Source organism: Magnolia sinica, chromosome 7 (assembly GCF_029962835.1).
Source record: "Magnolia sinica isolate HGM2019 chromosome 7, MsV1, whole genome shotgun sequence".
Lineage (NCBI taxonomy): Eukaryota > Viridiplantae > Streptophyta > Magnoliopsida > Magnoliales > Magnoliaceae > Magnolia > Magnolia sinica.
The window spans coordinates 93,096,804-93,225,531 of record NC_080579.1 but is presented as its reverse complement, the minus strand read 5'-3'; the positions used below and the strand labels follow the sequence as shown (position 1 = coordinate 93,225,531).

At 40.5% G+C, this 128,728-nt stretch overlaps 3 protein-coding genes and 1 non-coding gene across 15 annotated transcripts; 1 reads left to right on the top strand and 3 right to left on the bottom strand.

Annotated features, from left to right (window-relative positions):
* The first annotated feature begins 17,023 nt into the window (after positions 1-17,023).
* On the top strand, positions 17,024-17,095 carry TRNAP-AGG (transfer RNA proline (anticodon AGG)). Its single transcript has one exon. It is a non-coding gene; the product is annotated as a tRNA-Pro (tRNA).
* Positions 17,096-18,598: 1,503 nt separating this feature from the next.
* LOC131251743 (uncharacterized) lies at positions 18,599-50,845 on the bottom strand. 11 transcript variants are annotated; one of them, XM_058252666.1, is made up of 8 exons: positions 50,427-50,576; positions 48,920-49,109; positions 48,587-48,802; positions 42,599-42,684; positions 24,416-24,835; positions 23,128-23,340; positions 21,118-21,242; positions 18,599-19,148 (listed from the first exon to the last, which is right to left on the bottom strand). In XM_058252666.1, exons 2-8 carry the CDS (start codon positions 49,094-49,096, stop codon positions 19,081-19,083), a joined length of 1,305 nt encoding a protein of 434 aa, XP_058108649.1. In that variant the 5' UTR covers positions 49,097-49,109; positions 50,427-50,576; the 3' UTR covers positions 18,599-19,080. The 11 variants fall into 11 exon arrangements, 6 of the variants coding, with proteins under 6 accessions (XP_058108649.1, XP_058108647.1, XP_058108646.1 ...); XR_009174024.1 differs by having other exon boundaries at positions 21,118-21,267; positions 48,587-49,109; positions 50,427-50,577; XM_058252664.1 differs by lacking the exon at positions 50,427-50,576 and adding an exon at positions 50,586-50,845 and having other exon boundaries at positions 48,587-49,109.
* Positions 50,846-60,964: 10,119 nt separating this feature from the next.
* Positions 60,965-82,644, bottom strand: LOC131250716 (uncharacterized). Its single transcript, XM_058250994.1, has 14 exons — positions 82,393-82,644; positions 77,169-77,323; positions 76,788-76,874; positions 76,568-76,642; positions 76,347-76,433; positions 75,550-75,635; positions 73,797-74,414; positions 73,038-73,250; positions 72,283-72,407; positions 71,514-71,643; positions 63,373-63,876; positions 62,614-62,826; positions 61,843-61,967; positions 60,965-61,203 (listed from the first exon to the last, which is right to left on the bottom strand). The coding sequence occupies exons 1-14, from the start codon at positions 82,517-82,519 to the stop codon at positions 60,965-60,967; spliced, it is 2,784 nt and encodes a 927-aa protein (XP_058106977.1). The 5' UTR covers positions 82,520-82,644.
* A 19,013-nt stretch (positions 82,645-101,657) lies between these two features.
* Positions 101,658-111,573, bottom strand: LOC131251741 (protein trichome birefringence-like 16). 2 transcript variants are annotated; one of them, XM_058252660.1, is made up of 7 exons: positions 111,524-111,573; positions 111,143-111,436; positions 110,882-110,974; positions 104,993-105,259; positions 104,164-104,484; positions 103,406-103,616; positions 101,658-102,670 (listed from the first exon to the last, which is right to left on the bottom strand). In XM_058252660.1, exons 4-7 carry the CDS (start codon positions 105,147-105,149, stop codon positions 101,842-101,844), a joined length of 1,518 nt encoding a protein of 505 aa, XP_058108643.1. In that variant the 5' UTR covers positions 105,150-105,259; positions 110,882-110,974; positions 111,143-111,436; positions 111,524-111,573; the 3' UTR covers positions 101,658-101,841. The 2 variants fall into 2 exon arrangements, with proteins under 2 accessions (XP_058108643.1, XP_058108644.1); XM_058252661.1 differs by lacking the exons at positions 111,143-111,436; positions 111,524-111,573 and having other exon boundaries at positions 104,993-105,050; positions 105,205-105,259; positions 110,882-111,099.
* Between the last annotated feature and the right edge of the window lie 17,155 nt (positions 111,574-128,728).

Genomic DNA, 128,728 nt, shown 5'->3' with positions numbered 1-128,728 from the left:
TGTAACTTAAAAAATAGGTGAATGGTGGGAATAAAACACATATATTTTGGTGGGACACAGCTTTTCCACCGGCTGAATGGCTGCGCAGGGGTCACCGGGCAATCCGCGTGCAACTGATGAGTGCAATCAGTGCCCGCGAACTACGGAAGCGAAATTTCTATGCCTTCTTCTCCTACTGTTGTAGTAAGTTGTGTGAGGCCAACATAGATTTCCGTGACAAATCCACTCCGTCCATCAGTTTTACAAGACCACAATAAGATAGGTTACTAAAAATAAAGCAGATTAAAAAAATTAGGTGGGCTACACAAAGAGAAATAGCAGGGATTGAACGTTCACTATTCAAAACTTTGTTGGAGCCACATAAGTTTTGTATCTGGATGATATTTGTGATATGGTTTACCTGAGATTTAATAACATTTTTAACGGTTTAGATGTCATATAAACATCATGGTCATCTCAAGAAATATTTCAACGGTGTCTGTTTCCATTCCCACTGTCTCGCTTTGTGTGTCCGACCTGAGTACTGGATCTGCCTTATTTTTATAGTAAAATCTTATTATGGTCTTTAAAAACTTATTGACGGAGTGGATTTTCCATTTGAATCTCTATGGACCCCACATAGCTTACACTAACAGCGGCACAGGAAATCCGCGTCCGCGAACTACAGCTTTTGGGTGTTCCTGCGGTTTACTCGCCCTATTCAGCTGGCGAGAAAACACGTATAAAGGCCAACGTCTTCTCGCCCTTTGTTTCCTTAAAGGAGCTGCAAATTCGCTGTTAGGGGGTAATAGCAGCCAATGCTCTATCGACACGTGGTAATTGCCGACCTGTTACCGTGGTTGGGACTTTAGAAGGAGAGTTATTTAATACTCTGGCAAAGATCGACACTTCATTCACATTCCCTCATATATTCGATACGTGGCGTATCTGTAGATCAAGTAAACCGTCCAACAGCCTACTTTTCATAGGATAAAACCCAAAATCCAAGGATTGAATGATTCTAATCTTCAATTAATATGGACAGCTAACTCTTTTTATTCTAGCCGTTCATTTTATATCCCCCAAACAGTTATCTCGGACATCATTTTGGTATATTTTTATGGCTAACGTTACACACATCATTTGGACAGCTTAATTCAGGTTTATGGCTAAAGTTTTTGTGTTGCACGTATATGAACCATAGCACTCTACAGGACTACGGGATTTTCACGCCACGAGGGGATGGGAGAAGCCTGTTTTGGCGCGCGCATCGGAAAAGACATTAGTTCGAAAATTGACAGATTTGCCCTTCAATGGGCTCTCGAGGGCTAGTTTGGACAATGGATTCCTTAAGCGTGGGCTTTTTGTAAGGTCCATCGTCGTCCGATCATGGGCCCATGTGTAAACTCAGTAAATAAACAGGTCAGGTTGAACCATTGGTTCAATGGGTAGTATTGAGTAGGGGTGCACATTGAACTAGTAGAACTATGGAACCGGACTGGAATAGACCAAATAGTCTATTTGGTCCAATTCTATAGTGTATCGGTTCCGATTCTAAAAATCAAAGAATTGATTACATCGGCTCGGTTCTCGATTTGGGGTATATATAATTGATCTGTAGAACTGAACCGTAGATCTAAACTGCGGAATCAAACAAGGACCAAACTCTTTAAAAAAAATAAAAAAAAAATAAAATAAAATAAAATAAAAAAACAAAAAACAAAACCCTAATACCCTAAGTTCTTATTGCGGCTGCCCATCTCTCTCGCCGTTCCTCTCTCTCTCTCTCGTTGCTCCTCTCTCTCTCTCATAATTGGGCTGGATTATAAAAAGCCTAAAACCATGGAACCGATCAGAACCCAACCAATTTTAACAGTCCAGTTCCAGTTCGGTTCTAGGGCACTAACGATCTAGTTCTGAAAATCCTAGAACCATTAAGAACAATTCGTTTCCAGTTTCACCCCATAACCGGATCAAACCAACCCATGTGTAGCCCTAATATTGAGACCCAACACGAGCCTACTTCATGCCCACTTATGAATGTAAGTGTAGGTAGATGTAAGGTGCCCCATAGGGGTGTACATTGCGTCAAACCGAGTCAAGCTAGCCTCAGCTCGACTCGGCTTGGCCACTAACTGACCTCAGCTCAAACTCAGCTCGGCTCGGTCAGCAGCTCGAGCCGATCGAGCCGAGTTCACCATTGCAGCATTTTCACAAACACCTTGACTGCACCTTTAAAATCTCATTGTATTTGAGAAATCAGCAATGGTTTTACAGGTATTTTATCAAACACCTTCTAAGAAACATTAAAAAAAAAAAAAGGGTATTGGTTTCATATACATACCTTCCTTGCCACCGACCACACTTCGTTGGGTCATTTCATCAAACACTTGGTGAGCAACATCAATATCAAAGGAAGGAAGTCCGAGGTGAGCGCTTGAGAGAGGAGGGAGAGACTAGAGAGAGAGAGAGACTGAAAGAGGGGAGCTCGAGCTCTGGTTAGGGTATAAGGGCGCCGAGTAAGGGAAAGGGCCAAAGGGGTTAGGGTTCGTGCGACCGAGTGAGGGAAAATGAGTAAAAGTAAGTAGAATTTTATTTTTATTTTTTGAATGGTATATATACTCCTGCACCGAGTCGAGCCGAGTTCGAGCTGGATTCGATCCAAGTCAAGTTGAGCTGGGGCAAGATCAAACTTGTTTTCGAGCTTTAAAAATCAGCTCAACTCGGTTCAAACTCAACTTCGAACCGAGTCGAGTCAAGCAAGACAACCGAGCTAGCTCGGTTTGTGTACACCCCTAGTGCCCCATGAGGGATTCTGCCTATCCATAGCTCGGCACAGGCAAGGCCTTTAAGGGCCCCATTGTGAAGTATGTCTTCATCTACACTGTTCATCCATTCTGCAATATCATTTTAGAATATAATTTAAAAAATAAGGCAGATCCAAGACTCAAGTGGACCACACCACACAGGAAGCAGTGAAAATGATGCCTACCATTGTAACCTCTTTAGGCCACCATGATATTAATTTGTCATCCAACTTGTTCATAATGTCACATAGACATGGAAGAAAAATACAAATATCAGCTCGATGTAAAACTTTTGTGATTCCTAGAAAGGTTTCAATGGTATGTATTTAATCTCCATCGTGTGGTCCACTTAAGCTTTGGATCTACCTCAATTTTTCAACTTATATTCTACAATGATTTGGCAAAATGGATGGAAATTGATAAGACCCATACAGCCTGTGCCAAGCTTGGGAGAGGTGGGGGAGTACCCAATTTTCATCCAATCTGGCGGCCATACTGAGACCCTGCTTAAATGGCACGTTGATCCTGACCATCCAATTTTCACCCACTCAAAATGTGGACAACTCAAACTTCATTGTGGGCCACCATTTTCATGGCTTTGGTGGTCAGACGGGACAGATCCTGGTGTGCCCATTTTCAGACCTGCCCATGTGCATTTGATTGGTCTGTGAGGTCACGATAGAGGAAGCGAACTGCGTAGTAACTTACCAGGCTTAGCTTACCGAGTAAACTATGTGAGGTTCACCACGGTTTATGTATTTGTTTATGTTCTAAAAATAGCCAGAAAAGGGACGGATGGGGGGATTTCTCAGAAACATCACAGTGCCCTACCTTACATTCCAGCACAGAAATACTTCAAACAAAAGGGCTTTGTGGGCGTCCGGCAGCTACAAGTTGCTCAATCAGCCCCAATCAAATTCTGCCACGTTGGATTACCATGGTCCGGGCTAGATCAGGGTATCTAAATGGCCAGACCCAGCCGATGGACAGGTTACATTTGTCACACATGTGCAGTGTTAACACGCGTGTAGCCTTAGATAGTCTCTCTTGCACACGTGCGGGATTAACAAATCTATTTATATTATTTGTAAATATAAATACACACGCGTTTTTGAATCGGGTCCAGGTCATGGACAGAGACCGTTGATAAATAATACACATCGCACCTAAACAACTGCTAAAATTACCTGGATCCGACATTGACGCAACTTTTTGGAGCATCTGACCAATGACAATTGTGGACCACATGATAAATATCATATAGAGCGAAAATAGGGAAATCCACTCATCAGGTGGGCCACACATAAATGGAGCTATACTATCCGATATTCAGTGATTTCAACGGCGTTGCGTACCTGAAGAATGGACCATCCTTTTTTTCATCCCAAGTGATCCATATGATGTGGCCCACCTTTTTAATGGATCGGATGTCGTGAATACGTTACACGTCAGCGAAAATGAAAACGTTGTATGTTAACATAGTACGTTGTATGTGATCCTTTCTTGGACAAGAAAGAAAACGGATTCTGTCGGAAAAACGGATTTGATTGAGAAAGAATCAAAGAATTTAAAACTGTAGACATCGGTAGAACCGGAATACCGTAGAGCCATCTCTCCGCAGCACACCAGGAATGCGTCATGTTTCAATCTGGAACGTCCATCTAACTGCTCCTAATGGGTCTTATGAATTAACTAAAATTACATAAACTGGATGATCCTGACCTTTGAAAAAAATAGTTAACAGTCCATATGTAGTGGGAAGGTTAAGGAAAAGTGAAGGATATGATTGTCTAAATTGTGTGATTTTTAAAATATGGGCCATCGATGGTAGGATCCACCGCATGAACGGTTCAGATGGATATATAATTATGCTATGTTTTCTGTGGAGAGATGGCTACACGAATATGATCCTACCACTGGACATGTTGGACAACCCAAGGATTTAAACTGTCCATTTGCTCCAAACCGTTATTGGCGTGACGAAGAGCAAAATCTCACCGTTTGAATGACCCCAGCCCTTACTCATTTTTATTATAGCCGTCCGTTTTATGGGCCATGGATTAGATGGTTAACATCATCTAAGGGTGGGATTTCTTTGGTATTGAAGCAATATGAAGACGCACCCACCGAATAGATGTTTCAAGTTGAGACTCTTTTTTTCTGCTTGATTTTGGCCGTCCATGCATCGCACGTCATCTGATGGATAGGATCGTCGGCACTCTAATCCGACAAAGCACGTTCGTGGAGCATAGATCCGGACAGTAATATCATGGCCGAGCCATGGCTAAAAAAACGACACCCATAAGAAGCTCATATCCATTCGTCCATCACCGGTAAACGGACGGTCAAAAAAATGTTTAGAAAAATCTGTTGGGACTTTTGTCTTTTTGCACTTATCGGATTGTAGTATTATATGAGAAATAGACAAAGTGGTGGACCCCACAGTGTTTGGTGGATGAGCTGCAATTCTCGGCTTTGGACCCATGGATTCCCTAGTGACCCTGGACGCCGATTGCATATTGACTTCAGGAGACTACGGGAAAGAGCTCTGTGGGCCCACCATGATCAATGTGTTTTATCCATGCATCCATCTATTTTTTCTCGATCATTTTAGGGTATGAGCTCAAAAATGGGACATTTAAATCTCAAATGGACCTCTCCCACAAGAAAATAGTGGGTGACTAGACACCCACCATTAAAAACTTCCTATTACCCGCTAATGTTTATTTGTCATCCAACTTGTTGATTAGGTCAACCAAACTCTGGGTGAAGGGAAAACACAAATATTAGTTTCATTCGGAACTTTTGTGGCCCCCCATAAGTTTAACTTCATGCGGATATGACTTCTTCTTTTTTCTTCTTTTTTATTTTTGTCCCATTTGCCTGAAAATGATCTCTAATAATGGAAAGACACTATGGATGGAACATTTATATCATCGATCATGGGGCCCAAAGAACACCATTTAATAGCCATTAGTTATTGATAGTTGTTATGAATAAAATGAGGCTAAAACAAATATATGAGGTAGATGAGCCGAGCAGCCAAACTCAATGGCTATAGATTACTTGAGGGCCAAAAAATCATCTCGACATTTTATGTCGACCAATGACTTTGAAGGTCAGTCTTATTCGCTAACTTCAAGATATGACATCCACCTCGGGTATCGACCTTTACATCGGAGGTCGGCTTCGGATACCGAATTTGGCCTCGAGTACCAACCTTGACCTTGACCTCAGGTACCAACCTCAAATTCGAATATCGACCACCGGTTTGGAATAAAAATATCTTTACAATATATAAAGTAAGATTACCCTTATTGAAGATATTCTTGAAGTTAGAGTCTAACTCCAATACATACCCTTCAAATCAACTCAGTCTTGGTAGGCAATTCATGGTAACCCTACCACCAACAAGCGGTGTGAGGCCACCATCATGTATGTACTTTACATTCATGCCGTCAATCCATTTTTCCAGCTCATTTTAAGCAAGAAGTAAAAAATGAAGCATATTCATAGCTCAAGTGGACCACACAAAAGAAACAGTTAATAGACATTGACAAACCTACTATTGAAGCTTTTATAGGGCCCACCATGATATTTATTTGTTATCCAACCTATCCATAAGGTCACCATGATGTTATTAAGGGCCCCACGAAGGTTTTAGAAATGGTACATTTGAGCTTTAATTTGCTTTAATTTTTTTTGTCTTATGCCTTATACATTGGTAGAATGGATGGATAGCCCTAGGGGATATTTGTTATCAAAGGAAGCTAATAGGGCACTGCCTTAGTTTGAGCTAAGCTCTTTCCTAACTTGAAGTGGCAAGAGTTGATTAGATAACAAATTGTTGTCAGAAATTGAGCCCACTTAAAGCCTGTTGGAAAGTCTGTTAGTGCATCGATTTGTGCATCTTGTTTATCAATCACATAAATTTGTATATCATGTAGTCAGTTGAATCTTTTGAAGTTGAAGACCGAAGACACAAGTAGACATGAGCATCAATGAGCAAAGAACAAATAAATGAAGTGCATTAGTGATCCTAACACTTGACCTAAAACAACCCCTTGAACATTTAGATAATTATGTCTTAATAAGTAAACCTTGTTAATCATTCATTTACCTTAAGAGCCTAATTAGAACATAATAAGTAAGGCTATAAGATGTACAAAGCTGTTGTGAAATCGAATGCCAAAAATAACAATTTTTTAATGGTCTTCGATCCCATCAACATGTCTGTCGATGGGACTCGATCCAATCAAAGGTCCACTCGATCAAATCGAAAAATGATTCCAACAACCAACAGATATATCTGTACTTTCTGGATGGGATCAACAGAGGGTTCGATCCTATCGAAAGACCTTCGTTGTCATCAAAGGCCCTTTAAATCATATTGATAGAGCCGTTAACTAGTCATCTTATAGCCGTTGTAAATCAATTTTTTATAAAATAGCATTTGGTTCTTGAGTATTTGGATTATTATTATTATTATTATTTGGGTTAGCTTGTTATTACACACCCATGTCAGTACACACACTCCATGTTAGCCACCCTCGCTAGGGATCGATACCAAGACCTTAAGTGTTGAAACGAGGTATCTTCACTCAGTCTGCCAGATGAGCTATGGATCTGGGTGTTATTTGGATTGAGTTTTTGTGCAATAGAAGCCTATGTGATTTCATGTTTATATCCCTTATCATAAGGTTTTAAAACAATAAGTTCTAAGTCATCTTTATTGAGATTAGCAGTCTAATAAGGATTCTAACCTTCACCTTAAAAATAAGCTTGAACTTCACCATATTTTAGAGATTAGACCCAACTGTATCGATATATCATTCATCTAAATCTTATTAAAGACTCATTTAGATGAATCCCCTATGGACTACAACTTTCATTAATTGTATAAGATTCACCTAATTTCCTATCACCTTGGTCACTTAAAAGGAGCACTCCATGCAAGGTATTTAATCTTATAGCTGGAGCATTGGCAATATATAGGCATCATGATCGGGGGAGCAATTGACGAGCAAATTCAAGTATGGGAGAGTTTTAAAGAAGCAACTCAATATTAATATATCAACAAGCCTTAATTCAACAAAGTTGTCATTTATAGAGTTCATGTACATTAATTCCTTATGTAAGATTAAGTGTAAGAGTTTGATTGCCAAACTTGATTAGGTTCTTTTTGTAGGACTTAAATCAAAGTCATTGTGTAGGCCACCGGACACAAGTGTGTACGTGTTAGTCTCTGAGAGAGCCTCCGATGGGAGTAAAGGTAGGTTCTTAGATTAGGAGTAAAGTTCGTGATGAGCCTATACAAAACCATGTAAGTTTTCAATGGATCCGATCCTTATGTGGGATTGTAAAGATTAGAAGTGAATCTGATTTAAAACATCCAATAATGAAATTCGATATACTCATGGGTTGAGTACGTTCGTCGGGAGTGGAATAGGAAAACCTAACCATCATGCATGCTTGTGATTATGATTGTCTTTAAACACTTGTTTAATTATGTTTATCTAATGAATTGATGAATTATATATATATATATAAAATTAGATGAATATTATGATTAAATAAGTAGCACATCCTACACATACATGTACATTATTATATTTATAAACTAGCATGCAGTTTGATTACCACATCTTTTATAGTATATGTAATTAGACTCATTAATGGCTTATAAGCTCTGCTATTAAATTATTTTACCTAGTTTAATTTGTACATTAATTTAAGCAATTATATTTAAAAGACATGATTTTTATCTCGTTTCAATCACTTACTTTTAGAACATAGCATTCATTCCATAACTTTTATATGACGTGGTATCATATTCCACACAATTTAAAAGCCACTTGGATTGAGTACTCTATCCATCAAGCTTAACATAGGCCCAATAAGATGGAATTTGATTAGAAGGTATAATGCTATTAGAAATGGGCTTAGTCCAATATATATTCAACTAAATAACTTTCAACATGTTTTGCAAGAGCCTACCTATCACAACGACTTACTATCTAATCAAATCTTGTCAAGACCTGAGGTTGCCAAACTTAACACAGAAGGTTGAAAGTTGGGGTCAAGAAGCAAGATATCTTCAACAGCAGCATGCCACCAACCAAATCAGAAGGGGACCAGATAAAGCATCACTATCTTTATGTGGTGTGGTCCACCTAAGATTTTGATTTATCTTATTTTTGGGCTCGGGCATGGTGGATGGACGGTGCGGATAAAACTAATACATCATGATGGGCCCACACAGCTGACACCAGAGCTAGCCAGCTGGTGTTGAGGCCACTACCCGAAATTAACGCGTCCAATGCTGCTGAGGAAAGGGATGAACGGCGTGGATAAAACAATTACCTCACAGTGGCCCCCACAGAGCCCTGCCCGGGTAGGACGCAATGGAGACGGATTGGCCACTCCCCCTGACACCAGCCCCTGGCTGGTGGTTGGTGCTCTGTGGGCTCCACCATGATGTATGTGTTTCATCCATTCCGTTTATCCATTTTAACATATCATTTCAGGATTTATTCAAAAAATTGTAGGGTTATAAATCTCATGTGGACCACACCACAGGAAAACAATAGTGATTGGATATCCACCATTAAAAGCCTCCTAAGGCCCACTGTACTGTTTATTTGACATCCAATCTGTTGATTAGGTCATAAAGACCCAGATGAAGGGAAAAAATAAATATCAGCTTGATCTAAAAGCGGCCCAAAACGTTTTTAATGGTCAACGTTCATTCAACACTGTTTCCTGTAATGTGGCCCACTTGAGATTGAGATATACCTCATTTTTTCTTTCTTACCATAAAATGATCTATAAAAATTGATGGACGGCATGGATGAAACACAAATCATGGTGGGTCTCACGGAGCACCGACCATCAGCCAATGGCTTGTGTCAGGGGGAGTAGCCAATCCGTTTCCGGACGCAATCCGCTTCCAAGCGTATGGTGACGACATTTATTACGGACGCGGATTTACTGCGAAAGCCTTCCGCAGGAAGTTCCGGCCCTGGGATGCTAGGTGGGGCCCACAGCAATGCTCGTGAGAAATACACACCGTCCATCCATTGTGGGAGATCATTTTAATATATGCTACCAAAAAATGAGGTGGATCCAAAACTCAAGTGGGCCGAAAGAGAGGAAACATTGTAGATTCAGTGACCACCGTTTGAAACACTCGTATGACCACAAAGTTTCATATCAGGCGATTTTTTTTGGTTTTTTCACTTCATCCGAGTGGAAATGACCTTATAGACGGTGTGGATGGCATATAAATATCAAGGTAGATCCCAGGAAGGTTTCAACGGTAGAAAACTCTTTCCCCGGTTTTCCCTCTCGTCCGGTCCACTTGAGTTCTGGATCCATCTCATTTTTGGTAGTATATCCTAAAATGAGCTCTCACAATGGATGGACGATGTGGATTTCTCATAAACATTACTGTGGGCCCTACCTAGCATCCCAGGCACTTCCAGCGAAAGGCTTACGCAGGAAATCCGCGTCCAAAACATGATGCTGGTCATCTCGCTTTCAAACGGATTCATGGTGTGATTGGCTGTTCGAAAAGACTTCTTATGATGATGGTTCACCACCATTTTCACAATGGCGGCGACCCAGCTCCTACCTGTGGCACACATCTACAGATATCCGGAACACCCAAATTGTAGGGCACGGTACAGACGTATAATAGTTAAAAACTACACTGATCAAGAAATCCTAGCCGTCCAATTGTTGCTAGCGAATGGATTGAAAAAGTTAAACGGTGAGTGGTCATAAATAAATGAAGAAAAAAACAGATGGCTGCTACTTTTCGGTCAGTTCGATTTTTTGGGTGTTCTCCATCTTGTAGATACATCTATTTGGACGGTCTGGATTTGTAGAACCATGAGATGTATACGGTGGATGAGTCACCACCATTCCAAAAATGGCCGTAAACTAGCAGATGAGTCTACACAAATCCAGTAGCCCATCAGTGATCGACATCCTCGTCTTTCTTTTTATTATGGTAGGTGAGCTCTCTCTTTCTCGTCAGTTTGTACAAATGGGGCCCACAATCAGTGATCGAGACCGTTCACCGATGGGCCCCATCAAAAAATATCCCAAACCAGAAGATCATTACCATCCAGTTTTGGCCTGCTTGTACATAGTCAATCATAAGTGACCACATCAAATCAACGGTCCAGATCACCAAGCAATGGCCCCCACATGTAGAATCTCCGGACCCGAGTATCCTATCCATATCCTCTCGTGATGATCATATAATGTCCTCATTTAAGATATGGAAACGGTCTCATTCATCAGAGATGATGGTGGGCCTTGTTCTCTTCATGATGGGGACTGATATGGTACTCGGGCAGAGAACGACAAATGATATGCATGCACTTAGGAATTGTACACGTGGCATGAGTTAACTCAAGTTGACCCGTCTAAATTGTGGACCCTACTCTCTCTATATCACAGTCCCAAAATCAGATTGTTTGAAAAATCCTAATATCTGATCATGGACACTTTTGTTGAAACGGACTGTCGGAAATTTCATTTTAACCGCCCAATAGGTGTCCACCAATCCAATCCTTAGATGATCAAATAAGCCTTAAGCTTTGGTCCATGATACATTTAAAATGGAAATCGTGATTTGGACAGTTAATTTGACTTACTTCTATGCCACGTATGCAATTTCTAAGCCCCTGCTTATCATCGATCGTACTCCGCCAGAGTATCAAAGTTTTCTCGTCTATAATTGACAATTCAAGTTTAAGATCAAATATAATGATGGATTTTTCATGTCCCTTTGTCTTCTTCTTTCTAAAAGTGGAAATATTTTATACTTTGACAGACCATTACGTTCCGTACACATGCAATAAGAATATTATATTTAGACCGTCCAATTCGTGGGCCCCACTGCAGATAGTTCATAAGAAAGAATTTAAAGTGAACTGATGTCCCATCAGGATGATCGGTTAAGATCTAATCAAGGTTAAAATGAAAAGCAGTTGGTCCTAATTCAACAAACGATCATCTATAATTAGAGGTTAAGATTATCCGATCATTTTGATTTTGGGCATTGTAATCTATCAACAGTGGCTCCCACGAACGGTTGGGATAAGTCACACGGATGTAACATGTACGAAAAATGAATGCATGCGTATGACCCATCACACTGCCAGAGTATCAAGTAAATCCACCTCGATGAAAAGAAATCACGAAGAGATCATGATGAGGACAGTTATTCCATAAAATTGTGGCGGATCACATTCGCAGAAACTGTAGACGTTTTATAATATAACTCAATCTAAACCGTCCAAAATCTAGGAAACCATTTGTAGCAGGAAGCTCGTTTGGTCGTGACCCCAACACCACCCAGCTAGGTGGTGTTGCACCCTGTGGGGCCCACCATGATATATGTGTTTTATATCCATGCTGCACATCTGCTTTGCCAGCTCATTTTAGTGCATGACTCAAAAAAAAAAAAAGCAGATAAGAAGCTTAAGCATACCACATCATAGGAAACAGTGGATAATGACATTTATCGTTGAAATGTTGGCTTCCAAGAAATTTTTATTAGTAGAATATCAATCATTGATGTGTTCCTATAGTGTGGTCCACTTGAATTTATTTTTTTATTCTTTATTTTTGAGTTCATATCTTAAGATGAGCCAGCAATATGATGACAGAATGAACGAAACACATACATCATGAGGGCCCCACAACACTCTATACAAAACAGTCCAATGGCTTCCAGTGTAGGTAGAGAAGAAACCAAAAAACTGATTGATCGGACCATCCTAAACTGATCACTCTGTTTGTTGAGTTAGATTATCACCTGATTTTAATCTTAACCATCCATTAGATGTCCACAATGTTTGTTGGGTCAGATTGTAATAACCTGATTTTTTTTATAAGTTACATTATTTCCTTGGATGTGGCTAATTGTAGGGTTGGATCAGTCTCATTTTTTGGATCATGCACTAACAAGAACAGCTAAAACTGATGAACGGTGTGGATTAAGTCTGTAGGGCTACCGTGGTTTTGAAAAAAGAAAAAGAAAAAGAAAAAGGCAAGCGACGTGCTGGCTCACGTCACCATGAGAAACCCACCCACCTCCCGATTTTCTCTCCTCTCCTTCTCTGCGACGTAACGGATGGGTTCCCGGGTCTGTGACCTCCAAACCACCAGCAAAGTGGCCCGGGTCCCGGGTCCCAATCCGAACCGTTCATTCGGTGGGTCCCACCATTCCAACCCATCCCAAAAAAAAACACCACATACAACGTACGTTGCTGCGCTTCCTGAAAGGAAAAAAAAAAAAAAAACACCCTCTCTTCCACTTCTCTCCTTATCCGTTGCTCGTTAACGAAATGAATCCGTACCAATCTTATCCAGACCGTCCATCTTGTGAGAATAGGAAAAAAATAGACATGCGTTGTCAACGTATGCTGTCACATAGCCACGAACCTCCGAAATCATTGGCAAACTTCCATTAAAATTTTGATCTCTCACCTCATTCAGCCAGATGGACACATATCAAGACCATACTCGATCCAACCCAAGTTATTATATCACATCGTGACCGTAGAAGTTGCGTATTCTCTAGACCCGTTGCCAAAGACTTCAAAATCCTTTTGGTGTTGCAATCTCATCAGGTAGGTAATCTAGGTTTAGTGTAGTTTAATTCTATTTGATTATTATTGCATATTGTGGATCAAAATTATTTAATTAATTGTTATATATTGTAAATCAAATCAGCTTGATTATTATTACTTGTTGTGAATTGAATTTATTTATTTTTCTGTGTGCCCTTAGAGTGAATTCCTTGATTATATTTATGTGTTGCAATGAGAATTTATTTGATTATTTCTATCTATTCAAATTAGGGAGTGCTCAGTCTTAAAATGCTCATAAATGTTTTATGGGTGCTCTACTCGGGTTATCTCGAAAAAAGAAATAGAAAAAGGCAAGCGACGTGCTGGTTCACGTCACCCTGAGAAACCCACCAACCTCCCGATTTTCTCTCCTCTCCTTCTCTGCGACGTAACGGATGGGTTCCCGGGTCTGTGACCTCCAAACCACCAGCAAAGTGGCCCGGGTCCGGGGTCCCAATCCGAACCGTTCATTCCGTGGGTCCCACCATTCCAACCCATCCCAAAAAAAACACCACATACAACGTACGTTGCTGCGCTTCCTGAAAGGAAAAAAAAAAAAAAAACACCCTCTCTTCCACTTCTCTCCTTATCCGTTGCTCGTTAACGAAATGAATCCGTACCAATCTTATCCAGACCGTAATAGGAAAAAAAAAAAAAAGACATGCGTTGTCAACGTATGCTGTCAGATAGCCACGAACCGCCGAAATCATAGGCAAACTTCCATTAAAACTTTGATCTCTCACCTCATTCAGCCAGATGGACACATATCAAGACCATACTCGATCCAACCCAAGTTATTATATCACATCGTGACCGTAGAAGTTGCGTATTCTCTAGACCCGTTGCCAAAGACTTCAAAATCGTTTTGGTGTTGCAATCTCATCAGGTAGGTAATCTAGGTTTAGTGTAGTTTAATTCTATTTGATTATTATTGCATATTGTGGATCTAAATTATTTAATTAATTGTTATGTATTGTAAATCAAATCAGCTTGATTATTATTACCTGTTGTGAATTGAATTTATTTATTTTTCTATGTGTTTTAGAGTGAATTCCTTAATTATGTTTATGTGTTGCAATGAGAATTTATTTGTTTATTTCTGTTTGTTCAAATTACGAAGTGCTCTTCATTGAAATGTTCATAAATGTGTTATGGGTGATCTATTCGGATTATCTCGAAAAATCGGCACGGGTGCTCTGCCCTAGGTAATTTTCTAAAGGATACATGCACTGGTGCTCTACAATGTGTTCTGCCCTTTTTAATTCCTTAAAAAATACACATAGGATATCACATGATGCTTTATAAGATATCATGTGATGCTCTGCTAGAGTTGTTTCCTAAAAGATATTACGCGGTGCTCTGTTTTGGAATAACCTGTAAAAGATATCATGTGGTGCTCTGCCTAAGGTCATTATTTAAAAAATACCACCCAATGCTCTACCAATGGTCATTTCCTAAAAATCATCATGGTTAGATATATTTTCAAGTTTAATTACATATGAGCATATTTTTAATTCAATCATTTATAGAATTATTTTCTTTAATTTTAAAATATTTTTATAAATATTCGTTGTCTCCTTAAATATTGATTTTAAAATTATTATTATGAAGTTATGCAATGTTATTAACGTGCAAATTCCGATTGGGATGGAAGTGATCCTATTGTTGTCTTACTTAGAGCTGTACACGAATCGAGTTAGCTCGGTTTGCTCACTCGACTTGACAAAAAAAAGCTCAATTCGACTTGGTTTGAAACTGAGTTCAAGCCGAGTTGAGCTGATTTTTTTAGCTTGAATTTTTTTTTAAAATCGAGTTCGAGCTCGACTTGACTCGAATCAAACCCAAACTCGAATCGAACTCAGATCAAACCATTTGGTGACTTGGTTATTTTGATATTGATGTTGCTCAACAAGTGTTTGATGAAATGACTCAACAAAGTGTCAACTAGTGGCAAGGAAATTAAGGATATGAAACAAATACCTTTGTATCTTGATTTTTATGTTGTCTATCGAGTGTTTGATGAAATACCTGTAAACTGATGCTGCTGGTTTACATTTCATATGAAATTGAAGGTGCACTTCATGTGTTTGAGAAAATGCCATAGAGGCTCGATCTTGGCTCGAACCGAGCTGAGCTGGCCAGTCATGCTTTAGGATCGAGCCAAGCCGAGTTCAAACTATGGTCAGCTAGTGGCCGAGCCGAGTCGAGTTGTGTCAAGCTCAACTCAATTCGACTCGTGTACATCTCTAGTCGTACTCAAGGCATTTAAACCATTTCAGGTATCGATTATGAATACTTTGAGAAGGCAGCTATTATTGATAAGCCAAAGATGAATTTACTCTTTAAAATTACTTTTGTTTTAGTTTTAGTTTAGACGTAATGTATTATATCTTTCCTTCCTTGTGCTTAATTTGTTCTAGTGAAAGAATAATACATTAAAATTAATCACACTTGCAGACTAATAAATTGTACAAGTGGAAGACACAAAACTCAAATTTAAACTGTCCAAATTGTCGATCCTACCGTAGATGGGCCCAGATTGAAATATACAACAATTTGTCAATATAGATGGACGGTTAATAGGAAAAATAACCAATGGTCCCAGGCTAGGATTTTCAATAAATATGGTACAGTCGGAAGCTAGCTGGGGCCACTGTGATGTTTGTGAAAAATTTATTAAGCCTATCTGTTTTGTCGACTCATGTTAGGACACGAGCCCAAAAATGAGGAAGGTCCACAATCAAGCGAGCCACACAGAAATGCCTATTAATGAACACCTAGATATTTATATGCTATCCAAATCGTTCATAAAAAAGACAAACATTAGCCTGATCCAAAACTTGTAGGCCACGAATGTTTCCACTGTTCCCTGTCGTGTGGCCCACTGAAGTTTTGGAACTGCCTCATTTTTGGGCTCAGGTGCAGAAGAACGGGGTGGATTTCTCACAAACATTGCAGTGGGCCCCACCTACCTTCGGACCGCAGGAACTTGCTGCGTCAAGTGTCGCAGGCAATCCGCTTCCCAGCTCAAGTCAGCTACATGGGACGCGGATTGCGTACTACCCCCGCCCGTCCCCAGCTCCGAACGGGCAGTTCTGTGGGCGGCCCCATCGTGATGCATCTATACATCCAAACCGTCAATTCCTTTTTTCAGATTATTTTAAGACATGAACACAAAAATGAGGCAAGTGGACCACACCAAATAATAATCTTGGTTGCATTAAAATGCACAAAGCATTAAATGTCAGTTGCATTAAATGCAAGAGTCATCTATGGTGTGGTCCATTTGATCGTTGGATCTGCCTCATTTTTGTTTTGATGCCTTGAAATAATATCAGAAAAGGGATAGACGGTTTGGATGTACAGATATATCACGGTGGGCCCGCCCACAGAACTGCCCGTTCGGAGCTAGGGACGGGCGGGGGTAGTACGCAATCCGCGTCCAGCTACATGAGACGTACGATTTCTGAGTGCATGCGCACACGCGCTCACACGTACCATACTTTTCACCCGTGTGGAACAGAGAGAACATGCAAGCGACAGACACGTCATAGTAAGTGGCAAAATAGAGAAGTAACGCTAACGCAAGGGCATTTGGTCTAGTGGTATGATTCTCGCTTAGGGTGCGAGAGGTCCCGAGTTCAATTCTCGGAATGCCCCTATTTTTTATTTTTAACCTCAGAGGGATGAAGGGACATGATCCAACCATCAAACCTTCCACTTCAATCCCGACCGTCAAACCCCTGATCCTAATTTCTAGGAAAGTCAACGGAAACAACTGACCCGACCGCTATTAACGGGTCTGGTTCTGCGTCCATTATCTTGGACCTAACTAATGTGGGGTCCGGTTCAGATCTAGTAACTTTTTAATAGCGATGTCACATCCAGCCGGTTGGACCACAAGGTACGGTCCAGCCAGCTGATAACTTCCATCCTATCTAAGTCAATGTGAAATCCAACCCTTCCAATAGGTTAGGTTAGCTCCACCATGAGGATGGACTACTGCAAATCGCAGTCCTATCTACACATTAGGTCGGACGTATCGTGAAACAAATTGTAGCCAATGATAAATTCCAAAATCAAGTGTGGTCCAGTTAATGAGTGGATATTTCAGGTTTTTACACAAAGTAATCTTCATTGTGGGGCCGTCCTTATGAATGAGTTGGATGTCACGCAAACATGAAAGGTTGAAAGTTATCTGCTAGGTGTACCGTAACTCATACTCCACCCCCATTGAACTCGAGCTCTTCTCTTCAAATATATAACGAGGATTTGTCATCTAATCCATCCTTTTAAGTGATGCTAATCCATCCACTCTTTCTCACTTCTATCTACCGATGTGTGTTGCCCCCACCTTTTCCTCCTGATCTCTCTAAAACTGCAATGGGCTAAGGTGGCAGGATGGGCTCAGCGCTAGGCCTGCTTTGGGTTAGGCTTGAGTTGAGAAACTGAGCCCAAGTGGTGGACCAGTTTGGGTTTGGTCTGCTTGCATCTAGGAGCCCTTAGAGCGGCCCAAATCCATGAAAGGCTAAGCGCATTTTTGTCAATATCATATATGATTGGGCACACAAAATGAACAGCCAAGATCTTGCACAAGAGGGTAGCTGGGCTTCGGCTCTAGTCGGCATCAGAACTAGGCCGGGCTCAAGCCTCTCATAGCATCAAATTTGGATCAATAGATTTTTCAAGATGATCACAATTTGTGTTGTTTTCCAACTTTCCTTAACTTTTTAAGAAAACTTCGCCACAAAGTTATTACTTTCCTTAATCGTCCTCAATTCTGATTCGAAAAATACTTTCATACCACCACCCACTTTTTCGTGCACTAAGTGATCCCATGCTTCTTTTGCTAAATCCATTCCCATCCAATTCCCCGATATAGAATATCATATCTCATCGACAAGCAATTTAGATCACATGTAAAGACTTCCCATTATTCTTTCTCCAATTTGTAAGTAGTGCTTGTGCCACCGCCTATTTTGGATGACGATATCCCCAAGGCCTTGACCCATCAAATAGCTTCATAGCCACACTTTCCAACGTACATAGTTCTTCCTCATAAGAGTTTTAGGAACAATAGCAGTCAATGCGGACATGATTAAATACACTAGGAAAAAATACTTGCAAATGAGAAGAACTAATAAAAAGTGAAAGCAAAAAAACTCAAAACACGACCAATTAACTCATTGACGAGGCTCTGATACAATGTAGAAAATCACACAAGCAAGGCTATGAAGAGGAAGATTTTTTACATCCATGGAGAGGAAGGAAGAAAAAGATAAAAGAAGAGTGCAAAGAGAAATGAAAGAGCTAGATTGCTTTTACATGGAAGAGGACTCCTCATTTCCCAACCCCACTAATACTGAAACTACCAAAGAAGTAAATTTCCTAACCAAGCGCTTTCGTAATTTCAATTAACCAAAGCTTGCTTAATAACTATGTATCCTAATTAAATTAAGACTTGACAATAATTCTCTACAAAATCATTTGATAAAGGAGTTATCACGGCCCACCAGATTGACGGCTTTGGTTACCTAGATGCAGGCCCCTTGTACAAAGGGAGGGTTCGACAAAAACCAGCTGATATAACCAGTGTTGCATCAAGTCTTAAATTTTTGTCGCTCCTCTCGACCGATGGCATCATCTCATTTATGCAAGGGGGGAACTTTCCTTCCCTTAAATATCCCCCACAAATAATACTTCTCGCAGAACCCTGCATATACCAGTCGATACAAGATGAAGGTTATAATTGGAATGAGGAAAATGTAACATAAGAACTTATCACCTGCATGCATGATAACTTGTCATGCCGTTCCATCTCTTCTGCCAACACGCCACTAGTGTAGGAAATCCGGACCATGCAAATGGTAGGCCCCATCGTGAAGATCAACTGGTACAAAAATCAGGCCAGACCAACCATGAGGTGGCCATGCTGTTGAAATAGGCATCCAACAGTCTTAACTAATCATACAGGTGAGGTCCACTAAGTGCATCAAACTGACTCTCAAGCCAGATAATCTTCACGATGGGGCCTACTACATGGATGGTATGGATGGCCTACACAAGTAGCATGTTGGCGGGAAAGATGGCACAGCATGACAAGGTACTGTGCACACACCTGTAGGTGATCAGTTATATAATGCAGAAACAAAACTTGACTATTAAATGGTCCATGATCCAGACTGTTCATCAGGTGGGTCCTCTGTGGATCAGTCACAGTCAAAAAATCAGAAGATCCTAACCATCAGATCAGACACAAATGCTATGAGAAAAAGGAATGTTGGTGGCTGTCCACACTGGATCAGAAAAGGTCCACAAATCGGATGTAGTCCAGCCCATGCAACTTGCAAAGACTGTGGGGAGGCATGCAATGAACGGTCTAGACCGTGGGCCCTCGTGTTGTGGTTGTTTCCCCCAATGGCTCCACGAAAGTCAGCAATAGCTCTATCAGGTGAGACAAAGCTCATTCTCTTAGATAGCTAGGCAAGTCTATTCAATGCGGTTTTGGTTGGTGGCCGATTAACAGCGAAGCTCGCAGAATGTATGGTTCCGATCATCATACACATGACACATGAAGGGTACATGATATGGAGGCACAAAAATTCCATGCCTACAGAAGCACTGGATCTCTTCCCGGACCCATTAAAATCAGGTTGGGTCCATCAGGTGCCTGTGGGTTCGGGCACACATTGACCGCCCTGGTTCTGTTACATGTTTTGGGGAGGTTACAAGAGATTGGAAGGCCAGTCCATGAAATTGTCTTTAGATAGGATGACTAGAAATACCAATAAGAGCAACGCTCAGGAATTGGACCATCCACAAGGTTCCCTATTAATTGGTTGGTCTGGATAGAACTGAATGTGTGGCTATCTTGTGGTTTATAGGGACATTGTCATTAGGGTTGTTTGAATGCACTATTGAAACAAGCTGCAATTATTAGTCTAATAAAGTGAAAATAACTAAATTGCCTAACATGTTTGTTTCGGTAATTACCCGAGTCATTTAAAGGAAATGTGTTATCATGACAATTTTATCACCACCAAACCAAACACGAGAATTGTCGGTCAAATGTAGATATATTCGGGAGATAGGTAAAGGAATTTGTAATTATTGCACTTTTTCATGGCATTACCATGAAAATCTCAAATCCAAACAGTGCAGTGACATCAGCATATTTCGGTGATGATTTGACATTAATGTAAAAATGTCATCATTACGATTTTACTGCCCATAAACCAAACATGGGAATCAATGGTCAAATGCAGATATTGTCATGAGGCAGGTATAGTAATTTGTAATCATTGCACATTTCCTTTATTATGGTAATTGATGAAACAAATAGTTCTAAGAGAGGAATTACAGGGTCCTAGTCATAGGATTTTGTACATATGGGGCTACGCTTAGTGATCCAAGCCATTGAACTGATGGGCCCCACCATGCATGGGGCATGCCTCAAATATCTTCCACATTGGGAGATTCCAAACCCTTCGATGAATAGCCTACAAAAAGACCATTAGAAAGAAAACACTGGACCATTCAACATTCAATGGAAAATATTCCAATGATCACAAGTTTAGGATCTTGCAATATGACTCATCTGGTCAATGGCTTGGATCATCATACCATGAACCACAAATGTATAAAATCCCATGCAAGAAAAATCAACTACAACTGAAACTTACTACAGGACTCCTTCGGTAACAGAAGAGAAGAGAAGATAAGAAGATCGGCTTCATCAGCAATGATCTTCAATGCTAGATCCTGGCCGTTCATATCACAAAGCAGCTGATCAAACACCATTTTGTCTCTGTAACATGAACGAAGGAAACCACCTTCAGGACATCAAACTGGATGGTTACTTAAGGGTGCACGTTTGGATGCAATAACAAATTGAATTTCATTTATCAGTCTTATAGGGCAGAAATGACCAAATTGTGATAACCTTATACCATTACTGGAAGATTGGGCTCCAAACCGCAATTGGTTTTGCACCCTTGCCTTTTTTCCACCGCTAGATAAAAAAACCCTAAACTGTTATTTTTTGTGGATAGTTACTTCACCAAGTGAGGGTGAAATGACCATTTTGCAGAGAGATGGTGTGAGGGCTCTGAAAATCAATTTGAAAAGGTGAGAAAGGGGAAATGCTTTTGAATGGCTAGGATTTTCTCTTACCATTTCTATGGTTGAGATGTAAAGCCCTCTTTAATATATGGGCTTTTTGGTCCTTTTCAAAAAATAATAGACACCGTCTCTGTTTCTGTTAAAAAAAGTGACCCGACGCTTGTTTTGCACATATAGAGTAAAAGGCAAGGGGGTTTCTGCAAATATGGATACATGACATGAGGGGACTTTTTGCCATATAAGGAAAAGGGAGTGGTTTATCATGCAAAAAAAAAGCCTTAATTTTTTGTACTAGTAAGGTTTACAAAGTAAGACGACCAGGGCAATCCTTGATAATGCACATACTCCTAGCAAATGTATTTACAGTTTAGGAGGTTTGCTAGAAGAGGAGTGCTCCAGTGGTAACAGTAACACTAAGATTACGGTGGTACTGGGCAGATATGGGGCCCACGTGATGTATAGATCTCATCCATCAAATGCATCACTTCAATAACACCCCCCAGGGCCCCAAAATCAGCTTGTTATAAATCTCTCAGGTCGGCCACAGCACAGGGAACAAGGTGGGAGGGGACCCCACCCTTGATTTTCACTAGGGACAAGTTGAGTTGCAAAACCACCTAATTTTTGGCCAGACCCTTCATCCAGGCTAGAAGAATGGTCTGAACAGCCTAGATTACATATATACAATACAGTGGGCCCATCATGCAAGTCAAAGGTGAGTGACCCCTCCTAGCTTGTTCCTGTGTGGTGGCGCACCTGAGTTTCAATCAGCTTGATTTTTGGGCCCTATTGAGTATTTTAGGGTCACGCATTTGATGGACGGGTTGGATTTTGTGAACACATCATGTGGGCTCTACATATGCCCAGTACCACTGAAGGAGACCCTTGCTAGAATGCATCCTGACATATTACAACAGATTATGTTGGAACTTTAGCCTTTGGATCCAGGGTCATCTTTCAATGATTCAAACCGTTTATATGATGGACCTCACCTATGATGGGTGATGACCAAAAAAGAACTAATGGATTGGTATGTTTCAACCCTCTGATCATTTGACTCTTTTCCATGAATATGAGCAGTGTCCTTAACCTTTGAATAATAAAAAAGTTGAAATATATTCTGATTTATTTATTTTTAGTCATTTATTGCATCCACTGTAACGCCCATCATAGAAACAGTCTGGATCACTGGAAAAGGCCCCAATCCAACCACTACAGTCCTGAATGTACAAATTGCAATATGTCAGGATGTATCCTAGCAAGTTCATACCATTCAGTCATCACCTCTGGTCTAGACTGACCTTTTGCAATTCAATTCACTTGTCCATCCAAACACAGCCGAAAGGCATGTTTGGGTTTCAGGCGGTACACATCACAGGAGGGCCAATAATGGGACAGGAATCCTGTTCTCATCTCCCTTGCGAAATAAACGGCAAGACGGAATCCCGCTTATGTTTTTTTCTGCACCACCCCCAACATGAAGCATATTTTAATTAAGCTATGGAACCTACCAACCACAATTTGGCAGTACAACCAAACAAGCCCAAATTCAAATCAAAGCAATTAAATACCTCCAACTTTCAGGAAAGAAATAAAGGCCAATGCTGTCATCAGTGGGATGTGATCTTTCAAAAGCCTTTGGCCATGAATCCGTCCTTGGCAGCTTCTTCGCACAAAGCACCGGCGGCAACATAACTGCACCTTCACGCACTTTAGAGCATGCTTTGTTTGACAAATGCCCAACAATCATTATGTACTTGGAATTATCTACATCAAAACATCCCCTGTCAACAAGGGGACAACGACTGTGATAAATTTGCATACGCCCATGGTTCGAAGTAACATATTGCGATCGCATGGAATAAAATGCTAAGGCAATATGATGCGGTTTGCAGACAAATGTGAAATCTGCAACAACCATCAGGAGATGGGCACCGTGAACATGTCCCTAGGAGTTCCATAAGGGGCGCTCTAGTGGCACCAGGTAGATGTAGGGGCCAGTGATGTGTTCACAGAATACAACCCATCCATAAGATGTTTCACTTCGGAAAACCCCTTGGGCCCAAAAATCATCCAGATCGAAAACTCAAATGGGCTACAGCACAGGGAACATATTGAGAGGGAACACCCACCATTGATTAGATTGAGGGTTCCGCCATGATATGTATATATAATCTAGGCTTTTCCAACCCTTCATCCAGTCTAGATGAAGGATTAGGCGAAGATTAAGGCTCTTTTATGACTCAGATGGGCCCCTCTGGGATTCAAGGGTGGATGCTCCATCCCAGCTCTATCCCTTTGTTATGGCCCACCTTAGCTTTGGATCCAGCTGAGTTTTGGATGCTAGGGGTTTCCAGAGGTGATGCATCTGATAAAGGGGTTGATGTTGTGAATACATCTCTTGGGACCCAAATTGGCTGGTACGACTGTAAGCTTACAGTGGTACTGGTACCACCGAAGTGTGCCCCTTTCTATAATATGGATGTGGCTCTTTCACAAAACTGTTCCATGTGATACCATGTGAATGTGACTTCTATACTTATTGAAGTATCCGGTACACACCCTAGGGACCTCAATTTGTACAATTGGGTCCCACGGAATCATAGCCAGCCAATCAGACCATTTTCCTCACTCAAATGTAGCAGCAGTCTTTCCTTAACCATCTATTTGAAGGCTGTGGATTGAAGGCTTTAATTATGTCCCGTCATTGAGATTTTCCAGGGATGGTCCATCCACTCCAGGGGCCAACATATCAATGCTCTGGATTGCCAAACCATGGACTCAACTTGTAAAAATGAGGACCCAAATACACTATTTATGTCCATGGATTGAGATCAAACAGCCAAGTAAATTCCGTACCTCCATATGGGATCGAGGATCGGTTGTGCATGGACATAACCATTGTATTCTGCGAGAGGTTGACAGCAAGAGCTGTTTAATGGAGCATCACGGTCATAGGGAATTTGTGTGGCCACTTGATCTTCCAACTGCCCAGCTGAAACATCTGAAAGCCTCTCTGAAAATGAATTTCGGCGCCCCGGACATGGCCTCAAAACAGCATGATCTTGACTGTCTTTTGTTTCGATTGCATTACCATTGAAGGAATTCCGATCTGTACAAATCCGACTAATCCTAAAAGGTTTAACCTCTTCGACTTCATTGTGCTCCTCAGAACTTCGCTGCTGCTCTTTTATGTTTTTAGGAAACCTTTGTCCGCATTCTTCACATGACCAGTGGACTTCTACTTCATTGTTTTCCGGCATTTCATGCAAACAATACCTGAAGAGAATTTGAGAAAGACAAGATAAGAAACCACTTAAGCATTGTATAACATGAGTTTTGCAATGCCACACCACATGTGACTGCACATGCCAATGTGCCATGCATTACATGTGTATGATCCGAGCCATTCCATCTCATGGACCACATTGTGCATGTGCTCCGGTAAAGAAAAAACAAGGCACCCCACTCATCAGACAAACCAAAGTTTATGAAGAAAATGTGTGGCTCAAAGAGTTGGCAAGAAGCCCATATTCAACGCACAAGTGTGGGCCACATGATGAGTGGACCAGCCTATTTTTCGGCAAGGGAATATACACGATGATGCCTGCCCAATGAACTGCTTGGATCTAGCACGTCTACACCATGTTGGCATGTTGGCAACCATAGGGTGGTGTATGGTTGGCATATACACAGTATTTTGGCCAATTGCATACTATAGAAGCCTATAAACCTCATACAATTGAACTTGAGGGCCCCCAAATGGATCCATTTGCGGAATTTGTCTCACTTGTCCATCTGGACCCACCGCAAGTAATTTATGGCCTGGATGCATCAGGCCAGTTCACTATAACCTTTCTCAGTTAAGTGGATAACTGTCTTTTTCTTTTTCTTTTTTAAATTCACAGCCACATTAGTCAAAGCTTGATGGGCAGTATTGATGCTTTTGCCCAAAACGTATAAGAAATTGGGAAACCCATGCTGTGGCCCATCTTCACTTTGACACTCCTATCAGGGATTATATAGCATATCCTTTGCTCAGGGAAAGCTCATCTCCCAAACCTTTTCTTGGGGGGAGCAGGGAGCGGTTGGCATGCTCATGAGGTCTGCTTCTTTTTGTAGAGTAGAGTTTGGAGATCAAGATAGGATGAAAAAGGGGTAGAAGATGAGGGATCAAGGTAACGACAGATTAGAATAGGGAGTAGGAGGAGTAGGAGGAAGAGGAAGAGAAAACAGAGATGAGAAGAGTAGAGAGTCAAGGCACTAGCTCTCTGCCCATGATTTATTAGAACTTTTATTTTTTTTTAAAAATTACATATACACTCACCCCTCAAGAATGCTTTATACACAAAGACCCTCTATATCTCAACATCTCCCTCAAGCTAGGCATAGATATCTATCATGCCAAGCTTGCTGAGAACAGACTCTGACTTTGTCTTGACAACTCCCTTAGCGAGAATATCAGCAAGTTGGTTCTCAGTTGTTACAAATGGTAGACACCAATTTTGAGAGAACTTGCTCACAAATAAAATGCCTGTCAACTTTAATGTGTTTGGTACGATCATGCTGGACTGGATTTTGAGCAATACTGATAGATGCCTTGTTATCACATAATAGCTTTCATAGGAGAACTCGCCATAATTCTCAAATCTCATAAAAATAAATAAATTTACTCACAATAACTCTGTTATACCATGTTCCATGGGCATGTATTCTATTTCTGCACTAGACTTAGCCACTACAGTTTATTTTTTGCTCCTCCAGGTGACCAAGTTTCCTCTCACAAAAGTACAATGTCCTGCAGTTGACTTTCGATTGTTTCATCACCAACCCAATCAACATCATTACAAGCTTCAATGTTAAGATGGCCACGATTTGCAAATAAAAGACCTTTCTCAGAAGAATTCTTCAAATATCTCAAGATCCTTTCAACGGCCTCTAAGTAAGGAACTCGTGGTGCCTGATAAATTGACTCACCAAACTTTAAAAAGCTATATCAGGTTGAGTAAGTGATAGATAGAATAATCGACCAACCAATCTTGTTTGGTGATAACCCCCCCTCACTTCGGCTTAGCTTATGATTAAGATCAATAGGTGAAACTACAGGACAATCACATAGCTTACCAATGTCTTTCAACAAGTTCAAAGTATACTTTCTCTAAGAGATGAAGATACCCTTTCTTTGATCAAGCCACCTCTATCCCAGAAAATATTTCAAATTCTTTTCTCGAAATTCCTTCAAGTATTTAATTTCCTATAAATCATTTCATGTCACCACAATATCATCCACATAAACATTAATCGCAGTTGTCAATTGTCCTTGTCGCTTTACAAAGAGAGTATAATTCGCGTAACTCTGGGCATAACTAGTCCTCTTCACAACCTGTCTGAACCTCTCAACCCAAGTCCAAGGGGATTGTTTGAGTCCATAAATAGACTTCTTCAACCAGTAAACTTTTCCCTCACTGATGAGGAATCCAAAACTAGGTGGAGCCACATACACTTCCTCCTTTAAGTCTCCATGAATGAATGCATTTTTCACATCTAACTAATAAAGAGGCCAAGAAATTTTGGCAACAAGGGACAACAATACATGTATGGAGTTCATTTTGGCTACGGGAGCAAATATTTCCTTGTAGTAAATCTCATAAGTCCAAGTGAACCCCTTAGCAACAAGTCTAGCTTTATACCTTTCAATCAATTTATTTTCCTTGTGTTTCACCATGAAGACCCATTTGCAGCCCATTAGATCTTTTCCTCTAAGTAAATCTACCAATTCTCATGTGGCATTTTTTTATCAGAGCCCTCATCTCTTCTATTAAGACCTTGTGCTGCTTTGGATGAGAAACTACCTCCTGGAATTTGAAAGGCAAAAACATAGAAGAAAGCGAAGACAAGAAGGAATAATGGGTAGGAGACACAGTCTTGTATGAAAAAAATTTAGATATAGTGTACAAAGAACATTGGTGCTTCCCTTTCCTTAAGGCAATGGAAAGACTACCCTCAAGAACAAAAGTCATGAACAAAGGACACTTATCACCTTGTTCTGAGGAATCAGAACCAGGAAGTGGACATATCTCAATGGTCACCCCCTTTCTTGTGTCTTGAATATGCTTGGAGTTCCTTCACTCTATCAGCAGTAGCATTAATAGGATATCCTGAATTACTAAAGGCATTAATCAATGGGCTGCAAGAAGTGAGAAAAGGGGTATGAAAAGGACAAGCTGGAGAAAGATGCCTCTCTTCCTTCTCACTGAGCTCCCCCCTGAAGAGGGGGGCTTACTAAAAAAGAAAGGTATAAGTTCAAAAAAGGTGACATCCATCGTAAAAAATTGTTTCCCAGACAGGTTCCAAATGCTCGTATCCCTTTTAAGTGGCGAAATAACCAAGAAGATACCCCGAATAGATTTTGGATCTAATTTAGTCCACATCCCAAGACATGAATAAAACGGACACATACAAAGACACGAGAAGAAACAATGAGTGTAGGCTGATTTGGATAGAGAACTTGATAAAGGGATTTTAAGTTCAAAACCCTAGATGGCATATGATTAATAAGATAGGTGGCGGCAAGAACTGCATCCACCGAAAAACATTTTGGAACATTCATCCCCGTCAAAAGAGTCCGAGCAACTTCAAGCAAATGACAATTTTTTTGCTCGGCCACTCCATTCTGTTGAGTGTACGAGCAGGAACTTTGAAGTATCATCCCATATTCATCCAAGTACTCACGCAATGAGCCTTCAAAGTATTGTCTTGCACTACATGATCAAAATATTTTGATATTTCTATCAAACTGTGTGAGTAGCATATTATGGAATCTTTTAATAATGTGTGGTAACATCACAAGTCTTCATGAAATATAACCAAGTACAAAGAGAGAAATCATCCACAAAGGAAAGGAAATATTGGCAGCCATCCATAGACAACAAGAGTAGGCCCACACAATCAGAATGAACAATATGAAATGAAAATAGGCTTTTATTTAAAATTGCTGGAAAAGTTTATCTACAATGCTTAGACAGTGCACAGACTTCACACTACAAATTATAACACAATTTTTTATTATTATTTTTTTTTTTTTAAGCAACGGGAATATATTAAAACTGCGGGAGGAAACAAGGGGCCTGCTGAGATAGCAGAGCCAAAAACACACAGAAAGAAAACTACAAGCCTAAAAAGAAAAAATTAAAATCTCTAAGAAGAGGAACATTAGAAGCCCATTCTATAAGAAGTTTTTCTGCTCTCGATCCCACTGTTTGAGCCGAAGCTTGCACGTTGTTGAAACATCTATCGTTCCTCTCCTTCCAAACCGCCACCAGATCGCCATGATTGCCATTTTCCAAGCCTTGGACCTGATTTTACCCAACTTGAACCTGTGCCAGTATGCAAGAAAAGAAGATGCAGAAGCTGGCACACAACCTTAAACACCGAAGGTAGAAAGAAAATCCTGCCGGATCTGAGAGATGAACGGGCAGTGCACGAGAAGGTGATCGACAGATTCATCACAGCCCATGCAACATAGACAGATGTTGGCGAGCTGCATGCCTTTCTTCATGAGATTGTCTAAGGTGAGGATCCGATTCCTGGAGGCAAGCCAAGCAAAGCAGATATATTTTGGGGGAACGGGATATTTCCAGATAAATGGGGAAGCCAACGAGGCAGGGGGAGAGGAGGGGAGAAGCGTAGTGTAAAGGGACTTCACCGAGAACTGGGAGGATTTATCCTTGGTCCAGAAAATTTTATCCGGTTCGGACTGGGACGGGTTAACCCTGGATAAGCAGTGCATGAGCTCAACAAAATGAGCAACCTCCCAGTCGTGAAGATGTCTACGGCAGCTGATGTCCCAAACTACACCAGACTCGGATTGAGAGAAGAAACTATTAACAGGGTTGTCCTTCTTAACTGCGAGACGATAAATGGAAGGGAAGTTGTCCCTCAAGCACCTTTCCCCTATCCAGCGGTCCTCCCAAAACCGAATCGCCGACCCATTCCCCAAATGAAAAGCGATGTTCTCCATTACCGGATTTTTGAAACGAAGGATTCCTTTCCAAATGCAAGAAGCTCTGTAAGTTGAAGAATCCTTTGTCCACCATCCTCTCGAGGACAACCCATATTTTCCTTTGATGATCATATTCCACAGAGCTTCTAGCTTCGATCCGAGCCTCCAAGTCCATTTGCCCAGGAGGGCCTTATTTATCACCTTCAGATTTTTGACGCTAGCGCCTCCATCTTGGAAATGGCTGCAAACCTCTTGCCAATCCAGGAGATGGAATTTCTTCTGGTTTTCCTTGCCACTCCACAAGAAATCCCTCCTCAGCTTGTCGATCCGGCGCAAAACAGCTGACGAACAGATAAAGAGGGACATGAAATATATGGGGATATTCAACAAAGCAACTTTTATAAGCGCCCCCCCCCCCCCCCCCCTCAAATAGACAAGTACCTACATTTCCATCTGGCCAGAGTCTTTTGGAATTTCTCAACCACCTTGTCCCACATAGATATCAGAGGAGTACCGAAGCGGCAGGCCCACGAAGAAAGTCGGGAAAGGGGCAGTAGAGCAACCTAAGATTAGGGCAAACGAATTCAGGTCCAAATCAGAAACATTGATTCCAAAGACTTTGGATTTGGCCATGTTGATGCGCAAACCAGACACTGCCTCGAAACATCTAAGAGTTGTATGCAGATTAACAATGGCTTCAGCGTCCGCTTCGCAGGTTATCAACGTATCGTCCGCGAATTGAATATAAGAGATCAGCGTATCTACCCCTGACATCGAGATGCCTTTGAACAGACCAGCACTTTGGCCCTTAAGCAGCATCTGGGAGAGGGCCTCAGCAATCATAAGGAAAAGAAGAGGGGAAAGAGGGTCACCCTGTCGTAAGCCCCTCGAGCAGGGGAAAAAACCTTTCGGGACTCCGTTTAGAAGGACCAAAAAGTGAGGAGATTCAACGCATGCCTTCATCCAGGTCCTCCATTTCTCACAAAAACCCATATGGATAAGCATGTAATGAAGGAAATCCCAGTCCACATGGTCGTAAGCCTTCTCTATGTCGAGCTTGCAAAAGACAGATTTGATCCCAGCCCTATGACAGGAGTGGAGAATTTCATTCGCTATCAGGGCTCCGTCGACAATCTGTCTACCTTTAATAAAGGCATTTTGATACTTGGATATTAGCTTTCCCATCACAGATGCAAGCCGCAAGGATAAGATTTTTGCCAGAATTATATACGAGCTGCCAATGAGACTGATAGGCCTAAAATCGGAGAAAGAGTTTGCCCCAGGGACTTTGGGGATAAGAGCGATGAAAGAAGCTCCGATACCCTAAGATAACTTTCCCCCGGCATGGAATTCATTGAGGAAGTTCATGACATCAGGGCGAACGGTGTCCCAGAAGGAGTGAAAGAAGCTCATAGGGAAACCATCAGGTCCAAGGGATTTATCTCCACCCATCGCATTTATGGCCGCTTTAACCTCCTCGACCGAGAAAGGAACCTCCAGCCGATCTGCTTCCGAACTTAGAAGCAAGAGGAAATGGATCCCATCCAACCGAGGCCTGGACCAGCCATCAGAGGATAGGAGGGATCTAAAATGGAGCACCGCTGCTTCCGATATCTCGACTCTATCATCAACCTGTCTACCGTCCACTGAAATGTTGTGGATAGCTTTAGCCCGAGCTCTCATATTAGCAATGTTGTGGAAATACCTAGTATTCTTGTCGCCCTCAGATATCCACTTAGCTCTCGATTTAACCTTCCAAGATAATTCGTCTTCCAGGGTTCTGGAGGAGATGGATTGAATAATTTGGATGCGTTTGGATAACACGTCCAGGGAGAGATCATTACCTTCTAATCCGGAATCAATCAGTTGGAGCTCTGTGAATAAAGCCTCTGTTTCGCTCTCTCTCTCTTTTGAAGCTCATCTTTCTTCCAATCTTTTAGTTTTTCCTTTAGCAGATGAAGCTTGCACATGAGCCTGTGACCAGCGAAACTGTCTGACGGGAAGGAAGACCACCACTCCACTATTTTCTGATTGAAACCATCGATACTGAGCCAGGCGAGGTTGAATTTGAATGGTTTGGGGCCCCAATCATCGTCGATAACCGAGAGGAGGATAGGGCAGTGATCAGAAGTCGTTCTAGGTAGAGCGATCTGAGCCAAAGACGGGAACCCCTCGATCCAGTCCGAAGATAAGAGGAACCTATCTAGTCTCGATTGAATCTGGGATCTACGGCCGTTGGACCAAGTGAATTTTGCTCCAGAGAGGGGGAGATCAACCAGTTCCTAGGCTTGAATCCAGTCAGAGAAAGACTGCATGGCGATATTTGATCTCCGTCTGTGAGAGCGCTCCTGAGGAAAGCGGACCACGTTGAAATCACCCACGAAGCAACAAGGCCTTGAATAGGACTGTCTAATGGCAGTCAGCTCATCCCAGAAATTGGACTTTAAGGAGTCTTCATTAGGGCCATAAACAAAAATGACAATGCATCGGAAAGAAGAATACTTATCTTGGAGGATGACTGCTTTAGAGTAGGCCCCGGATAGCGAGAGCTGTAAATCCCACTTGGAGGATTTCCAAGCAATAAGGATACCTCCTGAGGATCCAGAAGCGTCCAGAGAAACAAAATTAGCGTCCTGAGCTCCCCATATCGTATCCAGAAGTTTCTTTAAGAACAACGGAACTTTAGTTTCCTGTAAGCAGATAACATCCGGGGTCTTTTCTCCTGATAGATCCTTTGATCAGGCTCCGCTTCTGCTTGGAGCCCACTCTCCTAACGTTCCATGAAAGAACTATCATTAGGGCACCGAGCTACCCCGAGTACCCTTCCTTCCGCGTCTGGCCATAGACGTGGACGCAATAGCCGTAGAAGATTGAAGCCGGAGAAGCTCTCTGTTACTGGTGGATCGAGGAACTTGTTTGACTGGGGTCTTCTGAGGAGGTAAGGGCCTACCCCTATTCTCAATGTATTGGAAGAGACCAATATAATCTTCTTCCCTGTTGCCGAAGGAGAGGCCCAGTGATCGGCCCACATTTCCCACTGCGTCTCTGATCCATCTTTTGTCGTGAATTTCCTTATAAATTTCCTCTCGACTTTTGCCCTTCGAAAAAACCATGGATTTATCTCCCTGATGCAGATGAGGAAGCTCTGAGCACATCTGAAGAGGTTCTACAACAATGACATCCGAGAAGCTCTCCTCTTGGAACAGCATAAGGGGACCTAGATCAGCCCAGTCTTTGGATGCGGAGTTGATAGGAGATGAAGGGATGGATGAAGCAAAACGAGACTCAGAGATTAGATTTTCTGTCATGTCCTCACAGGAAATATCGTCACCCAAGACGGATAGAGTGGGGTTATGGGAAGGTGGGACAGGATAGAATGATGGGGTATGGTTAGGATGTTGCAGTCTGTCGGGTTTGTAGGGTCTGTCGGGTTGTATATTCGGGAGCGACACAAATAAAGGGCTGGGGTTGATAGAAACGGGTTCGGATACCTTTAAAGTGCCCAATTTGCTTGGGGAAAGGAGAAAACGAGATGAGAACGGGCCCGCTTCGACCGACCCTACATCAATGAGAGACGTCAACCTCAGGGATGATGGCCGGTCCTCCATCTGGACAGGCCTACTACCATTGATCAGTCGCTCGGACGACACGCATTGCGATCCCATAGCTACGACCTCTTCGTAATTTATGTTACTCGGCCGACGGAGATAAGAGAGGCCACGTGTCTGCCCCCTAGCTGCCTGATGATAAAGGAGATCCTCTTCCCGAGAAGGAAGCTCAGACTCTGGGACGTGTCGAGATATCCAAGGCAGTGGATATCTTCGCGCCGGCTCCCGTGATTTCGTCTGCCAGACGAGACCCAAACGTAGAGGAGAGACAGCCACGCGTCCTTTGAAAAGGCCGAACGTTGTCTTCATTTATTGTCGCTGCAGGAGGTCTGACACCCCTTTGAATCGGTGCTCCACTAGAGAACACAGATTGAGCTCCTTCTTCCCACCTAGCTGCCTGCATGAGCAACCATGGCTGACTCACCGATTCCTTGGCCCTCCACACGTCTCCTCATCTAGGCTGCGCCGACTGAGGGGAATCCTTCTGGATCAGGAGCAGGATGATACGATCATCGATTGTAAGACCCGTATCCTGGTCCGTACCGTTCTGTAGGCTTGCGCAGTCCTCACAGTCGAATTCCGGCAACCCTCCACCTGTATCCAAAGTTTGCGCGCAATCCTAAGCCGAGTCCTGCATATCGAAGTCGACTCGACTCGAAACTTGTATCTTAGCGACCGCACCGTCACCGCGATTCCAACGCCGCGTCTAGTGCGCCAATCCGACGCTTAGATCATAAGATGCGGACCGTGCATTATAATGGTCAGGACCCACCTATCCCATGTGGCACCAATCCCTAGGTAATCATGAGCGTGATAACATCACCCTAGCTATAGCCACCCTACCCCTAGCCCTTCTTACAAGCACTTATTGCTAGCCACCCATACCTCTCTTACAAGTCATCGTTGCCTACCTAAACTCTCTCTCTCTCTCTCTCTCTCTCTCTCCATCTCTTATTTCTGCCTTCTTTTCCAAACAACCCAAAACACAAAAGAATTTCAACGTCCAAGCTCTCCCAACCTCCATGAGAGAATTTTGTGTGTGGCCCACCTCCTAACCCTCTCATCTCCCATCTCCACCCTTCATTCTCCATCATCTTCCGTTGGGATCGAAGCCAAGGGAGCAAGAAGATTAGCAATCGGTGGGTGATCTTGGACCCACATTTCATTTTATTTTATGTTTGTGATTTAAGGGCCCATATATGGTGGGACCCACCTTGATGTATGCTTGTATCCAAGAGGGACCCATAGTGGCGAGGCCCTTCCGTCATCTCCGATCTTTCTTTCTCTTTTTCTCTCCCTCTCTCTCTCTCCCTATGATCATGGCCCACCTATGATGTGTATTCCATCCATGACATCCGACGAATGGGCCACCTTGATCTCGGTTGGGGCCTACATGACCGGACGGTCACACAGGCCCGGATGAAAAGGGAAAAATAAATACCAGCTTGATCCAAATCTAGTGGCCCACTACGTGGGACCACCATGATTAATGTGCTCCATCCAGCACCGTCCAGTTTGCTGGATGGTGGCTGGACACTAGGTGGGCCACGTCCTTGTGGGAACCACCATGATGCCTGTGTTGTATCCATACCCGGTGGGGTGTGGCTGCTAGTGAAGTGTGATCTGACGGTGGGACCTAGATCCATAGCTCACGTGGTAGACTGAGTGAAAGATACCTCGTTTCAACGCTAAGGTCTTGGCATTGATTCCCTAGTGCGGTGGCTACCAGTGAAGTGTGAACCGGCAGTGGGGTCCGCGGGACCCACCTACGTCGTCCATCCGTTTAGATGGGCCACACCATGATGCATGTGACGTGTCCACCATCCTTGGACGGTGGGACACACCCCACGCGTGGGGCCCTCCTTGATGTATGTGACTGTCCAGACCACGCGTCCAAGGGCCTAGACGTTAATACCTACATATATATTATTATATTATATTATATTATACATATATGATGGCGGGGTTTGTGGGACCCACCTCTCCCTTTTTAAGGTAGCAATGCTACACGTGATATATATATATATATATATATATAGGGAAAAGGTACTATGCGCTCGACCTCACGATAAGCTCCCGTGAGGTTGAGCTATGTGGGCCCCACCATGATGCGTGTCGACCATCAACACCGTGCATTTGATGGGTCCCCTCTAAATTATGGGATATCCCAAAAATCAGCCGTATACGGAACTCAGGTGGGCCATACCATCTAGAATCATGTGAAGACACCGTTAAAACATATAAAAGCACTTGGTGGGACCCACCTGAGTTTTGAATGTTGCTAAAGCTTGGTCTGAACCCTCATCCAAGTGGGACACACATAATGGATGGGCTGGATTTGCAAACCACATCTCGGTGGGCCCAAAAAATGATTATGAATGTTTTAATGGTGCACGGCCCCTCCCCACTTTTGTATGTGGTGTGGCCCACACAAGTCACAGATTGACTTGATTTTTGAGACCTAGGCCCACGATGGAATGTTGCATCTGACTGATGGGGTAGATGTTCAAAACGCATCACGGTGGGGCCCACACAACTCGACCTCATGGGACGAACTCGTGAGGTCAAGCACATAGTACTTTTTCCCATATATATATGGTGGGGTCCGTCGGACCCACCTCTCCCTTTTTAAGGCAGCAATGCTGCACATGCAGCAGCTACATATCTACTCTCTTGACGTCAGCAGCCCGCAGGCCCACCTTTGATGTATATTTTATATCCCACGCCGTCCATCTGACAGTGGGACCCACTCCAAATGTATGTGCTTCATCCTTGTGGTGTGGGCTCCAATGATGTATGTGTTTTATCTACACCGTCCACTGTTTGGACGGTGGGGCCCACCATAATGCATGTGTTGTATCCATGCCGTCCAACCATTTGTGAGATCATTTTACAACATGGGAAAATGGGTGAGTCTGATCTAAAGTTCAAGTGGACCCCACCATTTAAATAGTGGACCGTAACATCCACCGTTCAAACTTCTAAGGGGCCACAATAGTTTCCAATTAAGCTGATATTTGTTTTTACTTCATTTATCTCTATGATAACTAATGAATAGGTCGGATCTCAAAAATACATAAGGGTGGGCCCGATTTGATATACATGAGGCCCATCGGTACGGCCTATTTGATATACATGAAGCCCGTTGGTGCGACCCAAATAATGCGGCCCATTGTGATGTATTCGAGGCCCATGGGTGAGGCCCATTGTGATGTAGTCGAGGCTCATGGGCGAGGCTCATTGTGATATATTTGAGGCCCTGGTGCAAGGCCCACCTGTTGTGTATTCGAGGCCCGATGTGATGTATGTTGGCCCATATGATGAGGCCTATGTGACGTAAATGAGGCCCATCGTGATTGTACGTGAGGCCATGGGCTCACTATATGTTTGGCCCTATGTAGGCCACTCCTTGGGAGCAATGTTGGTTAGATGTCCACATTGATGGGCAATGATGGTTGAATGTCCACATTGTGACCTTCCCTTAGGCCTTGTTAGGCCCATTCTCATCATTCCCTTAGTGGGTTAACCCAAATAAGTGGGCCCCATTCGCCATAGACGGATGACTCCGTGCTATCGGATTTGATATAACCACGGCCGAGTGCCGATCGTTATACTATGGATGATCGGCTGTTCATCTATGAACCCCGCCTTGTTTATATGTTGATTGTCGATGACAATTATCGATGCTGATTATCGGTGCCGATTATTGATGCTGATTATTGGTGCCGATTATCGAGGCCGATGCCGGTTATCTATACCGATTATGAGTATGTGACAACATAACATCATAATACATGCCCATGCGCATCATCTGCATGCTTGTGATGAGATGAGTGATTGATCATAGCACATGCCATTAGGCAGATTGTTATGGGACTCCCTAGTAAAGGGAGATGCCCACATGAGCGCACGGTACGCGCATGATTGCTGTATGAATAGATTGTGTGATTTATGCATCTCGCATTGTGTGACATGTATACTGTACGCCCTAGCGGCATCAGGGCCGTAGCTTCCACAGGCACATCGTGGATGGCCGGATTGGATATCGAAAATATTGTTTCTAGCATCGGGCCGCCATAGATGTCCCTAGGTGAAAATCTCTAAACCCGATGGCACCAGAGGATGACTCCAATGTCAAAACCAAGTGGATACATGAGTGCACGAGGGTCGTATACCAGTAGGCCGCATCTCCTACTGTGTCGTGGTCGGTTGGAAATGGGTGTGACCTTACCCGCCTGAGTGAGGAGGCAATTTCTATGTTGAGTTTGACCAGCTTGAGGAATAGGTCCGCTATCGACGAGTCACGCCTGATATTGGCAGGCGAATAGTGAGGTCTCTTCCACTCACCCAGTTGTGCATTCGGATAGGGGCGGCAAGCTGGCGTAGAGTGTACTAGACCCCAGTGATTATCCAAACTGAGAAACTGTACTGATATGTGATGAGCTGTATTGATATGTGGATGTGGATGAGGATTGGCATGCTTGAGTTGCATCTCGCATCGCATGGTCTTGATATGGCCGATAGCATTCATATCTTACACCGCATAGCCTTGGTACGGCTAATTGCATTCATGTACCCATCAACATAATTCCGCATTACTCTAACATTGCATTCTGAGCACGTTCATACTACGCACACACTTACACTACCCTCTAAGCTTTCTATAAGCTTATGCACGATTGATGCATGCAGGTGACGCCCGGACGCAGCCGTAGCCTCGCCGCAGTTAGAGCGTGTAGCCGAGCTTTAGGAGTTTCTGTTATTATCATTATCTTGTATTTCCCTTCATACGCATTGTACTCAAAGTTTTTTATCATAGTGGATTTTGAGATGGTGTTCTTGTGGTTATTGTTCGTGGGTTATGCTTATGGTTATGCTCATTACGAATCAAAATCATGTTAGAAATCCTCCTTGTAAGATCCCAGGATCGGAACCTGGTGTATGGGTGCCAGGAGCCGAGAATGGGGTACTATGGAGGTTGTCAGCGCCGGATTCGGCAATTGGGAATTTTGTGAGCCTGGTTTTCGAGTTTGGGGCGTGACATCGATCTTCACACGAACATGAGACGGGAGGGGAGAGCCTTTCTTTCTTCTCACCTGTGCCCGAATAACGCCAAGTTCCATCCTGAGTCGGGTCTTAGGGTTGATTTCGAGAAGAAAGCCCACTTGAGATGCCGCTTTGATGAGGAACTCGTCGTACCAGCATTCCAGAGGAATATCCCAAATGAGGATCCATATGTTTTCTTTACCAAACATGGAGAATTTCTCCCACGGCATGATTTTTCTGATAGGGCCATCTGCACGCAAATGGTCCACCATTGTTAAGGAGTCTAGGTTGAGGCCTGGACACACTCTCACCCATAAGACATCGTGACCCAGTGGCTTGAAGTCGAAGATGCCAAGCTGAAGCCCAGTGCATTGTCGAATCCATTCCCTCACTTCCGAAATCGATGCACTGTCTTCTGTTATGATAACTACGGACTTAGCCAACTCAGCTCGATTCTTCTCAAAAATCTCCTATTCTACTACAACCGAGTTATCCAACTGATGTTCGGCGCTATCATCACAATCGAGATTGAGCTGATCCTTCCTAAAGACTTCCGACCTCTGAGAGGACAGAACGGTGTCCTTTGGATCTTAAAGCAGGGCATCTCTAAAAGAAGGACCCTTGGATCGAGATACAAGCTGGGTGGCCATGACAGGAATTCCGGGCTGTTGCTCCGTCAGTTTTGACGCACTAAGAGTGGAACGCTTCTGGTAATACGAAGCATTCAGGGATTCAAGACCATAACGCGCCCTTTGAACCAGCATTTTTTTGCCGCCATAGCTGACTCCATGCAACATGGCCACCGCCCTGGTCAATTCCGCCTCGCTACCCATTCGAACTAGAGCGAATCCGCGATATGCACCAGTGTCCTTATCCCTTGGCATAACTACATCCATAACAGCTTCCGCACAGCCAAAAATCCTCTCCAGATTGAGGGGAAACCAGCCATGGGGATAGCCTTTTACATAAAGGGTCGGAAACGAAGTGTATTTACGTCTACCATCTCCCACAGGTTTTCTGCTCCTGTTCCTCGCCGGTGCTACCTTCCAGTCGTTTTCACCGCTAACATCGGTCGTCTCTCCTACAGTCCCCTTGCCTTTATCTTCACCTATCTTCGGTCGTCGTTTTCACCGCTAACATTGTACAACTCGACCATCATGCATGCCAATGTACAAATTATAACACAATTGACTTACATAAATCTAGAAATAACAACCTCAATGACTGAAAAGATGTCCTTAACGATTATGCCACAGTATAATTTGGGCAAAATTATTATCTCTACTAAGATTACTACTCGAGTGTAAGTCTCAAGGTGAACCAACAACGTCTAAAAAATAATGACCATCCACTTTACGACCACTCCCAATCATTTACCTCGTTACCAAGTCCTGAAAAACACAGTGGGTAGGAAAGAAGGTTACACAACAAATCAAACTTTTGATGAGACTGCTAATAGACAGTAAGTTTGTGGATAAGTGATCATTAAGATTGATATCCCACTTTCCAGAAATGGATGAAAGGAATCCCTCTCACTTTATCCCTTCTAGATGAAAGATGATAGGAAGAGAAAATTGATGAAAGACCTGTCATATGATCGGATACACCTAAAACAATGATCTAGGATTAGCTGGATGACGGATGACTGACAAGGTTAGCAGATGCATGTATACCTGACTGAGCAAAGGAAGTAGGAGTCGATGGACCTTCCATTTGAGTGAGATGGTGGAGGCATTCCCAATTTGTAGAAGACAAACTATCTAGAGTTGATGAGGATGGCCCAGAGAAAGGAGCAAATATAACATAAGAGGTAGAACCCAATGACAAGGGAGCACATGCAACAACAATACCACTAGATGAAGACGACTGTCCAGAGTGGTTGAACTTCATTGTCTACCATCAAGAACCCAACAAGTCTCCCATGTATCTCGGATTTTCCCACAGTGATCACATTTCAACTTGTCCTTCTCATCAGGCATTCTATTCTCCATATTTAGTCGCTTTTCACCTTGAGAGGTATTAGAGGAAGCTGCGAGGGGGATCTCCACTCATGGCTCAGTGGTAAACAGTGTGTGTTTCCACTCTGAGGTCATGGCTTCGAGAACCCATGTGTGTGTGTGTGTTGCAGAAAATAAGTTTAGGTAACTTTATCCTAGATTTCTTTGGCTGTCCACGAAAAAATAAATCTCTGTTGATTTGAGGTTGCATAGAATTAAGTAACCACAACATCACCATCAAATTTCCGATTCCCACTCATCATATGAGTTATCTTCCATACTTAGTTCTCTAACCCAGCCATTTACATACCCTAATTTTTCTCGCCTACCGATATTGATCTTGATGGATTGAGAACATTCAAGGGAATTTGTGCCATCTAACTTCACAATTGTGATTTACACACTAGGGTTGTCATCGCCATAGATACCTATGGAAGGAATAAGATTTGAATCCTTGGACATGGACCTAGTGGCCCCAAAGCTTGAAGTTGACATTTCCCAAAAGGTTAATGGTGCTCGTCACACAAATCAACCACCAAATCTCTTTTAAAAAAAAGGCTAAATCTGATCGAATGCCACAGATCAATGACTAAACCACCCTTACAACTGTGATCTAATCAAAACACAGTTTGCACACCATTATTAAGGCTCAACACAAGGAAAAAAAAAAATCAAATATCTGACAAAAAACAGGCTGAAACGGCACTATTTCTTCATATTTTTCATCACAAATTTCTCAAAATTGAACGAAATGAACCGATTCTTGTTCCTAGGAATGGCAAATGATAAACCGCACCAAATCAATGCAAAAAAAAAAAAAAAAAATTTCAAAAAACTGTTGTGGGAATGCACAGACAAGAAATCAAAACTGGCCCCCCATTCCTGGACTTTTCTACTTCAAGAGAAAAAAAAAAAAAAAAAACCCCTCAAAACTGACTAAAAATGATGAAAAAATCATTAAAAAAAATATTCATAAATCATTCCCTCTTGAATACTGCCTTTCTTTCCTTTAAGGGGCCTTGCCATCCTCCGTATACTGTTGAGGTAACTCGTGAGGCATGATGATGCGAACAGTGGGTCCCACCAAAGATAGTCTCAGACTCTCAATCAGTCCTGGACTTGGCTCTGATACCAAGCAAAGTTTGAAGATCGAAATAGGATGAAAAAGTGGGTAGAAGATGAGGCATCAAGCAAAGGAGAGATTAGAAGAGGAAGGAGAGAGAGAGAGAGAGAGATGACAAAGTAGAGAGTTAGGGCGTCAGCCTCTACCCCAGATTTATTAAAACTGTTATGAAAAAGTACATATTCACCCCTCGAGAATGCTTTATTACACGAAGATCCTCATAACTTCATATCTCAACATTTGGAACCTTTCAAATGAAGAAATTGAAGAGTTCTCCAATCTGCAGGACTGCATCTGTTTGGTACTCCTTAATCCATCAAAAGATGACTCTTGGCACTGGAGGTTTGGCAATGAAGGTGAATTTTCAGTTCCCCCCCCCCCCCCCCCTCTTCTCCTCAAATGCAAAGACAGTGGCAAGGATAATGCCACCCCGGCTTTCTTATTGCATCATTATCCCTCTCCTCCAAGGGTGGTTGAATTCGCATGGCTAGTTGTAGAAAATAAAATCCTGACCATGGACCACCTCCGCGACAAAAAGATGATGATCACGAAGAAGTGTCCTATGTGCTTTAAGGATGCAGAATCTGTCAGTCACCTGTTTATCCACTGGGAGTTCATCGGAATTATTTGGAGCAACATGATGGCCATCTTTGACATTGTGCGGATTTTCGGACCAACCAAATTGTTCTTTCAAGCCTAGAATTGGGGAATGCAAGGCAAGAAGAATTCTGTCTTGTGGCACCTCTCACTTCCAGCTTTGATTTGGTCAGTTCGGAAGGAATGAAACAACAGGACTTATAACAACAAATAGGAATCTCCATATATGGATTTTGCAAGATCTAAAGGTCAGGTATTTATGGGCTTCAGATCTCCCTCATTTTAAGGGATGTGAAATTGAAGATTTCCAGGGATATTGAAACATCTTTGATTTTTCTTTTCTGTGTTAACATCCAAAAAAATACGTCAAAGCTAGAACCCAACACCTTTACTTGAAAAAACAAATGCTCTTAAGGACTATGCTAACAACAGATTACATGTTGATTTCATCCGTCTTTTATGATTTCAGATTAAGCTGATTTTCGAGCTGAGAAGGGCTAATGCAGGTATTACCTCTTCTTTTTTCTTTTTTTTCCTTTTTTTTCTTTTTAGTGTGGGTATTACCTGTTGGAGAAACTGCCCCCCAAAATTCGGTTGACCCCATTACAGATACTAAAACATTGGACTATGAACAAATGGGGACCTGTTAAGTAGAAAACAGAAGCATACCAATGCACTGCAGAAATCTGACAATCGACGCAGAATACAAGAAGTTCACTGTAGCCCGTGACGCCACACGTTTGACAAACGGTTGCCTGCAATGCCATGTGGAAGCAATTAATATCCAGGCCTTGCACCAATTCCTTTTGCCAATACATTCAAGAATATGTGACATGGGAATATATAAAGGAAAAGGCACATGATAGAAACTCCACAGAGTAATGAAGAAACAAATTTCCTAAAATACAATTCTATTCAGATTTGCATACTCAACTCCTAATTCCTGTAAGGGAAAATGACATGGCGGATCTGGTGGGACCTTACTCTACCTTACACTTAGTGTGGACATGTATCAATCAGAACTTCCCATCCTGTCGCTACTGCTGTGAATGATAAATGTTTCAAAACTTACCTATAAGATCCTAGACACCGAATCAGTAGCCTTCAAACTGATGGTAGGGAGAGGGGGGCCCAAACATGCAAAGAGGAGCAAGCTGCTCAGGACATAATTCCTCGTAACTGCTACTGAACACTGGAAAGACCTTGGCGTGAACGATCAGCTGAAGCTGGCTGGAAGTGAAAGACAAGGAAATTCTTCACTTTATATATAAGACCGAATACATTCAATTCTCAAAAAGGATAACTGTTGCCAGTTAGGAACCTATAATCAAGCTTGTACTGTGTTGATTTCCCCATCACAACCTCAGAACAACAACACATCTATTTTGGTTGTGTTTGGATGCACTGATGAATTGAATTGCAATTGTTAGTCTCATAGAGGATATCTAAATTTCTTGGTGTTCATGTTGAGCACATGGGATAGAAATTGCAATTCCTCAACTTTCGATTTTTTTTGGCAACTACTTGATTGAAGAAAAAGAGAGAGAAAAAATTTATTAGGGGAAGGAGTTCCAAAGAGCAAAGAAGGCTTGTCTACCCCTTCTCTTAGTCATAGATCAACATCAGAATTACCCTCCCCTAAGGGCCACATTTGGATCTACTATAAAAACCAGGGTTTGGTGACGAACCCTCATATCAATTCGAAACCCTGCTTCTGCAAACTCTTTGTATCCAACCCACAATCATCAGTTTGGGACCCACCCAAAGATTTAGGAGTGAATCAATGAAATTTCAAAAACCAATCCGGTTCATTTTCCACGAAACGACGATTGCAGTACCCTCTTGCAGTCAACAATCGACAGCCTGTCCAAACAGGCCCTAAGAGTATGCACAAAGGAGACTAATAGAGAAGCTTGAACTTCATCAATTTCTTCAATTTGAGGGCCACTTGCTCATCATGAATGCTAGGAAACATCATCGATTTTTATCATTTCCTCTCGATTCAACTAAGATGTCTGCAAGCTACACTTGAGCATCCAAACACAGCCTTTATTTAAGGGTCTTTGAGATGTAACGACTCAAGATATCATCTTGCCTCCTCCTGGGAAAGAATCGGATCAACACAATAAGCTCACCCCAAATGGCTGGGTCAAGGATTTTGACGATGCTAGTGAGTCAACATAACACAGAATGTAGATCCTAACGGATAAAAGATCAGACTGACTATGCATCATATGTTAGGAAGTCATGTACTACACTTCTGGAAGAAAACAAAGATATCACTAGTCGAGGTTAGAAGCATTCAAGATGATCTCTGCATGGAAAACAAGCTTCTAAGTTCTAACTAGAGTGAAGTTGAGGTACAGAATATGGATGTAATCAGAAAATCAACTTTTCTAGAGCATATAATTGAATTACATGAGCTTTTACCATATAAGTCCCACACCAAACAGGCTTCGTCCAAAGAGATCAAATCTAAAAGCAAACTCGAAAAAGAGAAAAAAGAATCAAGTATCCAAATTACTTGACAAAAAAAGGAGGTTGACTGGAGATGAGACGGTCCAGTAAGGTCAGGTAAAGTATTTATTTCTACATTGTCAGGTAGCAAGGGAGATGTCGGATTCCTTTCTTTTCCAGTTTGGGATAAGATGATCTTTTAACATCTTGATCGGGACAACGGTGGTGGGATGGTTTGGTAGACCATTTAAGAAGCTTAAGTTACTTTGGAGGATGTTCTTTTATGCAATTTTTTTTGGGGATTGTGGAAACTTGAGGATCTTTGAGAACCAAAATTCAAACTTAGAATCAATTCGCAGAAGACTATCAAATGGGCAATGGTTAGTGGCGAAATTCGCAGAGTCAAAGGAGACCCTTAACTGGAGTTTGGAATGCTTGTAATTTGGAATTGTGAGAAACCGTGATCATCTAGCAAGTTAGAGCTGGAAATGTTTTGTTTCATTACTTTGTTATCTTTTAAGTATCTAGTCTGATTTTGGGCTTTCTGTGAGCGACAATAGGGTCACTTCCAAAGTGGGCCTCGGACTCGGTTCATATCATACACCTTATAATGAATATATATTGTCAATTTCAAAAAAGAAAGAAAAAAAAAAAAAAAAAGGACAATGACTGGATAATAGTAACTCAAAAGGGAGGTGAGAATCAAAGTTGACAGCTCCTCTGCTGAAAGTGATGACTGCATAACATTACCTCAAAAAGGAGGTGAACATCTCTGTTTCTGAAAGAATACTTGTTCACCACTCTGCCTGGTAGCCATGTGCCAGCCAGTACCCAGCGCGGGTAAAGATGAGTGTCCATGTCAAGTAGGCATCTAGTCGTTGAACCAAATAGCTGGAAAAAGGCTATGACTATGATGATGATGATGAAGATGAAAACGACGACGACGATGATTTATCATAGCATCGTCCAGCTTTTTTATGTTGGATTTAGGAATCTTATTTTTCCAATCATTGTATCTAAGGCCATATCCATGGTAAATGAATAAACAATCATATTCTTTCTCACCACCTCAATCTAAGTACTAACTAGTCTTCCTCTCATCCTCTTTTCAAGAGCTTCCATCCTGATCAATGTTCCCCACCTGAATAGAGCCGTCTCCCATCTTAGTTGCATATAAACTAGTCATCTCAATCTGATCTCCATGATTTTCTTTCATATTGAGACCATCCCTAGGCTGCTTCTATGAATCCGTGCTTCAGATGACCTCATCCTCAATTCTATCTATTCTAGACTTCCAACACATCCATCTCAAAATCCTTTTGCAGCACGAGATACATTGCTCATGTTACTTTATGATTGTCCAACACTGCTCCATATAGTAGATAATGTTCCTGTAAGTTTTATGGGCATGCAATGATCACACAACACCTCAAAGGCACATCCCCTCTTCATCCGCCTAGCTCCAATTCTATTGGAAAAATCCCCGTCAATCTCCCCATTGATGCGGACACAGATGCATTCAAGGTGTACCAACGAAGAAAGCGCCAACCACAAGTGTCGTCCTTGTGGATAGGCGAATATTGAGGAGCTGAAGACCTTTCACATGTGATTGGACATATAGAAGACCCCACTTAGGGAAGACATATGTGAAGGAAGATTGGAGAAAGAAGACCGAGCGCCCAAACTTTCCCATACTTATGTTATTTGCGCGTTTTTTGACTTAGTTAGGGGTCTTTTAGTAATCTTATATCTTTATTTGCTTATCCTAGGGGTCTTTTAGTAATTTTATGTCTTTATTTGCTTATTTAAGTGGGGTAAAGCCCTAAACACGAATTTCAACTATTGATTAATGAAAAGCAAACCCTTTGGTTGCCTCCTTCCTCTCTTCTCTCTAATGGTGCTTCTTCTCTTCCCTTGATCTTCTTCTTCTAATTTCTTCTTGTGCCCCTCCAACTTCCTCAAGGTAATAACTTTCTTTCTTCTATTTTTCAGTTTTGGCTAATTCCTCTTCGATCAAAATCTTGAGAACCGATCTAAACCCTAAATCCCCAAATTCTCAAATCCCTAATCCGAGAAACTTCTTGGTTCTTCGGACTAGTGATCTTCATTGATTGATTGGGTGTGACCATGCAAGATCGGGAGGTCTCATCCCTCGCCGGATCCAACCTAACTAGTAATTGAATTCCATACCCATGGTTGTAGTGATGGACCGCTCCATTGCATGTTTCCTTTATGATTTTCTCAGTTATGATGATTACTGTTAGAATTTTAGATCATTTATTCCTTTTATTTCCGCTGTTTAATTATCTCCATGAGCATGCATCATAATTAGGGCTGTCCTGCGTCACCCATCCTTTTTAAATAATGGGGCTAAGCTAATGCAATACATCACATTAAGGAATCTCTTGACAGCTGATTTTGACTAAAGCATCGTCCCTATAATTTTTCTTACCAAAGTTGCATTCCAAGTATTACATCTTGGTTCTGATAGTTTCCACGCCTATAGATTTAGAGCGAGCCTTCTCCAATTTACCATTTTCCCCTCCCCGCCTTTCTAAGCAATAACACGTCATCCACAGGCAATAGACACTAGAGGACCTCATCCCATGTACTAGTGATTCAATTATCTATAACAGGGATAAAAAGCTAAAGGGCATAATGCCAACCCCTAATGAAGAGTCACTGACTCACTGCTACTAAGAAATAGGGTTGTCGCAGATGCCTGGACCAGTGGATACCCGAAATATACAACTCCACTTTATAGGATCTAGATCTAGATTTCTGGCCTGACTAGTAGTTAGCCCAGGTTCGGGTCTGCACATATAAATCCAACTAGATATTGGGTCAGGGTGGATGCCAGACTGAGGTGCCCTTTGGGGCCCCAAAATTTATGATTTGTCAGTTTTATCCTTTATTAAACAATATTTATAATTTAAAAACCATACAAGAAGCGTGTTTCTACTTCTAGTATGAACCAGAATCTGGGTCCAAACTCGAACCTGAATCTGGACATTCTTGATCTGATTCTGGATCCAAACCCCATTTCGTCATTCCCAATAATAATTCATGCCCGACACTAGAACCAACAGGACCTGACAGATTACCTGAATATGATAGAATCAAATCAAGTACCTCAAGATATGGCACTCATATCCGAACTAAACATGACCTGAATCTGATTCCTTTGGGTCCAGATAGAGGTGCACCAGTACGTGACCCAAACCAAACCTGTTGACAGCCTATTGGAAACTCATTAGTCTCCCCCACAAACCACTTCACTCTAGTAATGGCACCCCTGTACATACATGTCTTTTATGCCTTTAACGGCTTGTCTACTTTATCAATAAAAGTTGAATGCGATCGAGCCCAAAGGCAAGGAGACTAATGACATCTGCTAAAGAGATTCAAAGCACATCTAAATATTTTGGATGGGTGGATTGCAAAATGTTCTGCCTGTAGTTCAAGGAAAGTTTGAAAACCATATCAGGCAGCATATGATTTTCCTCTTTTCCACTTCAAATCAATGTCAATGATTTTGGAAAGCAAAAAGGCAGTATCCAATCTAGTATGATTTCTGATTTCTGCACTGCAGCCTAAAAGAACAGGGCAACATATGACCTTTCATTCTGCAAGAATATTTTAACCATTTCAAATTTGGAGTACATCCAAAATACATCCTCAAAGTTTGACGTAAGTTGCCATTTTACTTCGATAATTTGAACACGACTTCAAATCACACATTTCATAACAGTTGGTCAGGTACCACTTTATTATTTAATAGCACCAATCCCAACTGTGTGAAAGATTGGCCCATTTGGGTATGGGATCCTAATAAATCATGATTAAGCCTAATCCTGATTTTGATAGGCCACATGCCCTCTATGTCAGATTCACCGCCGCTTTGCTCCACATAAATGTAATGAAAAAATACTAGAAAAAAGGAAAAAAAAAAAAATTTAAAAAAATGAAATGCCACTAACTGCATTTGTGCGAAGGAAAATGACACTTTAGTACTTGATCCTGTTTATGAGGGATCCCCTGCCCAAACGGACCCTAATTCTTTTTACAAAATCACATAACCGTAATTCTATCCAAATTCAAAACTAGAAAAAATCAGAAACAAACAGTTGGGAAACAACCACCAAAGTGCATCATGACTAAAATAACCAAATTCACTATTAATACAAAATTACAATTTACCTGTCTGTTAGGGTTGATACTTGTAGCATCCATATCTTTTTCACACCCAGGGCTTTCTCGGACACTTTTGTCACAAGGGGTTCTCAATGGATTAGGATCTGCAACCTCCAAGTCTACATTTTGACTTGAAATATCATTGCAAGCTCTCCTTTCATTACACATACTATCAAGATGCTTCACCCACAATAATTCCATTCCGTTTTCTGAAGCATGTTTCTTACAACTTGTAACAAGACAATTTGATTGTATGTAAACATTTGAAGATGATGTTAGACACTCATTACTTCTTTGAACCCTTAACACTCTCTTGTTTAGTTTTCTTCGCAAAATTACCTTTCTCTGTTGCCGAACAAGCTTTTTTTGTAATTGTAGAACATAATCATGTAAGAATTTTCCATCTGAAGATGTCAACTGAGGGGCCCCTTTCGGCTCGGGGTTCCCTTTCATTTGTGCAAAGATCTTTGAAAGTTCTTCGTAAGCATTGTTTGCGACAGCCTCATTTGGGAACATGTGTAAATTAATACTGCAAGAAAATTCAGTCAATTAAAAACTTCTATACATCATGTTTAGCCTATCAATAATACAACAAAAAATTTGTCCACAATTCTTTAAAGGTGTGGGCTCCTACTTTTGTCCTTGGCCCAGGGTGTGGGTTTCTTTCTTTTTTTCTTTTCTTTTTCATTTTTTTCTTTTTGTTATTTTTTATCTTTTATTTTTTGCTTCCCTGGCCTAGGTTTTGGGTTTTCTCCTCCTGCTCTTGGTCTCTTGTTATTCTTGGGCTTCTGGCCCTTTGGGACTAATAAAATTTGCTTATATTCCCAAAAAAAAAAAAAGATACTGACTACTGGACCATAAACTTTGGGAGCTCCATTGTGGACAGAGCATGGCCCAAAATATAACTGATGGAACAATCCTAACAATCCAATTGGTGGCCATTAATGGTTAAACATACAATTGGCCAGTGCCAGTGTTACATATCCAACAGGAAAAGTTGAAAAGCTCAACGGGGTTGGATGCCAGGCACAAACGACAGCAGGCCCCACGCGCAACTATTGGACGATTTTCCCATCTACAACCAGCTGAATGAAGGACATTCTTGTATTTAATTCAGTGTTAATATAATACACTTTAATTAATCTTAATTACATCAATAATCTAATAATTAGCAGTCAGACTAATATACCCCAAAGTTTGAAAATCTCTCCATAATATCACGAGAAATACACTAATAAATGATGTTAGATTTTAAAATATCGCATTTCTATCACGACATTAACTCGATAATTAGTAAAAAAAAATTAAGGAATTTGTTATATAAATATATATTTAAAATCTAAACTTATTTAATAATTTACAATAAACTTTTTTTAATATTTTATTTTCAGCAAGATTTTCCCGTTAATATCCCGAGAAATTTGGGGGAGAGACTGATAATTAGCAAAATTTTAAAATATCTCCCTTTCTATCACAATATTAACTCGAAAAATAGTATATAAAAAAAATCAAGGAATTTGTTATATAAATTTATTATTTAAAATTTAAACTTATTTAATATTTTACAATAAACATTTTTAAATGTTTTATTTTCTGCAATATTTTCGCGATAATATCCCGAGAAAACCCTCAAAATTGAAAATCTCCCGAGAAATTTGGGGCGAGACTACGATAATTAGCAAAATTGAAAGGTTTGCCCTTCGAATTCAAATAAGATTCTCGAATCTTCTTCAAATTCAAAGAAGAATCTCGAATCTTCTTTGAAATCGAAGAAGGAAATCTTCATGCAATGGGGTGTATTTGGTAATTTCCGGTTGAAGAAAACAAAAGCGCAGAAAGAACTTACATTTACACACCCCATTGAGGAAAATGCATCCCTCTTTTCTACTTTTTAGTAATAGAAATATCACGAATTTGGATGATTGTATATTAACAGAAGTAGAGAAAAGGGGTGTATCTATCAAAAAGGAGGTGTCCAGAAAAAGATGGGATGCTTTGAACTCACCTGACTCTTCTTCAGTAGCGAAAGAAAACGGTACTGAGGAAGAACTGCGAGGAAAGCTACTTGATACACGGGCGGAGGAGATGGATGTACGGTAGAACCGTTTCGATTGATACACGTGGCGAGGTGAATTGTTAATCGGAGCTGAACATCTACTACGAATTACTACGGATGGTAAATGGTAAAAACCAAGTGTAGATCGGATTATCCTGTCCGTCTAGATAGTGTGCTTCCGATGAACGGTAATGATGAGAGACATTCGCAGTCGGGAAGGTGAAGCTACGAAACGTGGAAACGGATTGGCTACTCCCCCTGACACTACCCCGGTGGCTGATGGTCGGTGCTGTGGGCCCACCATGATGTATTTGTTTCATCCATTCCGTTCATCCATTTTTACAGATCATTTTATGGCTTGATCCAAAAAATGAGAGTGATATATATCTCAGATTGAACACACCACAGGAAAACAATAGTGATTGGATATCCACCATTAAATTCCTCCTAAGACCAACTGACCAACTGTACTGTTTATTTGACATCCAATCTGTTGATTAGATCATACAGACATAGATGAAGGGAAAAAACAAATATCAGCTTGATCCAAAACTTTCATGACCCCAAAAAGTTTTTAATGGTTGATATTCATTCAACACTGTTTCCTTTAATGTGGTCTACTTGAAGTTGGAATATATCTCATTTTTGGTCTCCTACACGAAATTAATCTAGAAAAATAGATGGACAGCATGGATGAGACACATACATCATGGTGGGGCCCACATAACACCGAACATCAGCCATTGTCTGGCGGCGGGGAAGTAGCCAATCCGTTTCCACGAAACGTGATGATATGTTTATCAGGAGACCGGATTAGGTGGTCCTTACCGGGAGGCCCACCTTGATGTATGCATTCTATATCCACGCCGTCCATCTGTTTTGCCAAATCATTTTAAGGCGTAATTCCAAAAACGATGCAGATCCAATTCTAAGGTGGACCATACCATAGAAAAAAGCGATGATTGACCACTACGACCCACAAAACTTTTGGATCAAGCTGATATCATATCCGGCAAATTCCATATAGAATGCATACATTAAGGTAGGCTCGCACCGTCTTAGATTTGGACGGATGAGGATTGGAACAACCCACCATGATGTATGAGTTCTATCCAGGCTGTCCAAACATTTTTTTTCATATCATAAATGCCATCTAATTAGGGCTGAAAGTCGGCGGGTTGGTGCTCCACCCTAACCCAACCCAAGGTTCCTATGCCCCAACCCAACCTAACCCAACCTAACCTAACCTTAGGTTGGGAATTCTCAACCCAAGCCCAACCCAAGCGGGCTTGGTCATGTTGATCGGGTTGGTCGGGTATACGTGCTAATATTTTCGTTATTATATTAATTTATTATATTTCAATATAAGACTTATTTTCTATATATAGGACAACTACTCCTTCAAAAGTCATGTATCATAGCACGCAATCTATTTAGGAGAGAGAAATCCGGCATATCTTGTTAGCTTAAGTCATTGGAAATGACGTGGACAAATGAGACCCGACATTACTAATGTGCTTTCGACACAAACAATCCACACTCAATTATAATTTATAAATAACTTATATATTGATCGGGTTAGGGTTGGGTTGGGCAACCCGAGACCTCAACCCGAGCCCAACCCAAGTTTTATCGGGTTGATGTTTGTATAGCCCAAGTTTGAGATTGGACCTAATATATCCTGCTTGAGCCCAACCCAATGTCGGCTCGGTCCGGTTGAACCCGCCCAACTTTCAGCCCTACATCTAACCTTAGGTTGATACAAAAATTCTGTGGCCCTCATAAAATTTTCACCAATAGGTATTTAATCAGCACCGTGTGGACCATTTGAGCATTAGAACTGACTCACTTTTAGGCTTGTAACAAAAAATAAAATGAAAAAATGGATGGACCGTGTGGATAGAACCCATACATCACCGTGGCCCCTCAGCCCCTATCGGTCCAGGAAGCAGATTGCCAGTGAGTAACTCAGTACGCATCAGTACGCACGCTAAGCGTACTAAGTAAATTCTTTGGGGTCCACCATGATATATATATTTTATCCACTCCTTTCCTCCATTTTACTAGATAATTTTAGTGCTGACCTCAAAAAATAAAGTATATATAAAGCTCAAACGGACCACACCGTGGGAAACAGTGTGAATTAAACATCTACCGTTGAAAAAATCTTGAGGGTGATGGCGTGGATAAATCACATACATTCACGGTGGGCCCAACAGAGTTTACTAAGTATGACAATCCAATTTAGTCGGTCCGTAGCTTTAGAAGGAAGCGGATTCGGTAGTGAGTAACTCAGTAAGCTTAAACTGTGGGGTCCACCGTTATTTATATATTCTATCCACTCCTTCCATCCATTTTATCATATAATTTTTGGTCCTGAGACCAAAAACGAAGCACATCCCAAGCTCAAATGGATCACACCACGGGAATAAGTGAGAATTGAACATATATCGTTGAAAAATTCTTAAGGGCCACAGAAGTTTTGGATCAAGCTTATATTTATTTTTTCCCTTCATCCATGTTTATGTGATGTTATTGACAGGTTTGATGACAAATAAACATCATTGTGCAGCCTGGAAAGGTTTCAACAGTGGAAATCATTATTCTCACATTTTCCCGTGGTATGGTCGACTTCATATTTAGATATGCTTCGATTTTGGTTCCAACTTTCAACCCCTTAAACGGATGGACGGCGTGGATAAACGACATACATTCACGGTAGGCCCAACAGAGTTTACTCAATACCATAAGAGCATAATGAGTAACTGAGTACGCAATCTGATTTCGCTTTGGAAGTGGTGGGTAGTACCTAATCCGCATCCGATTAGGACGTGGATTGCCTATTACAGGCTGTCGCTGGAATACACCCTGATCCATAGCTCCAGTTGTGGACTGAGCGAAAGATATCTCGCTTCAACCCTGAGGTCTTGTATCGAATCCCTAGTGGGGGTGGCTAACAGTGGAGTGTGAACTGACAGTGGATGTACTAACAAGCTAACCCAAAAAATAAAAAATAAAAGGCTGTGGCTGGAACAGAAGCGGATTAAGTGTAGCCACGGGCCCATCTCGTTGTATGTATTCTATATCCAGCACTGTCCATCCGGTTTCTGGATCATACAATTCTCTACGTGGACCATATTATAGAAAACCGTGATGATTGACTATTAAAAACTTCTTGTCGATTAAGATGATATTTATTTTTTCCCTTCGTCAATGTTTATGTGATCATGTTTATGTGATCTTTCAACGATGGTGTGCTCAATCACGGTTGTTTACCATAATATGATTCACCTGAGAATTGGATATTCGTCTAGAAAAATAAATGGACAGTGTGGCGATAAAAAAAACATATACCAAGGAGGAGTCCATCTATAAAGAAAAACATATATCAAGGAGGGCCTACTGTGATGTTCCTGACAAATTCATCCCACTCATTCATTTTGCCAGATCATGCTGGGACATGGGCTCTAAAATGAAGGAGATTCAAGACTCAATTGGGATGGAGGACGAAAAATAGCGAGGATTGCAATTGTATATACATTTGCCTCTTTTGGATGGGAGATGCTAGATGTCTGTTTGGTTCGCAAGACTAAATGGCATAAAATTGCATTAGATGGAATTAACATCAATATTGCAAAACGATGTTTGGAAGTATCATGGTATTTTGGCTATTCAATCCTCATGTTTGGATCAAATTCTTCTCATGAAAGAATGTTGTATTGAGGAAAATTCTTGTTAGGTGGACTATGGAATTGTAATCAATGGATCCATTCACAACTAGTGTTGGTCACTTGTACGGATATGCAACTCAAATGTCACGTGTAAAAGGTGTTTATGGATGGAAAGCATAGATAAACCACAAACATTAACGTGGGACTCACCAATGTAGTAGATTTCGAAATCCACCGAAAATCATGTGGTATTTACTTTAGTACTGAATGATATGATACCTAGATTAATTTAATCATTCCCATCATTTACAAATTTTGAATGAAATTTACATAGGACCAATGAATGGCATCCAACTCACCCAACAAGGTTGCTCAGCCATAAAAATTGAATGCCTCATAAATCAAGCTAATGAAATCATCAAATAGACCACGCCATAGAAAACAAAATACAACCACCAAAAAAATCTTCAAATTCACTTGGTAGATACCCTGATGTTTGGATCAACCTGATTATTGGGGGTGTACTATTTTCACTGCCGAGTGACCATGTTGAACAGGTTAGATGACACATGCACAATGGTGGACCCGAACATCTATAATTAGTTGAACATGAGAAGGTGATATAATGGCTAAGTGCTCAAAGAAAACAATATACGGTGATTTGTTGCATGAGGAAATACGCAATGATCTTAAAATAATAATAATAATAATAATAATAAACACGGCTGCGACCATGAAGCTCACCTTGATGTATGTCTTGTATGTCAACACCATCGATCCATTTTACCTCAATTAAAGGCATGAGCGCAAAAATGGAACAAATCCAAATCTCAAGTGGACCATTCCATGGTAAATGGTGGTGATTGACCTTTAAAAACTTCTTGTGGGTCACAAAAGTTTTGGATGAATCTGATATTTATTTTCCCCCTTATCTAGGTATGTGTGACCTTATCAACAAGTTGGATAGCAAATAAATATTAAGGTGGGCCCTAGGAAGTTTTTAATGGTGCGTGTTCAATCACCACTGTTTCCTATGGTATGGTCCACCAGAGATTTGGATGTACTTCATTTTTGGGACCATGCTAGAAGATGAGACGGAAAAAAATATGGACAGCGTGGATATACAATACATACATCATGGTGGGCCCCACAATCAGGGCCACACCATGTTTAGATGGCAAAACAGATGGATGGTGTGGATATACAATACATACATCATGATGGACCCCACAGTCAGAGTCACACCATGTTTAATTGTCCTATGACTGATTGGAGGCGGGTGCAATTTATCTGCCTAAAATCGGCTGTCCATCAATTTCACCAATCCATTTCCACTGTACATAACAAAAATAAGCTCAATTGAAGATTGTTCCCCTTGGTGTGGCCTACCCAAGTTTTAGATCATATTAATTTTCAAGATGTTGATTAATCCTAGTGGGACCCACCTAGTGAATGGTTTCGACGGCATATAAATGATGAACATGGTGGGACCAAGAATTATTGCATGGAATGCATCCCTATTCCCAAAGTGACTATTCATGCATTATATGGACAGTGACAATTGACATAAGACCCTTTCATATTCTAGCTCTTCATAAGTGTGATCGAGGATTTACGCCTTGTTATGGAATTGCATTGGGTACAATGTAAATTTCATTTAGTGTTTGAGCTGAGCCGATCTCGGTTCGCTCGTTGTTACTAGGAGAATCTCTTGGTTAGTTTCTTCTCCTCCGCTGACTAATATGCTTAAATTCAGCGGTGTACCCGCCTGACCTGGGGTTACTGCGCAAGTGCCGCGGGGCGGCCAAATTAGACACTACCCTCGAGCACGAAGCGACGAGCACGGCGTCTGGGCTCCAACGAGGCAACCGCCTCTCAAACCACCTACCGCCATGTCTGCACCCCAACGGGGGAGCAAATGCTTTTCAGCCGACCGACACAAAGGATTTTAGATTAATCCTGATATCATATCATCTGATCCTAAGAGGAGATACAACAAGATTACTAATGGATTTTAAAATCCATCACATAGTTATAGCTCATTTGTGGTGAGGTCAAGAAGCGCGCCCCCAGCATGATGTGTATGCGGAAATTGAACAATGCATTTAGAACATTAAGGGGCCTCATTTGGCATATCTTATCTAATCCAATAAGAGGTAGAGAACTAAGATATTTTATTTATTTATTTATTTATTTGTTCTAGCATTTGTTTTACAATAAGTTTGTTTGGTAAATATATTTTTTCTGATAATAAAAAAAGCTCTTATTGAAGATAAGAGCATTCGGTAAAATATTTCAAAATTTTTAAGGGTATTTGCTGTCATGCCTCTCACCTCATGTTAACATTTGATGTAGGTTGTCCATCATGTGGAGCCCACCTTTGATATGGACTGTCTATCATCTGCACCAAACCTTCAAAGTGGGTCATTCATCATGAATGGCCAACCTTGGACGTGGACCATTTATCATTAGGGACCGACCTTTGGTGCTTGATGTAGGTCATCCGTCATATGGGACCCTTCAGTGTACATTGCCCATCATATGGGCCCCCACCTTTGAATTGGGTTGTCCATCATGCATGGCCTGCCTTGGATGTGGGTCATTCATATTAGAGGCCAACCCTTGATGTGGACAGTCCCTTATGTAGGTCCTACCATGATGTAGGTCATCCATCAAGTGGGGACCACTTGATGTAGGCTGTCCATCATACGGGGCGGGGCCACACTTTCGTGTATGATGTACATAATGTGGGGCCACATTTGATGTTCACCATCCATGGTGTGGGGTGCACCTTTTATGTGGATCATTTATCATATAGGACCACTTTAGATATGGGTCGTCCATCATGATGGGCCACACTATGATGTGAGGCCTACTCTGTCCTTAATGTGGACCCACCTTGATGTAGAGCATTGATCATGTGGGACCTACCTTTAATATAGGTCTTTCTTCATGTGGACCCACCTCTATGTTAACCGTCCATCATGTAAGGCGACCTTCAATATACATCATCCATCATGTGGGTCCGACCTTTGATGTGGATAGTCCATCATGTGGAGCCCACCTTTGATGTGAATTGTGCATTACATGACCCAGCTTCATAAGTACCATTCATCAAGCGAGGGCCCACCACTAATCCTCATTTGGGGTTTTCTTAGGTTACTGGGTTTTCTCTAAAATTTCACATTCATGATATTGACTTTAAAAACCTCATCTTTAGTTTATAAACTTTTATCTTGTCCCATTACTTCTTCCTCAATTCAAAAAATAAATAAATAAATGCAGACACTCCACCTAAAATAAGAATAAGCTACTCTTTGAGCTTCAACTTAACTTCAACAAATTATCTCCAACTAACTTAGAAATCATTGAAAATCCAAACGAATCAAACCGGGAGCATATTCGGCACATCCCTAAGACAACCAATGAACCTGATCGGCTAGCGTCAAATTCAGTAACGATTCGGTCACAATCATACATCAGAACTCCAAAACTCTAAAAATTCTCTATACGTAGCAACTGATGTGTGGAAGAAAAAATAAATATAAATAAGGAAAAAAAAAATGAACTCTCTCTACCTAAATATCACTCTTTATACTACTTAGCCTTCCCGGATAATGTCATGTTTAAGCATAAAAGATCACATGTTTGAGATTGAGGAAAGTATGGTCATTCTTTAAAGCAAATTTTTTGACTGATCAAGATTATTTATGATTCATTGGAAATGTGGTCAAATGATATTCCTAATAAACTTAAGTTTTCTCCAATCTAGGTTATAATCAGAAAGATCCAGTCCGTTTATCAAAACAACGCATTGTCGAACAACCAAAACCATAAGAATTCCAGCCACACTTTAAACTAGTCAAACGAGATCCGATTGAAATGATTTTAGTTCCATTTAAAAGTTTATCAAGCAACATTTCCAATGAGCCTATAATCATTGAAAACAAACAATCGGTAAAATTCCAAACAATTGATTTCAAATACTGAACGATCGTATTTTCGACATGTCAAACGGAATTCGATCGAAGTGATTCTAGTCTTGTTAAGAAGCTTATCTAATCATCTTTCCAACGAAACTAAGATTACCAAAAAAGAACAAATAAGGAACAAGATACAAACACTTAAATAATTTACAGAAAAAGACAAGCTAATTATATATATATATATATACATATATAAGTCATCATTACGTTTTAACTTATAATATATTATATTTTTTATATTAAAATATTTATCATAAGTACAATATATATTACTTTATAATTCAAACGTCGGGCGCGCCCATAGAGTGAAAGAGAAAGAAACAGAGAGCATAAATAGAGGAAAATACAGACATGCTGCCTGACATAGGAGATTAAAAAAAAAAAGTTATTAAAGAAGTCAATAAAGCTAAGAGTTTATCTACCTCAATTTAAGTCACATTCAATTCCACACGTTCCTAATGCATCGAGCACATTCACATTTCCTTCTATCACATTCCGCATTATTCTCCCTCTTCATTTTCTTACTTTATTTGCTTGGCCCGAATCTTACATACTGCAAAGCAAGGCTAATTGATACTTAATTTTATTTACTGCATTTTTATTTTATTTACCTATCTAACGATATTTAGATCCACGGAGTAAGACTAATTTAGATTTCATTTCATTCACTGCATTTTTATTTTATTTGCCTACCCAGTGTCACGTGACTCTGCAATCTAAGGCTAGATAGTTTATTTTTCTTATTTTCGCCTGCTCAGTCCTTGTAGGTTATGGGAAGAATAGTCAAATATAAAATTGCCAAAAATTTGTTAGATCTCAAAAAAACTACAAAATCTTATAAAGTAAAGGCTGCATATTGTGCGAGCGAAAAATTATGCTTAATCTCTTTATTTTCCGTCACCGAGACTCTTATTCAAAATCTACGGTGACAGACCAACCACAAGAGTCACTTGAGTTAGGAAATCGTAAGATTCACAGACCCCTAAGCGATTTTACAGTTTTTAGCCGGCCCTAAATTTTGAATTTCATTTGACAGGTGGTGATTCCGAACCAAATACATTTTTACATCTGATTTCATAACATACTCTAGATACACCAATAAATTCCAAAAGGTGAGGGCAATGTAGCGCTTGTGCGGGAGGTGTTCACAAATACAACTAAGCTTTCCATAAATAATTCCACAATTAAGGCAATTTTTCAATAACCACGTCCACTTAAAAAGTTCATCACATTTAATCCCTCTAAAGTGATCTCATAGGTATTTAAAATATCAACAGACAATGTATTTTTTCACAATCACTTCTATTTGGTGTTTCTTTTCAAAAGCGATCTACAAATACATTATAGAGCCGATTTGATAATGCATTAAGAATATCTAGTAGGAATTTGAGTTTATAGGGGCCACATATGAACTTAAAATTGAATAAACAAAAAATAAAAATGAAATACACACCTATAGTGCAAGGAAAAAGAATAAAATCCATGCAGAGGCAGACAAGGCGCACTGACTTGGTCACTCTCTTTGAGATAGTTTACACCCCACGGTTAATATGACTAGTGCAATAGGCTCAACGATTTCTCCAACATGACTGGGCTAGGGAGGAACCCAACACCCAAACACATTTCCTGACTTCTTTTGTCTAGGGATGTTAGTGTATGTCGAAATTCAGTGTATTCAAACAAACCAAGCAAGACTCTCATGTAAACCCAAGGTTTAGCCACTTCCACAAGAATCTTTAATACAAAATGCTCATGAGTTTTTAACCATTACTAGAAGCATTTGATGGGCCAAACATTATGGATCCATTTCTCACAATGGAATCAATTTGATTTAATAGAGTCCATCAAAGTGCATATAAAAACAGCTAAAAACGTCCAATCATTGAAAATAAATTCACAAATCAAGATCTTTATAAAGGATCCAGATCAAGCTAGCTGGGGGCCAAATCCCCACCCCTACATGGGGATATACAAGATCGGAGTCGACGAAGATGAAGTCAACTTGGATGAGTTGTAAATCCATGGTGGATTTAAACTCTTGTATGGGAAGGATATGGAGATTAATAAATGGTGGGCCACGAATACAGTGTCCTGGAAAATTTTAACCCTTTTTCCATAGATAATGTTACTTTGTGGAAATGGAATTTACATCATCAAACAACCCCTCGGAAAATCAACTATTAGCATTGAGCCTCCTTTTCTAAATTCAACCTATTCATCAAGCGATCTTGACGTTTTTGACTCACACATTTTTTACTCACACATATCACATGGGCTTATGTGCGCTTGTCAAAGATGGGGCAATGGATGGAAGAGCTTAAAATGGGCTAGCTATACAAGCCTACCATGCAAGCTTATCTCCACCTTACTCAAAGGTGATGAAAGCATAATCGCAAGGTCAAGCCCACCACTTTCTCCTCTCATCATATACTCAATCGCTTATCTGGTACCAAAGCTACCTAGTGAGTCATGATTGTCGAAATAGGGTATTGAGCCTATTCGTCGAGACTCAATGCCCAAAATACGCCCAATACAAGCTCACTCAAGCAGGCATGAAAATTCCATTTCGCAACGAGCATATGGGCTTATTGGCCCATTCCAAACCCAGATTATAGTGGGCCCTGCGTACAAGCCCATTGAGACGATCCATCTCTACATCACTACTTGTGGACTAACCAACTCTCAGCTCGTGGACAAGGTCCCTGGTTCGTTGTATCAGGTGATCTCCACCATTGATTTGTTCTTCAAAATTGGTATCAGCTTTTGAGTGTAGGTGGGACATCAGATCCAACAAGTCATCATAATCTATGGTAATAGTGCGTTTAACAGTGGGTAGATTTTCATTTAGTGTATAATCAGGTTTTTGCCTTCCTTTAAATAAACCCCACAGATAACACTTCCCATAAAATCCTGCATTAATCAAATTAATATAAGAAACGGTTACAATTGGAAAGAATATTGTGATCCTGACCATCAGATTTTATTTTGATGATCCAGCGGTATAACTAGATGGCTAAGATCATCTATTTGGTGTACTTCCACATGGGCCCAACCAGATGAATGGTGGTGAGTGACATGTTGGTAGAAAGCTTTGTAAGTGAAGCTTGACCTCAAGGGCCCACCTTTATATGTACATGGTATCCAATCCGTCTATCATGTTAACCCCTTAAGCCTTTAAGGTTCCTTTTCGGCAGAAAACTCAGGCCGATCCAAAGCTCAGGTGGGCCACACCATATGTAAAATCATGCGTAAAACCTCGAATATCACGCAATGTAGCCTGAGTTTTGAAATGGACTGATATTTGGCATGACCATCAAACCTGGTGGGGCACATCTTCTAAATGTATTGATGGAATATATAAAGTATGGTGAGTCCCGAACGCAATCTGAGTTTCGGATCGGCCTGATTTCCAGGCAAGTGATAACATGAAGGGAGGCACATGATGTGCGAATTGGATGTCATGCATGCATCAAAGTGGACCCACATTAGAACTATTTTAATCCATGCATTCAAAAGAAAAAGATATCACCAACCATAATTGAAACTTACTTGAGTATTGCGGTGGCAACAGAAGGGAAGAAAAGATTAAAAGCTCAGTTTTTTCAAGTATGACCTTCAGTGCTAGATCCTGACCATTTATCTCACACAACAATTGATCAAACGCTGCTTCGTCTCTGCAACAATACAATCAAAACAAACAAATTTCAGGAAATTTGAATTGTGAATTGTAGGGTGCAATATAATTATTCTTGTACTGCAATAATATAGTGGGTGGGGCCCACCTTTTAGTGAACCATGCCATCCATCCAGTGGGATCCATTATCCGGGATGGCCCATTTACAAATATTTCTCAACAGTGGATGAAGGGTCATTTTAATGGGCCCACTCAAGTTATTTGATCAAGTCTATTTATTTTTTGGGTTTTGGGGGATTAGTGGAGTTTAATGGAGGCCTAATTGGACGGTTAGGATCATCTAATGGGAAAGTAACTGCAGTATTTACCATGGTTTAAATTAAAAAACGAAAAAACAAAAACAAAACAAAACAAGCCAACATGTTGAGTCAACTCAAGATTCTGTTAATACTCATAAAAAACTAATTTTTGTGGCGATTCAGTTATTTTTAAGTAATATATTTTTATTTTAAGTAATAGATAGAAGTGAAAATGATAGATAAAAAAGAAGAAAAATAAAAGCTCGACTCAACAACCTTTGAGTGAGTCAAGTCAAGTTTTAAAGTTTTTAATCGTTGGCATTCTCTATAGTGGGCCACCCCAAGGATGATTTCAATCACAAAAAGCTGTGCCAAACAAAATCATACCGTCCATTTTCAGGAAAGAAAAAGAGGCCAATGTTTTCATCGGTCGGAGCAGATTGCTTGAAAGCTTTCGGCCATGCATCGTCCCTTGGTAGCATTTCCACAGTCAGCATCGGCTTCAACAGTTCCACGCCTTCGCAGACTTTAATACATGCTTTATTCGATAAATGGCCTGATATCATACCATAATTACGACCACAAATCCCAAACCATCCCCTGCACACATGAGAATCATCAAACATGTCAAATGAGGCCATGTGGTGAGGCACACATGCGAATCCCAAAATGTCTCCTTCATGTCTTCCTGCATCGAAAGATCTCAACCATCCAACATATTGCCCATTAAATGCCAAACCCTCAACCGTAACCATCCCATTTGCAGGATAACAGTATGTTGTCTAGGATTCATCTGATCGTGGGTTGAAGGCTGGGTGACTTAGACGGAATCGGTTCGATTCTAAGTTGAGTCGTGACTTAGTCGAGTTGAGGGTTGGCTTGTCGGAGTTGGTCTGAGTCAGGCATATTTTCAATGCTGAATCATGGTCATGAACTGAATCGGACTCGACCGAATTCAAGTCGGCTCGGACAAATGAGCAATCCACACATCTGACAGGGGACACTTGGTAGGGTCCACTCCATGATGGGCCTACAGGATGGACAAACGACTTGGATTGCCGAAAGATGGATTACAAGAATGGAGTTTTCCAATTTTAAACCAAGGGATCAGAGGTCCAAGATCAAACGGCTAAGAAAACTCCTTACCTCCATATGGAATGGATGATCGGCTGAGTGCCCACATGACTATCATATTCTTGAAACTCTGGGGGCCCATCACATGTCCTTGGAACAACGTGATTGCTGTTGATCACATCCCGATCAATGCAATTCTGGCCAATCTTAAAATTGTCTATTTCTTCATCCGATCCGTCGTCAGCGAGTATTAACCTTCTCCGCTGTGTTCTAATCGGATTACCTCCATCACAACATGGCATGCTCACCAAAGTATCGCATTCATTGGAAGCTTGTACGCTCTCCAAAACAGGATCCGGGCCACCATTTTGTGTCCTTGGGACGCCATGATCGTAGCCATCTTTTATTGTGTCCAGCAAGCTCAATGAACCATTTGTTTCAACTGTATTGCCATTGACCATGTCCGAATCGCTGCCACTGGAGCCAATCTTAAATGGTTTTTTCTCTTCATCTGATCTGTTGTCTCTCTTCTTCCAACAACGTCGAATAAGAGCAGCAAACGCCACTTTCCTCCTGCTGTTGGATCAGTGGCAATTGAGAGAATGTAGTTTTGGATCCGTTAACACGCATTCATCACATGCCCACCTAAGTTCTACTTCATCAGTCATGGGCATTTGATCTGAACAGTAGCTGAAAGAGAATAAGAGAAGTTGATTAAAATTTCCATAGGAGTTCTGATGCGGACACAAGTGCATTCAAGGTGTACCAACGAAGAAAGCACCAACCACAAGTGCCGTCCTTGTGGATAGGCGACTATTGAGGAGCTGAAGACCTTTCACATGTGATTGGACATATAGAAGACCCCACTTAAGGAAGACATATGTGAAGGAAGATTGGAGAAAGAAGACCGAGCGCCCAAACGTTCCCATACTTATGTTATTTGCGTGTTTTTGACTTAGTTAGGGTCTTTTAGTAATTTTATGTCTTTATTTGCTTATTCTAGGGGTATTTTAGTAATTTTATGTCTTTATTTGCTTATTTAAGTGGGCTAAAGCCCTAAACACGAATTTCAACTATTGATTAATGAAAAGCAAACCCTTTGGTTGCCTCCTTCCTCTCTTCTCTCTAATGGTGCTTCTTCTCTCCCCTTGATCTTCTTCTTCTAATTTCTTCTTGTGCCCTTCCAACTTCCTCAAGGTAATAACTTTCTTTCTTCTATTTTTCAATTTTGGCTAATTCCTCTTCGATCAAAATCTTAAGAACCGATCTAAACCCTAAATCTCCAAATTCTCAAATCCCTAATCCGAGAAACTTCTTGGTTCTTCAGACTAGTGATCTTCATTGATCGATTGGGTGTGACCATGCAAGATCGGGAGGTCGCATCCCTCGCCGGATCCAACCTAAGTAGTAATTGAATTCCATACTCCATGGTTGTAGTGATGGCCCGCTCCATTGCATGTTTCCTTTATGATTTTCTCAGTTATGATGATTACTGTTAGAATTTTAGATCATTTATTCCTTTTATTTCCGCTGTTTAATTATCTCCATGAGCATGCATCATAATTAGGGCTGTCCTGCGTCAAATTTGATATCAGAGACTAGGCTTGCATGGTTTTTGTCTAGATCGAGTTATCAAATTAGGGTTTTGATTTTTAGGTTTAACTTAGGAAAGTTTCAGGTTTAGAAAGTTTTCAATTTTAGAAACTTTCCAATTTTAGAAAGTTCCTAATCTGGAAAATTTTTAGATTTGAGTTGTTTCCTGTTTCAACTTAATTGTGTCAGTTCATAGTAGTTTTGCATTCATCACATTCATCTTGAAAGTCATAACTCCTAGTAGTCTAGTTAGGTAGAGTTTGGTTCAAGTCTTCATTGTATGCCCACGAGAAGAGGTAGAGGTTTCGGACTTCAACCTACCATGAATAACGAGCAGTTATCTGAGCAACTTGCTCAATTGATACAAAAGATAACTACCCTAGAAGCGGGTCAAAGGCGTGAGTTTGCCCGCCTTGAGAACCAAATTACCACTACCATGACTAAGGTGGAGCAACTAGAGGCGTCCCAAAAGGAAAACCCCGCTGTAGGGGAAGATGCGCACTCCCAAGTAGAAGGAATCATTGAAGAACGTGCTGCTACACGTGGTGGTAGTGAAGATAGAGATCGTGGTAACAGTCGTGGTGTGGTGCGAGAGGCACGAGCCACATGTGGTCATCAAGACCGTTATGATCCATATGAGCGTGCGATGAAGAGTGTGAGAGTTGAGGCCCCGAGTTTTAATGGACGCTTGGATCCCAAGGCGTTCCTTGACTGGGTTGCTGACATGGACCACTACTTTGAGTGGTATGGCATGTCAGAAAACCGTCAAATGCGGTTTGCTAAGATGAAGCTTGTGGGTCAAGCCAAGCTCTTCTGGACTAACACCGAGCGTACGATAGAGAGAGTTGGTAGAGCCCCTATCACACATTGGTATGAGATGAACGAGAAGTTAAAGGAGAAGTACATTCCTCTCTCATACTGTCAGAAGCTCCTTGACCAATGGCAATCCTTACGCCAAGGGTCAATGTCTACCGCTGACTACATCGCTAAATTTGAAGAGTATGTGATGCGATGTGATATCCGAGAAGATCCTCTAGTAACGCTCTCGCGTTTCAAGACGGGCCTTTGTGTGAATCTTCAGCGCGAGCTTATTACTCGGCCCTTAACGGACTTAGATGAAGCATATCAAGTCGTGCAGGAGTTAGAGCAATATCTGAAGACTCCTGTCGTTCGTCGTTTTGAGTCCCGAGACTCCAATGCTAGATCTAGTTCCCAAGGAACTAGACCTAATATTGGTAATCAACCTAGGGCACAGGCAACCATTCAGCCTAGGCCTAGGGAGGAAAAGGGCAAAGGGGTTCTTGGTGCCGGTCCTAATAACATGAGCCAAGTGAGGTGCTATGAGTGTGGCAACCTTGGCCACATGTCTAATCAGTGTCCTACGAAGAGCCGTGGAAGAGCCTTAGTTATAGGCGAGTCCCACGAGGGTGGAGATGACCAGGGTGATTATGAAGTTGAAGAGTATCACCTTGAAGGAGGACTTACTGATGAAGAAGTGGATGGAGAAGCAACGCTTGCAGTAGTCAGGCGTGTGTTAGCTCAGTCTAGAAGTAGTGCTGACTGGTGTCGAAGCACTATCTTCTACACTATTGCCAAGTGTGGTGAAAAGAATTGTAAGGTGATAGTGGACAGTGGAAGTTGTCAGAATGTGATTTCCACTAGCACCTTAGATCGCTTAAAACTGAAATCCACACCTCATCCAGACCCATATAAAGTTTCTTGGGTTGACAAGACATCCATACCTGTCACCCAGCAATGTCTAGTCCCCATCGAGTTTGGGTCATACAAAGAGTCCCTGTGGTGTGATGTTTTACCTATGGATGTGGGACATGTTATCCTAGGTAGACCGTGGCTATTCGATAATGATGTCACGATCTTTGGCCGTTCGAATGCGTGTACTTTTATGTATAATGGTAAAAAGATCAAACTTAATCCCATGCCACCTGAGAATACACTAGGGAAGAAGAAGGATGAGAAGGCAAGTGAGCCTAGAGAAATGGAGAAATCCAAACCTAAGTCTTTACATATAATCAGCGCAAGAGAGTTTGAAAAAGAGGCTAAGGAGGATTCTATGGTGTATGCCCTTGTGGCTAGAGAAATTACACCTGAGGTTCCATCAGAGTTGCCCTGTGAGGTGACCTCGGTCCTGAAGGAATACAGTGATGTATTTCCTGAAGACTTACCGAATGAGTTGCCACCTATGAGGGACATACAGCATGCCATTGATCTTGTCCCAGGGTCTACTCTACCGAACCTTCCTCACTACAGGATGAACCCTACAGCGCATGCAGAGTTAAAGAAGCAAGTTGATGAGCTTCTGCAAAAGGGTTTCATCCAAGAGAGTATGAGTCCGTGTGCCGTGCCTGCATTGTTGACGCCAAAGAAAGACGGCACGTGGCGCATGTGTGTGGACAGCCGTGCCATAAACAAAATTACTGTCAAGTATAGGTTCCCTATACCTAGACTTGATGATATGCTTGACATGTTGGCTAGGTCCACTATATTCTCTAAGATAGACCTCAAGAGTGGATATCACCAAATCCGTATACGCCCAGGAGATGAGTGGAAGACGGCGTTTAAAACAAAAGATGGGCTGTATGAGTGGTTGGTCATGCCCTTCGGCTTGACTAACGCACCCAGTACTTTCATGCGGGTGATGACGCAAACTTTGAGGCCATTCATGGAAAAATTCCTAGTGGTGTAATTTGACGATATTCTTATTTATAGTACCACTAAGGAATCACACCTTGAACATTTAAAGAAGGTCTGTAGTGTCCTTAGGAAGGAAAAGTTGTACGCTAATCTTAAGAAATGTGCATTCATGTCTAGCCAAGTTGTGTTCTTAGGATTTATAGTGTCATCTGAAGGGATGCGAGCAAACCCTGAAAAAGTCAGGGCCATAGTTGAGTGGCCAGAACCAAGGAACATTCATGAGGTGCGAAGTTTTCACGGCCTAGCAACTTTTTATCGTCGGTTCATTAGGGGTTTTAGCACGATCATGGCTCCCATTACCGAGTGCATGAAAAAGGGAGAGTTCGTGTGGTCTAAAGCCGCCGTCAAGGCTTTTAAAGAAATTAAGGGCAAGATGGTGGAAGCTCCTGTCATGCGTCTACCTGACTTTTCTAAAGTTTTTGTAGTAGCGTGCGATGTGTCTGGTGTCGATATAGGTGGAGTGTTGAGTCAAGAAGGACACCAAGTGGCCTATTTCAGTGAAAAACTGAATGAGGCAAAACAAAAATACTCCACTTACGACAAAGAATTTTATGCGGTAGTGCAATCCCTGAGGCATTGGCGACACTACCTCCTACCGCAAGAATTCGTTTTGTTTTCTAACCATGAGGCTTTGAGATATTTGCATTCTCAGAAGAAACTCAACCCAAGGCATGCCAAGTGGGTAGCGTTTCTTCAGGAATATTCGTTTGTTTTGAAACACAAGGCCGGGGTTGAAAACAAACCAACGGATGCCCTTAGTAGGAGAGTAGCGTTGCTCAACTCCTTGAGTGTAGAGGTAGTTGGATTTGAGCAACTGAAAGATGAATACCCCATATGTCCTGATTTTGGGGGTACTTACGCGTCGCTCTCTAGTGACCAGCATATTATGGGTGAATATGTTCTTAAAGATGGCTTTCTTTTCAAGGGAGACAGACTTTGTATTCCCCGTATGTCCCTTCGTGAATTCCTCATCTGGGAGCTTCATTCAGGAGGGATAGCTGGCCATTTTGGTCGTGATAAGACCATTGCCCTCGTGGAAGATCGTTTCTATTGGCCAAGCCTCAAGCGAGACGTAGCCAAAGTTTTAGGGCAGTGTCGAACATGTCAGCTGGCAAAGCAAAGAAAGCAAAATACCGGGCTGTACACGCCATTGCCAGTGCCACATGCTCTGTGGCAGGACATTAGTATGGACTTCATGCTCGGGCTTCCCAAGACTATAAAAAAGCACGATTCCGTTTTTGTCGTTGTGGACCATTTTTCTAAAATGGCGCATTTCCTTCCATGTTCGAAGACGTCAGATGCGTCTCATGTTGCTCGTATCTTTTTTGATGGTGTAGTGCGTCTCCATGGGTTACCTAAAACCATAGTGTCTGATCGTGATGTTCGATTTACTAGCTATTTTTGGAAGACACTGTGGCACATTATGGGAACTCGTTTGCAATTTTCTACTGCTTACCACCCACAAACAGATCGTCAAACTGAAGTGGTAAACCGTAGCCTTGGAAATCTTCTACGTTGTCTAGTGGGTGAACATGTTAAGACTTGGGACCTAATTTTACCAACTGTTGAACTTGCTTATAATGGGTCAGTTAATAGATCTACAGGATTGAGTCCTTTTGAAATTGTAAGTGGTTATAAACCTAGAATGCCCATAGATCTCTTACCTATGTCTGTTACCCAAAGGTCTTCTGAGTCAGCCGATGCATTCGCACGCCATATTCATGATTTGCATACACATATTAGACAGCAGTTAAATAAGAGCAATGATGATTATAAAGTTTCAGCTGATTCTCATCGTAGAGTGCAAGAATTTCAAGAAGGAGACTATGTAATGGTGCGAATAAGGCCAGAGCGATTCTCTCAAGGATCTGCAAAGAAATTACAAGCGCGTAGTGCTGGACCATTCAAGATATTACAAAAGGTTGGGTCCAACGCGTATCGGGTTGACCTTCCATCTGAAATGAGCATTAATCCAACTTTTAATGTGGAAGATCTAGTCCGTGCCCATACTCCCATTGTTGATACATCGTCCCTTTCATGGCCTTTTTCTGAGTTTGCTACCCAACCCCTTCCACCCCCTCCTCCACCCATTACCCATAAAGAAGCAATTGAGAAAATCTTGGATGACGAGATATTATCCACGAGAGATGGAGGTTTCCAAAGGTATCTTGTCAAGTGGAAGAACAAACCATCGTCTGAATCTACGTGGCTGTCGGGCGACGCATTGCAGGGTATTGATCCAGATCTACTTGAACGTTACAAAAGTTTCAACTCGTCGGAGTCGAGTTTTTCTCACCCGAGGGGAATTGATGCGGACACAAGTGCATTCAAGGTGTACCAACGAAGAAAGCGCCAACCACAAGTGTCGTCCTTGTGGATAGGCGACTATTGAGGAGCTGAAGACCTTTCACATGTGATTGGACATATAGAAGACCCCACTTAGGGAAGACATGTGAAGGAAGATTGGAGAAAGAAGACCGAGCGCCCAAACGTTCCCATACTTATGTTATTTGCGTGTTTTTGACTTAGTTAGGGGTCTTTTAGTAATTTTATGTCTTTATTTGCTTATTCTAGGGGTATTTTAGTAATTTTATGTCTTTATTTGCTTATTTAAGTGGGCTAAAACCCTAAACACGAATTTCAACTATTGATTAATGAAAAGCAAACCCTTTGGTTGCCTCCTTCCTCTCTTCTCTCTAATGGTGTTTCTTCTCTCCCCTTGATCTTCTTCTTCTAATTTCTTCTTGTGCCCCTCCAACTTCCTCAAGGTAATAACTTTCTTTCTTCTATTTTTCAGTTTTGGCTAATTCCTCTTCGATCAAAATCTTGAGAACCGATCTAAACCCTAAATCCTCAAATTCTCAAATTCCTAATCCGAGAAACTTCTTGGTTCTTCAGACTAGTGATCTTCATTGATCGATTGGGTGTGACCATGCAAGATCGGGAGGTCTCATCCCTCGCCGGATCCAACCTAAGTAGTAATTGAATTCCATACTCCATGGTTGTAGTGATGGCCCGCTCCATTGCATGTTTCCTTTATGATTTTCTCAGTTATGATGATTACTGTTAGAATTTTAGATCATTTATTCCTTTTATTTCCGCTGTTTAATTATCTCCATGAGCATGCATCATAATTAGGGTTGTCCTGCGTCAAGTTCTGATAAACACAAATGCACTGCATCCAAGCTGCACATCAGGTGGTCCCCACTGTGAGGGTAGCCTTGCCTGAATATCAGGCTGGTCAACTCATCAAGTGGGCCACACATGGACTTTTCCAATGACCCATCTTACATGTGTGGCCTGCCTGGGTCAGGTGACTAGGATCATGGCAGGTTTATTTTTATTTTATTTTATGTATTTTATTTTTATCAGGTTTAGTTTTAATTCAAATCATTTTGTTATTAGATTTAGTTTATGTTCAAATTTCGATGTAGAAAGGGTTGAATTAAATAAACATTTCAGTTGTATTTCCTTTTAGATGATCTGGTACCTGGGACTGCACCAATCTCCAGAGCACCATACCGTATGGCACCTGAAGTTAGGCTTCACGGCATCCCTGTGTCCATTGTATCTGATCGAGACCCCCGGTTTACATCACGCTTTTGGAAGAGTCTTCAGAAGGCCTTGGGAACGACGCTAGATTACAGCACGGCTTTTCATCTGCAGACTGACGGACTAACGGAGCGGGTTAATCAAATCCTCGAAGACATGCTTCGCAGCTGCATTCTCGACTTCAAGGGAAATTGGGATGACCACCTCTATTTAGTAGAATTCGCCTACAACAATAGTTTCCAATCCAGTATTGGCATGGCACCATTTGAAGCTTTATACGGAGGACCCTGCAGGTGGGGACCACTTGATGTAGGCTGTCCATCAAAATTGGTATCAGCTTTGAGTGTAGGTGGGACATCAAATCCAACAAGTCATCATAATCTATGGTAATAGTGCGTTTAACAGTGGGTAGATTTTCATTTAGTGTATAATCAGGTTTTTGCCTTCCTTTAAATAAACCCCACAGATAACACTTCCCATAAAATCCTGCATTAATCAAATTAATATAAGAAACGGTTACAATTGGAAAGAATATTGTGATCCTGACCATCAGATTTTAATTTGATGATCCAGCGGTATAACTAGATGGCTAAGATCATCTATTTGGTGTACTTCCACATGGGCCCAACCAGATGAATGGTTGTGAGTGACATGTTGGTAGAAAGCTTTGTAAGTGAAGCTTGACCTCAAGGGCCCACCTTTATATGTACATGGTATCCAATCCGTCTATCATGTTAACCCCTTAAGCCTTTAAGGTTCCTTTTCGGCAGAAAACTCAGGCCGATCCAAAGCTCAGGTGGGCCACACCATATGTAAAATCATGCGTAAAACCTCGAATATCACGCAATGTAGCCTGAGTTTTGAAATGGACTGATATTTGGCATGACCATCAAACCTGGTGGGGCACATCTTCTAAATGTATTGATGGAATATATAAAGTATGATGAGCCCCAAACGCAATCTGAGTTTCGGATCGGCCTGATTTCCATGCAAGTGATAACATGAAGGGAGGCACATGATGTGCGAATTGGATGTCATGCATGCATCAAAGTGGACCCACATTAGAACTATTTTAATCCATGCATTCAAAAGAAAAAGATATCACCAACCACAATTGAAACTTACTTGAGCATTGCGGTGGCAACAAAAGGGAAGAAAAGATTAAAAGCTCAGTTTTTTCAAGTATGACCTTCAGTGCTAGATCCTGACCATTTATCTCACACAACAATTGATCAAACGCAGATTCATCTCTGCAACAATACAATCAAAACAAACAAATTTCAGGAAATTTGAATTGTGAATTGTAGCGTGCAATATAATTATTCTTGTACTGCAATAATATAGTGGGTGGGGCCCACCTTTTAGTGAACCATGCCATCCATCCAGTGGGATCCATTATCCGGGATGGCCCATTTACAAATATTTCTCAATAGTGGATGAAGGGTCATTTTAATGGGCCCACTCAAGTTATTTGATCAAGTCTATTTATTTTTTGGGTTTTGGGGGATTAGTGGAGTTTAATGGAGGCCTAATTGGACAGTTAGGATCATCTAATGGGAAAGTAACTGCAGTATTTACCATGGTTTAAATTAAAAAACAAAACAAAACAAGCCAACATGTTGAGTCAACTCAAGATTCTGTTAACTCATAAAAAACTAATTTTTGTGGCGATTCAGTTATTTTTAAGTAATATATTTTTATTTTAAGTAATAGATAGAAGTGGAAATGATAGATAAAAAAGAAGAAAAATAAAAGCTCGACTCAACAACCTTTGAGTGAGTCAAGTCAAGTTTTAAAGTTTTTAATCATTGGCATTCTCTATAGTGGGCCACCCCAAGGATGATTTCAATCACAAAAAGCTGTGCCAAACAAAATCATACCGTCCATTTTCAGGAAAGAAAAAGAGGCCAATGTTTTCATCGGTCGGAGCAGATTGCTTGAAAGCTTTCGGCCATGCATCGTCCCTTGGTAGCATTTCCACAGTCAGCATCGGCTTCAACAGTTCCACGCCTTTGCAGACTTTAATACATGCTTTATTCGATAAATGGCCTGATATCATACCATAATTACGACCACAAATCCCAAACCATCCCCTGCACACATGAGAATCATCAAACATGTCAAATGAGGCCATGTGGTGAGGCACACATGAGAATCCCAAAATGTCTCCTTCATGTCTTCCTGCATTGAAAGATCTCAACCATCCAACATATTGCCCATTAAATGCCAAACCCTCAACCGTAACCGTCCCATTTGCAGGATAACAGTATGTTGTCTAGGATTCATCTGATCGTGGGTTGAAGGCTGGGTGACTCAGACGGAATCGGTTCGATTCTAAGTTGAGTCGTGACTTAGTCGAGTTGAGGGTTGGCTTGTCGGAGTTGGTCTGAGTCAGGCATATTTTCAATGCTGAATCATGGTGATGAACTGAATTGTACTCGACCGAATTCAAGTTGGCTCGGACAAATGAGCAATCCACACATCTGACAGGGGACACTTGGTAGGGTCCACTCCATGATGGGCCTACAGGATGGACAAACGACTTGGATTGCCGAAAGATGGATTACAGGAATGGAGTTTTCCAATTTTAAACCAAGGGATCAGAGGTCCAAGATCAAACGGCTAAGAAAACTCCTTACCTCCATATGGAATGGATGATCGGCTGAGTGCCCACATGACTATCATATTCTTGAAACTCTGGGGGCCCATCACATGTCCTTGGAACAACATGATTGCTGTTGATCATATCCCGATCAATGCAATTCTGGCCAATCTTAAAATTTTCTATTTCTTCATCCAATCCGTTGTCAGCGAGTATTAACCTTCTCCGCTGTGTTCTAATCCGATTACCTCCATCACAACATGGCATGCTCACCAAAGTATCGCATTTGTCGGAAGCTTGTACGCTCTCCAAAACAGGATCCGGGCCACCATTGTGTGTCCTTGGGACGCCATGATCGTAGCCATCTTTTATTGTGTCCAGCAAGCTCAATGAACCATTTGTTTCAACTGTATTGCCATTGACCATGTCCGAATCGCTGCCGCTGGAGCCAATCTTAAATGGTTTTTTCTCTTCATCTGATCTGTTGTCTCTCTTCTTCCAACAACGTCGAATAAGAGCGGCAAACGCCACTTTCCTCCTGCTGTTGGATCGGTAGCAATTGAGAGAATGTAGTTTTGGATGCGTTAACATGCATTCATCACATGCCCACCTAAGTTCTACTTCATCAGTCATGGGCATTTGATCTGAACAGTAGCTGAAAGAGAATAAGAGGAGTTGATTAAAATTTCCATAGGAGTTCTGATAGACACAAATGCACTGCATCCAAGCTGCACATCAGGTGGTCCCCACTGTGAGGGTAGCCTTGCCTGAATATCAGGCTGGTCAACTCATCAAGTGGGCCACACATGGACTTTTCCAATGACCCATCTTACATGTGTGGCCTGCCTGGGTCAGGTGACTAGGATCATGGCAGGGAAATCTGATGCACAGCATGAAACATGCTTCATGGATGAATATTTAATACTATGATCAGGAACATTGATTATGGGAGCCATCATGTGAAGTCAGGTTCCACAACAACGGCCAACTTCATGTGTTTGGTTGAATTCCACACCTTCCAAAACTAAAGAAGTCGGAAGCTTCCATGTAAGATGAGTTACTCATTGGTCATTTGAATTTATTTCTTTTTGAAGCAGTTCTCTTTTAAAATAAAAGCCATTTTTCCCACTAGAGCCTGTTTGGATTGCGAATTACATCACTAGTATACCACAAAAGTGCAACAATTACAAATTACAATACCCATCTCCTGAAAATAGGTAATTTGACCTAAATACACTGACGCCTGTTTGGATAAGAGACTTCCACTGCAATACAATGTAAAATAGAAGCGTGGGGACAATACGCAAGAGCTCTATTACATCGTTGGGAGCCTTCAACTGTCTTCAAGAATCGACATTGCAAGGCAACTCTAAGCCGAAATTCTTCAGTGGGTCATCCACTGAAGAGTGAATCTAAAAGTGGATACAAGAAACATTGTGAACAAAGCAATTCTAGGGTTTTCATCTAAACAACAATAACCAGATTTATTGGAAGTCCTGTTCCCATGACCCATCTTACAATTATCTCAACTTCCCCTTATAACCGGACTTCTAAGCATTCGAGCGAAGCGTTTAACTACAATTACGGACACACATCCAAACAAGACAAGACAATAACCACCATTGCTTCCAATGATCAAATGGCAACCATTGATCACCATGATTCATGATGGACCAACAAATCATTATCAAAACATGCATTTGTGCAAAAGTGCCATACCATTCTGCATAGACAACTATGTTATATGAACAGAAAAATCGCTCAATGATAAAGTAAACATAGGATCATACCAATGCACTGCTGAAATCTTGCAAATACTGCAATATTCAAGAAGTTCAGAATAACCCATGCTGCCACACGTTTGACAAACAGTTGCCTGCGATATCAAATCAACACCGTTAAAGTCTGGGCCATGATACATCTATAACGTTAAAAGAAGGATGATGCATTATAATACCAAATGCTAATTTGCACCAACGAAATTTTTATAAGAATTTGAACAATCAAATGAACAAAGGATAAGACGTCATGATGTGGGACATGTCACGAGCGACTTTATGCAGAATCAGGATCGAAAAAATTGGAACGCGGAGGTGGAGATGGGGCAAAAATTGGATAACATGAACTATGGTTTTCGATGGCCGGAACTTTACAAATAGTTATGGAAGAGGCAACTATGTACAAAGTTGATTGGCTACAACGAATTTTGTGAATAAAGGTCAATCTCAAGGTTAAGAGAGTCTATTTAAGTTGAATTTTACTGTTTTTAGTGTTGAATTATTTTAGGGTTTGAATAGTCCTATCTTATCTTAGAGTCTTTTCTGATGTGTTAAGAGATATTTACTATTTTTAGTTTACTATTTTGAGTCAACTTAGGAGTCTAATCATCAAATAATCCAATTGATTGTATTGTTTGGATGGCCCAGATTCGATATTCCTTCAACATTTGTAGAAATAATAGCACGCCACCAATGTGAATTCATCAATCTGGAACATTCAACCAAGACCCTCCAAACAGCTCACCATGTGAGATGGCACATCAGGAAAAAAAACCCTCAGAAAAACACAATAGCAACATGTAATGCACCTCATGAGTGGTCGGGCTCGAATTTTTGGCTACGGCATGCTCCTGATGAACCCTACCTGATGAACACTCATATCTGCCACTGCCAATCTGAAACCAATACGAACCAATGTGTAAGTTTTGAGTATATGCATTTTGAATTGGATGTGACCCACCTTCTCTCGAGGGGGACATACATTTGAGAAAAATGACTGGTTAATATCGTCATCACATGCGTAGCGCACCTGACGAGCTGACGGGTCCGATTTTTGGGGGATGGCATGTTCAAGAGATGAACACCCAGATCCAGCTACCGCAACCTGCCACCGATACGCACTAGCATTTGTAAGTTTTGGATACATAATAGTTTGAATTAGGAGGGACCCACCATCTCAAATGGAGCCGTTCATGAGAAAAATGAATTGCTAGGAAAACAAATAGCAAAATGTATGCAATGTAGCATACCTGGTGAGTGGACCGGCCTGATTGTTGAGCCATGGCTTGTTCACCTTGGACCCCACCTGATGAAGACCGGGATCTTGCAATGCCAATCTGATACAGATGTGATGGGACCCAATAAAAAATTAAGACTGGCTAACTCAAGTGACTTATCTGGACTGAGTTGCAACTTGACCGAGTCAGGGATTAATCAGCAAAACTCATCCAAGTTTAGGATGATTCCCTTAGGAAACTCGAGGTGCCGAACCGGATTGGGTCAGACTAAATCAAAGTTGACTCAGAAGAGTCACATTGAGTAGTCAATCCATGGATGCTACCTCTCGTTCGAGGGGTGGGTGTGTGTGTGTGTGTGTGTGTGTGTGTGTGTGTTGAAACAATGGAAATCACCTGATGAGCGGACCAGCTTGATTTTTGGGACAAGGCATGTCCATGATGGATACTGCCTGATGAACGCCTGGGTCTCAAGCTGAGCGGCTTTTTAATCATTTCTCCTTGAAGCATCTTTGTACACCGAGTATCATAATTTTTCTTCATAAAATTTGCTGGAAATTTTTTTTTTTAAAATGATGTAAGCCATCAAATATCTCCACTGAACTTCCACATCTTTGATATGTGGAACCCATGAATGGGTATATCCCAGATGGCATAAATATCTAAAATATAGCTGGAACAAGCATCAAATTTTTATTATAAAATAAAAGGTAAAATAATAATAATAAAGAAAATAATAAAATGTAATGAATAAAAGATAAATTCATTCTAAAGGGTTATGACATGGCAGTCCTCTTCTCTGTATTGTGGAAAAACACCCTCATACAATCGATGAGGGCAAAGCAAAACCACATAAAAAACAAGAAACAAAAAATATAGAGACCAAACAAAAAACAAGAGACAAGAGGCACATATATTTACATCGTTCAGCAATATACTTACGTTCATGAGAACGCAACATGAGCTTTCTTCTTTACCAAAATAAGAGAAACATGAGTAAAGGCTTACTTCTTTCTCACTCTTCCTCTGCACAAGAACTCTCCCACAAAAATACTCTAGAAGATTAATATTCAGCTTAGGAGAACTAACGTAGGTATGTATGAGAGGGAGAGACATCTCACATAAGGAAAGACTAAGTCCCACACGTGTAAGACGTGTGGAGAAAGTTCATCTACTCCTACTGCTCCTACTCCCTCTTGGACTCTACTTCTTAATTTATAAATAAATGCATTGAGCAGGAGGGATCACATGTTGAAGTGTGAACGCCTTTAATCTCTCTATGAATTTCTTCATGATATCGGAGCTTTAGTACACCAACTATCCAAAACTCTCCTCTAAACTCATCTTCTCCACAACATCTCCAAAAACCCCAAACACCCAACAATAAGTATCCCCAACCAAAAGCTCTCTCTCTCTCTCTCTCTTCCAATGTTCCCAATGATATGGCTCATTGTGTCCCCTCATTGTTGGGCCCTACTGCTAGATCGAGATCAAGATTAACATCGAGAGGTGGTGCCCAACACAGCAACCGCTCTGAAATCATTGTCCCCTTCGCCTGTTGTTCATGGTGTAACATCATTGTTGGGCCCTACTGCTAGATCGAGATCAAGATTAACATCGAGAGGTGGTGCCGACACAGTAACCGCTCTAAAATAATTGACCCTGCCGTACGCTGCCTTGTCCGATGCATCAAAGGCACCATTTGTTTTCTCTCTACTTATAAGCTAGGCGACCGCAAATTCATTTGTATCAAAGCACGTGAGAGTACTCTTTTCTTTTGTGCTTTAGATGACTCAAACCACCGTAATTAGTTATAGCAAGGGTAATTTAGGGGGTGTTTGTTTTTTGTCAATTCCACCGTAAATACATGTAAGTAGCTAATTATTAGCTTTTACCTCTTTTTGAGAGGAAGAGTATTTCCTCCTTGAAAAGCCATTTAAAAAGGTTCGACTTAAATTCGCAGGCCGCACTATGATGTCTGTGACATATCCAAATTGTCCATCCATTTTACCAAAACATTTTAGGGCATGAGCTAAAAAACAAGGCAGATTTAAAGCTTAAATGGCCTGCACCATAGGAAATTGTGCTCATAAAAGGTTTTTAACAATAGGCGTTCAACCCACTCTGTCATGTGGCATGGCCTATTTGAGCTTTGGATCTACCTCAATTTTGGGTTCATGCTCAAAAATCAACCCACAAAATGGACGGACGCCTTCAATAAGCCACATATATCATAGTGGGCCCCACATGAAATCCCCACCCTCCTCGATTTTAGTGTCCAAAAACCAACCAGTCATTATCTGCATAGAAAAAATTGCAGGAATTACATTGGTAATTAATCATTACCCATTTACATGCATTTACATGAAAGAATTGAAAAACAAACATCCCCTTAGGCATTTGGTCAGTAATCAAAGTAAATGGACCCAAAAAATGCCTCTGTAAAATGACAAAGGGGCACTTTTGTTCATTTATGAAATAAAGGAAAGCATCTTGAGCTATCTATTTGTATTTTCATTTCACGGAGAATAGAAACAACAATTGGGAAGATGGATTCCAAACGGGCTCGGGCTCAACCCTGTGTAAACGTTTCAGGCCAGGCTCGAATTGGACTATTTTGGCTCGTCACAAGCGTAGGCCGAGTTTAGGCTTAGGATGGACAATGCAGGCCAGACTTGGACAGAGCCTGACGTAGCCCTTGCTCAGCCCTAACTAGAGGTGGGCATCGAGTCGAGTCAGACCGGATTGGGTCCAACTCGACTCAGTCCAAAATTTTCAATGCACTGACCCGAACTCGATCCAATCCGGGACCGAGTCCGGGTCCTCTGACTCGATCCAATCAGCTGCACTGCTGGCCTGACCCGAACCGAGTCCGACTCGGTCAGGGAAACCGAGTCGGATCAGGTTGGGTACGGTTCGGATCAAATCTTATATTTTTTTTTATTTTTTTTTTTTTGAAAAAAATGATTTTCACAGTTAAAAAATTCGTAGGGCCCACCATAACATTTATTTTCCATCCAATCTGTTAATAAGGTCACAACTACAAGGATGAAGAGGAAAAACAAATTTCATATTAATCTGAAACTTCTGTGACCCCTAAAAGAGTTTCAATGGTAGAAAGCACATGATCTTCTTCTTCGCAAGAGATTGCAAATATCTTCACTATGCCTCTTGGAAAGGTTATTTTACAAGGATTACGTACCAAGTTGGGTGTGTTGTCACCATCACCTTCCAGCTTGAAGGGGAGCAATAAGGAAAGGCTTCAAAGTCCCCACTTCTCGGCTTCTACTTTTACTCTTCATCCTATATTTATACTTCTCCTTCACCCTCTTGGACTCTACATCTTAATCTATAAGTAAATGCATTGAGCAGGAGGGATCGCATGTTGAAGTGTGAACACCTCTCATCTCTCTCTGGTTTATGAATTTCTTCAATCTCATGTTAGGAGACATCAATAATGGCATAACACTTTGCTCTTTTCTCTTTATCTTTATAAGCTTTTGTGTATATAACTACCTCTCTCCCTCTCCCACTGAATCATATCGATCGGTCATCTATACTTCTTAAATCCACCATCAACAACAACAAAACATACTAAGATGCACTCTCAACCACTACTCTAATCCAACGGCCTAAACTACACCAAATCAAATCTTGAATAATCAAATGGTATGAATCACACCTAATCATCCTTGTAAATGATCCAATGCTCTAAATCAATCAACACTAGACATCAATCTAACAGTAGATCTTACCATATCCCTATCAAAACATCAAAATCAATGCCAGTAATCAAATCCAATAAATTCTAGAGATCAATCTAAGAATAGACCTCCTCAAATCCCCATCCAAAAACCAATATCAGCGCCAGTGATAATGTATACTCACAAAAGTGCAAAGCACACCAAAAGCAGCCACATCACAACCCCTCAAGTAGTAATGGACCCACATTCTCACTTTAAGGGCAACCTATGCTATGAAAGAGGAACTTTATAAATTTTATTTTTATTTAAAAAATAAATAATTTTGTTCACTTCCTTTTAACCAATTTCGATCCCTCACATACCGGCCCCAGTGATGAAGTTCACTTCTTCCTATGAAAGTTCAAGAATGGCAAAATATTACCAAATAACAAATAAATAAAAATAAAAATAATTAACAAACTGCTCTAAATAGATTATTTTATAGAATAGATTAATAAACAAAATTTAATGATTTGAAAAGCGATGTTATTTCCGCACTCTTGGTGGGAGTATTGACGTCACCAAGTTCTATGAGTCCCATCATGAGGTATGTGTTATATGATATCTAAACCGTCCATCCATTTGGCGAGCTCGTCTAAGGCTTGAACTGAAAAAATAAGACAACTCCAAAGATCCAGTGGATCATATTGCAAAAGGCAGTGGGGGATTGAACGTCTACCATTGAAACCCTTTTAGGGTCATAGAAGTTTTGGATCAATATCATATTTGTTTTTCCTTTTCATCCATGTCTGTGTGAACTTATGAACAGATTAGAAGAAAAATAAATGTTATGGTGGGCCCTATGAATGTTTTAACGGTGAGAATCATTGTCCCCACAACTATTTTTGGTGTGATGCTTTGGATATGACTCATTTTTAGGCTCATGCTCTAAAATGATCTCGCATAATGAATAAGCGATGTGGATACAATAAATGTTGGAAAATATATTGGAAAAACCGAAAAAAAATAAAATTATTTATTTTTAACACCAGGCTGAATCATGTACAAATACGTTGTCCTTAAAGCTTGACTCACCCCCTTATCACTTGTTGATGGGTTAACGATATTAGTGGTCGTCTAGCAATATTCCTAGAAAGAGAGTTTTTTTTTTTTTGCGAGATCAGATGAATTCTAATAAGATCTGTTAGAGTTGATTGATTCTGGATTGGAATCAATTTATATAGGCACTAGGGGAGTAGACTGTTACTAGGTGGTCATCAATAGTTCGGAATGTTTGTAAAACGTTTTGACCGTTGATACTTAAGTTGGGGCGTTTCAAATCATTGGATCAAACGATCTGACCGTTAGATCATCAAAGCTCATCTATCTTCAGACAGTTGTAGCTTTAAGACTATTAGTCGTTCTCAAAATGGCACAGTTTTGGATCCATAGATCCTACCATTCCTAGCAGCCTATCTAGCACCACTAAAGCCACACTACCCATGCCCACGCCTGTGCCTATGCTCGAGTGTGCGTCGCAACACAAGCGTCTCAACCTCCAAATCTCCAAGTAAGAATACTACACACACATTCACTTATAAACTACAAAATTTCTTTCATCCTTTCCGATGTGGGACTAAAGAAACCGCAATTTTTCATTTGAAAATTTAACATTGTTTTTAGCGAGGAAAATTTTAAAAATATTTGATTTTTTATTTTTAAAACCAAAATTTCAACAATGAATACATCATTGGGAAGCCCATGTAACTTTGATCACGTTTGAACCACAAACTCGCAGCGTCGGGTATACCTATGTAAAAAGTACTAGATTTTTTGAAAATAATAATAGAGCAGACTACTCGAAATTAGTTGTTACTACATTAGCTCACAAGATTAGAGAATATCGAAGAACCCTAATTCTCTGCAATGGCACATACATGGTGGAGGACACTTCCTGAAGAAGTTGGATGTTTCAATAGCTTCCTTGCGGGACCTGCTAAGCAATGTAGATCTTGAATGAGAACCGCCGGGCCACCTGATGAACGGCTTGGATTCCTTCGTCATGTGAACTTGGGTGTATCACACAAACCCTACTAAGAGAAGAAGGGCACGCCCAAAAGAAAAAAAGAAAAAACAAAGCACAAGAAGAGAAGTGCTGCTTGTGTCATGAATGGCCATTGCTGGCCTGTAAATAGAAGGGGAGAGTGGAAGAAAATAGGGAAATAAAGAAGCGGTGGAAACTTGCAAGGAAACGGATTCTGTAGAAAGAAGCGGAATCCCACCACCGACCTCCGTGGTGTGTTTACGTCACCAAGTTATGTAGGTTGTACTATGATATATATGTTATATCCAAACCGTCCATGCACTTTTCCATATCGTTTTATGCCTAGATCCCAAAAGTGAGATAGATTCTAGTCTCATCTGGATCACACCAAAACAAAAGTAGTGAGATTTACCGCCTTCTTAGGGATCACGGAAGATTTAGATGAATATGATATTGTTTTTTATTCAACTTACAGGTTGGATGGCAAATAAACGTAATAATACAAAGATTCAACGGTGGGAATCATTGTGGTGTGGCCCACTTAAGCTTTGGATATGTCTAATTTTTTGCCTGATGCTCTAAAATAATTAAAAATGGATGGACGGTGTGGATATATTATATCAAGCGGCACCACATAACGGACGCGGATTGCGTCCTACTTTGCCCGTCTCTAGCTATGGAGGGCGGTTCTGTCGGACGCAGATTGCGTCCTACCGTAATCCGGGCGGGCAGGACTCTGTGAGCCCCACCTTGATGTAAGTGTTTTATTCACGCTGTTCATCGCTTTTTTTCGTATCATTTTAACAAATGATTCTAAAATTGAAGCAGGTCCATAGCTTCAGTGGACCACGAAAAAGGAAGCCGCAGTGATAATGACACTCACCATTGAAACCTTTCTAAGGGCTGCAGTGATAATTTTTTTACCATCCAAGCTATTCACAAGGTCAAGGAGACATGGATGAAGTGAAAACACAAATATCAGCTTATCCAAAACTTCTCCATCTCCTAGAAGTTTTTAATAGGGGAAGTTCAATCTCCACTTTGTGGTCCACTTAAAACCAGTACCTGCCTCAATTTTTGTCCCATATCTTAAAATGATTTGATAAAAATTATGAACTGCGTGGATAAAACAATTACATCACTATGGCCCCACAGAGCCCTACGTAGACGGATTATGGTCAGGCATGAGTAGGACGCAATCCATCCGTCATATATCTATTTATCTATGCCGTTCATTTCTTTTTTCGTATTATTTTAAGGCATGAGCACAAAAATGAGACAGATCCAAAGCTTGAGTGGAACACACTATAAATAATATTGTTTGGAACTTGCGTTTAATGATTTAGGGCAAATAAGCTTATTATTTGGTGTGGTCCACTCGAGTTTTGTTTCTGTCTCATTTTTGTGCTCATACTTTAAAATGATCTGAAAAAAGATGTGGACAGCTTAGATTAACAGATACATCATGGTGGGCGCCGCTAAAGTACTAACCGTTCGGTAGGACGGAATCCTCGTCCCCACAGAACACGCCACGCAATCCGCTTCAGAGCTTCCGTTTAGTTCCGGTAACGTATCACGTCGAGTGAAATTAGGATTCACTCATCATCTCCAAAATTTCAAAAGTATTCTCCTGTCTAAAAAGTTCCTCTTGAAATTTTCGATACAGAGGGAGAGATTTTGGGCGTTCAATCGTAACGCGAATCACTTTAGGGCGAAGCATATATTTAGTGGGCTTATTATAACCATTGTGTCAAACATTACATACATCACTAATTAGAGATATTAAAATTGATTTACTAATTAAATTCAAATCCCCATAAATATATCATGAATAGCTACTCTTGGATTAAAGTTATTCTTAATCCAACACAATAAGAGGATTTCAAATCCAAGGGGTTCCAAATCTAAGGGGTTATAAATCTATGCTCTCAAACAGGCTCTTAAGGAATGAGCCCCATTATGTATAAAATGGAGCTAAACAAATGTATGAAATAAATGAGTCGAGCAGCGAGACTTGGAGGGTCAAAAAATCACCTAGACCTTTGGTGTCGGCTACTTTTTACCTCGACCTCAGTTGTCACTTTGGCCTCTAATCCAACCTCGACCTCGGGTACCAACCTCGATCTTAAATATCAACCTCGACCCCGGATACCGACTTCGACCTCAGAATAGAAATATCCATAGAGAATCTTGCAACATATAAAGATAGGGTCGATCCGATGAGGTTTTAACAGAAAATCACGCTGCTCGAGGTAAAGTCGGATATATTCTTGAAATTAGAGTTCGACTCCAACACGAGCCCCTCCAACATATCCAACAAATCAACTCATATACACATACTGCCTATAAAACCTAGAAATACACCCCATGTCATGGGTAAAAGGTACAAACAAATATCCCAATTCTATTACACCTACTGTGAGTCCATACACCTGATTAAGGCATCAAAGGGTCCCTGGCCTTAACCGGCGCCTCCAATGTCTTCTCTTATTCTCCATTAAATTGCAGGTACTCAGAAGTTCACAGGAGGTTAGGCAAGATCGACCAGATTTGATCATCAACAGTTTGGCGTTGTTTATAGGAACGTCAACAAAGCCACTTTTAAAGTTCCATTTACATCAAGAGAAACATAAGCCTTTCATGTGCCCAGTGATGGCTAAAGGAAAGAAAAAGGCTCTAACTGCCATTACTGAGTCAATACACATACCAGAAGACCATCCTAAGACCTCCCAAATGACGCAATCAAATCTTCATACTGACCTCCCACCGGTGGTTGCGCAGTGGTCTTGGAATCAAGAAGGGCGGCTTGTCTCTCTATAAAACAAAGTCGACGCCGTGGCCAGAAATGGCGATCGAATCATGCGCATATTAGAATGACAACATCCCCTCGCCGACCAGGGCGCGACATTAGGAACAGCTTTCACCTAATCTCGACCTCTACAACCGCCCCGCGACTCGTATGTGGTGAAGGATCGACCGACACGAAATAAGTGCATCCGCACGTAAACTGTGGAAGCAACTAAACTCACTGAGTCCGATCTACGCCACACTCTGGAGAAGAAGAGACGCAAAAAGGTTCCCGAGGCCATAACAGAAAGCAGAGTCTCATGGAAAGCAGAGCTGAAGAAGATTCCAGATCAACTTGGAGACATAAACAGGCATATTGAGCGAAGGCCCCTGCCTCCTTTGATACACTGATAGAGGAAGTTGAGCCCCCATTCGCGAATAACATCATGAGATCCCAACTGTCGTATAGGTTCCGGATGTCCCATATCACCCCTTACTCTGGATCGAGAGACCTGGCTAAACATCTAGAATATTTCAGAGCTTGGATGGAGCTCTATGATGCTTCTGGAGCAGTAATGTGCAGGGCATTCTCCCCGATTTTGTTAGGAGCTACGCAGAAATGGTACAGACACCTGAAGCCAAAATCCATCAGTTCCTTCACTCAACTCAGTAAAGCTTTCATCACTCGGTCTATCAGTGGGAAAGATAGAAGAAAGCCATCAACCCACATCTTTACGATCACTTAGGGGGAGGCCGAGTTGCTAAGAGACTACATCATCTGTTTCAACGCTAAAGTTGTCCAGGTCGATGGTTACTCCAACCAGATAGCTCTGGCCGTCATGGTATCTGGCCTTAAACAAGGAAAGTCCCTCTTCTTTAGTGGTAAGAACCCCTGACTACCCTCGCCGACTTACTTTACCAAGCTCAAAAATATTTCAACGGCGAGGAACTATTTAGTTCACAAAGAGCTACTCAATAAGGAAACAACTCAAATAATGATAGAAAGCGAAAAGAATAAGAGGTGTCTTTTGTCTCTAACATCAAAAGAAAGAAGGAGGACAAACAAAACCGAGGCTAGCGTACCAATCGACGTCCAGAATGTCGCTTCCATTGGTACACTCCCTTGAATACCAAGCTGGAGTAAGTACTTAGGGAAGTTGGGCTGAGCAAGGAAACCTGATGACCGAGCCGAACGGATCAACCAAGCTCGATAATAAGGCTCATCAACCAACCCTGACCTCAACCTAGGGTACCGACCTCGACCTCAGGTACTGAGGGATGTTAAATTAGAAGGCATGGAGGCGTTACGATGGACGTATCAACTAGAAGACATGAAGGGTCAACTCTTACCTTACCCATGGAATGCCAGACATCTAAAGATCTACTACCTATAGAGAACTCCGACATATGAAATGATTGTGCTCGACTGATTGCCTCAGCAGAAGCTACTCATGCTCAACTATGAGAAACCTCCCTCACTCAAAGGGAATAAGGTTTTTTTCCTTTATTTATACTATTTTATTTACCATTTTTATCTACATGCTCAACTGTGAGTGACCTCCCTCAGTTAAAGGGACGAAGGTGCTCTTTCTCATTCCTACAATTTTTCCTATTATGCTCGCAACTTACACGTTCGACCATGAGGAACCTCCCTCAGAAAAAGGAAAAAGGTTCCATGTTCTTAATATTTTGTCTACAAGCTACGTGACCTAAAAACCTACATGCTCGACTATTGTATCTACTAAGTCATCATACACGATTGCCCACACATAAAGGCAAAACGCCGCTCGTTACATTGTGCATAACTCCTCCTACGGAGATACTATCGTAATATCATCCTCGATCAACGTAGCAGACCTGTCCCTTTCCAATTACTATATTAACTACTAGGCAACAAAATCGAGAAACATACATTGAATGAGCTGACATTTCCTAGTTAAAGAATCAAGACTCATCGCTCATACATTGGTTCAAAAGTTACTTCCCGAGCTCATAAAGTATAGAGCTTGAAAGTAGGAGCCACTGTTATGGGTAAAATGGAACTAAACAAATGTATGAGACAGATGAGCCGAGCAGCAAGACTCGGTGACTTTATATATTGCTTGAGGGCCAAAAATTCACTTAGACCTTTGGTGTCGGCTACTTTCTACCTCGGTCTCAGTTATCACTTTGGCCCCTGATCGGATCTCAAGTGCCGACCTCGACCTCGGGTACCAACCTCAACCTTGGGTATCGACCTCGACCTCGAATACCAACCTCGACCTTGGGTATCGACCTTGACCTCGGAATAGAAATATTCGGAGAGAATCTTGCAACATATAAAGATTAGATTGATCCGACGAGGTTCTAGCAGAAAATCATACCAATCGAGGTAAAGTCGAATATATTATTAAAATTATAGTCTGACTCCAATACGTATGGGCCCCTCCAGCATATCCAGCAAATCAACTTATATACGCAGACCGCCTAGAAAGTCTATAAATACACCCCTGTCATAGGTAAAGGATATAGACTACGCCTACTGTGAGTTCATACGCCTGACTTAGGCGTTGGAGGGTCTCCGACCTTTATCGGCACCCCCAGTGTCCTCTCTTGTTCTCCATTAAATTGTAGGTACTTAGTGGCTCACAAGAAGTAAGACAGAATCGACTATATTTGAGCATCAACAGTTTGGCATCGTTTGTGGGAAGTTTTGATCTGGGTATCGTTACGGGGCGCACAACATATCAATCTTTACAGTAACAAGTCATCCAAGGTGAACCAACTCATGTGTCTGTCCATTTCGTTAGAAAACGCACGCTTTCAGCTTTAAAATGAAATTTTATGGAGAAATTACCATTTTTAATCATTCCGATTTTTTAACATTTTATTATTTTTAGAGTTTTATATATATATATATATATATATATATATATATATATATATATATATATATATATATATATATATATATATTTTATTTTTTATTTTTTTATAAATAACTCCTAATCATGTTAGGACTCTTCAAGCAAAAGTTTATTTGGAATTTTTATTTTTAGAAATTAGGATTTAGAAGAGTTTTACTAGAATTATGATTTTTATAAAAGTTAGAATTTTACTAGTTTTGGTAATTACGAAATTTATGGAGTTTTAGTTGGAGTTTGATTATGAAACTTCTTTCTAAGCTTGGTATCACTATTTAAAGGGTTGTAAATTCATTTTTATTATCAATCAATCAAATTTTGAATTTTTAGAATTTATTTTTATTTTTTTCTATTTTCCCTCGTGGATTCGAGGAATCTCTATGAGGAGTCCAGAGAGGCTTTGTGGATTCAGAATAGTTATCCTCTTGAGAAAGACAGTGATCGACCTCATCACGTTCATCCTTTTGTCAATTGGTATCAGAGCGAGTACTCTCCTCAGACCGATGGCAAATAATAAGTTAATGGACCAAAATTCCACAGACGGTGATTTAGGGATTCGTTATCTTTTGGAAAGAATGGAAGCTTTCCACCAAGAGAATTAGTTGACCACGCAAAGGTTGCAGGCAACACTCAATCATCTTATAGATACGTTAATTCCGCTCCGAGCCCAAAGCGATCTTCAACTGCCTGTGGTCACTGTACGACATAACCACGATTTTTACAAAGCACCACTTGATGATAGTGAATCACAGGCCACCACTTTGATCATGAGAAAGTCGTAGTACATACCAAAGGTAGAGATAGATTTACAGCGGCATAACATCTTTTCGAACAAGGTGCACTATAAACCAAAAAAATTGTAATGTGATCATTGATGTCAAGAGCAATGAGAATCTCATGTAGGAGTGTACATCGAGTCGAATTGAGTCGAGCTGGCCTCAGCTCTACTCTGCTCGGCCACTGGTTGACCTCAGCTCGAACTCGGATCGGCTCGGTCTTCGAGTCTGACTGGCCATGTAATGTCTCAAACTTTTCAATACCGAGTATTGAAAGTTCATGAGCATTACAGTAAAAAGTAGCATAATATGTACACATGTACGATACCAATCCAACTATCATAGCCTTACATCATCGTCCTGACACAAAGCTAACTGTTGGAAATTACCTCCATTCAATAGATCCAACTATCTCACAGTAGATTTCAAGACAAGACCATTCATCATGTGATTTGACGTAAGTACTTTTCCATGAATGACGTGACAAATAACTTCATATCCATAATGATTTAGATATATGTTTGTTTATAAGAATTGCTTAGAAAGGTGCCTCTAACCATGTGGAGCCATTAGATTTTACAAAACTCTTGGATCAAAAGTAATTACGAAAATGTCATTAACCTAGACCCTAATCACTCCAGAAACCCACTTTATGTTCATCCGTTTACAAAATTGACTGTACATTCACCTACATATATGGTCAGAATGTTAACCATCAAGTTCTCTTATTTTTAGCAAATCATCCAACCATCCGTCATGTTTGGATCCGCCAAACGGGCCACACGAACAACATGGTAAACCAATCATCATGAAGATTTTAGGGTATAGGTCCAAACCACCCGGTAACTTATCAATTAGAGGTGTACAAATATTATTTTAGAATTTTGAAGTATATTAGCCATTAAAAGAGCATCTTCGTAATCTTTGAGAGATCCAGGCTCAAATTTAGCCAGTTGAGAGATCTCGAGAAATAACGATCGGTGGTGAAATTTCACCTCTATTTAACGGTACAGTTAGGAGTTACATATAATAGAAATTACAACAATGTAAAGGACAATGTTGTAAATTACAACCAAAAATTCACGTATACACCGCAGCAAATGACATAAGGGGTCGTTTGGCACCGTGGATTGGAGGGGATTACAGGGGATTGGAGGGGATTAGCAATCCCCATGCCGTTTGGCACCATAAAGTAACAGGGGGTTGGCAATCCAGGGGGTTTGCAATCCCCTCGATCAGGGGGTTTGTAATCCACGCTCGGACCTTGGATTACCTTTTAGAAGCAGCTCAACGGTCGGAAATCCGACCGTTTGAAATTTTCTTTAAAAGCCCGTTCACACGCACCCATTTACCCACCCATTTACCGCAACTCTCGATCTTCTTCAAAAAAGTTCACTCATCCTCTTAAAAAACGCTGTGACTATTACCTGTCCGGTACCGGCGAAGGTTGCTGCATACGCCGCCGCTAGAGTCCGTCGGAAAGTTGCCGCAGATCGCTGTTACGGAGTCGTAGAAGGAGACGGACCGTTTTATTTGAAAGTGACGGACAGGAAAAAGGTTGGTTTACAGCGATTTCTTTTAATGAATTACAATTTATTAGTTGCATGGCCCATTAAAATGGTTATGCAAAATCTGTTCCGATTATGTGATGACTTGTTAAAATTTATCCGTATGGCCAAAATATTGTAATTTTTTAGGCTTAAAATGGGCCACACCAAATGAGATAGTGAATGGAGGGATAAGAACACTTTATTCGTATGTCCCACCGTGATGGTTATATGGATGGTGTAATCCAGCCATTATATAGCCCATTAAAATTTAATATTTGAGAAAAAAAATTAGGGGTAAATATCATTCAGGTGGGCCATATGAATGAAAACAAATTCAACCATTATAATTACTTTTATACACTATTTTTAACTGTGTGATCAACTGGAACTACCAATAGCTCTAAAATTTATGTTCTACGCCTAAAATAAGATAACTCATATTATAGACGGAATGGATTTCCAACTTTCATTAACGAACATAAAGAACTTTGATTTTTGTAATAAAAATCAAGTTGGCAACGTGCATGCTGTGAAGCCACCACATTTTAATAATGTACTTTATTAATGCTCTGTGTATTCTTTAAAATACACTTCAGGGCCACCATCCATATTATCCCCTCCGTTCATCTGTTTTATTAGATATTTTTATTAGGTTAGCCTAAAAATAAAACATATAAAAATACTAAGTGGACCACACTATTGAAAAAAATATTAATTGAACATCTACTGTTGAAAAGTTACAGGGGCCACAGAAGTTTTAAATCAAGTTAATAATTATGTTTTCACTTCATACATGTCAGTGTGATCTCTAAGAACAGGTTGGATGACAAATAAACATTGGATCTGTTGAGATGACATTTTTTTTCCTATGAATTTGGAACACTCAATGTAGCCATTAATTGATGTTAGGATTAGTTGGTCCATGTTATTTCATAGATATGACCACTTGCTAGTTTGCTTTAACCATTCATTTCATAGCACCATTAATTGAATGGTTAGGATTAGTTATTGTGATTTTATAAATACGGCCACTCGCTAGTTTTCCCTAACTTTCATAGCCAATGGTTAGGATTGGTTGGTTGATCTGATTTTATAAATGTAATGGCTCAGCTAATTTGTGTCAACCATTCATTTCAAAGTCGTTAATTGGACGGTTAGGATTGATTGGTCAATGTGATGTTATGGATATCCTCCATCCATATTAGGACCCACAATTTGGACGGTTTATCTATACATCTGTGCTACATGTGATGAGGACGAGGCATCATCTTATCTTCTATTAATTAAGGTTGTATAAGATACTTTTCTGTTGGCCCACCCTATCAAAGGTCATACCTGGGTCATTCACAGTATTTTATATTTAACAGTCTTTATCCTTTTATTTATTAATATGGGTGTACGTATGTTTTGTAATTTCTATGGTGTGTCTTTAAACCACCTGAAATTAGAGTAGATATATTTATCTTAACATGACAATGGTGAAATTTAGTAGGCCCACTTTTCTGGCCCACCTGAAGTTCGGAATTACATCTTTTTTTTTTCCAATGTGTATATTTTGATGGGCTTGTTATAACTATTATTTATATTATAGTATATTTTAATCAATTTGAGTATTTTAAATAATTTATTTGGTCTCCTTAAATATTCATGCAAATATATCACAAAATTTGAGGGGGTTTCAAATCCACACTCCCAAACACAAATTTTACAATCCAGGGGGTTCCAAATCCAAGGTGCCAAACAAAAACAGGGGGTTCCGAATCCAGGGGATTGGCAATCCAGGGGGTTCTGAATCCAGGGGGTTTCAAATCTTCGCTCCCAAACAGGCCCTAAGTTTCATGAGTGAGTGAAAACTCACACGGTCTTACAAGGTATGGCCCACCAATAGCTTGGATCTACTTCAAACTTGGGACCTAGGGCCCACACAGCAAGCAGAAGTCGGTGAACGGAGTGGATTGTCCACCAGATATAAGAAATGGACCCCACCAGATGCCTTGATGAAACACTATTATTGTTACGTGGCTAGCCAATAAGGTGAATCTTGTTACGTGAATTAAGCAACGACCAAACACGGGAAGCCTCTGATGATCAGGGTGTTGTGGCCCACCAAAGACTCGGAGTTCTTCATCTTTTAGCCCATGGCCTAACCTGCCCTACAAAACTAATGAGCAGAGTGGATTTCTCAAGAAATCATCACAGTGGACCTCACTGGTCCACTACCATCAAACCGTAAGTGGAATATGTTTTCCTTTACACGTTGAAACAAAGCACAAGACGAATTTGAATTGAGAACCTCTGCTTCCATTTTCGTTCCTCCCAACTCCAAGCTGTAATAGGATTCTTGAAATCCAAGAATAGAAGGTCGGATGTGAACCCTCCATCCCAACCGACTTCATCAATTGGAAATCCAGACTGTCCACTCCACAAAAACAGAGGTTCCGACCTCTCCCACGTCGGTAGAAAAGAAGCAGAGGAAAGCACAACACCCCGTCATCCGCCGGTTTTCACGCCACAATGTACCATGCGAAGGGACCTCTTGATCGCAACAGGCCCAACGATCTCGCACCAGCCATTGATCTCGTGGGCCAGGGATCGTCGCACGACTAATCCAACCCATCTAGGGTCGAAAGAAGGAAAGATAACCCAGGAAATTAAAGACTGCCGTGAAAGATGAGTCATTTCTCAACTGAGAAGCTGACCCATCATAGCACAAGATGGCCCATCAGTAGATCGGTTGATGACCAACAGCCTGAGTCATCTTGATGCGGGAGGAGTCCCAAAGGATCGACCCAAGATCAACACAGCATGGTCACAATGACGGTGCTGCTGTTGCGCACAACGTTACGCCATCAAGATGCGTAAACCGACTCTCTAGAATCTTCACAACCAGTTATAAAAGGACTGCCATCGATCCCACAAACAGAACAGAGAGAGAGAAAGAGACAAGTGCGGAGAAGAAGGAGGGAGACCGGTCCGAATTCAACCAGCCTCCAAGAAAGGGTGTGAAGGAGCGTTTGACTGTGTAATCCCAAATCCATGCCACAACACGGTTCAGATCCGATTCCTCTTTGCTCTCTTGTTTTCTTATTTTTCTTTCCTTCTTTTTCTTCCTAAAATTTTCCATGCATTAGGCACCAACACACCTGACCGAGTCGACTCAGTTGTGGGATGGACCTAAGCATAGAAAATTAAAAACCATTGATGCACGACTTACCTTGGTATAATCTAGATCTAACACCTTTAGATGTACTAAACCTAATTAAAGTTTAACTTTAAAAAAGGTGAAATAGATTAGGATTTGATCGGACCATAAGGATCACCTCTGAAGATTAATAAGCTACGGTGAGGGTTTTATCCTTTAAGCTTATTTATCATGCCTTTTATATGCCTTACTGTATTTCATCTGCCTTCATGTTATTTTATCTTGGCTTTTTACATGCCTTCATATTACTCTGAATCTTCTATGCTATTATATGTTTCACCATCAATTACGGCCTCTTTCGTACCTTTTACGATACGAATTATCCTACCTTTTCATGCCTTTAAGGATGTGACTTATCCTGCCTTTCATGTTTATATGTTTTCTGAGAATTATCCTATCAATTGATTTGGTTAATATCATTACAACTATTGGCCCTTTTGGGATTATGACATGATGTCAAATACAAGTGATTTCTCTGAATTTATGTGAGGGCATGGATACAAGCCTTGCCCTTGCCTCGTCTCTTTATTTGAGTTGGCCCTGCCACTCATCTCTATATTGAGTTGGCCATTGCCACTCTCCTTATTATTGAGTTGACCATTGTCACTCTTCTCTTATTATGTTGGCCATTGCCACTTTTGTTGAGTTGACATTGTCACTCTTCTCTTTATTATGTTGGCCTTGTGTCATCTATCTTTACGGCTTAAGCTTGTGTCTTGCTAATCCAGAACCTCCATAATTCAGTTGATATTTTTTATGATTCAGATTCAGTTATATTCATTATGATTCAGTTATATTCTTTATAAGTGCAAGTGATGTGTAAAACGTATCACGACTAGTGATTCAAATATTCTATCATGGACATAATGCTTTCTGGGTAGAGACCCTATTCGGGCACGTAAGTCCTTGAGCTTTCGGGTAGTGGTGCACAAATTGATATGTGTAATTCGCAAATGCAGTGTCACACCACTCCGGGATTGAATGTCGCAAATAGTTGCTCCATGAACAAATCGTTGCACGTAATTTACCCAGTTCATTTGTTGTGCACTCTGAGGAGTTCTCGTAAATCCATGGTAGCGTTGGCCATGCTGGCGAATATTCATAGTTATGGGATATGGGTCGAGTTGGTTATTTATAAATCATATTCCATAATGTGATGATTACTATATATGATGAACCCCACATACTTTGCTAGACATGTATCTCATGTAGGTTGTTTATGCATTCTGATATCCTCGTATTAATGGACTATGGGACATATCAAAACCCTTTACGTTACTTTTGTGAATCTCTTGAATTATTGTTAATCTTAAAGGATAATCATCACTATGAGTAGGGCATTGACCCTCTCCAAACCGTACAGATGATGCAGATCACGTACAGATTGAAGACTTAGAGGACTACTTCCCTATAGAAGATTATCTTGAAAGACTAAGAACACAGTTTTACCATTTAGTTTTATACTTCTGCTATGAACTATGATGCTGTAATAAACCTCCCAGTATGAGGCTATTTGATTATTCTTTTACTCTAATGAAATATGATCAATACAGTTGATTTTATTCTTGTGAATGTTACGTTCATATATGTATCTGGATGTGATCCAAATGAAAAAAATATAAGTGTGATTTTTAAGCATTCAAGTTTATACATCGTTAACACTCGGTTTTCTCGAGCTCGAGTACAAACTCTGACCGTGAAAATTCAGGATGTTACAGGGCAGATCGGCTCGATTTGGTCAGCAGCTCGGGCCGAGTTCGCCATTGAGGCATTTCCATAAATGCCTGGACTGCACCTTCAAAATCCCTTTATATGTAAAACAAAAGCAATGGTTTTATAGGTATTTTATCAAACACCTTCTAAGCAACATAAAAACCAAGAAAAACTAAGAAAAAAAAGGGTATTTGTTTCGTGTACATTCCTGTTGACTTTCATATTTAAGACATCAACCAACATGTTGACACTGAAGGTGTTGGTTGAGTCATGGTCACACTCAATGAACAGTACTCATCTGCCTTAAGGGAGATGAGTATCACCTTGTAGGATTTGGCTTACATTGCAGGACTACTAATATTTGTCGAATTCTATGCTGAATAGACACCAAGTAATGCAGAGTTGGCATCTAAATTAGATGCAAAGACAAGGCATTTGAAGGCAGTGGTTGAGGCATTTCATGAGTTGAGGAACATTTACAGGTCTACTGGGAACAAGGCAGGAAGAGAAAGAAGGAGAGTAGCAGCAGTAACTCTATCTTCAAGAAGGGAAAAAGAATAAGTTGAAAAGCTACCAACAACAACAGTGACTAAATGATGGACATTTTCAGAAGAATGCATATTGGTAAGTTTGGCATGGGCAACATCAATGGCAAAGTTGAAGAGCTACCACCAGCCACACTTTGTTGAGTCATTTTATCAAACACTTGGTGAGCAACATCAATGGCAAAGTAACTGAGTCACCGAACTAGTTCAATCCAAGTTTGATTCGAGCTGGATTAGATCCGAGTTGAGTCGAGTTGGGGCCTGCTCGAACTCATTTTCGAGCTCAAAAAATCAACTTGACTCGGCTCGAACTCAGCTTCGAACTGAGTCGAATCGAGCTTTTTCGAGTCGTGTCGAGCGAGCTAACCGAGCTAGCTCGGTTCGTGTACACCCCTAATCTCATGTTAAAAATAATGGGGGAAAATCTGAAATTGAAAACAGAAAAGCACCCATCTCTATGCCACGTCCTACATCAGACCCCTCAACTTTTGATATGGGTATCGTTACGAGGTACACAACCTATTAATCTTTATTGTAACGGGCCATTCGAGGTGAACCGACTCACAAAGTGGGTCGCATATGTCCGTTTCGTCAGAAAACGCATGCTTTTATCTCAAAAACGAAATTTTAAGGAGAAATTATTATTTTTAGTAATTTCAATTTTTTAATATTTTTAGAGTTTTAGATTTTATTATTTTTTAGAAATAACTTGCAATCATGTGAGGACTCTTGTAGCAAAAGTTTATCTGGAATTTTTATTTTTAAAAATTAGGATTTACAAGAGTTTTACTACAGTAGGATTTTTATTGGAGTTAGAAATTTACTATTTTTGGTAATTACGAATTTTAGGGAGTTTGAGTTGAAGTTTGATTATGAAATTTCTTCCTAAGTTTGGTAATACTATTTAAAGGGTTGTAAATTAGTTTTTATTAACAATCAATCTATTTTTGAATTTTTTTTGAATTTATTTATGTTTTCTTATTTTTTCTCGTGGATTCAAGGAATATCTCTGAGGAGTTTAGAGAAGCTCCGTGGATTCGGAGTAATTATCCCCTTGAGGAAGATTGTGATTGACCCCATCACTTTCATCCCTATGTCAACCATAATATAGAAACAGTGGTAATAGACCATTAAAAACTTACCGTGGCCCACATAAGTTTTAGATCAAGCTAATATTTGTGTGGTCTCTTCATCCCGATTTGTCATGACCTTATCAATAGGTTGGATGGCAAATAAACATTCCGGTGGCCCATGAATTTTTTAATGGTGGGAATTCATTCAATACTACCTTTTGTGGTATGGTTCACATAAGATTTGGATCTGCTTCATTTTTTGGAATCATGCCATAAAAGGAGCTTCCAAAATGGTCAGACGGTATGGATTTAAGGCACATACATCACTGTGAGCCCCATGCTTAGGAATCCCACCCACCTCGGTAGACCCGTGTTCTCACCTGTTCCAACATAGACTTGGATATTGAGAAAAGTATATATATTGGCTTGATCCAAAACTCTTGCGGCCCGCGGGAAGTTTTTGATGATAAGCATTCAGTACCGCAACTTTTATGTTGTATGGGTTACCTGAGCTTTGGATTTGGCTCATGCCATTACCAAAGCAGATTAGGTGTTACCCAGATAACATCTTAGTGGCTGTTATCCTTATGGTGTGGGCCCCCCCATGGTGAATTCGTTGTATAACCACTTCACCCATCCATTTTTTTTCAGCTCATTTTAGGATGTTGTCTCAAACTTATGCATATCTAAATATCTTGTGGACTACACCATTGGAAAAGGTGGTGAATGATCATTAAAAAAAACTTTTTGTAGGCCAAAAAAAATGTGGATCAAATATATGATGTAACAAGACTTAAGAATTTCATAATTAATAGTTAAAATTTTCATTTTTAAATTAAAAACAAAAACAACTAAAATAATGATTTGGTAAAGATCCTCTCGGTAATGGGTGGAGTTGGAGAAGTGATTTTTGTGATCATATTAATTAAGTTTTTGTAAAAAATTTCAAAAATTTTAAATTTTAGATAAGATTACTTTATATAGGTTTTTCTCTCCTATGATAAGGATTCAAGAGAAGCCTCTTGTAGAAAAACCTAAATAAGAAGCTGAAGAGAAAGTTAGAGAGAAACTTAGAAAGGGCTTAGATATGGTAAGTCTTTATTTGATCTATATGTTTTTTAATAATTTCTATGTTATTTTTCCATGATTGATACAATGGTCGGTGTAGATCGGCCAAACGATCATTATATTGGTCCATGGAGAGATCTTAAGAAAAGATATTTGAAAATCCAGACTTTATGAATGAATTGTTTTGCTTGCATCCAGTTGCATCAGAATAGATATGAACGGATCATTTGATCATTATGACCAAAATATGTCAGGATTCCACATTAGATTTTAAGGTGATGATCAAGGAATCGGATCTTATCCCCACCATTCATGCATAATCTGAGATAGATTTAACTTAATGTCCAGAAAGTGTAGGTGAATCTGACCGCTTGATGGACCATTAAAGTAGATGTAAGGAATTGTACTTAACATGCTTTGATTTACAATTGAAGGTCAATGGATGGTTCAAATCCGTCCCATATGATCAATGAATAATTTAAAACAAGATAAATAGGAAAAATAATAAAACCCACAAAGTTGTGAGCTTTGGATTGTCCAGACTATGTCCCGCGGCGTCGGATCGATCAATTGGTTCGATCAATCAAAGGTGGCCCAAAAATGTCCAACAACTAAAATCTGAAATTCGAATTGAGATCGACTAATCGATAGAATAGTTCGATCAATCGAACGAGCGATTTCAATCGATCGAATGGGGCAAAAAGTGTCATGAGAATTTTGTTGGAAATTCGAATTAATCTCAATCGATCAAAGTGGATTTCGATTGAACCTTGATCGATCAATGACAAAGTCGATCAACCTCGATCAATAAACAGTTCACCGGAACTTTCTATTTAAATTGGAAATCTAATATTTTAATTATATCATGTGATGTAATTATAATCCTTGACCATCTTGAGACATTGGAATGGTCAGAACACTTTGGTTAATTAAGTAAAACATACATTGAAAGATAACTATCTGAGTGTTGTGGTTAGGATTGATTGGCCCAAGATGAACTGATCATAAAGATTTAGATAGATGTAAGCAACGAAATCATGGGTGATCATCTATGACCAAGAACTCAAGCAATCCGATCATCTATTTAGCCACCTATAAATGAAATTGTATGATTTGTGAAGGGGAGTTTTCATCATTCTAATGAGTTTTTTTTTGCCTTTCAACCGGAAAAAACTCTTTCTTACAAGGAGAGCAAAAATAATATGATTTGTGCAATCTAAGAGTAAAAAGAACTTGATTACGTTAATTAAAAATAAAATAAAAACTCAATATCCCTCAACAATCTAACGTATGTGGCGTAAATGGCAATGCACTAAATCTAAGTCTTTTTTAAACTAGTGACTTGGACGTAGACGAAGGGAATTATATTTAATAAAAAAGAAGAAAAATGACATACTTGTGATCTATAGTTTAGCATGGATGGAAGGAAATTACTCTACTCATGATATAGGTCAGTCCAGCATATCGGTATAGATAGACGGAACTACATTACTCTTATGCTCAAGCCATTTAAGATAAATTAAAATAAGGTAAACAACATTGCACTGTATATTTGATTTGTATTGAGTTGGCTATGGCCCAAAATTCTTCCATCTTTCTTATATTTATACAGTTTTGAGTCCAGAGAGATTTTTGTAGCCGACTTGGCATTGTTGTCACTCGACTCCTCAAGTGACTTCGATCGTAAGAGCTTATGCATGATGTTATGATGCATCGGCCGTAACTGTCACTCGCCGCAACTGTATTTTTATCAATGTTCATAAGTCCATTATAGAGGGTAGAGTAGTTGCTTCTTCTCCAACGTGGCACCACATAAGTCAGGGTGAAGTGAAGATACAAGAAATCAGCATTGTTAGTGTACCATACAGCATGTCGCTCCGATGTACCGTGAGAAACTACCTGGGAGGTAAGAATGAAGGAAACGGATTGGCTACTCCCCTGCCACCAGCCACCTGGCTGGTGGTCGGTGCACTGTGGGCCCCACCATGATGTATGTGTTTAATCCATTCCGTTCATCCATTTTTAAAGATCATTTTAGGGCTTGATCCCAAAGATGAGAGGGATATAAATCTTAGGTGGACCACACCACAAGAAAACAATAGTGATTGGATATCCAAAATTAATTTTTTGAAATCCAATCTTTTGATTAGGTCATAAAGGTCCAGATGAATGGAAAAAACAAAGATCAGATTGATCCAAAACTTTTATGGCCCCCAAAAGTTTTTTAATGGTCGACGCTCATTCAACACTGTTTCCTGTAATGTGTTCCACTTGAGATTTGTATATAACTCATTTTGTGACTCATACCATAAAATGATCTGGAAAAATAGATGGACCGAATGGATGAAATACATACATTATGTTGGGGCCCACAGAGCACCGACCACCAGCCATTGGCTGGTGGCAGGGGAGTAGCCAATCCGTTCCCAAGAAGGATTGGAGTGGCAATGCCACGTGGGAGGAAAATCTATAAAGAATCGGATTCTCTGACATGATTGGTCCACATCATCACTAATAGTGTCTCGCTTCATTAAATGCAGTACGTGATGATGTGGTCCAACTCGACTGCAACAAATCCTACGACACATAACAAACCCAACGCCAGCCGTTCAATTTGTGGCAAATGGACTGTCCTGATTTTTCAAATCAGAGCATGCTCGCTACACTCCCCACAGAAAGAATGATCCAAATTACACACGTGCGTGCACACGGTTGGCAAAAAATCTACCCAAAATAATAATAATAAATCATTCGTGCAGATTCACGATCTTTGGGTCATGGCGCATCCATGACAGAGCAATTAGCTGAACGGCCCAGATGTCATACATGTGTGATGAAACCCCGACGCATTGCTATTTTTACCTCAGAACCATATCTGTTGGATCTGAGGACATGTTGCAAACAATGTTCTATACCTGAAATCCACTCCGTCCATCAGGTGCACTCTACCACAATAGCTCCTGAGGCAAAAAAAATAAAAATAAAAATAAAAATAGTCATATCCACAACTCAGGTGCGCCACACCATAAGGAACAATGTGGATGGAACCTAAGCCATAAGTTCGCATGTGGGACCACCGTGGCGTGTACATTTCATCAAACCGGTTCATCAAGTGTGACTCACTAGGACAAAGGGAAAATTAAAAAAATCAGACTGATAAAAAAAATCAGGCAGGCCACAAGCTGTGAACTTAGAGAGCTTTTAGATGCGATTTTACATTATTCCTATTGGTGTGGCCCATCTGAGTTTTTGATCAAGAAATTTCAGGTTACGACATTGATTGAATATACCCCCTCCACGTTGATGAATATATGCTACAACAACAAGCTTCTGGCCTTTCTCTGAGGCTAAAATCAGATGCATGAACGACAACCACCACCAGACGGCCACGGCATGCTTTCACATGTGGAAGAGCAACCCGATCCTCTGCGCTCATTTGGTCAGACAGCTATTACCTATTATGGCCCATGAACGGGTGTTGTGTGAACCTACCATAACTCAAATTGATGAATGAATCCGCTGTGGCAACCGCTGCTGCTGCTTTTTATCAGCTAGAACACGAAACAATGATTGAAAATCCAAGCCAAAAAGGCCCCATGGCAACGAATCCAGCTCCACAACGGGTCTTGGTTCATAGTGAAGTGATTACCTCGGACATATGCTGGATGCTTACCGTTTCTTTTCCTGTCAAATGAATGATGTGGGTCCCACCAGATAGTCATTGTCTATAGTTGTGCAGCGAGGATTTCATTCCATGTATCCGGAACGCCTGGCAGGCACCAATGCAGGCAATCGTGCACCCCTTCCGCTGACTTGATGCTGTACTTTGATATGTGGCACTCATCCCTCAGCTGCGAAAGGGCGGTTATGTCCAAGAGCTTAACCGCCGTGCCTTTCACAGCGCCTGCCACGACTGGGTCGGCAGACTCGTCTTTCAAGACCTCGCTCCCTCCGGCCAACGGTGTGGTGCTGTCGCAGCTCCCGCCTGAGTTCCAATCCCCGTTGACAAAATGCCTGGGTGATATCGTCCTGAAAAAGGCCTTGAGCCGCGGATGCTGTGGAAGCTGAGAGTCCACCCACCTCACGACGCTATAGATGGTCAGGTTCTTGGCATTCCCTATCTCCGCGATCTTCCTGTTGGTGTTGGGCACACCACCCACGTACATAACCCACCGGTTTGCATTGAGCTTGCCCCTGTTCCAATGGTGGCCTGTGTTGAGGACAAGGGCGTCAAACCGGCCGATGTAGCGCTGCAGGAATGTTGCTGGGCGATCAAGATGCATGGCGTAATTGGTGGAAGGGTTGGAGAGGTTTAGAGGCTCCAATTCGCAGAGGCTTGCAGACCAGTAATAAAGGATCGTAGTATTGGTGCGCGGGAACCGATAGGCCCACCCATCAGGCCGTATCGCACCACGGGCCTTGGCAAGACCGTATGTCTTTCCAATGTTTTCCACTTCCAGGTTCTCATTCCCGCCAGTGACCATACACATCAGGGACTGGAACTGCTGCCTCCCCAAAGAGTCCCCCACAAGGGCAATGGTCTTGTCCCGCATCCTGCGATATATCATCACCGCCGATCCTAGACAATGTCAGAAAAATCCTGATTGCTGAAAGGGCATAAGATCGACAAGGCAAAAACTACCAGCCCAACCATCCACGGCGTCCCAGCAAATGACTACCAGCCCAACCATCCACGGCGTCCCAGCAAATGAGGACTGGAATCATCTACATGCCTGCACAAACACCCAAGTTCCCTGGGGTCTGCCATGTTGTACATGTAAAATCTACTCTGTGCATCAGGTTATCACCAGTATATGAACCGTCAATACAGAACATAAGCTCAATTAAAAACTGATATGGGCCACACCAACGGGAACAATGTAAAATTGCTCCTAAACCCGTTTTGTTCAGATGGTGCAGCATGCGCGAGTTTTTTGTCAGGCTGCTGGTTTTTGTATCTTCTCCTGGTCCCTGTGGGTAACACATGATTAATAGGTTTGATGAAAGACAAACAATGGTGGCCCCACACACACCTATGGTGCACATCCCATTCCCATTGCTCCATGTGGTGGCGCCACAGCACCCATCCGAATTGTGGATCTAGCTAAATTTTGACTTTAGCAACTAATATCCACTATAGGACCTGATAGTCAAGAGTGGATATGACAGACAACATGGTGGACCCCAAACTAGGGCGTTTTACACACTGTGTAAAGCAAGTGTTGTAAAAAGGATGCCAGTCTAGCAAATGATACCAAATAGACTAAAACATGGGATAAGGAAAAATACCTTTCCAGAAATGTCAGCCCATCAAAGTCTGGCATCTCACAGTTTTCTGGCTGCCATCGGAAGTTTTCATAGGAAAAATCCGTCCGTTGAGTCAACCTACAAGCCCACATATCCGATAGCCATTGCTTACAACCATAACCAGAATACAACGGCCGCCTGCTGTCTGGAACCCATTTTCCTTTGGCATAGTTGCAAGCTCCTTTATGAATGACTGATTTGAAAAAAAAAAGAAAAGAAAAGATCAATTGCAAATCAAAATGCTGATAGACCTATGGTAGGGCTACCACTAGGATGGGTTGGGTTGAGGATCAACCCAGGTCCAACCCAATCTCAAGTATACCCGACCTGCAAACCCAACCCAACCCAACCCAAACCTATACACTCGACCCAACCTGACCAAACCTGACCCAAATACATATGTTTATTCCTAATCCTAAGCCTGACCCGAACTGAAATCGGGTTGGCGTTTTCCAACCCAAACCAACCTGACCCTGACAATCCAACCCAAACTAGGGGTGCATCAATCAGGTTCAGGTTGACACAAACCCAAGTTGCAGCCCTAATCCTAGGAAGGGTAGATGGCTTCGATTTATGATTGTGAAAATACTAAACACCAAATCATGTAAACCTTTAAAAGCTGCAAACAAGATAGACAGCAGAGCAAGGTTGCAAAAACCCTAATCCTGCAAATTGCCCGTCCTCAAAAACAAACAGGGATCGAATAGGAATTAAGAAAACAACCGCATGAGGCACTCTACCTTTTTCCTCTTCTGGGGACATCAAATTCATGCTCTCTTTTATCTTTTGAGAGGAGCTTGTGGCTTCAGAAGCCATTGGTGCAGCAGCAGAACCATCTTCTTCCGCCTGGTCAGCTCCTCTGGAGCTTGTTTCTCTCACCTCAGTCGGAACAATAGAACCACCTTCTTCTACCTGGTCAGTTCTTTCGGTTCTTGTTTCTCCTGCTTTGTGAGTTCTTTCCATTGTTGTTTCCCTCACCTCAGGAGCAAATGAGAAATCTTCTTCTGCATTTGTCTTCTGTTTTAGCGATGTAGATTCTGTCGGAGTGCTTGCAAGAATTGCTGCACCGCCACAAGAATATTGAATAGCTAAAGATAAATCCAAATATAGCAAGGGTGATCCTAGCTACATGCACGGTGTGTGCAATAGAACTCGTGCACACGCCGCACGTGTGCCAGCATGGCACAATAGGTGGGAGATATAATCCATCCATCAGGTTGGTCGGATCTCATACATGTTTTCCCAAAAGTAAATCTGGTCCAATCACCATGTGGACAGGTGGATGGGTTAAAAAACTTTGGCTGATTTTTTTAGAGCCATATACTTGTTTTGCAAGCCATGGCCCGCCTAACCAGTGGATCAACCTGAATCTTGCACTAGTAGAGCATCAATATAGTGGTGCTGTTCTGATGGATGGATTGGATCTTCGACCAATTGTGCCACATGCATGGCTTGTACATGAGCTTTATTGCACACGTATTTGAGCTTTACCAAAGCTCTAGCAAGGGTACTGAAATTAAACACAAACATATAAAGGTAACTATGGGATGTAGGCATGAAGGGATGAACCTGGAGAGAAGATCTCGAGCCGATTCTGAGGTGGGAGAATGGTGACGAGTGGGGTTTTCTGCCATGCCCAAAGCAGGATGGTTGTGCAAATGAGAGCTATGAGCGTAAGCGACAGCTGCTTACCTCTCAACCCATTGAAACGTATACCTCCTTTCATCCCTAAAACCCCCCAAAAAAACAAAAAAAACTGATCTCCTTTTGATGTTTCTGACCTGACTTAAGAGCGTTGGGATATCATCATGGGCATGAGGTGTTTAGGCTTCTCTTCTGTAGAAAACATGCAGCCATTTGAGAAAATATGCATAATTTTCTCTAAAGAAGAAAACATTTTGAAGGTAAGTAGCCCATGCACAGTTGCATAACACAATTGCTGTTCAAAACAGCATTTTTTCTATTTCACATCCATTAAAAACAAAAGATTGACAGGGAGAAAAAGTATTGTACACCATTTTGATCTTTTTTTCCCCCTTCTTTTGTTTTGGTCATGTCTTCTTCTTCTTCTTTTTTCTAGACCCTAAATCACATATACAGGAATAACCTTGAACAAACAAAGAATTCAGACATGTTTTCTTAGTTCAACTATATGTTGAGATTGTGTTCAGATGATACTTCTTGGAAGTACTTTTCAGGAAGAGTGTATCACAGGAACACATATTGAAGTGGTGAGCTATGGCACATATGCCAACATGGCACACAAATTGATTGGACAGGACCATATAGTCTAGAGACAAACATAAGGGTTTGTTTGGATACATGGATAGGAATTTGCAAGGGAACGTCCATGTCCATGGATCTTCAAGTTCTGGACATGGATGTCAATGTATTTTGAGATTATTTTTGGGCTATACCTCCTAGAAGAGTGTATACAACAGGAGCAAATATTGAAGTGGTGAGCTGTGGTGTGCCAATATTGCACAGGTACACAACATCCCTGTGATAAATGGGTCCTAAAATGTAAGATGCTTTCCCCTCATGTTTGTACCAAATGCCCTAGGGATGCTCTGTTGGAGTACCCACAGCAGCAGCCTAGAGTAGAGACCACTTTTGGTTGAAGCCTGTACATGGAAAGCTGCATTCTAGCCCAACAGATGGACACTACAGCATTCAAATTTTTGTGATACCGTGTCCAATGGACGCCTCTATCGTAAGTGAAAGCTGCATCAAAATGGTAGAAAGCTCCACCGCTGCCGCCACCCCAGGGCATCCATGTCTTAAGTGGGATGTTTGGATGATTATTTTCTGTAAGAGATGAACCTTCATGGTAAGGGAGATGTTCCCCTTGATGAGGGGGCTGAAATTTCCTCGATTTTAAGATGCGGGGGGGTTTTTTTTTTTTTTTTCTGCACTAATACTGCAGGGATGTTTCATCTCTTTTTTCTTATTTCAAATAATACAAAAGGTCCCATTCACCTGATAGTTGTATGCATACATCAATGAAGATTTAACTTTATAAAAATCATTTCATCCTAGGGGCTGTTTGATTTTTTATTTACCTTGGTAAATACAGGTAACTAGGTAATAATGACTTCATCTTTTTCCAAGATATGGAAATTGGCGAGGATTTTTACCTCGAAAATTGGTCTGAAAAGGACCTTGTTAGTGCTGATTTAAATTTGTGGGCCCCACCGTGATGTATATGACTTACCACGCCATCCAGCCGTTTTAACAGTGTGTTTTAGGGCATGAGCCCAAAAATGAATAGATCCAAAGCTCAAGTGGACCACACCTCAGGAAAAGTGGTCCTATAGACGTCCACCATTGAAAGTTGTTTCCTCCCTAGGGCCCATATTGATGTTTATTTGTCATCCAACCTGTTCATAAGGTCACAGGGTCATGGATAAAGGGATAACAAAATGATCGGCATGATCCAAAACTTCTGGGGGGCCCAAGAAGTTTTCAACAGTAGCTGTTCAATTTCCTCTGTTTCTGGTGGTGTGGTCCACTTGAGCTTTGGATCTGCCTCATTTTTCGGCTCATGCCCTAAAATGAGCTGGCGGAAGGGATGGATGGTGTGGGTAAGACATATGCATCACGGTGGGCCCCGCAGTTTTAACGTTTTCCTCCTCGGTTTACGTGATGGATTGCTATCAAAGAGGGTGCATGTCAACGTCACCTTGGGAGCTGGCCTGAATTACAGAAGTAAATAATTATCACCTTGTTACAGTGAATTACAGTTGGAATTAGAAAATCAAACAGCCCCTACCTCGACAATATGCAATATCAACAATATGGGTAATTTTCCTGTTCAAGAGGCAAACTTGAAAGAATCTTCTGTTGGTTTTTTTATATTATACCTGCTTTTAAAAACTGCATAGGTGCATCCAATGCATACCAACCAGATGTGCATGCACAATCTGCTACTTGCCATGTAAAATGTGTATAGTTTGCCAGATGTGCACCATCCATTGAAAGGTTTACCCTCGCTAAAAGAATGAATCTATCCCCAAGCACCAACTCTCTCTAACGTTGAATCTTACAATTACAATGTGAGTTATATTTGAAAGAGTTAAAAAGCATTACAATAAATATTAAGATACTAAATTTAAATATTTTTTGAAAGGCAATTAAATTTAAATATTAATATACTCAATGTCGCCTAGTCAAGAGGCTCAAGAGTCGAGCGAGTCCAACACCTAAACCTATACTTGTACCCACACACCACATAATTATACTTGTAGCTGGGTAATGTCGATTGCAAATGGAACAACGCGGTCTCAGCCATCTCTACTATATATGATGCAAGCAGCTTTGCGCAAATTTAGCCACATAGTTAGTCGTAGGGAAGTCCTGAACTTCAATATTTTAAGACTTATCTAGCTAATATGGGTCAATTACATGAATCCTATTTCGCCATTCCACTCTATCAAGGACCATGCCATCAGTTAAACCATAGGTCATCAAGTCTTTTCTTACTACATCCACCCACTTCCATTTGAGCCTTCCCCTTGCCCTTTTAGAGCCTTCAGCTTACACAGTTGCACCAACTCACTTCTTCTATCCAGCACAACCCTTGGTCTCCATTGCACATAACCAAACCATCTAAATCAACATTCCCTCATCTTATTACCTATTGGTGCTACTCCTAAGTTTCTCAAATGCATTCATTTTTAATTTATCCTTCCTTGTCTTGCCACTCATCCATCTTAGCATTCTCATTTCAGCTACACTCATCCTATAAGCATGTTGTTCCTTAACTGCCTAACATTTTCTCCTATAAAGCTTGGCTAGTCTTTTTTCTTTTTCTTTTTGTAAAGGTGATGATAAGTTTATTAATCCAAAGGCACAAAAACAGAAAACAGAAAAACAAGGAAAGGCAAAACAAAAACAGGACACAATGAGAAAAAAGCAAAAGCTTTACATATCTACCGAACCCAAAAACTCAAGGACACCACTCTCTCACAATCTAAATCACTTTACAAAGCACACACCTGATAGAACACATAAAACTCCCTTGGTCAACAATCTTAACAAAGGTGTTCCATAACGGTAACGGTGGCCGCAACAGCCGCTGCCATTATTGTAATGATAATAGCCGTTACAGCCCTTTTATATATATACACATGGACCGATACAGGTCCGTTACGGCCCTTGTTTTCTACAACAACCATTTTGGCCCCGTAATGCATAATGGATACGACCATTACCATTAGGTAATGGTCATTACAGCCACAACGTAACTGATTTTGTATACCATGAATTCTTAACTAATTTCCTATTTCCACTCCTAGTGTTATTAAAACTGTATTTCATATACTCTCTTTTAGTCAAACTAATTCTAAAGCATCCCTCCATAGTTCTAGCTTGCATTTAGGCCCTCCCTCATCTCATCACTCAAAAGTATGTCATCTGCAAACAACATGCACCATAGGACTTCTTCTTGTAAATGCCTCATTCACTCGTCTATAACCAACACAAAGGTGGTACCAATGCCCATTCTAACAAAATGACATACAATTTACTTTTTTTCTTCTTTTTTTCCTCGCTTTTTATTTCTTAAATTTTTTTAGTAAAAGAAAAATATACACCAGCCTTATGCCTCACACCTCAATACTTACACCTCGTCTTCATCTCGCAAGGATCAGGTTAGGCAGACTTCATGGAGACCTAGAATGTACAAAAGCATATGTTACCTTGGTACATGTAATTCAATTTTCCAAAGGACTGAACCCAAGTTTATGATTATCTTAGTAAGATTAGCATTTCAAGTTTGGTAAAGGGGATCCCTTATCTGAGTATCCTAATACCTGGCAAGCGTACTCCAATTTTCTGAAGGATTTGAGCATCATTCGAAAGGGTACTCTTTCAGATGCAAAAGCCTGGACACACAAATCAAGAGCTTGCAGCTTGCAACTCTCTCAGACCTGAATAACTACAAGCCGCAGATTGAACCCAACTTTATAAATGTCATCCAACAGAGTAATCAATGTCCCCCCTTTGAGGCTTTGTTCGATTTCCAAAGAAATCAGCGATGCCAATATTGCACCCAATGCATCCTTCTTTCTCCCATCCTGGTTTCTAAAGATATTATTGTACTATTCCTTTCAATGAAGAACTGTCAATGTATGCATGAAACTTAGTAGGAATTATATAATCCTAGGGCCAAGGGCATTCATAGTATCTTCAGGCTTTAGAGTTCCTATGAGTGGGGCCGGCAGTTTGGCACAGTAGATCTGATCCCTCCCCTCCACCGGCCGGCCGTGGCAGAAGAATCAAAAACATATAATCCCTAGCACGACTTCCTACAAGCAGGGCCCACGGCTCAAAGGTCTGTGCCATGGACAAATCAAGGATTATTTTTATTTATTTATTTTGCATTTTAGAGTGCATGGCCCATCCACTCCTTTCACCTTTCAAAAACAAAAAGGCCCATCCACTGCAGGTCCCATCAGATCAGCCGTCCAGATCACCAAACCGTGGGGCCCATTTGCAGGAATTCATTGCATCCACGACATTCCTTTCCTTCTTAACAGAGAATTCCCAAACACCAATGCATATATGTTCTTCATACTAATCATTCGACAGAGTAATCAATGTCCCCCCTTTGAGGCTTTGTTCGATTTCCAAAGAAATCAACGATGCCAATATTGCACCCAATGCATCCTTCTTTCTCCCATCCTGGTTTCTAAAGATATTATTGTACTTTCCTTTCAATGAAGAACTGTCAATGTATGCATGAAACTTAGTAGGAATTATATAATCCTAGGGCCAAGGGCATTCATAGTATCTTCAGGTTTTAGAGTTCCTATGAGTGGGGCCTGCAGTTTGGCACGGTAGATCTGATCCCTCCCCTCCACCGGCTGGCCGCGGCAGAAGAATCAGAAACATATAATCCTTAGCATGACTTCCTACAAGCAGGGCCCACGGCTCAAAGGTCCGTGCCATGGACAAATCAGGGATTTTTTTAATTTATTTTTTTGCATTTTAGAGTGCATGGCCCATCCACTCCTTTCACCTTTCAAAAACAAAAAGGCCCATCCACTGCAGGTCCCCATCGGATCAGCCGTCCAGATCACCAAACCGCGGGGCCCATTTGCAGGAATTCATTGCATCCACGACATTCCTTTCCTTCTTAACAGAGAATTCCCAAAAACCAATGCATATATGTTCTTCATACTAATCATTCGACATTGCTCGCAAAAACAAAATAAAATTAAAAATAATTTAAAATAATAATCAAATTATAAAAAGAACACAGATTGGTTCCTTGAATTCCGTTTCGATGAGCATTTTCCATTCAAGAAATGAAATTATACATACACCAAAAGAAAGACAAAAAAAAATATATATTCATAATTTTTTAAAAATAAAAAATAAAACAACAACAACAACACCATTTCCCAATCTACCAAAAATAATAAAAAATGAAATAACGAAATAAAAAAGACACACCTGCGTGAAAATAGGATTGGAGATCTCAAAGCATGTAAAAAGAAAACCCTAGAAAATCGCCTTATTTTCTGGTCTTCTTCTGTCTCGAGATTTCTGCACAGATAAAAGAATAAAAATACGTAAATAAAAATACATATAATCTGAAAGAGCGAAAGAAAGATTCAAATGTATTTTCATGTAAAAGAAATTTTTTTAAATGAAATATATATTTGAATTTTGGAAAAAGAAAAAGAAAAGAAAAGAAAAGAAAAGAAAAGGCACCTGAGAGAGAGGGAGGGAGGTGGGAAGCGAGAAAGACAAGCAAAATAAAGAACTATTATTAATAAAGGGAGGAATTATGAAGTGCTGACGCATCAGTACGTGAGGGTCCACCGTACGTTCTGATCCAGACCGTTAATCAAGAGGCCTTATCTTTAGACGGTGGGTTCCCCAAACTCTATCGTGTTATTCTATTCTTAGCCTTTTAATCCATTGCCCTAAAAATGGTCCGTTGAAAGGCCAGAGATTTCATGGCTGCGATCTTCGAAGCTAGAGTGCTTTTTGGTCATCTGATAACTGTCGTCGATTATAAGATCAACGGTGTGGATTAATGCGAAATGGGATCCCCTTTTAAGAAAATGAACCCATCAGGACAGTATTCACCTTCGGATGCCTCAGGATTCTACGAAAATGACAAGTAGGTGAGATTCCACAACCATTTTTTTAAATGGTGGTGCCTCATCCACCGCACACGGACGGAGCGCGACGTCGCCGCGACCCGGAACCACCGATGTGGGTGAGAACCTGACCATAGGACCCACCTATACGTATTTATTGTATATCCACACCGTCCATATGTTTTTCAAGATTAATTTTGCTTCAGCCAAAGAAAAAAATCATAAATAAATTTCATGTGGGAAACACCATAGGAAACTATGGTCATTCAACGCTCACAATTAAAAAATTCTTAGCTTCCACCGTAAATTTTATTGACCATCTAATCTGTTGATAAGATCACACAGATCTGGATTTAAGAAAAGAACAAATTTCAGATTGATCCAAAAATTTCGCCCACAAAAGGTTTGTAATGGTCAATAACCACTATTTATTGTGGTGTGATTGACCTGAATTATTCTATCTATTTCTGTTTTCGGACCATCGTCTAAAATAAGCTGTAAAAACAGATGAACGGTGTGGATATAAAATGAATTCATCAAGGTGGGCCCTTACTTTCAGGTTCTCATTCACATATCTGCTTCGGGTCGCAGCAAGTCACGCTCCCGCACACGGGTCACGGGGTATCCGCGTACGGATATCCAAGGCGTACAAATGGTGTGGTCTCCGTTGTGGATGGCAGGATATGATTAGATCCGATGTGGAAAGAGTCTTTGCAGATCGTGTCCATGGTTAGGTGATCCAAGGATCCAAGCCGTTGATCTGCAAACTGAGGTGTCACACGTGGATGCCGGATGCTCTGAAATCATCGGAATGTTTGACGAACTAAACGTTTGGCCAGATGTTCGATGGTCAGGATCTTCCGATATAAGGCACTTTCGAGAGGTGGTCCACCATGTAGTCGTGGCGCATCAGTCCCACAGTTCTAGACGCATCTGAGCCTGTAATTTTTGGGATGAATACTATCCCGTTGGGAAACGGATTGGGTGGTGACGCAACAACACCTGTTGGGCGCTGTGGGGCCACCGTGATGTATGTGATTTATATCCACATCGTCCATCCATTTTTCCGTATCATTCTAAAGCATGAGATAAAAAATGAGGCGGATCCAAACCGCAAGAAGACCACACCACAAGAAACAGCTGGATAGTGACACGTATAGTTGAAACCTTCCTATGGCCCACCATGATTTTTATTTGCCATCCAGGTCATACGGACCGGAATGAAGGTAAAACGCAAATATCAGCTTGATCGAAAACCTATGTGGCTCCGAGAAGTTTTCAATGGCATGCATTCAATTCCCACTATTTCATGTGGTGTGGTCCACTTGAGTTTTAGATCTACCTCATTTTTTGATTCATATCATAAAATGATCTTTCAAGACGGATTTACGGAGTGGATAAAACAAAACCATCACTGTGGGCCCCACAGAGTCGGGTCACTCCAGGCCATCCGCATCCTCCAAAGTCTGATTTGCGAGTCAAAGGCAGGGTCTAATGCATCTGCTTAATGAATAGGCGTCTAGATTCTACGACCCGTGTCGGTATCTTACTTCGTAGTTGAAAAAAGAATGTATTCTGCGTGACTACAATAAAACGTGCTCCTTCGTGTCTCCAACCTACCTATTTGCAATCAGAACCGTTGGTCCAGTAGGATCCAACTAGAATCCGACTCGTATGGCGCATGGGTAGAAATTTTTCAACAATCATACATTCGTAAGTGTCAAAACTAGTGGAATTCCGGGCGTTGAATGTACACCATGGGCCTTTCTCGTTCCTACCATACGTTCTGAGGCCACGATGGGCCCAACGGAAGGATCAATCCGTGGGAAGTTTTCACATTGTGGGCCATCAAAATTGTTTTGATCACCATACGTGGATATATGTATGGTGGAGATTTGTTGGGCCACTATTTAGCGTGCTCCTTCAAGTTGCTCGGCTTTTCCACGGACAGGCTCCAGTCACATGTCATCCGTATGTTGTGATTGCTGTGATTAAAAAAACGCGTACACGGTTGGGAAAGCATGTCCACGCGATTTTCCAGCCGTGTCCCCGACGGTACGGAAAGCGGATTGGGTACTGCCATCGACTGTTCCGAGCTCGGGACAGTCTGGCGATCTGAGAGGCTCACCGTAATTTATGGGTTCATCCACACAGTCTATCTATTTTTTCATATCATTTTAGATTATAATATAAAAAATTAGATATATCAAAGTCTTGAGTGGACCACAAAGTGAGGATTAAAATCCCACCATTAAAAACTTCTTGCTAGAAGTAGAAGTTTTGGATCGAAATGATATTTGTGTTTTGCGTACGTTTGGGTCTATGTAACCTTATGAATAGGTTGGATGGAAAATAAACATCACACTGGGTGCTAAGGAGGTTTCAACGGTGGACATGAATATCAATGATTATTCTTGTGGTGTGGTCCACTTGAGCCTTTTATCTGCCAATTTTATTGTATTATGTTATAAAATTATGTGAAAAAATGGAAGGACAGTGTGGATTAACCCATGAAATAGGGTGGGACCCTCAGAACCTCAGCCTGTTCCAAGCTCTGAACAGGCGGGGCAGTACCCAATCGGCGTCCGACGGTATGCTGATTAGGATGTGTGATGATGTGCGGGGCACTGTAAGGCCTACCTTGATGTATATATTTTATATCCACGCCGTTCATCCGTCTTATCACATCATCTTGGGTCATAAAGCCAAGAATAAAGAATATATGAAGCTCAAGTGGACCATCTTACAAGAAACAGTGGCGATTGAACACTCACCGACGGTTGAAACCTTCCTAAGGCCCACCGTAATGTTTATTTTCCATCCAACCTATTGATAATGTCAAAAATACATGGATGAATCCAAAAAACAAGTATCATCTTGATCCAAAACTTTTATGACACCCAAGAAGTTTTTAATGATGAACGTTCAATCACCACTGTTTCATGTGGTGTGGTCCCCTTGAGGTTCAGATCTTCCTATTTTCTAAATCATGCCCTAAAATTACCTAGATAACCTAATGGACGGCGTGATATAGAACACATACATCACGGTTGGCCCACGGCCCCCAAAACATCGCCACACCACCGCTCGAGGTGGTGTGTGCAACATCACCTGATCTGCATCCGTCCCCGACGGAACCGACGAGGTTATAACGGGTCCGGGTCCATTTTTAAGAATAGCTCTAGTCGGATCCATCAACTTGACCCGCTGAAAATTGAATCAGGTGAAGTTGAATCCAGTTGGACTGGTTGGACTTAAAAGCTTTATTTTAAAAAATTATTTAAATTTTAAATAATTTAAATACTTAGATAATAATAAATTATATCTTAAAATTTTTAAATTGGATTTTCACCCCCAAACTACTCATGAAGCAGATTTTACTAATTAGAGCATCTCGCACTGCGCTCCTTGCTTTTTTCTTAATGAGAGAGTGAAAATTTTAAAGTTGTGGGCCCCACTGCTATGGGTCACCCCGAAATATGAACGGGCGCGGATTAGGTACGGATTAGGTACTGACAGGTTGAGTAGCCAACTCCTCCTGAAGTGACGCCACCAAGTTCCGTGGGCCGTATGTTTTGTATCCACACCTTCCATCCATTTAAAGAGGTTATTTTAGGGCAATACCCAATGAATGAGATAAATCCAAGGCTCCAGTGGACCCCCACCACAGAAAACAGTGGGGATAGTGACACCCACCATTAAAAACTTCTAAATGCTGCGATAGTTTTAGATCAAGCTGATATTTGCGTTTTCCTTTATTTCATGTCTTTTTTAAGTTTTGAATAGGTTGGATTTCAAATAAACATTATGGTGGGCCTTAGGATAGTTTCAATGGTGGTAATCACTCTCCCCACTATTTTCTGTGGTGGGTCCACTACAGATTTTTATCTAAAAATGGATAGACGGTGTGGATACAACACATGACAGGAGCTCATAGAACTTGGTAACGGCACTTCGGTAGCCAACTCGCTGCTCAACCTGACAGTATCTAATCCGCCTCCATATCAACACCGACATTATTATTAGATAACAAAAAATATGGTGGATCCATCCATAAGCTTGCAGTATACCATTCAAAATATCTCAAATCAATTGCACTTTGTCTGATGATATGATTGACTTGATGTATTGTTATTGTTATCAACATGGTGTGTGACATATGTTCAATTGGTTGGAAGTTATACAGCCCCATAAATCTTGATTTTTACTGCATTTAAATGAGAATTTGAGGTGTTTTTATAGTTTAATCCATCAAAAAGCACCTCTATGTAATTTTTAATCGTGGAGGCATTATTTGATAAAATCTAATTCCTTGAGGAATTTTTAAGTAAAAACCTCTATTTAAAATTTAAATAATTTGAATATAAAAATAACAAGATATTAAAGGGCGAAGGGATGGATGAAATTTTTGAGAGTTTTTTTTGTTGAAAATTCTATCCTAAAATTTTTAGAGGGTTGAAATTACAAGATTACCCTCATAGTTTTTTCTCAAAGTTTGATAAAGTGATGAATTGTGGGGCCCAATTTGTACATGCATGACATCCAACATGTTCAATAAAAGATTCCTATCATGACTATCAGAAGTGAAAATTTCGACCGCTTCAACTAGTGGTGCCAAAAAATATCTAAATTCATGTGTAATCGTTATTGCTCAAATTTGGAGGGGGGATATGCGAGAACCTACACTAGGAGAATACAAATGACAATGTTAGTTATGTCCAAAGACCCTCCAATGCTTGAGTTAGGTGAATGGTTTTATAATAGAAACAAAACTTGGGTTAAAGTTTTTCTGCTCGCCTCCTTCAATGGCAGTAGATATATTTATAGGATGCTTAGGCGACTTTTGAGATAGCACATCTTGTCGAAACCCACTGAATTCTTGTATCCTAGTAGGATGAGCTAGATATGCTAAAGGGTCCACGGGGATTTACTTCAGAAAATATCACCGAGACAACCTTGGTTGCGTGTGATCTTTGGCAATGACTTGGCGGAAGCTCTCCTTTCCTGGTATGAGGCAGGGTTCTCTCCAAGTATCCTGCTTCTTAAGCCGGAGTCGATCAGATCAGCTCGACAGGTGAGTCACGCTATTGAGCTTTGCCCATAAGCTTTAGCTCAACGTTGATCTTTCAAAGTTGACTTATCTTACGGTTGATGCATCCATATCTTAAGGAGCTCATTATGGTACTTCTTAAATGGTTCAGTTCTTAGACATCACTTATGATTAGTCGCAAGTCTTGTACAATAGGTCAATTCAATTTTCCACGTAACAATAATCATTTGACAATTAGATCAATCATATCTTTTGTCTTAATGATCATCACAGTGGGGTGTATATGTTAGAAGGGTTGCTACTTTAAAAAATGAAAATAATTTAGTGGTTTTATTTTTATTCAATTCGAATGTGTGGCCACAAGCATTATAAATGGCCTAAATTCAATCAAACATGTGCAATTAAAGTAGCGTCATGTGTATCTTTTCATAGAGTGACCCACCTCATGGTTGGATCCCTCAATTTTTTTTATTTGGTTAATTATCATTGTGGGTGCATATGTTGGCCAAGTTGGATGTTATAGGCATAGTAAGTGGCCCCACAAGTATCAACTTTAATACTTTTTAAAGAAAATTAAATAAATAAGAGTCTTTTAATAATTTCTCCCTTAAAAAGTACCACAAACCACAAATTAGGATAACATATAAATGGAGATAAATTGGGAGAGATGCTTCTTAGGAGGAGAAAATATCTAAATGCCTTCATTTGGTTTTTCACCATAAAAGGACCTGAAGTTTTCATACCGTGGTGTGAGTGTGTGGGTATGTGCGAGTTGTTAATGTATGTGTGAAAAAACAAAAACTCAATAAGGCGTATAATTTTTTGGGGGGCTAATTAAATTGCCAAGTGGATAGATGAATTTATATAGTTTTGAGTGGTGTATGTTAGTTTTTATCGATTGGCGCATCTTATCATTGGATTCACCTAAAATTGGTCCGCATGGTGAGCATTGTTGGCGGTATTTGTTTGATGGGTTGGCCGTTAGACAGATTCCTTGTGAGGCTCATAGTTCGATGCTTCACTTTTTAAGGGGAAAAAAAAGAAGAAAAATAAGTTATTTATATAAATTCTACTCCTCAAAAGTATTGCCCGATCATCATGGAAGTGTTATTTGGTAAAATGTCAATTTATAAGGAATTTTGAAATAGAAATACCTATTACTAAAATATTTTTCTTTGGGCACATGTGGGAGTTTGTAAATGGAGTTAAATGGGAAATGAATTTGGAGGTAAATGAATAAGGAGTAAATTTCTTACTCAATCGCTTTTGAATACATTAAAAATAGGAGTAATTTGAATGGCATTTGAATATATTGGAAATAGGAGTTTGAATGCATTGAAAAATTCCAATACATCACACGTGTGTGATATCATAAATTGGCTTTAATATTGTAAATTAGTATACACGTGATATTTAACAAAATGATTACAAGAAGCCCATTAAAATATATGCTAACTAAAAATTAGGAAATTTCACGCCTCCAGTGAGCCACAACATAAGGATCACAAGCAACCTGCAAACATTTTTTAAATGTTCATTTAAATGGTAGACTTTTGGGCAATTTGGATCATTTTATTGATGTGATTTTTATGTAGTTGATAATTCAATTATTTTAGTGCATCATCGATGTGCCATGTTTTGACGGATACGTGCATATTGGTACCTTCGTTTACTCATGTGGCTCTTCGAAAGAGATCAAAAAAGTATTTTTTTTTCATTTACTTTTAAATTCTCTCTCATATGTTGGATTTCATTTTCGGAATCATTTATGACCATTTTATTTCATTTCATGCAATAACTCCTTAGACCAAAATTTAGTTGAATATCTCTTTCTTCCCATGGAATTAATAGCATCGATGTGGCATTGACTTTTGTTGATGCGAGAAACGAAGTGGCTAGGGCTGTGGGCCCACCTTGAAGTGTATGTTTTTAATTACAACACATTTTAGGGTTGCGCCCGAAAATGAGGTGATTGAACCCTCACCATTAAGACGTTCAGAAAAAACTCACCAAGAGATAAGATCGAGAGTAATTGCACAGAAGATAATATAATGTGAAGAATTAAGAGTCTTTTCTTCTGGATTATAGTATCCAGGATTGATATCAACTGAAAGGTTATGGATTTCTTCTTAAAGAGGTGTTAAAAAGCCTCTTCAAGAAATTCATACTCATTCACAGTAAATAATTGTCTTTTCATGAAAGGATATGTTTCTATGTTCTATGGCAGTTGTTTCTGTACCCATTCAGACAGGAGCAGTTATCCAACAGAAAAAACTGAATCCACATAAGCGACACATGGCATAGGTGCCACATGTACAATCATGTCACAATTACTCTTAATCAACAAAGGTCATAAATCATCAGGATAAACCCTCATTCAATTCCAGTTGTACCATGGTAAAAAAAAAAGTTTGAACCATGTGCCAAAAAGACTATTTTTTTGCTCCTTGCGACGGTGTGAAGTGCGCCGAATAAAGCACCAAAAAGCGCCCCAGCAGCCCTACAGCCTACGCCCCGGGCGCGCGGACGGTGCTTCCCTCGAGGAGATTTGAACCCTGGTTGCATAAGCAAAAATCCATTCTTTTACCAACTTGCTATACACACTGTTTATGAAAAGTTTAAATAATTAATATATTTATTTACTTTCTAAAAATAATTTTTATTTTTGAAATTTATTTTTATCTAAAAAAACACATCAGGTCTTTCCTTTCATCCAAGACTATATGATCTTATCACCAGATTAGATGGTAAATAAATATTACAGTTGACCTTAGGAAGCTTTTAGTGGTGGGTGTTCAATCACCACTCTTTCCTGTGGTGTGGTCTACTTTAGATTTAGATCAAGTTCATTTTTGAGATCATGCACTAAAATAAGCCAGAAGAACACAACATGCAAACAGGTGGTAAGAGAATACATATAAAGAAAATGTTCCACATTCAAAAACGACCATCCAATCAATGATCCCTGGGGCATTGGGTAATATTCTAAGGTGAAGACCGAAAACCACCTGTACAAAGCGGTTCGCATGAGGAGGACCGCTAGTGTTCTCATGGTGTTGGTGGCCCACTCGTGTCTCATATTCTTAGACCATCAGGCCCCCTCCATGTATTGGATTGGTCAACTTTCAAGGCATCCATTTTTCTTGAACATGGTGGGGTGCACCTGATACACGTCTTATTACCTCATGGGATGCAGATTAGCTACTGAATCTGACAGGAGTCTCGCTAATGAAGTTACTTCACCATGGTTAGTAGTCTCTACCATGATGTATGTGTTGTATCCACACTGTCCATCCATTTGAAGAGATTATTTTATGGCATGAGCCAAAGAACTAGATAGATCAAGTGAATCCCACCACAGAAAACATCAGGGATTGAACTCTTACCATTAAAAACTTCCATATAAGTTTTTTATAAGCTTATATTTGTGTTTTCCCTTATTCTATGTATCCGTCGACTTATAAACAAGTTGGACCTCAAATAAATATCATTTTTAGGCTAAGAAAGTTTCAACGCTGGGTGTTATTGTACTTCTTTTTCTTAATAAGCGTTAACCATAGATCTGCCTCATTCTTTGATTCATGCTCTAAAATGATCTCTTCGAATGGATGTATGGTATGGGTAAAACACATACAACATGATGCAGCCCAAAGAATAACGAGACTCGTTATTGTCCAGTCCAACAGCTAATCTGCGTCCTACCTGTATGCTGATTGCGTCCTACCCTCAATAATCGGTCTGGGTAAAGTGCTATGGGGCCCACCGTGATGTGTTTTATCCACACTGTTTAATGTTTTTCTCAAATCTTTTTAAGATATGAAACAAAAAATGAGGCAAGTCCGGAGCTTAAGTGGACTACAAAGTGGGGATTCAACATCTATCGTTAAAAACTTTATGTTAGCTCGAGAAGTTTCAGATCAACTTTATATTTGTTTTTTCACTTCACCCACGTCAACATGGACTTATAGGTTGGATGGTATAAAAACTATCACATTGGCCGTTAGAAAGGTTTCAACTGTGGATGTCATTATCGGTGCAGCTTTGGTTGGTGTGGTCCACTGGATCTGAGAAAAGCGGTGAACCGCGTAGACAAAACACTTAAATCACGGTGGGCCCCACATAGCCCTGCCCGGACGGATTACCGTCTGCGCGGGGTGGGACGCAATCCGCGTCAGTCCTGCCTTATGTGTTAGCAGGACGCGCATTTACTCGCAATTGTTGGATTGAACCGCTAATCCGCGTACGAGCTTGTGTGTCACAGGCTCACAACAGGACGCGGATTAGCTACACTAGGCAGCTGGATTGGCAACGGAAGTAACGTCACCAAGTTCCATAGGTCCCACCATAATGTATGTTTTGTATCCACACTGCCAATCTATTTGGAGAGAATATTTTAGAGCATGACCCAAAGAATGAGTCAGATTCAAAGCTCTACCCCACCATAAAACGCAGTGGAGAGAGTGATGCCTACTACTAAAAACTTCTAAGGGTCACGGAAGTTTTTGATCAAGCTGATATTTGTGTTTTCCCTTTTTTAATGTATTTTTTAGCTTATGAACGGGTTGGATCTCAAATAAACACCACGGTGGACCTTAAGAAGGTTTCAACGGTGGATGTCACTCTATCCACTGTTTTCTTTAGTGGGGTCCATTCTTTAACTCATGTTCTGAAATGATCTCTCCAAATGAAGACGGTATGGATACAACACATATACCATGGTGGGACCCACAGAATTTGGTGACATCACTTCATTAGTATTCTCGCTAGTCAATCTGCCGGTAGCTAATCCGCATCCGTCAGGACCGTCACAGCATGGCCATTTGGATGCGAGTCACCTACCACTTCCCCTCCTTTAAGACATGGCTAGGGAGTGGAATCGTGTACGGCACCAGTTTTGGTCAGCGGAGCTTAAAACCTCCGCTCTCTTTTTACCTAACTATATCGTATGCGTTAAATCCACTCCGTCCATCATGTTATAACTTTTACTTGGACCGTAAATTCAATATATAATTCTTGTAATAAACTGATATGAGCGACATCATGATAACAATGTAAAATTGCGTCTAAAGACTTTAATTTCACGGGTTGTAGCCCGAAAGTGTCTTGGATCAGACTTATATTTGTATTTTCACTCAATTATGCAGAGTGACGCCTGATTAACAGGTCTGATGAAATATACACACCATGATGGCCCCACACACAAGTCTATGCCTGGCATCCGTCCCCATTTACCCCTGTTGTGTGGCTCAGATGAGAAGTGGGACTAGCTGATTTTTGGTCCTAGATCCTATCATCTAGATTCTAAACTGTTGGACGGATTAGATTTCACATTTACAATATGGAGGGCCCAAGTAGCCTGGCCATTTTACGTGGTAGGAATTAGCACGGGTGGTCCCGCAAAGTTCATTTTCTCACGCAAAGTCGAGATCAAGTCATAAAGCATCTTAAGATGGATCGTGACAAAATGTCATAAAGCATCTACTATTGGACTGATCCAGGCCGTTTATCAAGTCATAAAGCATCTTAAGAAAAGTCATATCAATAATACAAGTCATGACTTTAACCATTTGATCGGACTGATCGAGGCCGTTTACTCGATGCGCCTCACATTCTATGGATACCCAAAAATAGAAGCGGAATGCTTCCGGGCCCGCCCTTCTCTAGCAAGGAAGCGGCAGATCCGTGTGAGGGTCTACTACGACGTATCTGTTGATTCATGCCGTCCATCTCTTCTCTTGGATCATTTTAATTCATGAGCAGAAAATTAAGTAATTCAACGATCAATTGATAGCTGGGGCTAAGCATTAAATGCAAGAGTAATATCTGGTGTGGTCAACTTACTTGAAATGATATGAGAGAAGGATGAACGGTGTGGATAAACAATACTCACCAGATACATCATGGTGGCCCCCACATAGATCTGCACGGGCCGCACGGGACACGATCCGCATACTCAAATCACATCTAAATATTTTATTGCTTTTAGTAGTGAGTAGCTCAAGGACGCCGTAAATATCGAAAAAAATAATAAATGAGAATATTCCCATCTCGTGTGCGTCTCTATATATATATATATATATATATATATATATATATATATATATATATATATATATAAAATAAATGAGAATATTCCCATCTCGTGTGTGCGTGTGTGTGTATATATGTGGGAAACATTTTTAACCTTATCTAAAATTTTGGAAGGCTATAGAAAAGAGAAATGCAAAATAAGGGAGGAAACTGTTTTTATTTTTTATGTTCCACCAAAGTTTTGGATCTAAGTAAAAATTGGACCAAAAGGGTTTCATGAGGTTCTACTCCATGTGAACCGTTCAGATTTTGGAATCACATCACCTATGATAAGTTCTCCAAAAAGCTCACACATGCGAACTAGTGCGCAGCTTAGCATGGGTGTCGAATCCTAACAGTCCATAAGAGGCATGCTCTCCTACGCACCTATGTATGTGCGCACCTTTCCACACATGTCATGGGTGTCGAATCCAAACAGTCCATAAGATGCGGAATCCCATGAAACCTTTGGGGGTGAATTTTCACCCTGATCTAAGATTCTGGTGGGCCATAGTAAAGAGAAATTCAAATCAAGGGAAGAAACTGTTTGCATTTTTATGGCCCACCAAAGTTTTGGTTCAAAGTAAAAATTGGTACCAGGAGGTTTAATGATGTTCTGCTTCATGTGGACCATTCAGATTTTCGAGAATGATGAGTTCTCAAAAAAGTTCGTAGGTAGTCCGTGCGAACTAGTTCGCAAGTGAGCATTCCGTTATATATATATATATAACTTTTTTAGAACTCATCCAGTGTAAAATGAGTCCAAAATCTGAACCATCCATATGATGTGATCTCCTCATGAAATTTTTAATGCCTAACTTTTACTTGTTGGGATATGGAGTTTGAAAAGTTATTTAAATAAAATAAATTTAAAATGAGAAAAAGAGAAAACTTATCGGTTTATAAAAGTCGAAGTGTGACGTGAGTCACTCGGCTTGAAATCGAATTTGATCCCCTTCGTTAGCGTCCCAAGTGCAACAGGTTTCCAAAGCGATCGACCTTCAGGGTACAACGACTATGACCCGATCCCAGCGATGCACTCACTGTACACGGGCTCGAACCACTTATAGTCTTAACCCGAACTAGAAAATACTTAAACAAAATTTTTACAGAGAAAATCAATTTTTTAATCCATTCCAAAACTTAAAATCAGAAGTCTATTTATAAACTTTGTGAAGACACCACCAATTCAAAAGAGGTTGTGACTATTGGGTTTAAACTCAATTGGTGCAACCCTTGTGCTTCAAAAGACACAACTTTTCAAAACAAAATATGAAAAGATGTAACCTTTCAGACTTAAGTGAAAAGACATATCCATAGGGCATCTATGGCCACTGCCATACCCCGTCCCAATGGATATTTTGAAACACTAAATTATTTTAAAATAATTTAAAATATAACATTACCTTGATCTAAAATTTTGGTAGGCTAGCTTTAGAAAATAGGAATAGTTAAGCCTCGTTAGTTTCATGGGGTGCTGCGTAACGTGAATGGTTGATATTGTCTTTTTCAGATTTAAGACTCATACAATGTGAGACGGGTTTTCACGGGAACTTCCTAAAACGGGTGGGCCGTTGAGAATTCCTCTCCCTCCCTCTCTCTCTCTCCTCTCGGACACGGATCTCCTGCTAAAGCCTTTCTGACGCAGGGATGAACGTGATGAGGATAACTACTCCGAATCCACGGAGCTTCTTTGGACTCCTCACAGAGACTTCTCGAATCCACGAGGAAAGAAAGCAGAAAATATAAATAAATTCTAATAAATTCGAAATTGATTAATTCATCATTGATAATTGTCTAATGTGTCTCCTTACACCATTAATATAGAAAAAAAAAAACTAAAATTCATAATTACCAAAAATAGCAAAATTCTAACTCTAATAAAAATTCTAATTCTAATAAAACTCTTCTAAGGCCTAATTTCTAATAAAAATTGCTAATAAACTTTCTCTAGAAGAGTCCTAGTATAACTAAAAGTTATTTCTAAAAGGAAAGAAAATCTAAAACTCTAAAAATATTAAAAAAATCGGAATTACTAAAAATAGTAAAAAAATTTCTAAAAATTCATTTTTGAGCTGAAAGCACACGTTTTCTGACGAAACGAACAGATGCGACCCACTTTGTGGGTCGGTTCACCTCGGATGGCCCGTTTTAGTAAAGATTGATAGGTTGTACGCCCCATAACAATACCCGGATCAAAAGTTATGGTCAATTCATGGTCCATCTTCTTTTGGCTCAACCATGCTGGGAACGTATCTATAACACGTTCTACATCAGACCCCTCCACTTGAAAAAAACTCGTCCTCGAGTTATGCAAGAGACTTGGCACATGAGTCTGAGATAACTTCTGACGCCGATGTTCATTAGCCCTTTTTTTGTACTTGGCATTAAGTTCTTGAGCTGACACAATACATATACTCATGTTTTCCTTGACTTGACTAATATTGATCAGTTCCTTCACATCTGTTTTCAAGATCTCATATTTTTTCTAATAATGTGGGCAATTAGGCGGACTTGTCCCTGAGACGGGATCAATGTGATTTTATATATCTCGTATGGGAGGCAATTTATCGGAGGGTTCATCGAGCACGATCTCCTTGTACTCCTGCAAAATTGGCTTCAAATCTTCTGGGATATTCACAGGCTCCACATATTCTTTCTTTTCAACTAATGGATATATATATCTTGTTTCCTCAGATTGTTTGACAAAAGCCTGTTCAGTTGTGAGAGACTGTTCCTCAACTTTAGAAGTCTTGGGTTGGTTCTCCCTTCCCATAAGGCCGAGAATAATCTTTTTACCATCTTTAATAAAGATAAATAGGTTATCCCGATCCCTATGTGTAGCATTAATATTATTTTGCCAGGGTTGACCAAGTAACATGTGGCAAGCTTCTATGTCGACCACGTCACACATTACTTCATCCTTATAATATTTACCAATGGAAAAAGATATACGACATCGTTCAATTACCTCTGTTTTGTTGACCTCCTTGATCCATCCAATCATGTGTGGAGATGGGTGTCTTTCTGTTTTCAGTTGTAGCTGATATGAGAGAAGGATGAACGGTGTGGATAAACAATACTCACCAGCTACATCATGGTGGCCCCCACATAGATCTGCACGGGCCGCACGGGACGCGATCCGCATCCTCACATCACATCTAAATATTTTATTGCTTTTAGTAGTGAGTAGCTCAAGGAGGCCGTAAATATCGAAAAAAATAATAAATGAGAATATTCCCATCTCGTGTGCGTCTATATATATATATATATATATATATAGACACCTGAGATGAGAATATTCTCATTTATTTATATATATATATATACACACACGCACACGAGATGAGAATATTCTCATTTATTTTATATATATATATATGAGAAAAAATTTTAACCTGGTCTAAAATTTTGGAGGGCTATAGAAAAGAGAAATGCAAATTGATTCTACCTTTATTATTTGTCATCCGCCCAAAGTTTTGGAACTAAGTAAAAATTGGACGACGATGAACCTGATGAGGATAACTACTCCGAATCCACTGAGCTTTTAATCACATCACCATGATAAGTTCCTCGAACCACGAGAATGGCGAACTAGTAGAAATTAATTCTAATATATTTATATATTGATATATTATATATATATATATCTATGTTTTAATCATTAATATAGAGAGAAAGAGAGATAAGTACCAAAAATCAAATCCACCTATAAAAATGCGCACCTATCCACAAATCTTCAGGCATTTCTAAAAATCAAATGCTAATAAATTTCTTGAAACCTTAGGGGTGAATTTTCACCCGTTCTAAGAAGATATAAATAGTAAAGAAAATTCAAAAAGAAAAATATAAATAGTTAAATTCTGCCTACCAAAGTTTTGGTTCAAAGTAAAAATTGGTTCAAAGGCTTAATGATGCGCTTCATGTGGACTATTGGATTTTCAACGAATGCCCATTTTAGATGAGTTCTCATAGGTTGTATGCCCCATAACGATACCCGGATCAAAAGTTAGGGCTACTCACTATCCATATATATATATATATATCATACTATATATATATCTATATACAGTACATATATATTATGACCTCATGGAATTTTTAATGCCTAACTTTTACTTACATGATGATAAACTATTAAAAAAATAAATTTAAAATGTAAAAGATATCCCCGATTTATAAAAGGTTACCGAGTTCAAGTACATTCCAAAATCGAATTTGATCCCCTTGGATATATTGTCCAAGAACATTTAGCGATCGACCTTTGGAATTAAACGATGTTTTGATTTTTAATCTGATAAATGTATTTGCCATAGCCCCTCTACCCAACTGAACAACGTACTTAAACAAAATTTTACAAAATTCAATTTTTAATGATTCCAAAACTTAAATTCCAGTCTATTTATAAACTTTGTGAAGACTCCCTTTCAAAAGGGTTAATGACTATTGGGTTGAATTGTGTACCTGCAACTGTTATGCTTCAATAAGGCACCACTTTTTAAAACAAATATTAAAAATTAATCAGACTTAAGTGAAAAGACACATCCATAAGGGCCCACACAATGTTGATTAAATTACCATCATTATAAACTATTAAAATTATTTTAAAATAATTTAAAATACAACATTACCTTAATCTAAAAATTTGGTGGGCTAGCTTTAGAAAATAGGAATAGTTAAGCCTCGTTAGTTTCATGGGGTGCTGTGTAATGTGAATGGTTGATATTGTTTTTTTCAGATTTTAGACTCATACAGCGTGAGACGGGTTTTCACGAGAACTTCTTAAAATGGGTGGGACGTTGAGAATTCCTCTCCCTCCCTCTCTCTCTCTCCTCCCGGACACGGATTTCCTGCTAAAGCCTTTCCTACAGCATTACCATGCTGGGATGCTAGGTGGGTCCAACCATGATGTTTGTGATAAATCCACACCGCACATCCTCTCACTCTCTCTCTATGTATATATCCCCATTCAATGGTTGGGTCATTGACCCAAGTTCCAATACATTCCATTAAATCATTGGACATATGGTAATTATTATTTTTTGAATAAAGACCGTACAGTTGCATTTTTGCGGGCTAGTAAATTAGTAATCAGATGTTTTGATTTTTATATCTTGATAAATGTATTTGCCAGATAGCCCCCATCAGGTACGAGGCCCAACAAATCAACCGTTTGGATTACCGAATCACGGCCCTAATTTTACGGAACTATGTTCTACTGAGTCGGGCCCTATGATTCCTCCCACTAGAAAGGTACACATGATTTGTGCATTAACCGTAAATAAGAAGGGTGCGGATTAGGTGTACCTTAATGTATGTCGTTGTATATCCAGGCCATCCATCCCTTTTGCCGGATCATTTTAAGTTATGATCCCAAAAACTGAGGCAGATTCAAAATTCAAGTGGACCACACAATGTTGATTAAATTACCATCATTATAAACTTCAAGAGGTAAAAGTTTTAAATTAAACTGCCGTTTTTGTTTTTCCCTCATCCAAGTCCGTGTAACCTTATTAAGAGGTATATGCAAAATAATCATTATAGTGGGTTCTAGTAAGTTTTTAACAATGGTTGTTCAATTACCACTATTCTCCTTTAGTGTGGTCCACCTAAGACTTGGTTCTACTTCATATTTAAAATGATGACATAAAATGATCCACCGTAGAAAGGATGGAAGGTTTGAATATACAACACGAGGTGGGCTCCTTGGTCGGGGCCTCACTTACTAAGTTATTACCTCTTTTGAATAGCTCAATAGGTGAGGCCCTGACCATGGGCCTATATTTATATGTATCTGTTATATATCCACATAATCTACCCATTTTATCGAATCATTTTATGGCATGGTCTCATAAATAAGTCAGGTTCAAATCTTAGGTGGACCACACTTCAAAACGAAGTGGTGATTAAGTGTCCACCATTAAATATTTCTTAGGGCCCATTGTAACATTTGTTTTCCATCTATCTAGTCAATGAGGTCAGATGTACCTCAATGAAGAGAGAACACTGTGCAATTGAATCGATAACTTTTCTAGATCCTAATAATCTTTTAATGATGGGAATTCAATCCTC

Excerpts from the sequence above, each read along its gene's own strand:
- LOC131251743 (XM_058252664.1), bottom strand. The coding sequence starts at position 49,096 with ATGTTCCCAAATGAGGCTGTCGCAAACAATGCTTACGAAGAACTTTCA. Across the intron at positions 23,341-24,415 it reads ATCCTCGATCCCATATGGAG|GGGATGTTTTGATGTAGATA; the intron begins GTACGGAATTTA and ends CCTTGTTGACAG. Across the intron at positions 19,149-21,117 it reads GTTACCGAAGGAGTCCTGTA|GGTTCTGCGAGAAGTATTAT; the intron begins GTAAGTTTCAGT and ends TGGTATATGCAG.
- LOC131250716 (XM_058250994.1), bottom strand. The coding sequence starts at position 82,519 with ATGACGAAGGAATCCAAGCCGTTCATCAGGTGGCCCGGCGGTTCTCAT. Across the intron at positions 75,636-76,346 it reads CGAGCCCGACCACTCATGAG|GCAACTGTTTGTCAAACGTG; the intron begins GTGCATTACATG and ends TTGATATCGCAG. Across the intron at positions 72,408-73,037 it reads TTCTTTCCTGAAAATGGACG|AGATGAATCTGCGTTTGATC; the intron begins GTATGATTTTGT and ends GTATTGTTGCAG.
- LOC131251741 (XM_058252660.1), bottom strand. The coding sequence starts at position 105,149 with ATGAAAGGAGGTATACGTTTCAATGGGTTGAGAGGTAAGCAGCTGTCG. Across the intron at positions 104,485-104,992 it reads GCTCGAGATCTTCTCTCCAG|CAATTCTTGCAAGCACTCCG; the intron begins GTTCATCCCTTC and ends GTGGCGGTGCAG. Across the intron at positions 103,617-104,163 it reads GTCCCCAGAAGAGGAAAAAG|TCATTCATAAAGGAGCTTGC; the intron begins GTAGAGTGCCTC and ends TTTTCAAATCAG.